The sequence below is a fragment of the Hyaena hyaena genome, unplaced genomic scaffold (genome assembly GCF_003009895.1).
Source record: "Hyaena hyaena isolate Hyena2069 unplaced genomic scaffold, ASM300989v1 scaffold_88, whole genome shotgun sequence".
In the NCBI taxonomy this organism is placed as follows: Eukaryota; Metazoa; Chordata; class Mammalia; order Carnivora; family Hyaenidae; genus Hyaena; species Hyaena hyaena.
The window spans coordinates 1,434,957-1,573,408 of record NW_024080720.1 but is presented as its reverse complement, the minus strand read 5'-3'; the positions used below and the strand labels follow the sequence as shown (position 1 = coordinate 1,573,408).

The 138,452-nt window shown below is 42.6% G+C and overlaps 1 protein-coding gene and 1 long non-coding RNA gene across 4 annotated transcripts; one reads left to right on the top strand and one right to left on the bottom strand.

Annotated features, from left to right (window-relative positions):
• Positions 1-26,870: 26,870 nt before the first annotated feature.
• Positions 26,871-95,048, top strand: USP31 (ubiquitin specific peptidase 31). Of its 3 annotated transcripts, none has more exons than XM_039234435.1 (16): positions 26,871-27,585; positions 52,784-52,921; positions 54,135-54,223; positions 54,315-54,407; positions 54,962-55,097; positions 57,334-57,478; positions 63,402-63,582; positions 66,764-66,875; positions 67,480-67,574; positions 69,239-69,316; positions 69,897-70,026; positions 74,580-74,699; positions 77,354-77,579; positions 82,785-82,943; positions 84,354-84,506; positions 86,843-95,048. In XM_039234435.1, exons 1-16 carry the CDS (start codon positions 26,953-26,955, stop codon positions 88,411-88,413), a joined length of 4,059 nt encoding a protein of 1,352 aa, XP_039090366.1. In that variant the 5' UTR covers positions 26,871-26,952; the 3' UTR covers positions 88,414-95,048. The 3 variants fall into 3 exon arrangements, with proteins under 3 accessions (XP_039090366.1, XP_039090368.1, XP_039090367.1); XM_039234437.1 differs by lacking the exon at positions 86,843-95,048 and adding an exon at positions 84,918-85,044; XM_039234436.1 differs by lacking the exon at positions 26,871-27,585 and adding an exon at positions 49,575-49,633.
• LOC120233282 lies at positions 44,579-46,934 on the bottom strand. Its single transcript, XR_005528782.1, has 2 exons — positions 46,809-46,934; positions 44,579-45,061 (listed from the first exon to the last, which is right to left on the bottom strand). It is a non-coding gene; the product is annotated as an uncharacterized LOC120233282 (long non-coding RNA).
• Positions 95,049-138,452: the final 43,404 nt, after the last annotated feature.

Below are 138,452 nucleotides of genomic sequence, written 5' to 3'. Positions count from 1 at the left end.
AACTTGGAGCCTGCTTGGGATTCTGTGTCTCCCTCTCTCTCTCTGCTCCTCCCTCACTCGTGCTCTGTCTCTCCCTCAAAAATAAATAAACATTTTAAAAAATGAAAATCAAGTTAAATTTGGGACTCCTGGGTGGCTCGATTTGTTGAGCATCTGACCTCAGCTCAGGTCATGATCTCACTGTTCATGGGTTCAAGCCTCACATTGGGCTCTGTGCTGACAGCTCAGAGCTTGAAGCTTGCTTCACATTCTGTGCCACCCTCTCTTTCTCTGCCTCTCCCCAACTCATTCTCTCTCTCTCTCTCAAAAATAAGTAAACATTAAAAACATTTTTTAAAAATCAAGTTAAATTTATATTTTTCTCTCTCTGTATATAGAAAGTTCCAGGGCACCTAGCTGGCTCAGTTGGTAGAGCATGCAGCTCTTGATCTCAGGGTCATGAGTTCAAGCCCATATTGACTGTGAAGCCTACTTAATTAAAAGAAGGAAAGAAAGAAAGAAAGAAAGAAAGAAAGAAAGAAAGAAAGTTTGTTCCCTCAGCCCCTTTTTGCTCAATTCCTACATAGGCAACCATTGCTCTGATTTATATTACAATAGATTAGTTTTCTTGGTTCTTAAATTTTGTATAAACGGTGTCACACAGTATGTACTTTTTTGTATCTGGTTTCTTTCAGGAATTCAATTCCGAGTTTTGTTTTCCCACTATGCCATCATGCCTCTTGTTACTGAGTTACTATTACCCCAGTTCTATAGATGCAAGGACAGAGCCTCAGAGACTTTAAGTTTACCATTTGTTTATTAGTAAATAGTAGAACCAAGATTTTCATCCAAGTCTGCTCTTCCACAAAGCCTACACACTTACTCACAAAGCTACCATCACCTTCCCAGATCCCAGATGAGGAATGACAAAAGATCCTTGGAGACCAGGACAGTTCAACATCTGAGATGGTGAGAAAGCCCCACGCTTCCTGGGCCACAGGGCAACAAGCCTTCCATCAAGATGCATGCATAAGGTATGGTTGATCCATGTTGTAAAAACTATCTTGGGCACAGAGTGGTGTTGTCTCTGAACCTCTATGATTAGGCCATACACAACTTCCTTTCCTTCTGGAAGCATCAGTATCCATATTTATGAAACATATCTACAGTCTATTTCTTGTGGATGCTGGGGGCATCACTGTGCTCCAATCTGTCACCTTATCTCATTTGGATCATTGCCATGTTCTCCTAACTAGTCCTTCTACAGTCCTATCATCAATATACTAGCCAAAGGGATACTATTAAATTAGAGTCAGATTGTCACTCTGTTTAAACCTGATGAATCCAGAGCAAAAGCCAGAGCCCGTCTGACCCTTGTTATCATTCTTCCTCATCTCCTACCACTCTTATTCTGATTCATTCTGCTTCTTTCTCTTTTTTTTTAAATTTTTTTTATTTAAAAAAAATTTTTTTAATGTTTTATTTATTTCTAGGAGAGAGAGAGAGACAGCGTGAGCAGGGGAGGGCCAGAGAGAGAGGGAGTCACAGACTGAAGCAGGCTCCAGGCTCTGAGCTGTCAGCACAGAGCCCGACGCGGGGCTCGAGCCCACGAACCGCGAGATCATGACCCGAGCGAAAGTCGGACGCTTAACCGCCTGAGCCACCCAGGCGCCCCTCTGCTTCTTTCTCATTGGCCTCTGTGTTGTTCCTTGCATATGATGAGGTCCACCACTATGGGTGGGTGGGCACTTCTCAGAGAATGTGGTGAGAGTGAGTGAGAAAGGAACCTTAAAAAGGAACCAACACACCCCTTTGTTGTCAATATCATCAATAGTATCACTTCTAGGCCACTTAGGAAAAATCAATATGACATGAGACTTATACTGTCCCCTAACTACACAGACTTTTTGCCAAAAACAATGGTGTGGTAGTCACGTTTCCTTTCTTTTTCTTTTTTTCTACGAACATATATTCCCTCTTTTTCTGGAGATATCCCTGAGTTTCCTTCGGAGAATGATTCATCCTCCATTTCTAGCCCATGTGGCTCAAGCTGGGTTGATCCAATTTCGGGCTCTAGGTCTAGCCAATTAGCTCATCTTGTCACTGGGGTCTTATTTGGTTCTGGAGTAGGCATGGGCCACAATTAAACCCCATGTAAGTCATGCCCACCCAGGGTGTTTTCTGGAAGATTGCAGAAAGAAAGATTGCAGGGATGGAGGGTTAGTAGTAGAAAGGACTGTGTGATCCGAGAGCTGTCGAAAGTATCACATAGGGTTTGGGTGTGAAGCCAATACAAAGAAAAACAGAGCTGAGAGATGGAAAGGATTCCAGCCCTGATGATAAAATGTCTCTGGACTCAGGACTACTTTAAGCTGGGTATATATCCCAGACTTGTTAGTCATTTGGATCAATAAATTTGCTGTTGTGCTTCTAACATTGTGAGTTCAATTTCTTTCACTAGGGACCAGAAGACTTCCAGATAACATAGAGGATAAAAGTACTATCTTCCCACTTGGATGGAGTGATGCCATTTTTGTGTATTAAAGTGAGTGTGTTCCATATCCAGTCCCAGATGAAGGATCTACAAATCTGGGGCACATTCTTCTATGCTAGATGACACTAGTGAGAGCCCTGTGTTACTAAAAGGGAAAAGGGAATTTGAACTCTGGCAAAAAAGTAGACTGTCCTCGATCCCAAACCTCTTTAGCTATCTCAGTAAGGCCCAAAGTTCACTAAATTATCTCCACAGAACCTATAGCACTGATGTGAATCAGGTGTAGGGTAAGTGGTACTCAAACTTCCAGGCTCAAACGTATACCATGTAATAGGAAGGTAGGGTTCCAGGGTATTATTAGCAAAGTCTTCTATGACAGGCTAGGCTAATGAAGGGTGGTTGCATAATATAAGACCATTCTTATTTATTAACCAGACCCTAGTTTCCAATCACCAAAGTACTATTTCTGTGTGTAGTCTTAACTAGGGGCAATAACATCAATTGTTGTAGTATTAGAGAAATGCAAATTTGTCTACATCCATTTTCTAGTTCACTTTCTTTCTCCAAAGAAACTCCAAGCTTTCTTCTTGCTTCTGACAAAAGTTAGCATCATTTTCCTAGTGTAAAAAAAATTATTTCATTAATAAGTTTCTTTAAAGATTAAGAGACATAAGCAGATTACCTGTAATGATGAGGGGGACTGTTTTGAAAGCATACAGAAGATGACTATCACAGGGGAGTTCTTGATGGAATGTTTCTCTTTCCTATGCGGAATCCATTCCACTCTACTGGCAACAGAGCCTACGTTTTCTTTTAGGGAAACATCAATTCCTACCTTAGCCCATGTGACTAAGGTAGGAGACATAAACTCCACATCATTGGTGTGGAGACCTAACCTCCACACCAATCATAACACTTCTCTTTCTGGCCACATTGGTTCAGGAAAAGCCATGCTCCCCAAGACAGCCAAAGAAAATCTTCCTCTGGAGAGAGTTTAGCCAGCATCTTGGCTAACGGGTGAAAAGTCTTGCAAGAAACTGGCTTTGTATAGTCAGCACCGCGGACAGCAGCAGTCGTGGGTTTTGTCTTTATGCAGGAGGTATCCGCTGGGAAGTTGCTCTCCCAGATGCCACTTGCAACTTTGAAATGGATACGGTAAGAATGGTGAAACAGTGAAAGTGACCTCCTCCAACCATGTTATTCAGTTGGTACGGTTGAAACATATCACAGTCAGACTGCCTTTTATTTCATTTATTTAAAAAAAATTTTTTTAATGTTTTATTTATTTCTGAGAGAGAGAGAGAGAGAGAGAGAGAAAGACAGTGTGAGCAGGGAAGGGTCAGAGAGAGAGGGAGACACAGAATCTGAAGCAGACTCCAGGCTCTGAGCTAGCTGTCAGCACAGAGCCCGATGCGGGGCTCAAACCCACAAACCGTGTGATTATGATCTGAGCCGAAGTTGGACGCTTAACTGACTGAGCCACCCAGGCGTCCCTCAGATTGCCTTTTAAACTAGAAACATACAGTCAATTCTTGATATTTGTCTTTGTGATAGTTATGTTCTATAAAGTTGCCACAAACATTGAATTAGCAGCAATGAACAACAAACTATTGTTCCTAATCAAAATATGAAGTTAGGCTTTTAGGGGCGCCTGGGTGGCTTAGTCGGTTGAGCCTCCGACTTTCGCTTAGGTCATGATCTCGCGGTTCGTGGGTTCGAGCCCCGCGTCGGGCTCTGCGCTGACTGCCAGCTCAGAGCCTGGAGCCTGTTTCAGAGTCTGTGTCTCCCTCTCTCTGACCCTCCCCTGCTCACGCTGTCTCTCTCTCTCTCTCTCCTAGAAATAAATAAAAACATTTAAAAAAATTAAAAAAAAAAGAAATTCATAAAACTAGATTGGGGAGCTAACATGGCAGCATAGTAGGAGAATCCTACTCTCATCTCATCCCTAGATAACTTGTCAAATCATTCTGAATACTCAGGAATTAACCTGAGGACTGAGAGAATAAACTCCATAGCTAGAGGGAGAGAAGAGGCAACTTGGAGGAAGGTGGGAAGTGCAGAGCCATTGGTTGAGGGAGAAATGGATCATGGATGGTGCAGAGGGGAGGGAGCCATGGTTTCAGAGAAGGGTGAAAGAGAGGAGCACATGAAGAGAACACCTCCCCAAATCCATTGGTTGGGAAAATGAGATGGGCTCATTTTTATACTTGCAACCAGTGGAGCTTGAATTTAAGTTTTAAAAGTCAGCGGGCTTGGCTGTAGTAGAGCCCTGAGGGTGCTGCCCTAGTCCTGGAGAAAAGAAGGCAAACAAGACTGCTTGAGGCACACAGGTGGGGGATTATTCTTTCTAATTGGAGCACTGTCTCTGAGAGGTAGCATTGGTGGAGAGGCCTCTCTGGGGATGAAGAAGATGGCGGGTATCATTTCCTTCCCCCAACCCTCAGTATAAAGTAGCTTCTGTCAACAGGACAGCACTGAAAATGGCTACCTAATGTGGGCATTTTTAAAAAATCTGCAGTAAAATTGATGATCTGTTGTTTCATGGTTTGATCAATAGCTTACTCAACAATTGATGTCAAGTACCCCTTAGCAAATAATTAATTTAGATTCTCAGGAGGGAGTTTGCTTTTTTTTAAGGTTTATTTATTTATTTTGAGAGAGACAGAGACAGCATGAGCAGGGGAGGGGCAGAGAGAGAGGGAGGGAGAGAATCCCAAAAAGGCTTTGCACGACCAGTGCAGAGCCCAGTGTGGGGCTCGAGCTCATGAAAGTGAGATCGTGACCTGAGCCAAAACCAAGAGTCTTATGCTTAACCAAACTAGGCACCCAGCCCCCCCCCCCCAGGAGTTTGCTTTTTAAATAGCTATTAATGTTTTCTCAGCTATCTCTTTTCTTTAAAAAACTGAAATGTGGGGCACCTGGGTGGCCCAGTCTGTTTAGCGTCTGACTTTGACTCAAGTCATGATCTTGCGGTTTGTGAGTTTGAGCCTCACATCAGACTCGCTGTTGTCAGTGCAGAGCCCACTTCAGATCCTCTGTCCCTCTCTCTCTCTGCCACTCCCCCACCCATGCTTGCTCTCAAAAAATAAAATAAAAATTTTTTAAATATTTTTAATAAAAAACTAAAATGTACTTAAATTTGATTTGATAACATTAATCATTGTAAAAATATTAAGCAATACAGAAAAATGAAAATTGTGCTTGATAACCACTTATTCCAGAATCCTACCTCATTATTAACTATTTTATATATTCTTTCAGACTTAAATATAGAAATCAGTTTGTGTAACCTAAGTGAGCTTATATTTTTCTGTAATCTTCTGTTTTCACTTAACTACAAATTATGGTAATATTTCCATGTAAATACATAAAGGAGTATCTTCTTTTTAATAACTGCATAGTATTTCGTATACTTGATCTGTAGATATTTTTCCTTATCCCATTTAGCCAGTGAGTTTTTATTAAAATATGTTGGAAGTAAGCAAAAATTTAAAAACATTTTTAAAGTTAAAGTTAAAACATATTTGAAGGGATACCAGGCATTCTCCAGGTTTGTTCCCCGTGGCTGAATTCAGGATATCCAATAGAAGCTTTCAAATTTTGTTTTCCAAAACTCTAGACCATGATGTCAATCGTGCCCCCCGGAGTTGTGTGGGACACAACTAATTAAGATTTCATTCTGCTCTGAGTATTAAAAACCCTGTTTAACAGTGGTTCAAACAGCTGAGTCTAGAGGATGCAAGTAAAGCAAGGCTCAGGTGGAAATTTATAACTCTAATGCATATATTTAAAAAGAATATTTTTTGACAAGGATACAGAGAAGCAAGATCTCTCATACCTGGCTGGTGGAAATGTAAACTGGTACTCTGGAAAACAGTTTGGCAGCTTTTTATAAAGCCACACACACATTTGCCATAAAGGCCAGCAATCATATCCTTGGGCATTGTTTTCCAGAGGAGACAAATACCTCTATATAAATGTTCGTAACAGCTTTAGTAGTGAAAGCCTAAAACTGGGAATAACCCAAAAATCTTTAGTAGGTGAATAAACAAACTGTGATACATGCATACAATGGAATACCACTCAGCAATAAAAAAGAATGGGGGTGCCTGGGTGGCTCAGTTGGTTAAGCACCTGACTTCAGCTCAGGTCATGATCTCAAGGTTCGTGGGTTCGAGCCCTGTGTTGAGCTCTGTGCTGACAGATAGTTCAGAGCCTGGAGCCTACTTCACATTCTGTATCTCCCTTTCTCTCTGACCTTCCCCTCCTCACACTGTCTCTCTCTCTCAGAAATAAATAAAACATTTAAAAAAATTTTATTTTAAAAAAGAATGAATATTGATAAATGTAACAATTTGGCTAGATCTCAAGGGCATTGTGCTTAGTACAAAAAAGTACATTTCATGTTACATTGTATATCAACTATACTCAAATTAAATTTTTTTTTAGTTTAAGAAAAGCTAATTTCAGAAGGTCACATACTATATGATTCCATCTATTTAACATTCTCAACTTGGCAAAGCTGTGGGGGGAAATGGAGAACAGACTGATGATTGCTAAGGACAGGGTTTGGGTAGGAGAGGGTGAGTGGATCTATAGAGGGAACAGTAGGAGGAGTTGCTTTGTGTATCTTGTGTATCCAATTCTGTATCTTGATTGTGTGCATTTACATGAATCTATACATGTGACCAAACTGCACAGAATGTCCCCTTCTCACACACACAAGTGTATGTGAAAAGTGGTGAAAACAGGGGCTCCTGGCTGGCTCAGTCAGAAGAGCATGTGACTCTTGATCTCAGGGTCAAGAGTTTGAGTCCCATGTTGAGTGTAGACATTACTTAAATAAATAAAACTAAAAAAAAAGTGGTGAAAACGAAATATGATCTGTAGTCTAGTTGCTGTGCTATGCTAACATCAGTTTCCTGGTTTTGATATTGTACTCAGTTATTTAAGATGTTTTCAAAGGTAGAAGCTGGGTGGAGGGTTCAAAGACTCTGTGTACTAGTGTTGCAACTCCTTGGGAGCCTTGTATGATTATTTCAAAATTAAAAGTTAAAAAAATTTTAAAGCATATTTGAAAATGAATGGTCTAAGCTTCCACCTCAAGAGGCTAAATAAGAAAAGAAAATTAGATCCAAGAAAGTGGAAAGAGGGTCACCTGGGTGGCTCAGCTGGTTAAGCATTTTGACTCTCGATTTCCATTCAGGTCCTGATCTCTTGGTTCATGGGATTGAGCCCTGTGTTGGGTTCTGTGCTGACAGCATGGAGCCTACTTGAGATTCTCTCACTCCCTCTGTTTCTCCCGTCTTCATACACACGCCTGTGCTCTATCAAAATAAATAAACATTTAAAAAAGAGAAAGTGGAAGGAAACATAATATAAAGGAGATTTCAACAAAATAATAAATATATGTTAATTGCATAAAATCTTGATGTCTGATAGTATAAGTCTTCATTCTTCAAGATAACTTTGGTTATTCTAGGTCTTTTGCATGTCCTTTTAAAAAAGATTTTATTTGTAAGTAATCCCTGTGCTCAACATGGGACTTGAACTCGAAACCCTGGGATCAGGGAACTCGGAACCCCGGGATCAAGAGTCACATGCTCTACTCTAAGTAATACAAGCCTCCTTAAAAATAAAATTAAAAAACATGGGGCGCCTGGGTGGCTTAGTCGGTTAAGCGTCTGACTTTCGCTTAGGTCATGATCTCACGGTTCGTGGGTTCGAGCCCCGCGTCAGGCTCTGTGCTGACTGCCAGCTCAGAGCCTGGAGCCTGTTTCAGTCTGTGACTCCCTCTCTCTCTGACCCTCCCCTGCTCACGCTGTCTCTCTCTCTCTCTCCTAGAAATAAATAAAAAAAAATATTAAAAAAAATAAAATAAAATAAAATTAAATTAAATTAAAAAACAAAAGAGTCAGGAGTCACATGCTCCACTGACTAAGCCAGCCAGATGCCCCAGCATGTCCTTATTAAGTTTAGAATTAGCTTGTCAAATTCTACAAAAAAAATCCTTTCTGTGATTTTGATGGGCAACATGTTGTATCCATAGACGAATTTTTATGAGAACTGGCCTTCCAACATTGTCTCTGTAATATTGAGTGTTCTAACCATGAAGATTTATTAATATTTCATTTGTTTACATTTTAAAAATTTCTTTGAGCAATATTTTGTAGTTTTCAGCATGAAGATCTTACATATCTTCGTCAGATTTATTTCCAGGTATTTGATGGGTTTTGGTGTTGTTAGTTTTGTTTTTTAGTTCCATTTTCTGCTTGTGTGTTACTAGTGTCCAGAAGTCAGTGCCACCGCTCAAGGACATCAGTCTCCTGTTTTCTTTGGCTTCACCATCCTACGTGTCAGAGTCACACAATCGCTGCTGCCTCCCCAGGTCTGGAGTCCACCTTCCTGGGAGGAAGAAGAAGCAAGTGACAAGATAGAAAGAATAGCACCTAGATCAGGAAAGAAAAACTTTCCCAGAAATCTCTACAGACTTCTGTTCCAGTTCAGTCCTTAGAACTGTGTCTAGTTACTCCTGGATGCAGGGGAGGTGAAGATGGAATTTTTGAGCTGGGTACTTTGCTGCTCCAAACAATATCTGATTTCTATTGATAAGCCCTAAAAGAGAACAGTAAGTGGCTGCAGCTAGCAGCGACAGCCACAGTGCAGAAAAGGATTTAGGACTTTCATAGGACTGTGTACTCCTTGAACCCTGTCACTATGTTTTTTCTACACAGTTTTTTTATTTTTTTAGTGTTTTATGTTATTTTGGCTATGTAAATATTATTCCACACTGATCTGTGTGGTGTGCTATGATTAAATTTCCTCTCTTGGTCAACTTTTGTGTTTTTCTTGGAGTTGTTGTGGTTTCTTGTTTTTGTTTGCTTAGTTTTCTATGTCACTGTCTCTAACTCTTCCTAAACTCTCCAACAGAATTGCAAAATCTCACTAAAAAAAGAATTTTTTTCCTGTAGTCAGACACATAGTTTCCCTTTTATTCACCCTTAGATACTTCTTTCCTGGAGCCTTTTTGTAATCTTCCTCAGTCTGAACTAAGACTTTTTTCTCTAACCGTTCTGAAATTTTCTTTAGTCTCTCCATGTGTCCAAGTTGTCTAATTTGTTCTAATGGTTTAACCCCTCATTTTGGTTGACTATATTTTCCAATAGTCTCCTGACAAAACAGCCATGGGAGGTACCTTTTTTGAGGCACTTTAAAAACACCTTTATTCCATCCTTGCACTTGATTGATACAATTTTTCTGGGAAAGAATTCGAGATTGATAATAATAATCCCTCATTAGTGTGAAGGCATCACTTCACCATATTTAGTTTCTTGTGCTGCTTTTGAAAGACATAAGATTCTGATTTCCACTTTTTTTCTGTTTCTTTCCTTCTTTCTTTCTTTTTTGGTGACACTGTAGCCTTTTTCCTTTATGAAAGTTTTTAAGACATTTTTGTTCTTGATGTTCTAAAATTTCCCAATTATATGCCCTAGTAAGAACTGTTTTTCAAATATATAGTGTGGGTATTTATAAACTAGATGCTTATGTTCTTCAGTCCTGGACATTGTCTTCTGATATTTCCTGGTTGAAATTACTGTCTCTTTCTAGAACTTCTGTCCAGGTGATTATTGAACTACAGTGAATTATTTCTCTAACTTCATTAGCTTTTTAAAAATTCTAGGGGCACCTGGGTGGCTCAGTTGGTTAAGCAACTGACTTCAGCTCAGGTCATGGTCTTGCAGTTCGTGGGTTCCAGCCCTGTGTCAAGCTCTGTGTTGGCAGCTCAGAACCTGGAGCCTGCTTCTGATTCTGTGTCTCCTTCTCTCTCTCTGCCCCTCCCCTACTAGTGCTCTGTCTCTGTCTCTCAAAAATGAATAAATGTTAAAAAAATTTTTTAATTCTACACTTTGGGAAATTTATGCAATTTTATCTTCCAACTCTCGTTAAACTTTAAATTTCTTCTATTGCAAGTTTAATTTCCAAAAGCCATATATATTCTTTTTTTAAAAAAAATAATGTCATTGTTTTATAGATGCAATATATTTTCTTATCTTTTCAAACACACTAAGTATAATTTTTTGATACATAAATTTTCTTCAGCTCTCTGCTTTGTTTCGATGTCCTCCAAGCTTCCTCTCTTCCTCCTCCTCCTTCTTTGCTTGTTTTGCTTGTCTTTCAAAGTTAAGGGGTTCCTCAAATGTCTGATGATATTGAGCTGACTATTCATCTTTAATAGTGAGGTATTAAAATATTGTGGATGTGAGGTGTGACTTTCTAACTCAGCAGGCTTCAATGTAAGATGTTCAGAAGGAATTCAGCTGTTTGTGTCAGACCCCAAACGTCACTGTCTTTTATCAAGCCCTGTCTGTTTCTCTAGAAAAGAATGCCAATTTCCTCCCAACCCTCATCTGCATCAGTCTGGGACCAAATGACAGAAATGGGCTGGGTTGGAGATGGTGCCTCAGTCTTTAGGTGGTAATCTTTTCCTTGGTTACCAAGGTTTCAGAAAAGTTCAGAATAGCTGAGCAACGCAGGGGTTAGGGGTACCAACCCCCACACAGTTGAAAATCTGCATGTAACTTTTGGCTCCCCAAAAATGTAACTACGAATAGCCTACTGTTGACTGGAAGCCTTACCAATAATAAAAGCAGTTGATTTACACACATATTTTTTGTATGTTATATGTATTATATACCATATTCTTACAATAAAGTAAGCTAGACAAAAGAAAATGTTATTAAGAAAATTATAAGAGGATGGGATGCCTGGGTGGCTCAGTCGGTTAAACATCCAACTTCAGCTCAGGCCATGATCTCATGGTTCGTGGGTTTGAGCCCTGCATTGGGCTCTATGCTGACAACTCAGAGCCTGGAGCCTGCTTCAGATTCTGTGCCTCCCTCTCTCTCTGCTCCTCCCCACTTGTGTGCTGTCTCTCTGTCTTTCAAAAATAAATGTTAATTTTAAAAAAAAATCATAAAAGAAAATACATTTTATAGTACTGCACTGCATTTATGGGAAAAATTCCATATAAAAGTGGACCCAAACAATTCAACTCCATGTTGTTCAAGGTCAACTGTTAGACTTTCGAGTGGGTTCCCTGTGTTGAGCTCCATGCCTTACCCCATCTTTTGCTGGAGGTGATGCCTCTAATGCTGAAGGGATTAGCTTGCTGAAGCTGCTATGACAAACTAACGTAGACTGGCAGTTTAAACAACAGAAATGTGTTTTTTCATAGTTTTGGAGACCCAAACTCCAAGATCAAAATATTGGCAGGATTGGTTTGTTCTGAATCCTCTCTCCTTGAGTGTAAATGATTATCTTTTCCCTGTGTCCCCACGCGGTCTCCCTTCTGTCTGCATCTATACCTAATTTCTTCTTTGTGTGAGAACATCAGCCTTTTGGATTAGGGCCCAGTGTAATGACTTCATTTGAACTGAATCACCTCTATAAAGACTACCTCCACATACAGTCACATTCTGAAGTTCTGAGGGTTGGGACTTTAACATATGAATTTTGTGGGGGGACAGAAACCAGCCCATAACCCTCACGTATTTGAGATGCCACTTACAGCTCGCTTGTTGTTTTCTTCCTCTCTGCAAGTATTTGGTATTATATTTCTCAGTTCTGTTAATATCTTCACCTGATTCCCAGCTTTTGAGACTTCTTGACATCTCTCTGCTGGATTATCTGTTACTAATTTGACAGCTTTACCTCCCTCTTCTGCATCACAAGGAGGAAGCTGAGAATTACACTTTTAAGAATCTCTTTCTTAGTGTTTGCTAATGCAAGGTACTCATAAAGAATTTGGAAGATAAAAGAAGCATTGTTATTTTCTGTTTTCAGTGGCAGGCAGACAGAGAAGCAAACAGTGGGACCAGAAGATTTCATTAGCTTCCTGGCAAGCTACTAAAGTCACTTCTTTTAGTGCTGTGGGTAGTTGAGAAGACACTGGGTCTTCCCAGAGCTCTTGAGCGGCTTGCATTTAGGATGAGAGGTAAGTGAGTCAGGGTTTTCAAAGGACAGGGTCAGAGTCTGCTTTTATTTAAAATTTCGACCTTTTGTTTATCGTGGATTTTTTCCCCTAAATTTTGTTTTTTTCTAAATATTGCATTAAAATATTCTTTATTTATGGGGCGCCTGGGTGGCTTAGTCGGTTAAGCGTCCGACTTTCACTTAGGTCATGATCTCGCGGTTCGTGGGTTCGAGCCCGTGTCGGGCTCTGTGCTGACTGCCAGCTCAGAGCCTGGAGCCTGTTTCAGTCTGTGANTCGGGCTCTGTGCTGACTGCCAGCTCAGAGCCTGGAGCCTGTTTCAGTCTGTGACTCCCTCTCTCTCTGACCCTCCCCTGCTCACACTGTCTCTCTCTCTAAGAAATAAATAAAACATAAAAAAAAAAATTCTTTATTTGGAGAAGTGAATTGTGATGGTTTATTTATGTGTCACCTATCCCCTGGCTCAGGGGTGCCCAGGTAGTGGTAAAACATTATTTCCGGATGTGTCTGTGAGGGTTTTTTGGAAGAGATTTCAATCAGTGGACTACCTAAAGAAGATGACACTCACCAAGGCACGTGGGCACCATCCAATCCACTGAGGGGCTAAATGGAACAAAAATGCAGAAGCATGAATTCAATTTTTTTTTACTCGAGCTGGGACATTCCTCTTCTCTTGGTCCCGGACATTGGCACCTCTCGTTGTAAACACCATTGGCTTTGCGATGCTGAGGGCTTTGGACTCAATTATACCACTAGCTTTCCTGATTCTCTAACTTGCAGACAGCAGATTGCGGGACTTCTCAGTCTCCATAAACATATGAGCCAATTCCTAGAATAAATCTCCATCTATATATCTATATATTTATATATCTATATCTATCTATCTATCTATCTATCTATCTGTTGGTTTGTTTCTACAGGACCCTAATAGATAATGTTTTGGTGCTCTCTCTTTTTTTTTTTTTTAATGTTTTTTATTTATTTCCTAGAGAGAGACAGCATGAGCAGGGGAGGGCCAGAGAGAGAGAGGGAGATATAGAATCCGAGCCAGGCTCCAGGCTCTGAGCTAGCTGTCAGCACAGAGCCCAACGCCGGGCTCGAACCCATGAACCGTGAGATCATGACCTGAGCTGAAGTCAGATGCTTAACCGACTGAGCCACCCAGGCACCCCGTTTTGGTGCTCTCTTAAAGTTTGTGTCCAAGGCAATTGCCTTACTCACCTTACTTTATACCTTGTCTTGCCTTCGGGAATGCACAGAGCTTCTAGGTCACTCACTTAGGTGCTGCAGGCTGAGACTAATGACTGGCTTGCTTGCCCTGCATCCCCCAGCTTTCCAATGATGGAGTAGACCTCAAAATCCCCTTTCCTTCTCAATATACATAGAGTGGCTTCTGTTCTTCTGATGGAAACCTGATTCATGCAATCTTTCATCAACTGTATTCTCTCTTCTCTGATCTCTCTTTTGTGGAGTTTACTCTTTTACTCCCATCTCAGTAATGTTTTAGTAGGGAGCAGAGGAAAATTTATATGTTTAATCTGCACAGTTCTCTGGAAATCCTTCTATCCTCAAATTCTCAAACTTCTGAATCATGTGAACAATTACACATCACCCATTGCATCATATCTAATTATAACTGATAGCACCTTCTCCATTTTGGTGAGAATCTAAATCTACAGAGTTCCTCCTCCTAATGGCCACAAAGTCCTACCTTATCTGACCTCTTGCCCATCCCCTCAAACTCACCTTTGGCCCAGTTTCTGCTTTGCTCTATTTGTCGCAGCCACCCCGACCTCCAGCTCTTCCTCGAACATGCCAAGTGCATCCTCAATCCAGGGTTTTTGCACTACCTTCTCCCTCCATCTGGAATGGTCTTCCCCAGATTTTCCATTGCTACATGTCCCCTTGCTCATTCAGTTCTCTGTTCAAATGTCCTTCCTGGAAGAGGCCTCCCCTTCCTCCCTATCTACTTACTAGGTTTTAGTTTTCTTTCAAAGCAATTATTGGTAGCTGAAATTATATATTTGCTTATTTGCTTATTTTCCCTCTGGAATGGAAAACACTTTGTATTTTCACTGTTGCATCCTTGCATCCACAGAATCTTGAACAGGTGCCTACCACATAGCGAGGTCTCCAATATTAGTTGAGTGTTTACATTGAAATGGATTTCACAATTCTCTGATTTTGGCAAACCAGTTAGAGGTTTTCTTCTTTACTTTTCCAGGTTGTTCCGGTGTCACTCAGGCAGTCTACAACTGCCCCCAAGGTCTCCATTCCACTGTTCCTGACTCTGGTCTTTGATGGTCTTACCATTTCCCAGGAAGACTTCTGGCCGCTGTTCTAGGTCACGAGGGTAAGGATTAGACTCCCCCTCCATTCCGACATGCCTGATCTCAGAGACCTGGAAGCTGAGAGCCCCACTGGGAGCCCTTTGTGCGAAGCAAGTGCATCAGTTGCTGCTCAAGATGTCCAGAGGTAATCTCTCTCACAGAGGGATTCTTATTTCCTCTACCATTCTCAAGCCTTCCTTACAAAAAAAATATTGATTATTCAATATTATTTTTTACATCTACCTCCCCTTTTTTAACTTAAATGTGTTTTAATACACTTTTTTTTTTTACCTTGGAATAACTTTATACATACAGAGTGGCAGAGAGTACAGAATTCTTATATAAAATTACCCAGTGCCCCCACCAAGGTGAACATCTCATGTAACCATGATGCATTTGTTAAAACTCAGAAATTAGCATTGGTATTGCTTAAGTCCAGGTTTTATTTGTATTCCATCAGGCTTTCCATGAAAACATTTTCATATTCCAGAATATAATCTGGGTACCTCGCTACATTTAGGCCTAATATCTTCTTACAGTCCTTTGGTTTTTGACAGTTTCTCAGTCTTTAGTTTTACTGACCTTGGCATTTTTGAAAAGTACTGGTCAGTGATTTTGTAGATGGTTTTGGATGAAGGTAACCTTTAAATGCATGGATTGTTCTCCCTGATTTGGATGGGCCACACCCAATCAGTTGAAGGCCCAAATAAAACACAAAGGTCAATCCTCCCTCAATTAAGAGGAAATTCCCAGGGGCGCCTGGGTGGCTTAGTCGGTTAAGCGTCCGACTTTCGCTTAGGTCATGATCTCGCGGTTCGTGGGTTCGCGCCCCGCGTCGGGCTCTGTGCTGACTGCCAGCTCAGAGCCTGGAGCCTGTTTCAGTCTGTGACTCCCTCTCTCTCTGACCCTCCCCTGCTCACGCTGTCTCTCTCTCTCTCTCCTAGAAATAAATAAAACATAAAAAATAAAATAAAATTAAAAAAAAATAAAATAAAAAATAAAAAAAAAAAAAGAGGAAATTCCCCCTGCCTGACTGAATGACTGCAATATTGGGTCCCCCCACCCCCACCCTTGCCTTTAGACTTGAGCAAAAGCATTGACTTTTCCTGCTAGCCTGGGGTGGGAAGACCTTTGGTTCTCTTGGGTTTCTAGCTTGATGGCTGCACATCTTGGAACTTGTTAACCTACATAATCATGTGAGCCAATTACTTATAATAAATCTCTCTTTCTGTCTTTTGTTTCCCACAATCTCTGCCTCAACCTGTCTCTTGTTCTCTCTTTATATATATGCGTGTATGTATATATACACACATGTCCTATTGGTTATGTTTCTCTGGAGAACCTGATTACCACAAAGGGTTACTTAATAGCAACATGACTTATCCCTGGGTGATGTTAACCTTGATCAAGGTTAACCTTGGTTAAGTTAGTGGCTGTCAGGTCTCTCCTCTGCAAAGTTAATAATTTTCTCTTTCCACACTTTGTTCGTTGGAAATGAGTCACTAAGTCTAGCCCACATTCAAAGAATAAATGTATTTTCAAATTTCATATTACTGTAACAAAAAGATAATCAGTGTTGCTATATATAGAGGGCAAATGTAAAAATGAATAGAGAAAAACAAAACAATGTAATTAAAATCTACTTAGATAATTTGTTTGGTTACCCAATTATAAGTTACAAATTACCCCACAACCTAATGGGTTAAAATAACACAATAATTTATTTTGTCCATGAGTCTGTAGCCTGGGCAGGGCTTGGCAGGAAAGACTTGTCTCTGCTGTATAGGCATCACTCGGAGGATTACCCACTTCCAGGATTGCACACTTACATGGCTGGCAGGTTGGTGCTGGTTGTCAGCTGGAGCTCAGCCAGGGCTTGGGGCCCAGGACTTTGGGATTGGTTCCATGTGGGCCTCTCAGTATAGCCTGGGCTTCTTCACAGCATGGGTTCCAACAGTGAATATCCCAAGAGACAGCCAGAGAGACAAAATGTATATTGTGCTTTATGATCAGGCCTCAGAAGTCACCTAGTGTCACTGCTGAATTCTGCTAGTCAAGATAGTCATAGGGGCGCCTGGGTGGCTTAGTCGGTTAAGCATCCGACTTTCGCTTGGGTCATGATCTTGCAGTTCGTGGGTTCGAGCCCCGCGTCGGGCTCTGTGCTGACTGCCAGCTCAGGGCCTGGAGCCTATTTCAGAGTCTGTGACTCCCTCTCTCTCTGACCCTCCCCTGCTCACGCTGTCTCTCTCTCTCTCCTAGGAAAAAAAAAAAAGATAGTCATAAATGCCCACCAAATTTCCAAAGGGAGGCGGCACAGATTCTACCTCTCACTGGGGAGTGGCAAGGTTCTCAAAGAGCATGAGGGATGTAAATTACAAACTATCCCAAGTCACTAAGTCATGCCCACATTCAAGGAATAAATATATTTTCAAAGTTCATAATGTTTCTTCACTGTAGCAAGAAGATAATCAGTGTTGCCAACTTAAGGTTCTTGACTGGAGTCCTGTTTCGTTGGTGTTTAAAGAGAGAGGTGCCTCAGTGGCTCAGTCGATTAAGCATTTGACTTCAGCTCAGGTCAAGATCTTGGGGTTTGTGGGTTTGAGCTCTGCATTGAGCTCTGTGCTGATGGCGTGGAGCCTGCTTGGGAATCTCTCTCTGACTCTCTGCCCCTCCTGCATCTCTCTCTCTTTTCTCTCTAATAAATAAACTTTAAGAGAGAGGGATAAAGAGAGAGATTAGTAAGTGTCAGAGCAGTTTTTAAAACATACTAGCACTATGCTGAGACTTCTTTTATTTTTATTTATTTTTGAGAGACACAGCATGAGCAGGGGAGGGGAAGAGAGGGAAGGAGACACAGAATCTGAAGCAGACTCCAGGCTCAACTTACTCTCTAGTTCTGGTAGTTGGGCAGCACAGAACCCAATGCGGGGCTTGAACCATGGACAGGGAGATCATGACCTGAGCCAAAGTCGGACGCTTAATCGACTGAGCCACGCAGGCACCCTGAGACTTTTCCTTTTAAAAGGAAATAAATGAAAAGGACATATTTTGTTTTATCATGTATTTCTGAGTCTGTAGAGCTACCTTGAACTTGAGTTTCCTTAACATACCAAACCTTTCCATGTCACTGCATCATTGCACATGCGATTCTTTCTTCTTGGGGTTCCCTTACTCATCCTCTGCCTAGAAAATTCATTTTCACTCTTTCAAACCCAGCTCATTCTCTGAGGCAAAAATAACAACATCCCGTTTGTTCTAGCCCTTATTTATCCCTTGCATTACAGTTTCTCTGAGACCTGTTTGGCTTCCCATGTTCACTCACTAGATTTTGAATTCCTAAAGCATAAGAACCACATGTAATTTATAATTATACATTTTTGTCCATTTTACCTCTTCTTGCAACGCCCTATCCCCACACTGTATTTCCTATCTGGCCAACTCCTATCCATCCTTAAAAACCCGGTCTGACTAACACTTTCTAAATGAAGTGCTTGTTATCTCCTCCCAATTGAACTATTGACTTCATCTTATGTAATCTCACAGGATCTCATATGCATCTCTAGGACAATGTCTGAGTGTTAGAGTGCAATTCTTTAGATGGGATGCCAATCATTCTGGGCTGGAAAGAAGTTAAATCATCCTTGTCCTAGACCAGTTCCCCAGCATCAGAGCCTGAGATGAGAATTTGTGTGAAGTGATTTATTCAGGAAGAGCTTTTAGAAGAAACTTGTAAGAGGTGAGGGGAGCAGGTCATGGAAAAGGAAGAAGTCAAGGAAGGATGGGATCAGGGGCAAGGTCCCAGAAAGAGTGTCTTTAGCCTAATCTTGTAAGGAGTTCTGGAATATTCCACCTCACAACTTGTTATGACTGGAGGCAGGGAAGCTGGCTTCCACACTCTCACACCCAACTGTCATTGGCTAAAGGCCATTCCAGAAAACATAAACCCTAGGTACTTCCAGCTTTCTGTGTGAGCAGACAAGCCAGTGGCAGTAGCCCAACAGCAGGTGCCAGAAGACAGTCACAGCTGCAGCCATTTGAAGTAAAGTACACAGCTGGGGATGGGCACACAGAAAAGGGAAAAGGATCCCACAGGTTCTGGGTAGGGCATCAGCAGTGTCGGCTACAATCCTGGATCTTAGTGAACGTCCTTGGTGAGAAGAAATGCGAAGGGAGCAGGGGAGGCCATCACCACACCAATGATGACAGAATTACAAATTGAGAAATAGATTTAACTTGCTTCCATGGCCCTGAGCTAAAAATGAAAATAAAACCATAAGATAACTCTTTGTAGGGTTGCAAAACTGGAAAACATGGGTGATTTTCTAACAAGATGAAATGACTGAAATTAATTCAAAAAGAGAAAGAAAATTTAGACAGACCAATATTCATGGATGAAAATTACAAAATATTTCAAAGAACTGCTTGCTGTACCAGAACTAGAGAGTAAATTAGGTGAATTTTATAACCCTTTGGAAACACATCGTTTAAACAGGTCCAGACCTAAAGATAAGAGGGACACTTCCCAGTTGTGTTTAAAGAGCTGGTAAAATGGAAACCTGACAAGGATGCTGAGCATACACATGGCCTGCAAGCTGGCTTTCTTATAAAAACAGATATAAAATTCTGTATGGAATGTTAGCAAGCAGACAAAGCAATACACTTGATGCTACCAATATGGCGCACTACAGGAATAGGTTACAGTGGACATTTGCCATTTCTGGCCCCCCAGCATTCTGCGGTGCTCCTTTTGGAGGGAATCTCAAGATAGAGGGGAGGCAGTTCCGTCTCCCATGAGGGAAGCTATAAGGCAATAATGTCCTTTCCCTATGTCTCAGCAGCTCCTGACCAGGACTAGGATCTAGCCCAACCAATGGATGCTTCCACTTTGGGATTAGCATTTTGAAGGCATGATAGCAAAAGTTCAAGGACAATCAGATATTATTCAAGATTATTCAGAGTGGCTATGGCAGAACCAAGAGTCCAGCAGTGTGGCTGCCACTGTCAAATGGTGGTGCCAGTTTTGGTGGCAGTAGCATGTCCAGCATCATCAGTGGTACCATCTTAAGTAGCATTTTCTGAAGCAGGTCCCTGGCTATCTACTTTCTTTGATTTCCCCAGTCTGATTCTGAAGCTTTTCTTACTGTTCTATGAGCTGCTTTAATATCCACCCTTCCAAGAAACTCTTTTTCTGCTTAAATTAGCTAAAAGTAGTTTATGTTTTTGGTTACTCAAAACCTATGGTGGATATACAAGTCAAAGGTCAAACAAACAAAACAAAACAGAAACAAAAACAAAAACAAATGCTCATTACTGTTGATGCCCAGAGGGCATTTGATAAAATTCAAGATCCATTTTTAATAATAACACTTTCTGAAGAAGGAAGAAATGGATACCACTTTAATGCAATAAATAATATATATCTCAAACCAACAAGCAAGCATTACCCTTAATGGTGAAGCACTGGAAGCCTTGCTGTTCATGTCGGGAACAATGCAGGCTTTCCCACTCTCATTAATATTACCTTACAGAATTCTGGATGGGCAATTAGACAAGAAAAGCATCAAGATAAGGTACAAATATTATAAAAGAAGAGGCCAAGTTATTATCTCCTGCATTGATATGAATTCCTGAAAAACCCAAGAACATCAACAGAAAATTATGAGAAAGAACTAAAGTAAATCAAGGTGGCTGGTTACAAAAATAACTTTGTCCTGGGGTGCCTGGGTGGCTCAGTCGGCTGAACTTCTAACCTCTTGATTTCGGCCTGTCGTGATCTCAGGGTCGTGAGATTGAACCCCACACTAGGCTCGAAGCTGAGCTTGAAGCTTATTGAGCTTGTTGGAGATTCTCTCTCTCCCTTTCTCTCTCTCCTCCTCTTCCTCTCTCCCTGCTCAGATGCTCTTTCTCTCAAAAAACAAAAACAAAAACAAAAACAAAAAACCTTGGGGGCGCCTGGGTGGCTCAGTTGATTAGCGTCTGACTTTGGCTCAGTCATGATCTCACAGTTTGTAAGTTGAAGCCCCACATCCGGCTATCAGCGCAGAGCCTGCCTTGGATCCTCTGTCACCTTCTCTTTCTGCCCCTCCGCTGATCTTGCACACTCGCTCGCCCACCCTCTCTCTCTTTCAAAAATAAATAAACATTAAAAAAATTAAAATAGGGATGCCTGGGTGGCTCAGTAGGTTAAGCTTCTGACTTCAGCTCAGGTCATGATCTCCAGGTTTGTGAATTTGAGCCCTGCATTGGGTTCTGTGCTGACAGCTCAGAGCCTGGAGCCTGCTTTAAATTCTGTGGTTCTTCTTTCTCTCTCTGCCCCTCCATCACTTGTGTTCTCTCTCTTTCTCTCAAAAATAAATAAAACTTAAAAAACTTTAAAACAAAAAACCAAAAACTTTTGTCCTAGAGACAAGCAATAGAAAATATAATGGCATAAAAATATCCCATTTATAATAACAACAGAGAGGAATAAACTCTTTAATGTTACACAGACCTATGAAGGAAACTACTATTTTGAGAGACATTAAAAGTCCTTGTATAATTTTTAAAAACATACTTTATTCTCAGATAAGAAAGTAAATATTGTGATGATGTCAACTTTCTTTAAATTAACTCCCCCAAAGGATTAAATTCATCTGAGAGAAAAAGCTATCAGCCAATAAATACTGAGAGGTATGATCCTACCAAACATGGCAATATATTCTAAACCCATCTTACAGAGACACATCAATGAAATAGAACAGAATTTTTCAGAACTTAAATGTATGTGGAGTTTAATATGTGATAAAAAGTGACATTATAAAACAGTGGGAAAAGGTTAGATGATTTTTTTAAATGGTGCTGAGATAGCTGGCTAGCCATATAGGGTGGGGGAAAAGGCCAGACCCCTACCTCATTTCTCACACAAAAATAAATTTCAAATGGAGCTAACATTACAAGTAAAACAAAGGAAAAAATAGAAAGCATAATAGCACTAAGTGAAAACATAGTAAGCATTCTTATGATTTTGGAGTGGGGAAAGGCTGTTTTCTTAATCACGTATACAAAAAAAATCAGAAACTTTTATGAAAAAAACTGATCGACCTGACCATATAAAATAACTAAAATTTTTTATTTGATATCAAAACATTATAAATGTGGTGAAAAGTAAATAACTAAGTGGTATAGACCAAGGAATAATGTAATTCATATGCCCAGTGCTTTTATTAGCAGACATTTATAAAAGGAACACATCAAAGAAGAAATGAACAAATGATATGAACAGGTAAATCACACCAGTAAAAGTGCCAATTGCTTAAAAAAAAAAAGGCATTACTTAGTCATTTTCTTGATTGCAAGTAAGAGAAACTGACACGGGTTAGTTTCAGCAGTAAAGGAATTTATAGGAAGCCTATCAGGTTGGCTCACACAATAAACAGAGCCAGAGAAACAGGCTTGGGCAGAAAGGTAGGCAGGCAGACACCAGTAAGAACTTGCCTCTGGAGCAGCAGTTGGATCCTCACTGCCACCACTGCTGGCACTACCACCGCTGGATCCTCTGCTGAATACAGAGCCACCAGATTCACTAATTTGCTATATTGTCTCCAACTAACTTTACACTGATACTTCCAGAGCTAAGGTCCAGGTGGGAGCATCTGATTGCCCTTGCTTTAGGTCACCTTCCTGGGCTCGGGCAACCTGCTCCCAAGCTCCTGCTTGTTTTTCACAGTGGCAGCTTGAACTGTCCTAATTTGGGATCTTTTCCAAATAGGAAGTCTGTTTATCTATTTTTTTTTAACGTTTGTTTGTTTGTTTAGAGAGAGTGTGAGCAGGGGAAGAGGAGGAGGAGGAAGAGAGAGAGAGAAAGAGAGAGAGAATATCCCAAGCAGGCTCTGTGATGTGAGTGTAGAACCTGATGCAGGGCTTGAACTCATAAACTGTGAGATCAAACTTGAGCCGAAATCAAGAGTCTGTTGCTTAACTGACTGAGCCACCCAGGCATCCCAGAAGTCTATTTACCTTTTTTTTTTTTTTTGAGAGACAGAGAGAGACAGAATATGATCAAGGAGGGTACAGAGACAGAGGAAAACACAGAATCCGAAGCAGGCTCCAGGCTCTGAGTTGTCAGCACAGAGCCCAATGTGGGGCTTGAACTTACAGACTGCAAGATCATGACCTGAGCTGAAGTCAGATGCTCAACTGACTAAGCCACCCAGGCGTCCCAGAAGTCTGTTTGGATGCTAGGTAGCTGAAAAAATAGCACGAATGTTCTACTTCACTCCTACAAATACGAGCACATTAACAGGACATCTTCTGTTCATCGAATTTGCCAGTGTAAAAAAGACGGAAAAACTCAGCTCTGTCTTGGGATCGGAAAATGTGTGCTCCCCGTTCATTGCTGGCAGGATAAAATCTTTCTGGAGGTCAGCTTGACAATAGGTGTTGAAATATGAAATGTGCTTACCCTTTGATGCTACCTATCAGTATATGGAGATGTTTGCAGAGATGGGCCAAGTTTGGATCATGATGAGATTCACTGCGCTGCTTTTTCTAATTTGTGTTTCCCTGGCTCAGTGGGGGTAGCCAGTGGGTACAGAGGGGGACAGTGGAAGATTTAGTATAGAATGTTATGTTGTTTGGTGTGGGTCTTTAAAAAAAGACCATCTGCATGCTCCAATTAGGAATTATTTTCCAACCGTGTTCTGGCCAAGCTTTGGGGACCAGTAAACCTATAATGGTGGGAGAGGCCAGATTGGGAAGGGGGTTATGTGTCCCACTAAGGAGTTTAGATATATTGCTGCCAAATAATCAGTATGCTATTATAATGGCTACCTTACTAAGTATCCAATAATGAATAAGATGAGCCTCTCCTGGGTGGAAGCCTACACTCCAGGCAGGTGACAGGTTGTAAGCTGACCTCTACTGCGGTAACATTACTGTCATGACTGAGAGGTGCCAGGAGAGCCTGCAGAAGGAACAGCGACAGGTTAGCTAAGTGAAGAGGCTCAAGGAAAGGTGTTTGGAACAGAGGGAACAGCTTGAGACAAGGCCCTCATGTCTTCCCACCCGCCTGAGGGTGCAGAAGGAAGACCATGACGTTCTGGGAGGCAACTGCAGCACGAGAAAGAGAGAACTGCATTTTAGTGGACTCCAGTGGAAACCACCCTCAGGTTCACAGCTGAACGACACTGATTACATTGTGGGTTTCACTACATGCTGGCAGGAAAAGGTGGAAGTGGCATCCAGGCTAGGGGAGGGGGTGATGTTCAATGGGGGTAGCCCGAGCTTGCCCCTGTCTGGTGGTGCTAAGCCAAGGAAGTCAGATCTGGTGATGGGCTCAGCCCTAATTGCTTTGAAGCACACAATGAAATGGCATTCCATGTGGCTTGCTTGGGCTGGAGAGGAGGGCCTGGGCAATGGGGTCATTTTCAGGCTAAGGCTCCAGTATAAAGAGAAACAGCATGGTCAACTTCCACTGGTCCTTGACTTTCAGGTTAATAAATTTAAAAAAGTAGGATTTGTTAGCACCTGCTGTCTGCCAGCCATGTATGACAGTAAAACAAAAGAATGATGACCTGGAAAGCAGTCAGCTGGACAGTCACGTGGACAAGGCCTTTTGGTAGATAAGGTCAAGGATTATTTACAGCAGTTAAGAGAAAGCCCGATGTGGACCACTTCCAGATCTATCTTGGGTCTGAATACCTAGCCCTAATTAAAGACACTCAGGGTCTTAATTTGGGTTGTTCTTAGACCAGAGCCTGAGACAAAGACCTGGGTATAGGTAGTGTATTTGGGAGGTGATCCTGAAGCCAGAGTGAGTGAGGAAGTAGAGTAGGAAGAGGAAGACAGGGAAACTGAGAAATCCAAGAAAGTGTGCCTTATTGAACTGATCATGGTGTGCAACTGGGGTTCCATTCCTTTGGGGACTCTCTGAAGAACCCTGTTAGGTGCATCTTAGAGTTGTCTCTCCAAAGGCTGAGATGCCTGGGAGCTTATCCAGTGACTGGTATTTCTCACCGGTTGAAGGTTGTCCCCGTTGGGAGAGGAAGATTTGTTAATTCAAACTCCCCTCTGGTGAGGGTTCTTTGGCTTTGGCAGGCAGAAAGGCAAAGAGGTAAACAGGAGGCATTTGAAGTGGGGGATCATCACAGTGCAGTGGTTTACACAGATTGTAGCGGTGGCTGAAACTGGAGATGAGCTCAGGGCCTAAGATGTGGGACCGAAAAGCTTTTGCTATGCTCAGTTTCTTTCTAAAGCAGTTTATTCATTCAACCAAACATTTGTTAGAACCATGGTCGATGCTGGACATCTATGGTCAGCAAAAACAGATCTAGTCTCTGCCTTAAGAGCTGATAGTCTTTGCAGGATTTTAAGCATGCAGGATGGTGCCATGAACATCTAAGTCCCAAATGGAGAAGTGCTATTAAAAAAAAGATAGAGGCAGCATGAGAAAACTAATTGAGGGCTAACTTCTAAGTCAGTTTGACACTTAGGGAGACCATAGCTCTAAGACCCTTCCTACTGCTAAAAACAAGCTAGCAAGCAAGGAAACTAACTTATAACACATTGGCTGGGTATTGTGATAAAGTGTTGTCCAACTGCTTGAAATTCCACTAAAAGGTATTCTTTCCTTTTGTCCCTGCCTCACCCATGAGTTGCATATTTGAAAGAAACTCAAACACATCTGCAAAGGTCAAGGGCCATTGCATTCAAACTTCAGCATGAATGATCAGATTGCTTTTTTCCTGGTGTTCAGACGAGCACTGGATGTGGTGAAGAATGGATATTTGAGTAAGAGGTGGGAATGTATGTGATCTGGAGGCTAGTGCAGAGCACCCTGGGGGGTGTCACCATAAAGTCCCTGTTTACTTGGTGTGGGATGCTCTGGCAAAAGCCATTTACTCGGAAATGTGGTATAAGGTGGGATTTATGTTTTCAAAAGGAGAAGGGCTCTCCCTTCCCTGATTTCTCTCTTATGTAGTAAACAGGACTCAGGCTAAAGGTTAGAGCAGCAGCCACCCTCCTTGAAATATGTTGACTTGTAGTTGGTCAGAGTCCCCACCATTCCTTATATTTTCCCCAACACTGAGAGCCAAGTCACTTGAAGTATTATTAATTGGCCGATATGATGATTGAAACACCAAGATTCTTTGCTATAACCTATCTTAGTCCCTATGATTATGTGTGGGTCTGTGAACTTTTGTTTAGAGGTCAAGTCTAGAGGCTTTGAAACAAGCTTGGGTTTGAAATGGATAACATAGTACCAATCTCAAAGACGTTGAAATGAAAATTAAAGGAAATACTGCATGCTTAACACAATGCTTGAAACATAGGAGCTACTATCAGCATCTGTGAGTGGAAAGTGCAAGAGGGCAGGCAGAAACTGTGTTAATGTCATACTTTGTCATATTCTCAGCGCTTACAGTGTCTGGTGTATGTTGAGTGAATGAATGAAGGTAGAGCTCAGCGGGGTTTTAAAGGCAGGTCTGCAAAGGAAGGTAATTCTGAGTATACAGTTTCACTGCGACCACAACGTGCCACCTGGAAGACAAGCCTGTTGGGGCGTGCCAGACTCGGTGATGGCGTTCGAGTAGGCACGCAGGCGGTCCGGGTCCCTCGGGAGCCGGGCAGGGCTGGTTTGCTCAGGACTGTTCAGGGCCATGTCCGTCACTCCTTCCACTGTCTGGTAAGGGGCGGCAACCTGATCTCCGCACTTTCTCAAGGCCTCCGCCATCAGATCAGAAGACCTAGACCCGCCCCTGGGGTCCATCCCCGGGCGCGAGCCCAGCGCTGTCCACCTCGCTGGGACCGTGCCCACATTAGACATGGCCTCTCTCGGACTTCACAGAGCGGAACCGCCCCGGAGCCGGGAGTCATCTCCGTCTGGCTGGAGGGGCACCTCCATTCCCACAGTAAACATGGGAGCAGCGCCGGCTTCAGCGCCGGGCGGGCGGCGCCGGGAGGCGGGTCACGTGAGCCGCCCAGCTGGGCGGATCGCGCGCGCGCCCGCCCGCCCCGCCGGCCGCCGCTCGCTCGCTGGCTTGCTCCGCGGCGCTCTGAGGTGTGCGGGGCGTCGAGCCCCCCGGCCCGGTAAGGCGCGGCGCGGCGGGATGCGGCGGCGGCCGTGGCGGGGCCGCGGGCCGGCCGGGCGGACGAGGTGATGAGCGTCGGCAGCCGCCGCCATGTCCAAGGTAACGGCGCCCGGGCCCGGGCCGCCGGCTGCGGCGGCGGGCGGGAAGGAGAAGCGCTCCTTCAGCAAGCGGCTGTTTCGGAGCGGCCGCGCTGGAGGCGGCGGCGGCGGCGCGGGGGGCCCCGCGGGGCCCGCGCCGGCCGCGCCCGCCTCGCCCTCGTCGGCGCGCTCGGTGGGCAGCTTCATGAGCCGCGTCCTTAAGACGCTGTCCACGCTCTCGCACCTTAGCTCCGAGGGCGCCGCCCCGGACCGCGGCGGCCTCCGCAGCTGCTTCCCGCCCGGGCCGGCCGCCGCGCCCACGCCGCCGCCGTGTCCGCCGCCGCCCGCCTCGCCCGCGCCGCCCGCCTGCGCCGCCGAGCCGGTGCCCGGGGTGGCGGGGCTCCGGAACCACGGCAACACGTGCTTCATGAACGCCACGCTGCAGTGTCTCAGCAACACCGAGCTCTTCGCCGAGTACCTGGCGCTCGGCCAGTACCGGGCGGGGCGGCCCGAGCCCTCGCCTGACCCCGAGCAGCCCGTGGGCCGCGGCGCGCAGGGCCAGGGCGAGGTCACCGAGCAGCTGGCGCACCTGGTGCGGGCCCTCTGGACCCTGGAGTACACCCCGCAGCACAGCCGCGACTTCAAGGTGAGCCCCGCCGCGTCCCCACCCCCAGGAGGGCCCTGCACCCCGCGTCCCTGGGGCACCCGGCTCCCCAGGTCTTCCACTCCTCCTTTCCTGGCGGCGCGGCGGGCCAACCAGCGCACTGGTCTAAAGAGGTGTGGGCCCCAAGTCTAGGGCCGATGCCACTGTTTGTAAGGGAGACTCACCCAGTCATTCTTAAGGGTTTACTACGTGCCTGGCCCTGTGATGGGCACTGGAGGGACATGGCAATGAGCAAGACCGCCTGCCTTCATGGAACTTACATTCTTGGGGGTGGGAGTGTGAGCCTGGGTTCAAATCCTCGCTCTGCCACTTATTAGCATCGTGGCCTCAGGCAAGTTTCTCAGCCTCTCTGTGCCAGCCTCCTCATCTGGTACCTACCTCATAGGTGGTTGTGAGCTGCAGACAGGTTGATATGTTGGGTTGAACCCTATGAAATTACGCATTTTTGACCGTTTTTTGACTTACTGATTGGCACTTCTATAGGGTTGAACCTGGTATGTAAATCGCTTCCATTGTGCATAGTACCGTGCCTATCTGCTGCGTTTATTTTTATCATTACAGACTTCAATAAGGTAAGGCGGTCCTATCACAGAGCGGTTTGAAGGAGGTAAAACTTGGTGATGTGATTCATGTGCTGGCAGGCTACTTGAAATGGGGAGGGGGCAGGATTAGGGTGACGCTCTTGGAGGAGGTGACGCTTGTACTGGGACTTGAGTAACCAGGGAGAGCCAGCCTTGAGGAGCTCAGGGGGAACTGCTTCCCGAGCATAGAGAAAGTGTGATCGCCTGAGAGCTTGGTGCACTTGAGGAAGTGTAGCTCTGGGATCAGCAAACTCTTTCCATCAAGGGCCATGTAGTAAATGGTCAAGATGCAAAATCGAGGCTCTTATGTAGGTACTAAAAGAAAACAAGAAAATTTTCACAAAGTTTTCATTGACCGGAATAAAAATATTGGGAGTGAATACCATATTTTGTAATACAAGTCTACTAATGAGAGGAATGTTTACCTTAATTGGAGTTCAAAATTAATGTTCCCTGTCATCAAATTGATCACAAATATTTAGCTCTACAAACTGTTCTTAGCTCACAGGCCATACGAAACAAGAGTGGGCTAGATACGGCCCTGGGGTCCCTGTGGCCGACTGCTGGTGGGGCTGGAGGGGTAGTGAGCTCCGTTGAGAGCTAAGTGGTGGTTGTGTAGGGCCATGAAGGCTGTACTAAGGAAATGGGCCCTTGTTTTGAGTGAAAAAGAGGGGAAGATGATTTGAGATTGTGTGAGGGATACTTGGACGTGGGACATGGATATGGTAATTAAATAGAATGAAATCACAGTGAGAGAGTTAATTCCTTTTCCATTCTGTCTGTCCTTATTATGCCCAAGAGAAGGTCTCAGCTTGGTGGTAGCCTGACTTCAACACCTCATGCTCACTCCCCTGCCTTTTTTATTTATTTATATTTAACAGAACGAGCTCTAAGTTTAGAGGCCTTGGCAGGCAGCAGCAGCTAGGGTTTAATAAGGTTATGTTTTCATTGTGTTTGTTTTTACATTTGTCTTCTATTTGCGGCAAATGGTACTGGTTTTCCATTGGTGCTGTGAAGTGTCTTCCTAAAATTTATTTAAGTAAAAATAAATGATTTGGTTAAAGTATAAAATAGTAATCTGAGGATTCAGCACTTGATTGAGGACCTACTTTGTGGAGGAACAATACTGCCATAGCGTACCCCTCCCCTTTTAATACATGTTATTTATATTTATGTTCTTTTTTCTTTTTTTAAAATGTTTATTTTTGAAAGAGAGAGAGAGCATGAGTGAGCGGGGCAGGGACAGACAGAGGGAGACAGAGGATGTGAAGTGGGTTCCGTGCTGATAGCAGCAAGCCTGATGTGGGGCTTGAACTCACAAACTGTGAGATCATGACCTGAGCTGAAGTTAGACGCTCAACTGACTGAGCCACCCAGGTGTCCCTGTTCTGTTTTTCTTTAAAAAAAATTTTTTTTAATGTTTTATTTATTTCTGAGAGAGAGAGAGTGTGTGTGTGAGCAGGGGAAGGTCAGAGAGAGAGAGGGAGACACAGAATCCGAAGCAGGCTCCAGGCTCTGAGCTAGCTGTCAGCACAGAGCCCAATGCGGGGCTTGAACCCACGAACTGTGAGATCATGACCTGAGCCGAAGTCGGACACCTAACCAACTGAGCCACCCAGGTGCCCTCTGTTTTTCTTAGAAAGAAAAAATGATTGCTGTTTGATCTTGAAAATATGAATGGAAATACTTGACTGGGATAGGGACTGGAAAAAAATGAGATCAGTGTCAGAGATCTCAAAGTAAAAAAGTAGGAGAGAATAGCAATCAACCAGCTACTGTAAGTCTTTTTTCTTCTCTTTTTTTCTCTTTGCTTATAGTTGCCTGTCGGTAGCCACAGCAAGTTGCAAACTTTTCAAGGTCAGAACCCAGTGTTTTAAATTTGGCTTTCTACTCTTTTCAAAATATAAAAATCAATTCTTACAGCATTTTTGTATGTGAACATTTCCATTGCTTTTTAAAAGGTTGTCTTCTTTTTTTTAATCCATTAAAAAGCTGTGAACAGAAATGGGTCAATAATTCTAGAAACGCAGAGGCTGATTTTTAAGCATGCTTTGGCAAAGTTGAACAGATTCTTAGAGGCCCTATTTAAAAAAAAGGCTTCTGAGCCCTTAGTAGATTTCACGTTGCATTCATTCATTCGTCATTCATTTCCCATTTATTAAGGGTTTACTCAATCAATTAGGAATGCATTCAACACAAGAAAGAGGAAGTCCCAATGATGATGTCTTAAGTAATAAAGATGTTGAAATAGCTCACACAGTACATCTGGAGGTAGATGTTCTAATGTACGATGGCTTGAAGGGCTCAACAGGGATTTGGACTATTTCCGTGTTTTCACTCTGTTGTCCTGGGCTATTTTGTCCCTTTGGCTTTTTATCCTTAATGTTTGTCAAGGTAGGAAGTCACTGGGAAAGTAAGTTCTTCCAGAAGCACCCCTCAGCAGGCTTTTGCTGACATCTTATTGACTTACAGCCGTGTCATTTGGCCACCTCTGGCTGCCATGGAGGCTGGAAGGTGGATATTGGGTTTTCTTGGCTTAAGAGAGAAGATGAGTAAAGGAGGAGTTTGCCTCAGAGGCAGCCCACCAAAGTGTGAGGCACTTTTATTATGGAAAGACACTGTACCTGTCTGCAAAGTGAGACCTGGTACGTTCCCCAAAGCATCACTTCTTATACTTAAATGTGTGCGTAATTCATGTAGGCATCTTGTTACGAAGCTGATTTGGATTTGATGGAGCTGGGGTGGGACCTGAGAGTCTGCATTTCTGTCAGGCTCCCAGGTGATACTGATGCTGAAGGTCCACAGAGCACTCTTGTTCCAGGGAGCAAGTAAAGCATTACAGAGCAGTGCTCTGCAGGATGAATAGAAATTAGCCAGACAGAGAAGGGGTGGGGGTGGCATGAAAGGGCATGCGGTTTTGGGAGAACAGTGAGACATTTGGTGGCTGGTTGCACCACAAAGAGCAGTGGGGTGCCAGAAGTCTGGGAGAAGTATGTTGTAAATGGAATACGAAAGGCTTTTGAAGGCTATGCTGGTTTGGACATTATTCTCTGGAAATTGAGAATCCAGGGCTGATTTTTAATCAGGAAAGTGATAGAATCAGACTCTCCTCCTCCTCCTCTTCCCCCACCCCCTGCCCCCGAATTAGGTAAGCCTGGTGACACTGTGGAGGATTACCCCCCCCCAAATGTTTTCTTACAGCCAAATTTGATGGGTATTATTTTGATCATAAGAAAGTTGAGTTGAACACCAAGAAGGTAGATGTGAGGCATACCGGTTACCATGGCCCTTTGCCTGTATGTGGCAGACATCGGTGTCCGGTGCAGATACTCTTTCCTTGAGCTCACAGTCCGCCTCAGAATCCTGCCCAATTCTGGGCTTCAGGCAGCCACTACCAGTTGATTGGTGTTGGCAGAGAAGATAAAACCCATTTGCCATCTTGAGAGTTTGCCTTGAGGTCTCGAAAAGCACTTTGAGTGTGCTTTTATCGTCTTAAAACTTCCTTAGGTTACTAATGATTTTCTTTGTAAGTTTTCCAGTTAAAGCTCTTTCTTGATTCCTAACCGCATTGATTTATTTGAGGTTTAGGAGTTTGCCAGGTAAACAGAGTTTTGGTTTTGGATGAACTAGATGGTTGTTAAGGTTGGACTTTCATTTTACAAAATGAGATGGATGGATTGCCCTGACCTTGTATGCTTTAAGAAACTTCCCTGGCTGCCACGTGTATCCTTTTCTCCTTTTAAGCAGGTGTTTTTCTCCTCCTCTTAGAGCAGGGTTCTCAACCAGGGCTCTTGTGCCTTCCCAACCCTTCCATTCCTGGGGACATTTGGGCTTGTCTGGAGATATACTTGGTTGATGCACTGGTGTGGGGGTGCTGCTGGCTCTGCTCCCCTCAATAAGGGGTTGGTTATCCAGCCCAAAATGTCAGTAAGGCTGAGATTGAGAAACACTGTTGGAGGAATGTTTTGTGCCTCCTTAGGGCATTTTTCTTACTTTCCCAGCCTTTTGAATGGTTGCCGTGTTAGGTTTTCTCTTCTGTGTGTGTGTGTGTGTGTGTGTGTGTGTGTGTGCGCTTGCAGCAGCACTAGAGTAAAATTTGGACTTCACTGGCAGGATCCTTGGACCACTATCTTAGTAAAACAAGGAGAGAAAATAAATCATTCTGAAACCTGAATGCTCAATATGCCATTTTAAGAGGAAATGAGCTTATTGTCTAACTAGGATGCTAGCTTGTGTGCTTCCAGCTTCTCATACATGCTGATTTCTAGTACTCAGTGCCCTTTCGCAGCAAGTAAAGAGATGAGTGGTCATCTTTCAAGTAACAAAGATATGTTTTATAGAAGCACTTTTCAAACTGTGCTGCCAGAAAACAACTAGAACAGAGTTCTCTACTGATAAAAGAACTGTGGGGAGTCCTTCTAAATTTGCTATAAAACAAAAAATAATTGATGAATAGAAATTTCTCTTTCATATTTTTTTCCTTGAACTGTGGTGCCTGGCAGTGCTTATTTATGAGTGCAAGTTCTCAGGTTACAAAGGGAATAAATATGTATAAATGAATAGTAGCAGATAAGCTAGCAATTGGGGTTATACTGGCTCAGTTTCATACCTTATGTTTTCATAGACACCTGTTGGAGGCTTTGATTTTATGCTGCCGACCTATGATCTAAGTTTTCCTGGTTTGTATGAAGGTGTTTAGTATATTTCACAGTGGTTCCCAGGGAGTACTTGAACTTGAGGGTGCCCCTTAAATTCATTTGAAAAGTAGGAAAAAAATTGTGTAGGTCACATTTAGATTTGTGGCTGAGTATAGAGTAGAAAGTGTGTGTCTTCCCAACCAGTTCCCTTCTCTGTCCGGTGCTGTCACTTTTGTTGTAGTGAAGCTCCACACCTCTGAAGCAGAAGGGAGGTAACAGAATCATCAAATTTTAGACATAGGGGGAGATGTGAGCGGCCTCAGCCTTTCTGGATGAAGGGAGTGAGGTTCCCCTGCTGGCTAGAGAACAAGAGAGCAGAACCAGAACTATGACTTCAGTCTTCATCACCTCTGCGTAGCTGACACACACGCTGAATGCTGCGCCTCTGTTGCCTTGTTTTTACAACCATTGAAATGACAGTTATCAACATAAAACGTAAAGGGGTAGAGTGAGGTGTGCTGAAATGTGTAACGTTCCTCCCCCTCCCACCCCCCCAAGACTCTGGTGCTCAGTCTTAGTGAAAATAAGGCCAGCTGCAGCTAGCTTTGTATACATGCCATTGGAAGTCAGCCTTAAAAATAAATAATCCTTTAGGGGCGCCTGGGTGGCTCAGTCGGTTAAGCGTCTGACTTCAGCTCAGGTCATGATCTCCCGGTTTGATGGTTCAAGCCCCGCCTTAGGCTCTGTGCTGACAGCTCCAAGCCTGGAGCCTGCTTCAGCCTCTGTGTCTCCCTCTCTCTCTGCTTGTGCTCTGTCTCTCTGCCTCTCTCTCTCAAAATAAATAAATAAACATTAAAAAAAATAATCCTTTAGGACCACTTACATGCATATATAAACATGTCTGCATCTTTTGCATTGATGGGCTCACTCTTCACACAGAGTTCTGTAACTCGCTTTCCCCTGTCCCCCAACCCTTGGGTCGCATGGCTTCCTTTGTTTTCTGTTGATACTTCCAAGCACATCTCATTCTTTTTGACAGTGGTATAGAATCCCAATGGTAGGTGTTTGTGTTGTATACAGTTTTGAATCATTGTAGCCAATCCTTCAATATACACTAAGTATCCTTCTCTAAAGACTGAGTCTTAGAAGTGCCGCCACGGAGTCAAAGGGAATTTAAATGTTGCTGCACCTCCTGGATTGTCCAGCAAATAGTTGCAGAGGACAAGATTCTCCGACCCATCCATGGTGCATCTAGGGCCTATACCCCCGCTGACATGTGCTTCCTCTTATTAGTGACTGCCCTTGTTTGTCATTTTTTTAAATTTAAAATGATTTTCTTGTACAGAGTCAGTTTTTTTTTTTTTTTCGGGGACTGTCTTGGCATTGTAGGATGTTTAACTACATTGTAGGATGTAGTGTTCCTGTCCCCTACTCCAGTCTTGACAATCAAAAATGTCTCTAGATATTGCCAAATGTCCCCTGGGAGGCAAAATTGCACCAGTTGAGAACCCCTGATTTGGAGAGAAGGGGAAATAAGTGCAGATGAATGAGATGAGAAGGGGCAAATTGTGGGTGGCCTTGAAAGTGTGTCATAACAGTTTAGCCTTCAGGCTGCAATCAGTAGTGTTTCAATATAAGCTACTTGAGCTGTGCAGACACTAATTTGATGAAAAGGATGCTTTAGAACAATGGGTCTGATGGTGAACGCAAATGAATCCAATAGAGGAGAAAGTAATTGCAGGAAGAGGGCAATCATAAGTATGAACTGAGGGAAGGGTGAGTCCAAGGAACCTTTTGGAGGACATCATGACATTATTAGGGAGAGTCCAAGGGATGGAGTTGTAAACACCAAGGTTTCAGAACTGAGGGATAGAGAAAATAATGGAGATTATTTGATAGGAATGGAACAGTTGGAAAGGGGAAGTGGGGGAAGTGGTTTGTGGAGCACAAGGGGCAGAAAAGATCATGCATTTACATAGAACATGGGGATCATGAGATATTTAAGAAAGGGAGTCTTGATAGACAGGAACTATGGTACATTTTAGGACTAGGTGTGTAGACTTGGATTCAGCTGTGTATTTTGTGAGCTGTCTCACTCACATATTTTTATCACTGGGCAAGTTTAAGCAGAGTCTTGGGGGTGGTATCTGAGGTATCACATACCCTGTAGTGGATTGGAGTGGATTCAGTTTCCTTTTCCTTGCCTTTTGTTCCTTTCCTCTGGCTTTAGAGTATGTATACAAAATGTATATTTGAAGCAGAGTTGACAGTGTTTGGCAGCTTTATGGGTGTGTGAAGAGTGAATAAGAAGGAGGAACCGAACATAACTGCGAGGCACTGAAGCAGGGAGTTGTGGGATGGCACTGTTCAAGACTGGAAGTACAGAATGGAAAACAGTTCTGGAGGTGGGTGGGCAAATTCGGTTTTGGACAGGTCATATAGTATTTGAACGTAAGAGTCCTAGGAAGGCTTTTTTTTTTTTTTAAATTACATTTGTTGAATGTCTATCATATATCAGGTACTGTGCAAAGTGAACCATTTGAGTTTTTGGTGACCCATGTAGAAAGGAGCTGCTCTTAAGTCAAGATACAGATGTAATAACACAGGTGCTTGTCCTGACTTACAGAGGCTTATTCCAAATTAATTGTTTTATGTCTTCCTTTGTGTAGCCTAAAGTTTTTAGTTTGACTCTGCTTCTTTTGTTTTGTTTTTTAGAGTGTGGTTTGATGGATTTTTCCTGTCCCCTCTATACACTTGTGACAATGAGGGGCTACTAAATAGGGCACTGTTCTCTGTTTGTGTAGTACCCCACAGCTGTTTCCTATAGTAAAGACTCTGGAAAACAATGACCTCATGGTTTCCACAAAAAACCTTTTATATATAATAGTGGAAAAGAAATCATTGAAAGTTGGGTAATTTAAAGTTCTGTCCTCTGTAGCCTTTTCCCTCAAAAATACTCTTGTTTGCTCTGCTAATTAATCCTTCACTGGCTCTTCCTCAAATGACCTTTTATGTTTAACAAACAACATTTTTGCAGTGGAGCACATCGAGATATCTTGTCTTTCATCTGACTGTGGTCTTTCTTCACTTAGAAATCATTGTTTTATGCCATGGACTGTGGCAGTTCCTAGAGGAATTGGCCAGTCACTGAACATCTGTTGCTTCTTCCCTCCGGTTGTTGAGCTTGGATGGTAGCAAACAATGTGACCACAAACAAACAGCTCAGGCATTAGAAGATTTCATGGGATTGGTCTGGAAATGCCTTTGTTGCTTCTACTGTAAGAACTTTTGTAAGTGCATCACCAGCTCAGGAGGTTCTTTGACTTGAATTCTTGGTATTCTATCTTTCTTTCTTTCTAAGTTTATTTTTGTTTGTTTGTTTGTTTGTTTGTTTGTTTAAAATAATCTCTATACCCGACATGGGGCTCAAACTCATGACCCTGAGATCAGGAGTCACATGCTCTTCTGATTGAGCCAGCCAGGTGCCCCTTGGTATTCTAATATTTAAAAGCAAGACAGAGTTGTCTGATTCTCAAAAGATTTGAGAAACAATAATAATCATAATAATGAAAATACCATTTATTTGTGTGGAACCAGATCATTTACAGAGTCCGTTTGATTCTTGAACAATACCGGTTTGAACTTGCAGGTCCACCTATATGTTGAATTAAAATACACACACACACACGAAAAAAATTTGTGGCAATTAAAAGAAACTTGTAGATGAACTGCACAGCCTAGAAATATTGAAAAAATTAAGTAGAAGGTATGTCATGAATGCATAAAATATATATAGATGCTAGTGTATGTTATCATTTCCTACCATAAAATATACACAAACCTATTATAAAAAGTTAAAATATATCAAAACTTAAGCACCCTTCCCTGTTTCTAAACTCTGCCTCTTCCAATGGCTGGTTTTTATTGCTGCCAGATGTATCTTAGAGTTTATCTATGATTATATTATTTCTCTTCTCAAAAGTTGCTTTTACTTTATCTTTTATATATAAAATATGGTATACATTTCTTAGCTTGGCATTTAAGCTTTTCCAGAAAAATGAAATAAAAGGTTTACATAAAACTAGTCCTATTTTTAAAAAGTTGGACTCAACAGACATAAGACTGCTGTTCATTTGCTCTAAGTCTTTCTCAATGCCACCTCTAAATTTTTGTTCTTATCTGGTCATGGACTGGTGACAAAAAGTTCACAGACAGGCATCTGTCTGGATCACATTTGAAGAGCACTGTTGTAGAGCTTCCTAAAGTCTGATTTTGCCTGTTGTATTCCTGTAGTTTCAGTTAAAATGTTCTGTTCCTGTATTTCCTGTAAAATGGTAGATTTAGAGGCTTAATGAGATTCAGGGTTGAGGGTTTTTTTTCTTTTCTTTTTTTTTTTTTTGGTAGTGTTGTTAACTTCCATCAGGAAGCTTATAATGTCTGATTGTGTCTTTTACTATGTTAATAGACACTGATGATTATTCCTTGATCAATTAGTTCATTAAAGGTTGAAAAATGGTGATGTTATAATTTTAACATTCTTTCTTATTAGCTAGAACACTTCTGTAGCGACTCATGCCCCCATCAATTACTTGGTTACCAACATAAATTTGGAGAAGAAAGGCAAGATAAATGGTGTAGGTTCTTTCCCCTTTAATTTTGGTTTTCAAAATAATTTCATCATTTTCAAATGTGCTGAGTTTTTTGTTAAAAACATGTTAACTCATGGATTGAAATGTATCCATGATGTACTTCAGTTACAGTTGTTAACCCAGTGATGCTCAAATTGTGCCATTTGTGGCCAGTAGGAGAAGTTAGCTTCTGAATTCTTTTGACATGATATTAATTGTCTGTGATGTCAAACCAGATTCAGGGAAGATATTCCAGGCTTATCTTACCACGTTTCCTGCCCCAGATCTGGGATCAGTCATTTCTTTAAGGAACCTGGTGGCCTTTTGTTGGCAAATGGTATTGAGAGGTCACAGTCTGGGCCCTAGGAGTGCACGTGGTTTCTCTAGGTCTTCTAGGTAGAGAGAGCTAGAAAATATGTAATTTCTTTTAAAGATGTAATAAATCATAAATTCATATTGATAATTCCCTTTAAGGATTTCGGGGTTTTTCTTGAACTCCTTGATTTTGCATCTATTTCTCCTTTCTCGCATGCCAAAAACCCTGTTCCCAGAGCCTGTGCAGTTTCTCATTTGCATTATCCACAATCCTCAAAAGTCTCAGGATAATAAACCAAACTACCACCAGCAGTACATGTGCTTGAAAAATATAAGATTTATTTTTGGTAAATTTTTTTGTCTGTAGGACATGGTCTACTGGATCTGTATAATCAAATTACTGGGTTTTTTTTTTTTTAAGTTTATTTATTTTGAGAGAAAGAGGGGGAGAATCCCAAGCAGGCTCTGCAGTCAGCCTGGAGCGCAATGTGGGGCTCGAACCCATGAACCATGAGATCAAGACCTGAGCTGAAATCAAGAGTTGAATACTTGACAGAGCGAGCCACCCAGGCATCCCTCAAATTACTGTTTTCACCAACTACATACTTATTTACAGTCATTTATTTCTTTTTGATTTTGAGGGATTGCTTTTGATAATTTAATTTTGTTGCATAATTATGTAAAAAATAAAATACATGGCCTGAAGTCAAATTTACAACATAAAATCTATCCCAAGAAGCCTGGTTTCTGTCTTTGATCCCTGTACCCTATTCTCTTTCTCCCTAAATTTTATGATTTATTCTTTTAATATAAGCAAATTAACTTTTGTTGCTTTTTTCTGTGTATATGTGTGTGTGTATTGTGTGTATATTCATATTTTTTCTTATTTAGATAAATGGTAGCACATTATACAGAATTGTTTTCCTATAGCTTTTTCCTATGGCTAACATGAGTGTTTACCACATGCCCTACACAGTATTTTATTTATTCCATATAATGGTGTAAAGTAGATACACTAATTAATATTTTTGTCTTACAGAAGAAGAAACAGAGGCATCTCTACAGACTTTTAATTTTGTGACTCTCTAAATTTCCCATAGTAACTAGTTCTGTCCTTGTATGCATCTTTATGAGTGAATGAATGGGCAGGGAATTAACTTCTACATCTGCTTTACTTTGAGCTTTGAGGGAGGCAGGGAAAGGCTTTGTTTAAACTGTGATAGAGGGGATTAGCATTTTCTTTGAGGTCCAGAGCTCTCTATAGCTGGAGAAGAATAACAGAACTGCTCCTGACCAGAGGTGCTCCCAGGAATTCTAAAGATACATGAACTTGGAACTTTCTTTAATTTTATCCTAAAATAAGGGTCCCTTTCTAAGAGTGTAGTGGCAGCTCGGTAAATCTCCCTTGTTTTAGAGTTTAAAGAGAAGACAGACTCCTTTAAAAGCAGTAGATCCTGGGAAATAGCTACTAGTCAATGTCAGGATTTTAATAGTGACAGGAAGGAAAGAGGAGAGTAGTTTCATTTCCCTGCAGGTGGGGTGAGAGAGAGGAGCATTGGCAGCTTTTTATCATCTATCCGGCGAGGAAGTGTTGGTTAGGTTGGAGACCTGTTGTTGATCGGTACCCTTTGAGGCTCTGTTGTGATGCCAGGCAGCTGGTTAGGCTGTTGTAACTGCCCACACCCGCTTCCTGGTGATACCCAATTCTGGCTCAGGCTTCAGGCTGTCAGCATCAGAGGATAGTGCCAGGAGAAGGGTGAGGGCAGCCAGGGGGCAGGTCTGCCCCTTCCCTTTGGAAAATCTGAATGATTGAGATTTGAATTCAGTGAGAATCCTGGAGCAGCTGAGATCTTGGGCTGGTCACTGAGCCTCGGTTTCCTTAACTTGCCTTTTCATTGCCGTATGATACCAGCTTCACAGATCATGGTGTTTGACAGCCATTGATTGCTTTACATCTGAGTGATGGAAACATTTTAGCAGGTAAAACCAACCAGCTGGCTTATACATCCACCAGCCCAGCCTGTAAGAGCAAACCTGGGACATAGGCTTTTGGCTGTTATGAGTAATGCTGCTGTGAACACTCCTGCACAAATTTTTGTGTGGACATATTTTTTTTTTTTTTTTTTTGGTATATGCCTGGGAGTGGGATTGCTGGGTCATATTGTGACTCCATGTTTAACTTTTTGAGAAGTTGCCCAATTGTTTTTCTACAGTGGCTGCACCATTTTCCATTCATACCGGCAGTGCATGAATTTTCCAATTTCTCCACATCCTGGCCGACACTTGTTATTGTCTGTCTTTTATTAAAGTCATCCTAGGGGCTCCTGGCTGGCTTAATCAGTAGAACATCCGACTCTTGATCTCAGGGTTGTGAATTCAAGCCCCATGTTGGGCATAGAACCTCTTAAGAAAAATAAAATAAAAACAGAAGGAATCCTAGTGAGTGTGAAGTGGTATCTCATTGTGTGGTTTTTTGTTTTGTTTTGTTTTTAGTGACTTCTTTCTTTCTCTCTCTCTCTTTCTTTCTTTCTTTTTCTCCTCCTCTTCCTTCTTCTCCCTGATATGGGAGTCGAACTCACAACCCTGGAGGTTCAGAGTCATGTGATCCACTAAATGAGCCAGCGAGGCACCCTCATTGTGGTTTTGATTTGCATTAAATATGTGTCTGTTTCATTTGCTTAAGTTCATTGAGATAAAATCTATTTTGGTAAGATTATATACTCTGGTTTCTCTTCAGATCGTATAAATCTTTTACCTTTTACTATTTCGGTAAGATTATTACCAGGTTATTGTAGAAAACTTAGAAAATATGTAAAAGTTGAAAGAGGAAAATTGAGGGGCACCTGGGTGTCTCAGTTGGGTAAGCATCTGACTCTAGTTTCAGCTCAGGTCGTGATCGCACAGTTCATGGCTTCAAGACTGCATTGGGCTTTGTGCTGATGGCTTGAAGCCTGCTTGGGATTCTGTCTTCCTTTCTCTCTGCCCCTTCCCTGGATGCACTCTCGTGAGTTCTCTCTCTCTCTCTCTCTCTCAAAGATAAATAAATAAATAAACATTTAAAAAAAAAAAGAGGAGGGGTGCCTGGTGGCTCAGTTGGTTAAGCATCCAACTTTGGCTCAGGTCATGATCTCATGGTTCCTGAGTTAGAGCCCTGTATTGGGCTGTGTGCTGACAGCTCAGAGCCTGGAGCCTGCTTCCGATTGTGTCTCCCTTTCTCTCTGCCCCTCCCCTGCTTGCACTCTATCTCTCTCTCTGTCAAAAATAAATAACATTAAACAATTTTAAAAAGTAAAAATAAAAAAGAAGAGGAAAATTGAAAATGTGTGAAAGTTTGGTATATTATGTTCTTGCTTTTCTCCCCTCTGGGTGTGTTGTAACATAATTGGTATCAAACTGTATATACACTTTTACATCATATATTTTTCATTTCATATTATATTATGATTAATTTTTGTCACAAAACTCTAGATCATTGTATGAAGGTGTATGATGACCTATTTTTGGATGGTTTCTGGTTGTGATGAATTTTTTTTACATAAATCTTTTACTTGTTTTTACAAGCAGAAAATGGTGATTATTCATAACATATGAATTCTTAAAATCAGTAAGAAAACTACAGTTACTTTTGGTTCTTTTTTTTTTTAATGTTTTATTTATTTCTAGGAGAGAGAGAGAGAGAGAGAGACAGCATGAGCAGGGGAGGGTCAGAGAGAGAGGGAGTCACAGACTGAAACAGGCTCCAGGCTCTGAGCTGTCAGCACAGAGCCCGACGTGGGGCTCGAACCCACGAACCGCGAGATCATGACCTAAGCGAAAGTCGGTCGCTTAACCGACTAAGCCACCCAGGCGCCCCACTTTTGGTTATTTCTTTAGCATATGTAGAGTTAAATTCCTGGGTCAGTGCTTATTTATTTTGAAGGTCCTTAGGTTACATTGTTACTTTATTTTATAGGATTCTGTCATTAGCAGTGTATAAGAATGTGTGTTGTACTCCACTGTTGCACAATAGAAATCTTTAAGTTGATAAATGGAAAATGGCATTTTATTGTTTTAATTTACATGTCTTCGATTACTAGTGAGGTAGGACAGCTTCATCTGTTCTTTAAAGTGGAAGTATACCTATGATAGCAACATTTTGATAACTTAGGGAATTACCCTGTTTTGATTTCACAGACTTTTCCTTGTTTGTTTTCTGTTTATTCACACGCTCTTCCATTTAGCTTCAGCTTCTACAGAATACCAAGGCCTGAACCAACTAGAATTGGTTGGGCCAGACCAGGCTGAGACTGGGAAAGTTCTAAATTGTACTTTGCTAGGGAAAGCCTAGAAGGCAGAATGAGCCCCTTTCTTGATTTTTATGCAATCTGATTTTCATTGTGAGCACTGAAAGAATGGGCAGAGGCCAGGATTGGTTTGGAGACCATACCTGTGTGCCACTCAGGAGTCAAGCTGGCTTGACTCTCAGGCCTGCACAGTGTTGGGTGTGGAGAAGTGTATGTGACAGGCCCATGACTTGAAAACATCTTCAGCCAGCTAAGATTTATTGGGTTGGTGGCGTTCTGGGTTTATGGCTATATGAACGCATAATTTGTAGTGAAACTTCCTGGATCTGCTTTTGAATGATATTTCTTGGTCACTATTAGTTGATGTTTCAGTTATCAAAATGCAGTAACAATAATACTTCAAAACAAGAGTATTTCCAGAATATTTTGGATACCTTTGTAAAATTGGCTTTTTGGTCAAATATATTTTAGATCTGTTTATCATCAGATACTAATACGTTCAGAATCAAGAGGATGCATGTTTTGTCTCTGTGTATAATTACATACACACACATGCGTATAGAAGAAATATATGCATGCTTAGCGTTGGGATAATTCAAGGCTCGACTTCATTTATTTATTTATTTTTTAAAATTTTTTTTAATGTTTTTTTTTTTTTATTTATTTCTAGGAGAGAGAGAGAGAGAGAGACAGCGTGAGCAGGGGAGGGTCAGAGAGAGAGGGAGTCACAGACTGAAACAGGCTTCAGGCTCTGAGCTGGCAGTCAGCACAGAGCCCGACGCGGGGCTCGAACCCACGAACTGTGAGATCATGACCTAAGCAAAAGTCGGACGCTTAACCGACTAAGCCACCCAGGCGCCCCTATTTATTTATTTTTGAGAGAGGGAGAGATCACAAGTGGGAGAAGGGAAGAGAAAGAGAGAGAGACACAGAGTCGGAAAGAGGCTCTGTCAGCACAGAGCCCGACGCAGGGCTCAAACTCACGAGCTGTGAGATCATAACCTGAGCTGAAGTCAGATGCTTAACCTACTGAGCCACTCAGGTGCTCCAAGGCTTGTCTTTATACATTCCCTACTTCTTGTCTTTCTCACCCTATTCCATCTCCAAGGGTGTATAGGACACTTCACTTCCACCCCAAAGAGCAGTGCCACTCAGCCAAGAATTTTGGCCTCTGTGCTTGTGAGCAGTGCCATGTGCTGAGTTTCTAAGCCAAGCCCATGATCCTCCTCTGCTTCTGTCCACTTGATCAGGAAGCTGACTCTGGGGTCTTTTTTTTCTCTTCCTAGGGCTAAGTTTTCACCTCCCACCTGGCAAGCCAGGGTGGCTTAAAAAGACCCTTGGTGGGTGTCTGTAGATGTAAACTTTTTTTCTGTCTCTTTCTGCCAATTTTCTGTGATGCTAGCTGCTGTCACTTTTTTCCTTCAGTGATAAGATCCAAAGCTTGGTATGGGTTTGGATTTAGGATTACTCTAGGTAGAAAGCTTTGCTTTGAGGCTCCTTAGGTCTGTCTAGCAGAGAAAAAAGAAATTCTCAGCATAGTGCAGTCTGTTCACTGGGATTTGGAGCCAAAGCCTGAACTACAAATAAGGTGCATTTGTGTTTTGAGAGCCCCATCTTCTCTGCAGAAGATTTGGGTTCCCTGGCCAAAATCCCAGGGTGTCCTTTCATAAGATCCCCTTAAGTTTCACCTGGTCATTGTTACCAGCAAAGTCATTTTAGAAAACATCAGGAATGTGGAAACATATAAAGAAGAAAGGAATAAATCACCTAAAAGTTGCCATTCTGAGGTAATGACTGTTAATGTTTTGGTGTGTATTTTGAAGGATAAAAGACAAAAAGATATTGAAAATGTATCTTAAAAGTTTGAAATCATATTCAAATGTAGTTTTGCATCTTCTTTCCACTTAATTGTATTCTATCTTAATTCCCCCATGATTCCTGAAACTTAAAACATTGGTAAAGTTCCATGGTAGAAACACATAATAATTTCTTAGGTATTTATTATTTTTTTTAGTTAAAATTTTTTTAACATTTATTCATTTTTGAGAGACAAAGAGCGTGAGTGGGGGAGGGGCAGAGAGAGAGGGAGACCCAGAATCTGAAACAGGCTCCAGGCTCTGAGCTGTCAGCACAGAGCCTGATGTGGGGCTTGAACCCATGAGCTGTGAAATCATGACCTGAGCCAACGGTGGACACTTAACCAATTGAGCCACCCAGGCGCCCCTCTAGTTTCTTAGATATTTAGATGAATTTTCTAGTTTTTCTGTTTTTCTGTTTAAAAAATTAAGATTTTTAAATTTATTATAAATCAATAAATTACTTATTAAATAATTCATGAATCAAGCAATATCCCATCTAGCAAGTAGAGAGGGTTCCAAAGATCTCTGGTGTGACTTTTAACTGTTGAAGACTATTACACTCCCTTATGATGGCCTTTTGGGTAAATCAGGACTAGATGTTTGCTTTTTTTGACTGTGTTGTTAGCCAAAATTTCCCCTTTCCTCTAAAAAACAAAAACAATAACCACACAAACTTTTTAAAAGGCATTATTTTTTGGTGGCTGGCAAGAATCGTAGAATATGTTGGATAATGATAAAGAGACCAAAAGAAGATACTCTTGAGTTAATTAAGTTACTTGATTAGATACATAAACACATTTTGGCAACTGGAGTGGACTCTAACCTTGGAGTTGGCTAGGCTTGGCCACTTGGGGTGTGCTGGAAAGGATGGACAGGATCGGAATTCATCACCACCAGCAAAACAGCTTGAGCATTTTAAGGTGAAGAGCACTCCCCTTTACATTTTTTGATGAGAGACAGATGTAGTTCTCCAGAGCCAGATTGTTGTCTCTCTCTTGTTTGCTTTCTCCAGCATCCTGGGACACTCAGGCAGGACATAGTTCTTCACATGCTGCAACTTGATCTTCTGACATAGTCCACATTCCTCCTTGTTCCTCAAATAATAACATCTCAATTAGATAACCTCCATTTTTATTTCTGGGCCATATTTCAGTCCTAGGAAAAATGCAAATAACAACAAAACAAACACTGATTAACAAGGATTTATTTAAAAGCAAATAAGCTCCTGGAAGCCTCAGGCTTGGTACAGCTATAGTTCAGTCTCTAACACATGTTTTATGTCTGCGCTGAGAAATGACATACCGAATGATCAAGCCCTGTATGATCCTGAGTCATATAAGGAAAAAAATCATTTATTGAAGAATTATGGACAAAAATGTTTTAAGGCTGTTTTTAATCAGAGGAGGTTGAAGAGAGGTGTAACTTTGGACAAGTTATTTCACTTTTTGAGCCCAAGTTTTTTTGTCTATAAATAATGGTAATAATACTTAACAAAGTAGGTGATTGTGATGGGCTAATTTTATAGGAAATGACACCTATAAACAATTAGTATGATGTCTGATACTTTATAAGCACTCAGTTATTAACTGCCATTACTATTACTGTTTGTTTCAAGTATTGAATTTCCTAGATGTTGGGGAAATAATACTGAATAAGTCCTTCTTGATCACTGTCTAGTGGTGGAGGCAGATAGGAGATTATATGTTGTGGTGATACGAATATGCTATAGTGTAATAAGTGATATAACATAGTTGTGACAAAAGAGCCTCCTATAAATTTTAGTGCCTTTGGAAGTGAAGCTTCAGGGCTTTTCCACTGTGACCATGTTCTTTCTGTCTTGGTTTCACATTAGAAATAGAATTTTAAAAAATCACACTTCAAATAAATTAGCAATGATCAGGTCCCACTGTAGATAATTAAATCAACATCTCTGGGCTGTTCCCAGTTTGTTTTTTTGTTTTTGTTTTGTTTTTTTAATTTCCCTCGATGATTCTGATGTGCAGCCAAGGGTCAAGAGCCAGTGCTTTTCTTTTTTTTTTTTAATGTTTTTTATTTATTTCTAGGAGAGAGAGAGAGAGAGAGAAAGACAGCGTGAGCAGGGGAGGGTCAGAGAGAGAGGGAGACACAGACTCTGAAATTGGCTCCAGGCTCCGAGCTGGCAGTCAGCACAGAGCCCGATGCGGGGCTCGAACCCACGAACCGCGAGATCATGACCTAAGCGAAAGTCGGACGCTTAACCCGCTACGCCACCCAGGCGCCCCTTATGAAAACGCTTTTATAGAGTTTGTAAAATAAATCTCAGTAAAGCTTCACAGTAATTCTTTTAGAAAAGTATTCTCATCCCCATTTTGCAGAAAAGTTAGCTGAGGCTCAGAGAAACCATACGTGAAGTAAAAGGTGGTGGAAAGAGGACTTGAACCCAGGTGTTCAGACTCTAGTCTTTCTGTTTCTGTTGCATTTCTAGTGGAAGCTTCTAGCCACTGTTTATACACATGGGGGGCTTCTCTTGCTGCTGTATTTTCTACCTTAGTGTAGCTTTGGATCTCTTGTGAAATCTTTGCTCATTGTTCATCTGGCCGAACCACTTGGGGTATGTTCCTTTTGTTTTGCTCCCTGTCATCCCATGTCTAATGCTCTTGACCCTCCTTCCACCTTAGCTATAATTTTTTGAAATACATTTCTTAACATACTTATGATAGCTTTTCTTTTAGAGAAGATATATACTCTTTCCTAGTCTCTCTTTCAGCAGTGAGTCCCTGCCACCAAATCTTTTTGGTACGTGTGAGTTTGCTTAATATCCAAATCTAATCTTTTAACAGTGCAGGTATCCCTTGCTATCCAAATCCATTTATTCCTGAGTCTGAATCATGAGCACTAGTATAGAAGGGACAGCTATACTTACCCTTGTTAGGACCTTCTGTCTGGAAGGATGAAGGAGCTCTGTACCAGAAATAACTCCCTTACCCCTGTGGTCGAACATGGACACACGAGCAGGCTGTGTGTGGCATTCTCTCCTATTCTCATTGAGTTGTCTTTCCATCTTGGACGGAAGCTCCTTTCCTGTTGTTTCCTTTTTTTTTTTTTTTTTTGTCTCGTCTTTCACCCATCTCCCCTCTCCATCCTACCAAGGAAGGAGAGTGAGGAGATGCATTTGAGGAATGGGAGTGGAGGGCATTCCAGTCATAGGGAAAGTATGTGTGAAACTCTGGAAGCTTTACAGTCTCTTTCAAGGGCCTGTTGTTGCCACAGTTGGCTAATACTGGCTAATACTGAAGGCCTCTCAGCTTAACTTGGGTTATGTGAAAAGACTTCCCCACCAGAGGTGAAGATAAGGAGCAAAGAATATATGAAGGACACAGAGAACTCTCTTTGAGCATGGCTGCATTCTGTACCCTGGTTTGGAACCCTGTTGTATGGACACTCTATCGCTGTTTGTCATGGGCCATATCTGGTTTTACGGTATTTATATAGCCATTTACACCAATTTCATCCCTTATGTTTTAGTTAATTATTCTTCAGCAACTTAGTAGTTGTCCATAAAGTCAGATTCAAAAGTGAAACTTTTCTCAAGACAAGTGTTATCATTCTATTCTTTCTAGTAGAGTTCAGAAACCAAATTTCACTTTTGGATGCCATCTATGAACTCATCTGCTCACATCTCATCTTTCTCTTAACATGTAAGTACTGTTCTCCTCCCCAGTTCTTCTGCTTCTTAACTCAGAATCACTGGAAATAAATTCTACATTTTTTCTGGATAGAATCATGGAAAGTGGGTGGTAATTGGGTTTGGTGAGTTTTGGCAAGCTACCTTTTCCCCAAAAGAGTAACCCAGCTCCTGATCAAATAAATACCGCCATGTCCCTTCCCCATGCTTTGTTGTCTTCTTCCTGGGATCAGATAAAGTGTGTCTTAAACCAGTTTGTCTTTTCCCTGGAGCCCAGGACTCTGCTGCTTCTGTACTAGGGCTCTGTGGAAAGAAAGAAAGAACCTCATGTCTGATTTTACCATGCCAGGTGGAGAAACTTCATTCTTTTTCTTTTCCCTGGCCATGCTTCCAACTCCTCTTTTTTTTTCTTCTTTATAAGGGGAAAAAAGTTCTTTTAGCTCTAGGCCTTAAGGTTTTATTTGAAGGGTAAAGAGAAATTTTATGAAACTTGAAAGCTCTGCAAATTTATTTGACCTTTATTGTTTAGTAACTGGAAGTTATGCATCATCCTAACTGAAGGGAAAATTGGAGTGATGGTCAAATTTATTCATAGTAGGATGTAAAGGATTTAAACCAATAGGTTAGTTAATGTTTTTCCAAACAAACCAATAACCCCATTCTATAAAATAGACATAAATATACAAGGTTAATTTTAAGAAGGCTCATATTTGGGGCACCTGGCTGGCACAGTCCATGGAACATGTGACTCCTGATATGAGGAGCCCCACGTTGGGTGTAGAGCTTACTTAAAAATAAAAATTTTTTAAAAAGGCTCATATTCTATTTTTCATAGAAGTGACAAATTTAAGTTCTCAGATTGTAGCAATGCTCCTATTTATAGATGACATATTCCAGTGATAATTAACTGCTTTTTAAAACTGTAGAAACACAGAAGGATTGATTTTAGAACATAAATTAAAAAATAAAAATAAACTAAGGTTTAATTATACAAAAAAATTATAAAATTATTTTTTAAAAAAGGCAAACCAAAGCAATGTCAGATGAGACCCAAAGCAAAAATCAAATCACTTGGTGGGACTCTAGGGGAAGAGCTTATGTGAAGATTTCGGACACCAGGGGTGTTGTTGATGACCAAGTCACCTGCTTTGCTTTAGAAACCAGGAATCACTGGTTCTCTGACAAGCAGTGGTTTGCAGTGGAGCCAGAGATCTGGCTCAGGTTTCGTGAATCCCACTATTTTCCTTTTTTTTTTTTTTTTAATCTTTTTAATGTTTATTTGTTTTTGAGAGAGAGACAGAGCATGAACAGGGGAGGGGTAGAGAGAGAGGGAGACACAGAATGGGAAGCAGGCTCCAAGCTCTGAGCTGTCAGCACAGAACCAGACACAGGGCTCGAACTCACGGACTTCATGATCGTGACCTGAGCCAAAGTTGGATGCTTAACCGACTGAGCCACCCAGCACACCCCACACACACTATTTTTCCTTCTTGACTCCCACTATTATTTTTTTTCTGTAACACATACTAAAGGATGGTTATTAGATTATTCTGTTTTGTCTTGGGAGGAAGTAAAATAAATAGTTCCTTGGGTCTCAGGTCTCTGCAGTGGGAAGAAGTCACCATTGTGAAGGAGGAAAAGGGGCAGAAAAAGGAGCCTTTGTGTGTGTTCAGCAAGGTTCCCTGTAAAATGTCCTTTAGTCTGTGATATAGGGATTTAGGGTGGGGTTGACCCTGAGCAGCGTTTGCCCTAGTTACAGTGGCTGTGGGCGTCCTATTGCCTGTGGAGTCGTGCCCGACAAAATGTTGTCGAGCAGCTTCTGCACGGGACCTTGTACATCACAATTGAGAGATAAGTGTCAGGTGAGCTGAAGTGATAACAGCAGGAATCATAAATCACACTTAATGGCATCCCTATAAAGAACTGTATATCGTCCCCGCTCTGAAATTTGACGGAGAGTGTGCGTGAGGTATCTGCTGTGACACAAAATGAAGAGCTTGATTTCAGCTCATTTGCTTCTTAGGATCATGCATATGCTGAGAACTCCCTCACCCCTACTGGAGGTAAATACGGGAGAGGGTTTCCCAGGGCAGACACTTGCTATGCTTCAGGCAGTTTGTGTGCCCAGCAATATGCCGTGACATTTATCATAACCTTGCCACCAAGAGACTTCCTCTTGGCAGCTGTCCTCTGCTTCTTCCACAAAACGAACAACACAGAACAAATAGAAACAAAGGTTCCCTGCTTTCCTGTCTATAACTTCTGAATCCGTAACCATCCTTACCTCCTCCTCCTCTTCTGTGTCTCCCACATCCTGTTAAAGGCACTTCTCTACTTTTCTGAATCCCACCTTCGCCCCTCTTGAGAGAATCCTCTGTCTGCAGTGTCTCCCTTCCGTTAGCTCCTCCCTTCAGGGTGTAAGTCCCTTTGCCCTGTAGCCCTCCCCCGCCAGGCAGAGCATCTTTCCTTGTCCCTTTTATAACTGAGCCTCTTGCGTATGAAGACTGGTCTTCTTGCAGTGTTCAGTTTCCTTACCTTTTCTTCACTCTCCCTCTCTCTGATTGGTATTCTGTGTCACTGAAATTGCACAGACAGCCTCTTAACCTGCCCTTCCCAGGGACTCTCAGTGCTCTGTTTGACTTGCCTGTGGTAGTTTACATCGCTGCCTCTGGCTCTCCTGGCCACTCTTATCTTCCTTGGCTTCTTTATTGTGACTTGTCCCTTCTGTTGCCAGCATTCTTCAAGATTCTAGTTGCCTCCTTTTCTGCTTATTTTCCCTCCATGTTCATATGGAGAATTTCATAAATTCTCCAATTTAACTTTGCAGCTCAGATCTCTTTCCTGGGTGTACTAGACTTCACCTCACTGGCAATCCTTTAGGTACTTCAAACTCACCATGTTTGAAGCTCTGCTGTCCCCCAATCTCTTCCTCTGTTCCTGATTTCATTGTCTGTCTAAACTAGAAACTAAAAACCTTGGTGTTATCCGTCGTTTCTTCTTTGTATCCCTTAATATAGTATCACCAGTCACTTGTTTCTCTTCCATCCTGAGTTGGCCACACAATCAGCAGTGCTGCTAGTGCTGATGTTTTTTTATTGGCCTATTTTTCTTTACTGGGAAATCCTCTCTTTCTTCTGTAGCTCACATTTTCCCACTGTACACCAGTGGCTTTGGCTTTGGTTCTCCTAAATGAGTGCATAAGGCTATAAGCCAAAGTATTTCAAGATGAAGTAAGGTGTCAAGTATAAAATGCTATGGGAAGATTGAGGAAGGTGAAGACCAGGAAAGGAAATACTGGATTTGAGGAGTCAGGTGACATCTGACCATGGGGGAAGCCTTGTAGCTTGTAAAGGCTCCCCACACCCATTTCTCCTTTTGTGTACTTTTTTCTGAGAGCATTCAAGTGGTATCTTTCTAGTCACCGAAAGATTGTTTATTGTCAGGGTTCTTCCTCTCCTTTGCTCCCTTTGTCCAGTTAGTAAATTTTACCAATTGACATCTCAGTGTTTATTACCTTTCATTCATGTCCCTTTGATTTTTTCCTCCTTTTATTTGAATCTTCGTAAATCATCATTTTGTTATTCACATCTAATTGATCATCAGGGTGTGATGGTTCTTCTTCATAATTGAATTGTCTGTCCCTTCTTTTCTTTTTTAAAATAGTTTATTTTTGAATAATCTCCACACCCAATGTGGGACTCGAACCCACAACTCCAAGATCAAGGGTTGCATGCTCCAACTGAGCCAGCCAGGCAACCTCCTATAATCATGTTAATTGGAAAATGCAGTGGACAGTTTTAGTTCTTTGTCCTACTCTATCATTCTTAACACTGTTGATCACTCTCTTCTTCATAACCCTCTTGTCTCTTGAGACTCTGTTCTTATTTTCTTGCCATATGTTTGGTGGCCTTCTCTTGGTCTCCTTTGAGGACCCCCAAAAACAACGTTCTCTGGATTCTGTCTTCTGGATTGATCTCTCATGGCTCTCCGGGCAATCTCAGCTGTACTCATGATTTCAACTACCACCTATCTGTTGACTTCCAAATCTTTGTCCTTAGCACACACTCTTCCACCGAGCCCCAGCTCTGTATTTTGCAGTTGTGTACCAGGTACTTCTACTTGAATTTCCACAGAACTTTAAATGTAGTCCTCTTCCCCAGACTTCTCTCTTTTTTCATTTTATTGATGAAGGGGTACTTTCAGTTGCCCATCATCCAGAGAAGACACCTTGGTAACATTAATGCCTCCTTTCTCACTCTTCCCATTCATTAGGTCACAAATCCTATTGAGTCTACTGCCTAAATTCCTAAATCTCTCCAGTCTGCCTTCATGTTTCTGTTCTCACTGCCTTAGCTAGGACCCTCATTATTTCTTGCCTCATCAGCTCATTGCCCTTCCTTTGTGCGATTGTGTCTCCTCCTACCTCCCTACTTCCAAATCCCAGAGCTGAAAGTCGAGTGCTTATTATCTCATTTACACATGAAATGTTATGCATGCATTCTCACTAACTGTCACTCCAAACCATTATATTCTCTTTTACTTTGGAAGAGGGTAGGCCTAGGCCTCACAAAGACACGTGGTGGAGCAGAAATTTGAACCCAGGTTGTCTGTTCCAGTGCCACGATCTTAATTAACCAGTTCACCGAGAACCTTTCACCAGCTAACCCTCTTTCTATATTCTAGTCTTTGGAAGCAAGTCACTACTCAAGGTAGGAGGTTAAGGTGCAGCTCCTGGAGGGGGAAGTATTGACATTAATTATTTGGAATTCTATAAGGAAGATTTATCTAGTCCCCTTATTCACTCAATCATTTATATTTTGTACCTGTGTTTATTTTATCCTTTGGTTTATAATTTAATATTGTGTTACTTATTTAACCAGTTCTTGTTTTTAAATGTTCAAGTTATTACCATTTTTTGCTATTGTAAAGCCTGATGAATAAATATTTTCTTAGATGTCTTGGCATGCTGTTTTCATGGTTTCCTTTAGATCTATTTCTCAAAGTAGGATTGTTGGATAGGTGCATTTAAGTTTTCTGTACATGTTTCTTGGGGAGGGGTTTTTACATTAAGCATCTGTTTTTATTATTGCTGTCTTTCTAGGAAGTGCTCTGTTAACACCCTTGAGATCTTGCTTCCCTCCTTGGGATTATAAATAGTTCATCTTTAAGCCATGAACTCACGACTATTCATGCTGATTTATTTACCTGTTTAGAGTATTGTGTCAAAGAACGCACTGCAATATCGAGGAAATTCCCAGCATGATGCCCAGGAGTTTCTGCTGTGGCTTTTGGACAGAGTTCATGAGGACCTCAATCATGCTGTGAAGCAGAGCAGCCAGCCTCCTCTGAAGGTGAGGATGCGCACCTTGCTGGGGCAGCCAGGGGGCAGTGAGCCGGGTGACCTCCACTGAGGAGTTGTTGCTGTTTGCGTTGAGTTAATGTAGTAAAATAGACTAAGTTCTGGGTGAGTATAAAATTCAGGGATACTTAGAGGATTTTCCCCACGTTTACTGCGGTGTTGGCAGCTTAAGATACAAGAGATGTTGTCTCTAAGGAACTTAGAGTCTAATGAGAGGGAACATATTTGCATGTATGACTAGCTTTGGACTACAGTCAAGTGATTCCAATTCACTAAGCTGCTTTTAAAGCAGAAGTTTGCTTTCTTTCCCAATGAGACACATACCCCTATGTCACTGAAATGAATTCATAAGAGAGAAGGAAATGGATGGATGTCTTTGCTGTTTTGGTTGGGTTTGAGTGTAGAAATGGAACCCCTAGAATAATATTTTTACTGAGAAACAGTGATTTATTCTCAATTTTTATGCATGCACCCTTAATATGATGGGAAGATGATTTATATAATAGAAATAATTAAGACCAAAGAGTTGCATTTCTCTTGCCATTTTTAAAGTTTTTGATAATTCTGCTCTGTGCCTCAAAATTTCAGTCTGTGGTTCTGGAAGAGTGTTAAGGTATTCTGATTCAGGGTCCTCCTGTGCCCATACACTCTTTACTAACATATGACCATGTGCTTGTGGCTGGCTCTCTCACCAGATTGAGACATACTCAAGGTCAGGCGCTGTGTCTTATTTGTCTTTGTGTCCTAATGCTTTTGCAGGGCTCTTTGCCCAGCAGCAGGTGTTCAGGTCAGGTGGGTAGATGAGGAAAGGTTAACTAAGTATGCAGTAGAGGGACTGGGCACCAAAGTGGGCAGTGCAGCTGGCGAGGTCTGCAGTGAGAGGGCACAGTACGTGGGGTTATTTCCTGTGCGAGGCTGCAGGGAGACCCTGAGAGCTGAAGGGAGAGAAGTACCCCGCAGAAGGACTGCCCGCTGCCTGGGCAGAGAGGCCGGCACAGGCATGGTGTGCAGGGCAGCCTGTGGGGACAGGGCCCGTGTGGTGCCTGTCCTGGCGGCTGCGTCCTGGTGCCTCCAGCACATGCTCTTCACTGGAACATCTGCACAGCTCGCAAAGGAAGTCAAGGCCATTTGTGACTGTTTCAGGTTCACCTTCAATCAAGAACTGGTACTTCTAATCTGTGAAATTGTACTTTCCCTTTTTTTAGCCACCATCAGAGACTGATATGATGCCCGAGGGACCATCTTTTCCTGTCTGTAGCACTTTTGTACAAGAACTTTTTCAAGCCCAGTACAGGTATGAGCATATCAAATTGTCTCTTATGTGATTTGCTCAACATAGCTCTAGATGCTCTTACTGTGTGTGTCTTTCGTTTTTGTTTTTGAAGATCTTCTTTGACATGTCCTCATTGTCAGAAGCAGAGCAACACTTTTGACCCTTTCCTCTGCATTTCTTTGCCAATTCCTCTACCCCACACAAGGTAAGAAGAACATATTTAATAAAATTAAGATTGTTCATTCCTGTGTATTCCTTTTCCTCTCTGGGTCCTGTTAAGTCTTCTTACTTATTTAGACAAAAAAACGGGATTAGTGATAAGTTGAATACAGACATTGTTAAAACCCTATAGAAATTTATAAATCTCTGAGTTTGCAGGGTGAACAGGTACATGGGGCGAGCAAGTCTTTTCAGTCCCTGTGGTTGTAGTCTGTTCAGTTGCTCACCTGTCGATAGTGTGGAGGAAGGGGAGGGTTGTTGAGTGCCTTCTGGATTTTCTAGAGACTTTATATTGCACTTTTAATTAGTTGCTTTATTTGAATGGTTTTTCAAAATTTCCAGGAATTATGCTCTTGTAAAGAACATATAAAGCACAGGATCAAGTGTTGATATATTTTGTTCAGCTGCCTTTTCCAATGATGTGTTCTGTTTTCTGGTCCTACTGAGGTCCAAATGAAATGTTTCCCTTCAGTTTTGTGTTTTGCTTCTATATTTAAGTTGAAATAAGTGACTAATAAGATCTGACTCTGATTTGTACAGGCCTCTCTATGTTACCGTAGTGTATCAGGGCAAGTGTTCTCACTGCATGAGGATTGGTGTGGCCGTGCCTCTGTCTGGGACTGTCGCCAGGCTTCGGGAAGCAGTGTCTATGGAAACAAAGATCCCCACTGATCAGGTAATAAGTGTGCTAAGGCCGATTACACATGAGTCATAAAAGTGTTGCTTTCTGTTCTCCTGGTATTTTTTAACAATCCTCTGCCAAGTATGGTTAGATAAAAATGTAAAACCAGTTGTGTGTGTGTTAAGGGGGAAAAAAATTAGGACCCAAAGGAGGAAAATGTACATCAAACCTTTTTGTGCTTCATTTAATTGTACATGTATTTTTAAAAGGAAAGTTGTGACTTTACACCAAGACCTTCTTTTAGCTTTGTTTATAATTACACAGCCTGTCTTAAGCCATTCTTAGGGATGCTTAGGAACAGCATTGCTGTGGTATTTGAAGGTCAGAGAGGCTTAGAGAACTCACTGCTGGTTCTTGAAAACCCCTTTCCATTGTGGTGCTAAGAACGGATATCTTCTTGCTGGCGTAGGCCATACAGACGTTCAGTGTGGGTCACTTCCTGCTTAGAGCAGGACCAGAGGCTCGTCCTTTGTTTAGATGAGAGAAAGGAACATCGTGCTCCTTCTGCCTTCTTTTTTTGAGTAAATTTTTGATAAGTAGTTATATTTAAATTGACCCAAAGTACTTCAGTCTGTTTGTGACTTGACATTTTTGCATACAGTTTTTACTCAAAATTAACTTTTGATTTTATTTGGAAAAACATTTCCTATTTTAGAGTTACTAAGGAAGATGATTCTGTGGTAGAATAACTTCTCCCTAGATAGCTTCTGGAAGCTTCTGTGTAATCAGTTGATTACTAAAGGTGTTTTGTACTTTGGCCTCATGTGGCTTCATTTGGGAAGTTACCACAGTAAAACAAATACAACCAGCAGTGTGACCTTAATGTAGTAAATATCTCATATTTTCACAGGCCAAGTACTGGCATGTTGATAAAATGTTCATATTCTTCCTTATTCTTCCTTACTCTGAAGTGCTTGTTGATTCTTTTTTGTCCTTCAGAAGGAAGTGAAAGACATAAAGAGGGAGGGAAGCTTAGATGTGTGTCCAGGGCAAATCTGGTTGTATCTTTGAAGACTCCAGTGCTATCTGGCTCTTTTTACATGTGGTTTAAATGGGTGATATAATTACAAGTTTGTTTTTGACCTTAGCCTGCTAGAGAAAGTAAATTATACTCATATGTTCACCTGCAGAAAAAGAATGTGGTCATTAAAATCATGAAAAGAAAACTGTGCCAGGAATATTTTTCTTGGACTATTTGTGGAATATGCCACCAGCCTGTTTCACCTCACAGACTTGTGGTATGTTTGCGTTAGTTGAGGGGATTTTAGGGGTCCATTCCAACCCTCTCATTTGAAGGAGGCCTGGAGAAACCATGTACTTGTTCAAGGTCATAGGGCTGGTTGGTGGCAGGCTGGGACTGGAACTTCTTTAGGCCCCATCTAGTGCTTTTTCGCTAGACGGTGCTGCTGAGCATGTAATGAGCATCTAAATGTTTCCATTGGTTTTTTTCCCCCCATCTTTTGTTTTTCTGTTTCATTGTGAAATATTCAACCATTTCAGAATCATAACTTAGAAGTATCTTGTCCTATCTTAGGACTAAGAGTTATTACTAACTTTAATACTGTGTTGTATATTCACTCTTATTTTTCCTGTGTATATATTAACATGTATTTTATAAAAATGAAATCGCTTACACACATTACTCTTTATGTTGTTTCTTATTTACTTAGGAGATCATTTTTTGCAATAGCTTTATAATCACAGTAGGACTATAATACATTTAACTAGTTCCTATTGTTGGACAATTGAGTTGATTTCATTTTTTTCTAATACAAAATCCATGGTTCTATGACATTTCTTAACTTGAAATGAAGAAAAGTTAATGAGCTAGGAGAAAGTCACAGAATCAGATGTGGACTCCGTCCTCGCTGTGAGACTGGTTGAATACTCTGGCAAGTCTCCCCCTCTCTTCAGTGTCTTCCCCTTGTGAAACGAGAGGATTAGTCTTTATAATTTCCTGGGTTTCTTCTTCACGAAAACTGAGAGGAACTCTGGATTCAGTGCCAGCACTTTCTGCAGTCAGACCATTGTTTGTTACACATTTACAGAAGATACTGTGCCTCTAAGATTCTCTTACTGAAGGCAGATAGTGTGGGCTCTGTGACACGTCTCAGAGCCCTCTCACATCACCGCAAATCCTGATAGGCTGGAGAAGTTCATGGTAGAATTGGGAGATCAATTCGTATTGACTTTCCGGTTATCCAACTGTTTACATTTTTCCCATTTTTAGATTGTGTTAACGGAAATGTACTATGATGGGTTCCATCGTTCCTTTTGTGACACAGACGACCTGGAAACAGTCCATGAAAGCGACTGCATTTTTGCCTTTGAGACTCCAGAAATATTTAGGCCTGAAGGAATTCTCAGTCAAAGAGGTAAATGAGCATCTGTTTCCATAAGGTTTGCAGGTTTCACAAATGTGTGCCCTTTAGAGATATCTATTATATGATGGCATAGTTTTTTAAATTGTGGTAAAAATACACAATGACGTAAATTTTATGGTAACGTATTCTTCTGGAAGAAGGCAGTTTTCACTATTTCATTTCTAACCTTTCCTGTCTGAAGATGGAGCAAGCCCCTTCCTGAGGCTAAAAACTGACTAAATCCTCCCTTAAGTGGTTTCTTAAGTATCTTATGACAGCATTTGGAAAGGTGTACTATGCCATAGCTGCCTTTTTTTCTTTTTTCTTTTTGGCATTTTGTTCCCTGCTCTGATGCTTTCTAAATCCTAACTCTGCTGTAAAATGTTTTCTTGATGCTTTTAAGAAATTTGCATTCATAGGCAGCAAAAGAGAGTACAGCTTTGGACAGTGCTGTTTCTTTTCCTGTGGTTTGGAACTGAGCACGTCTCTCTACTGTGCTTGGCGGATTTCTGATTTTGAAAGTTGCCAGGCAGCTCGAACTTTGTTCCTGCTCTTAGTGTTCTTCATGGTTCTGGGGCTTCTGTTCTTTTTCTCTACTCCTGTGGTTATTAAAGCACGAGAGGCACCCGGGAACTAGTGAGAACTATAAATTCCTAGACCCTACTCCAGACCTACTGAATGAGCAGCTCTGGGGGCGGGGCCCATCAAGCTGTTTTTCACAGGCAATTCTGATGCACACCAAGGTGTGAGAACCTGCTGCTCCATCCAGTCTCATCAGTATCTTTTCTGCTGCCATGATTTTTAGAACTGAACCCCCCTGCTCACCCTCTTGTTTTCTTCTGGTTCCATTCTCTGACTTCTAACTGTCCACTGGGATCTCTGCTTAGAAGTGCCGTTGGTGTCTCAACACTCAGACTTTCTTAGACCGGGTCCTCCTGCGTTTCTCCTGTGGGATCGTGGCACCACCACTTTCACCCAAAGTGGATCCAATTACTTCTTCAAATTTTGACTTCTCCCTCAAAATTCACATAGAACCAAGTAAGCACTATGCAGTTTTCCTCCTCATTTCTCTTGCTACTGATGCAGCTCAGGCCAGTCTCAACCAGGCTTTTCTAGTAACTTTCCTACTAATACCTAGTTATTAGTAGAAACTAATAACTAGGCTTTCCTCTGTTCAGTTATTTCTCTGTGGTGCCACCAGACTTATTCTGACATAATTTCTGATCATATTACATGCTTTTTATTGATTTGCCAGGATTTCTCCTTTGTCTAGGATTAAATTTGAACACTTGGAAGGATGCCTGGCCCCTCATGATGAGTCCTTACCTCTCTGTGCAGCCTTTCTACTGTGTTCTGCTTTCTTCCCTGTGTACCCTACCCAGGTTACTCTGTTCCTCAAACATGCCATGTACTTTTATGCTTTCCTGCTGTTAGCTCTGTTGAGAATTCATTTCCTCAGCTCCTTTCTCAGCTCTTATTTTGTCTCCCCTACGCACACCTCCCTGCAACCTCACCTTCCTACCCGGTCCTGCATGACCACTATTCTACTCTCTGTCTCTATAGATCCCCTAGTCTAGACTTTCATGTGAACAGAATCATGTAATTTGTGACCTTTTGTGACTTGCTTCTTTTACTTAGCGCGTTTCAAGGTTCATCCATGTTGTAGCATTTATCAGTCCTTCAGTCCTTTTCATGGCTAAATAGTATTCCATTATATGCATACAGAGCATTTTGTTTATCCATCTGTTGATGGACATTTGGGTTGTTTCCATATTATGGGATAGTGCCGCTATTACTGTTCATGTACAAGTATTTGTTTGAATACCTGGTTATAGTTTTTTGGGGACACATACTCATACGCATATACACCCCTAGGAGTGGAAACACTGGGTCATGGTAATTTTATGCTTAACTTTCTGAGGAATTGTCAGACTCTTTTCTGTAACAACTGAATCATTTTTCATTCCACCAATATATGAGGGTTACAGTTTCTCCACATTCTTGGCAACATTTATTATTTTCCATCTTTTTGATTATAGCCATCCTAGTGGGTATGAAGTGGTGTGTTGTGTTTATATTTGCATTTCCCTAATGATAAATGAAGTTGATCATCTTTTCATGTGCTTGTTGGCCATTTGTTCATCCTTTTTTGAGAAATGTCTATGCAAATTCTTGCCCCATTTTTAAATTAGGTTGTTTGTTTTTTGTTATTGTTGTATTGTAAGAGATTCTAGACCCTTGTCAGATATATGGCTTGCAAATAGTTTCTCCAATTCTATAGATTGTCTTTTCACTTTCTTGATAGTGTCTTTTGATCCACAGAACTTCTTAGTTTTGATGAAATCTAATTTTTTTCTCCTTTTCTTGCTTATGCTTTGGATGTCATATCTGAGATTTCATCCTTAAGTCCAGGACCATGAAGTTTACTCCTGTGTTTACTGCTAGGAGTTTTATTGTTTTAGCTCTTACATTTAGGTCTTTGTTCCATTTAATATTTGCATATGGTTTGAGGTGGGGGTCCAGTTGTATTCTTTTGTATGTAAACAGTCAGCGCTATTTGTTGGAGAGACCATTCTTTTTTTTTCTTTTTTAAGTAGGCTCCATGCCCCACATGGAGCCAGATGTGGGGCTTGAACTCATGACCCTGAGATCAAGACCTGAGCTGAGATCAAGTCAGGTGCTTAACCGACTGAGCCACCCACGTGCCTCGAGAGACCATTCTTTCTGCTTTGAATGATCTTGGTACCCTTCTTGAAAGTCCTTATTTTAGTTCATCTTTTCCTTCACCACCTGCTTCCAGAGGTGACTCTAGTTTTGGAACCTTTTGGTAATTCTGTATGTTGGGTTGGTCAGCTTTCTCCACTGCCAGGTAGGATTCAGTTTTCTCCCATATACCCAGATTTACATTATTGTTTTCTAGGTAGTGTGTTATTTCAGTTTTAAGTTTTCTTTGACCTAGGAGCTTTGTTTATTTTCCAGGTACTTTTTCATGTGTGTGCTTTTGTTTGTTCAATTTGTTTTCTACTTTTAATTGCATTACAGTAAAAAAAAAAAAAAAAACATACTCAGTCATCACCCTCTCCTGAAACCCTTTCCTTACCTCTGCCACATCAGGCTGGCTGACTTACTCCTCTTCCTTGCTCCAGTCAAAGCTTCTGCTAATCTCTGACACCAGCACATTGTGTGGAAATGATCTTTTTTTCTCCTCTGTCTGCACCATGCTGTGAAATTCTCTACACTTGGGACTCTGCTTTGTTTTAGCTTTCTGTACCCAGCAGTTCAATATGATTCCTAATGCACAGCAATAGCCCAGTTAATGTTTGTTCAACTAAAAATTTCCTAAAATCCCCTTTCATACCCTAGTTGTTAAGGGTTAATACTAAGTTTCTGGTTTTAAGTGAATTTAATGAGATCCAAGGTTATCATGTTCTAACCAAAGAGTGTCTCTGTTGTAAGACTGTACTACTTATTGAGTATGTGTTAGCCTTTGTTCTAATCTTTATAAATAAGTTATTTGAGACCTACGAGGCTACTTTCTGCCTTCCTCGCTTTACAAATGAGGTAAGACTTGGGGAGTTGAATAACCGCCCTGGTCATGCAGCTGGTAGTAAATGAGCCTGGTTTTTGAACACAGAGCTTGATTGCTGTGTGGTTGAGTGGTACCCCTTCATTTCATTAGGGACCCTGATCACTTGAGAACGGGTCTCCCCAGCCTTCCTTCTGCCAAGGAGCTGGGCATTGAGGTCGTTCGTTGTCTCAAATTCAGACTTCTCTTACTTTTACTTTCTCGTACCAAAATTTGAAATGGCTTTGGAGTGAAACCTGTTCTTCCTCTTGGGATTTCTTTTTGGTATTTAAGCTTAAAAAATTTTCTTCCCTTTAATAGCTTGCTGAAGATTACATTTTTCCTTATTTCTGATTTCTGTATACTTTTTTTTTTTTTAATTCTAATTGATCTGAAATTTATTTTGGTATTAACCATGTACTTGTCATTTTAAATTGCTGTAATGATGATGTCCCTTAATAGGTTCGGCAAGTCTCATAGTGCTGGATGTTTAGGTTATTGGCAGAATTCTGCTCTGAATACTTTTGTATAAGCCACTTTTTATTCTCCTTTTGCTGCTGGTGTTATTTGTTTGTGTGGTGGTGGTGGTGGTGAAGGGCTTTCTTCTATTTGCAAGTTGGGGTATAATTTCCTTAGACTATACTTTGAAAGGATTAAAGAAGTGAACAATTATTTTAATTTAATTTTATTATTTTTATTGAGGTGTAGTTGACATACAACATATTAATTTCAGGGGTACAGCATAATGATTCAGTATTTGTATATACTGTAAAATGATCATCACAGGAAATCTAGTTAACATCCATCACCATAGAGTTACACAAGTTTTATATTATGATGAAGACTTTTAAGGTCTACCCTCTGCAACTTTCAAATATACAATACAGTATTATTAACTATAGTCACCATAATGTACATTACATCCCATTACTTACTTATTTTATAACTTCAGGTTTGTGCCTTTTAGTCCTTTTCACCTTTTTTGCCTAACCACTCGCACCCTCCTTTGCAACCACCAATCTCTTCTCTGTATCTCTGAGCTTGGTTTTGTTGTTGTTGTCTTAAATTCCACATATAAGTGAGATCATGTAGTATTTGTCTTTGTCTAACTTTGTTCACTTAGCATAATGCCCTCAAGGTCCATCCATGTTGTTGCAAATGGCAAGATTTCCTTCTTTTTTTAAGTTTATTTATTTATTTTTGAGAGAGAGAGAGTGTGTGATTGCGTGAGTTGGGGAGAGGGGCAGAGAGAGAGGGACAGAGAATCCCAAGCAGGCTTTGTCCTGTCAGTACAGAGCGCAACGTGGGGCTCAGTGCCATAAACTGTGAGTTCATGACCTGAGCTGAAATCAAGAGTTGGATCCTTGACTGACTGAGCTGCTTCGAGATTTTGTGCAATGGCTGAGTAGTATTCCATTGAAATTAACAGTTGTTTAGTCAAGCACTTGGGAGTTTCTCCTAAGTACAGGGCATTGTACTAGATGCTGAATTGCTGAGTAGCTAAGATTGACAGGTAGCTCTGCTTTCAGGCATTTCCAAAGACCTGATTCTCAGCAACCTGCATTATGCCCATCGATCATATATTTTTGTTCACTTAAATTTAAGTCCATCCAGAGTGGTTGATTGTATTAAAGTTGACATGTCCTATATGTCTGTGAATCTAGTTAAGTGTGATTTATACTTTGTTTTTTATAAGTCTGGCTTGTTAATCAGGGAGAAGAACCTGCTTTTATAATATTGAAGATCATTCCACGTTTACTAGTCTTCATTTTTTATTTTTTAAAAATTTATTTTGTTCCTGGTTGCATAGTCTCCCCTTAAATTTGTCTTGGTGGATCATCTCTAAAAACTTTCTCTTTTAAAATTGTATCCAAGGGGCCTGGGTAGCTCAGTTCATTAACCATCTGACTCTTGATTTCGGCTCAGGTCATGATCTCATGATTGTGAGATTCAGCTCCCCCTACATCAGGCTCTGTGCTGACAGTGCAGAGCCTGCTTGGGATTCTCTCTCTCCCTCTCTCTCTCTCTCTCTGCCTTCTCCCTGTGCTTGTACGCATGTATGCACATTCTCACTCAAAATAAATGAATAAATAAATAAATAAAAATACAACTGTATCTAGTATTCACTGAAGTGAAGAGTTTTAATTTCAGTTTTTAAGATACATAAAACTAGTTTAAAGAAACAGTAGATGCTTAAGAAATTATTTTAGTGTCTGGTTATCTCATAATAGATCATTTATTCTTTTTTCATTTGTAGCTTAAAATTACAAAATGACACCTTCTTAATTTCTCTGTTGGGTAAATTTCTTTGTAATAAATGAATGAAAGAATTTTGAAAGGTAAAATAAGTTGTTTTTAATTTTTTCCCAGGAATCCACTTAAACAACAATCTTAACCACTTGAAATTTGGCTTGGATCATCATCGACTGTCTTCTTGTACACAGGCAGCAGCAAAGCAAGGAAAAACAGACTTGCCCTCGACAAGACCGGGAGGCGACAAGATTGTTCTCTTAGTATGTAACCGAGCCTGCACTGGGCAGCAAGGGAAAAGGTAAAAACTGACCTACCAGTAAGTGCTGAAACTTTAAATGTCTAATATTTTCAGACAATTTAAAACACTTCAAAAAGTAAGGATGAGGTGCGCCAAGGTAGTTCAATTGGTCAAGCATCCCAGTCTTGATTTCGGCTCAGGTCATGATCTCACAGTTCATGGGCTTGAGCCCAACATCGATCGGACTCTGCGCTGATAGCACAGAGCCTACTTGGGATTCTCTCTCTCTCCCTTTCTCTCTGCCTCTCCCCCACTCACACCTGCTCTCTCTCACAATTTTAAATTTTAATAAACAATTTAAATTTTAAATTAAAATTAAAATTTTAAAATTTAAATTTAAATAAACAATTAAAAAAAAACTATGAAGGGTGCCTCAGTGGCTCAGTTGGTTAAACGCACAGCTTTGGCTCAGGCCATGATCTCATATCACAGTTTGTGAGTTCAAGCTCCGCATCAGGCTCTGCACGACAGCATGGAGCTTACTTGGGATTCTCTTTCTGTGTCCCTCTCCTGCTTGCACACTCTCTCTCTCTCAAAAATAAACATTTAAAAAATTTATTTAAAAAAATCTTTAAATTTTTATTTTGATATCAATTTAAATATTTGTATAATATTTAATATTTATATTTAAAATTTATATTAAAAATATTTAATAATTTATATAAATATTTTGCTATTTTTATTTTGATAGTAAGTTGGCCTGCTTTGAGGAGTTGGGAGGGGGAGAATATAAAATGAGGATGGTGGAGTCTGAATTAGAAAGGCTCTTCGAGTTCATCTAGTTGTTAATGTTGCATTTCAGGTGTTTATTTTCGGCTCCGGTGCCTTTTGGAGCCTGTAGACCTATATCCAGCTACTTTCTTAACAGCTTTTTTTTTTTTTAATTCTTTAATTCTTAGCATATCTACTTCGTCGATACCTGCATCTCAGTCTTAGGTTCCAAACTGAACAGATTCTCTTACCCTGTAAATCTGGTCCTCTAGCATTTCCTGTCTCAGCGGATGGCACCACTATTCATTCAGCTGCTTAAGTCAGAAACTTGGGAGTTGCAAATCTCTCTCAAATCTGTTTCCTGCTAAGAATTTATGGGAGGCTTAGACTATCTTTTAAAGCAACTTTATCACAGTAGTAATGTAACCTGAGCAACAACAAGATATGGATATGTTTCAGGGACAAAGGACTCTGTTTCTGTTGTTTGTCAGGGTAGCATTATATTAGCTTTTTAATGTTGTTTTGCAATAACTTCCTTATTTAATGATGGTTCAATAACCTAAGTGTAGAATATGTTGATTTGTATATTTATGATATTGGTTGACAAATGCTTTGGCGTTTGCAGTGTATTGGGCACTGTTCCAACCCTGGGGGTAGAGCAGTGAACAAGACTGTGTTCCGTCCCAGCGAGGACAGACCGACTACGAACAAGTAAACACACTTAACTTCAGACAGTCATCAGCACTTTGAAAATGTGAAAGCAGGCTGGAGTGACAGAGTGTGCTGGTGGGGGAGTGCTGGCAAGACTGTGCTCGAGAGGGGGACAGGGAGGTCCACCTGGAGAAGCGGCATGGCGCAGAGTCCTCCGAGTGAGGAGACAGAGCCTCCGGGGAGAAGGATCTGTGACAAGGGAACATGAGTACAAAGACCCTGAGACTGAGAGGAGCATGGCATGTTTGAGGGGCAGAAAGAAAGGCAGCTCAGCCTGTTTTTATAAAATAAAGAGCTTGTGGAGTCCCTTTCATTATATGTTCCCTTACACGTGAGGACAGGATCATGTGACAAACAGGAGCTGCTGATTTACATGTGCTTGTAACAGATCTCCCATCATGGTGCTGGTTGTGGAGTACTGCTGTGTGTAAACTGAGGTCGTAGGAGCAGCTCTCCTTGTTTGTTTGTTTGTTTTGAAAGAGAGACAATAAGAGAGGAGATAAGAGAGAGAAGAGGAGAGAGAGAGAGAGAGAGAGAGAAGCCCAAGCAGGCTCTGCACAGTGAGCACAGAGCCCAACATGGGGCTCAAACCCACGAACCGTGAGATCATGACCTGAGCTGAAATCAAGAGTCATACGCTCAACCAGCTGAGCCACCCAGGTACCTCAGGAACAGCTTTCTTGATGTGAGTGCCTCTGCTTCACCCTGGTCAGGGTTTATCTCTTTGCTCATTTATTCATTAAGCACTTATGGATTCTTAGGTGTTGGCTGTTTGGGTGACTGTGATAAATAAATCACAGTTCCTGCCTTGGTCTGCTGGTAGAGGCAAGGAGATAGACTGTATCTGTCACACGGTGTAGTTAGTGCAGTGGCCTAGATAGCACAGGGAGCACATCAGCAGGGTGCTTCCTGGGGAAGAATCCCTCCCCCGGGTCTTGATGTGGGGGACTAGGAGGTGGCCTGGGGGTAGGGGTGGGAAGGTGTTCGAGCTGAGGGAGTTGGCTGCACAGAGACCTGGCTGGGTGAGTGGCACACACGTAGGGCATAACGAGTAGGTGTGAGTGGCTGGGCTTGGGTGAGAGTGAGGCTGGGCCAGTGGTCCTGTCCTGGCTGCATGTCAGAACCCTCTGGGGCTTCCTCAGCAAAGTTTGTTCTTGAGCCACATACCAAAGTGATTACAGTGCAGTTTCAGGGGACTGCACCGGGCATCGTTATTGTTTCAGGCTCCCTTGGGGATCTGAGTACTGACATGTCCATGGTACTGCCTCTGATCCTCTGACTCCTGGGAGTCCAGCATGGGCTGGGGTCACATGGCTTCTCCTCTAGGCTGGGAGCTGACTTTCAGTGTCACTTGCTTGTCATACTAGTCATACTACCAGGGTACGGCCACCCGCCTGCTAGACCTTCCAGCCATGTGTTCCTCCAGCACAGGACCCCTTTTCATGGACCCGTGCTGTTTGTCGGAGCACGTCCACTCTTGCTCTCTTTCCCTAACCATATTCATTGATCTGTCCTCTTGCGACCTAATATGCCCTAGAAGCCGTTTTGGTGCATGAGCTATTAAACTTCATTTAGAAATCTAAGCTTCTCTTCTGACTTTTTCATCCACTTAAAGGAGTAACTATTACATTTCCTGTTTGTTTTATTTTGAGAACTGTCTTAACCCAATTATATAGTTGTTCCATTTTAAGAGATCATGAATAAAGAATTACAGGAATTGCCATACTTTTAAGGCGATTGCAATATTTATGTGTGTTAGATTTGGACTGCCTTTTGTGCTGCACTTAGAGAAGACAATAGCCTGGGACCTTCTGCAGAAGGAAATCTTGGAGAAGATGAAGTATTTCCTGAGGCCGACGGTTTGCATTCAGGTGGGTCAGCATTTCGACACTCCAGCACAGCATGCGTGCGTACCCAGCAGAGAAGCAGTCCCTGCAGGGGAGTTTGAATTTTGGACCTCCGCACTTAGGGAGGACTAGACACTGTGCTGGGGTGCCGAGGAGCCCTGGTGCAAAGCTGTGTAGTAAAATCAGCTGTGTTCAGGTTTTCAAGACTGAGGACTTAACCCCTCATTTTCTGGCGACTGCAAGAATTTCCTTGAACTGCTGGGTATTTCTTTATAATATATATTTATCTAATAAAGATTAGCATACTGTCAGCTTGGAGAGATTTTGTAGAATAGCTATCTGTACTTTGAAAATTATGACTGCTATGTTAAGGTCTCCATGGAAGACTTCTATTAAGTTAAGGTTCAGCCTAAAGCAGCATATTACTTGTCTTACGTAACATATTTGCTATGTAAACTGCATTTAGGTAAATCCTATTTAAAGTGTGAAGAGTGGCTCAACAGCCTATCAGAGAGAAGCATTTTGCAAAGCCATTTGTTGTTCCTCTAATCTGTTTTGGAAAAGCTGCTGTGATGCACGTGCCCTGTAAGAGAAATTCGGTCAAGTCTTCCTTTTCTGTTTGTTGCAGGTGTGTCCGTTCAGCTTGCGTGTTGTCAGTGTTGTGGGGATAACATACTTGCTGCCCCAGGAGGAGAAGCCCCTGTGCCACCCAACGGTAGAAAGGTAAAAATAAGTAAATAAATCACCTTCTAGAATTTTATTTATGCTCATGTATAACTTCTAGTGACGTCTGGTACAAGTTCCACTTACATATGGTAGGCTCTTTAGGCTCAGTTAGAAATTAAGTATCCTTTTTTACTTTTCATTCATATTTGGGTATGGTATGTTTTATGATCTTTTTTGAAATCAGAAAAGCCTGGAGTCCTCCTGTCAGGAAAACACATTAATGTATGTCCCAGGACTACAGATAAATTACACTTTCATATTCAGCCAAGATGGACGTTTTCCAAAGTATAATTCTCATCATGACACTTTCCTCCTAGAAATTTTTTTTAATGTTTGTTTATTTTGAGAAAGAGAGAGAGACAGAGCATGAGTGGGGGAGGAGCAGAGAGAGGGAGACACAGAATCCTAAGCAGGCTTCAGACTCTGAGCTGTCAGCACAGAGCCCGAGGCAGGGCTTGAACCCACAAATGAAATCATGACCTGAGCCAAAGTTGGACACTTAAATGACTGAGCCACCGAGGCGCTCCTCCTCTTAGAGATCATAAACGGCATCCTGTGGCCTAAAAGATGTAGCCCATCTTCCACCGCGTATGAAGCTCTACACAGTTTGAACCCTGCTTACACCCTGTTTGTCAGGCTCTTCTCCTCCCCCCATCCTAAACCTTCAGCTGTATCCGAGCATGAAGATTATTGGAACGTGTGGCATGGCCTCATGTGTGCCTTTGCATATGTAGTGTCCTTTGTGGATCATTCCATTCCCTTGAGCTTTCACACTGTTCCTCCTCTCTCTCAGTAGACCTAGTCACTTTACTCTCGTACCTTCATGCTTTTCTGCATGCTTCCAACACCCTACTGCATTAATAAAGGAATACACATATGTGTATATACATATATACACAATATATATATGGATGCATAAATACAAAAACTCACATTATTATTTTTATTATAATCATTTTTCAACAAATATTATAATGTTTGCACGTTAGGACTTCAAAAACAGTATGCAACATTGTTGTGTTTGAAAGCAGTTTATGTTTGGTTTTAGAGACAAGACTTGAGATTAGATACTGATCCAGAATACTGCAAAGCATAACAAATATTGGATGGGTAATTAATACCGTCTGCTGATGCTGAAGGAGTTTCTCAGGAGGTAGCAACGAGACAGCCACCTGAGGGAGTTGCTTTATAAAGGACAGAGACAGAACTTGTGGGGTACCTTGCAGGAATGGCACAGTTTGGATTGGCCTGGGCGCAGTCCAAGGGCTAGGCATGGGTTATGGGGGAGAAGAAGAGGTGTAGGAGCAAGACTTTGTTCCCAGAGGGACTATTATGGGGTCTTTATTTGGGTTGGTGAGAAATGAGACAGAAAGTTGGAAAGGTCATAAAGAACATCTGAGAGTGATTGTGGACAGCCTATAACATGAGGCTAATTTCTTCTTCTGTACTGGACATTTTAATTTAAGAATTTTTCAGTCCAATTGTAACCTGGTTATTCTAAATATGAAGTCATAATTGTCTTGCTAGAAACTCTGATGAGGAACAATGATGAAGATTTTCAGCAATCACATTATGATACCAAATTTCAGATAAGACATATAATCACTTAAGTAAAATCATTTATTTAGAAAATAGTATGTAACTTCTTCTCCATCCTCTAGGGCATTAAAATCTTGTGGACCAGGTGGCACTGCTCATGTGAAGTTAGTGGTGGAATGGGACAAGGAAACAAAAGATTTGTGAGTATTGTTTTATTTAGTGTTTATAGAATCATTGTTTTAATTATCGTTTCAATAGCATCCCTTTGATCTTTCAGATTAGCTGAAACAAATCTCTCTTTAAGTCTCCAAGTGGCTTGCTAAGTCTTTATTTAATCACTTATTTCTTTCCCATACATTTTGTTGTCTGGCCCTCAAAAACCTCAGAATATTTGTTTGCTGTTGATGAGACTGAGCTATTTATTCACTACTGTTCAGGGCCAGTTATTTTTGATTTTTATTATAAGCCCATTAACTTTAGTAAATTATGCCAAATGCATGCCTGTAGATACAAAGGACAAGAATATATAACTTAATGGTTCATGGCCAATCCCACGAAAACCAACTCAGAAATTATTTCTTGAAAATACCTTTATAGATACAGAGCTTTTCAAGATTATTTTGAAACATAGAAGAGTGGGATGATCAGTTGGATAACCTGTTTGCTTTTGTTACACATTGGTTCTTTGGTTATGAATTTATAGTCATATTGTAAAGCTGCAATTTGGGGGTCAGTTTTGCAAGACATTCTCTGATAAATGCCATCCCCTCCCCATTGCAGCTTGTTTGTAAATACTGAAGATGAGTATATTCCTGATGCAGAAAGTGTCCGTCTGCAGAGGGAGCGTCATCATCAGCCCCAGAGTTGCACTTTATCCCAGTGTTTCCAGCTCTACACCAAAGAGGAGCGGGTAAGAACCTGGCAGCTCCCCTGGGGTGGTGAGGGTGCTAGGGAGGGCGGTGTGGCAGGATGACACCAGAGAGCAGATTATGCCCCAGAAAAGTCCCTGGGCGTTTTGCACTCACATAATGGGTGTCTTAGTGCTGTGCCTTTTAGGACTGTAACAAAAGTGGTTTAGATTACGAGAAAACCTTGATTGATTGAGATGCTCTAGAAGTGAACCTTTGTAGTTAATTTTTTCCCCTTTTTAACAATCATACATTTATTACTTTTTGTTTCGATTTAGAGATTTTAAACCTTGTTTTTAAATGTTTATTTATTTTTGAGAGAGAGAGTGTGTGCATGTGCACACGAGTTGAGGAGGGGCAGAGAGAGAGAGTGAGACACAGAAACTGAAGCAGGCTACAGGCTCTGAGCTGTCAGCACAGAGCCCGATGTGGGGCTCGAACTCATGACCTGCAAGATCATGACCTGAGCTGAAGTTGACACTTAACTGAGCCACCCAGATGCCCCTTGATTTAGAGATTTTTAAATCATTTCCCCTAGTAACCAAGATAGTGATTCTTAACTTTTGGCACCAAAAATAGGTGCCAGGACCTTTGTAAATTCAGGCTTAATTAAAATGAAGTAATTAAAGATTCCGTTTCTTAGCTACATTAGCCACATTTGGAGTGCTCAGTGCAGATAGAAAGTTCCATCAGAAGGCATGTTGTAGACCACATAGCACAGTGCTTTGTAGATTGTAGCAACTCAGTAAATATTTGAATGGAAGAATGGGCAGATACATGAATAACTAAGTCTCTGTGGATAGGACCTTCGCCTGTGTGGTTTTTAAAATTCTAGGGTTATGCACCTTGAGCAGCTTTGACTAGAGCACTTGGTATTCAGCTAATCTTGAGTTGATGTTTAGGATCATACTTTTGACTGCTAATTGTTATTGTTCACTCTTGTATGTAGTGAATCCTGCAATTTCATGGTTGGAGGGGACTTTAAATCTCCTTTTTTTTCTTTCCTTTCCTTTCCTTTCCTTTTCCTTTTTCCTTTTCCTTTTCCTTTTCCTTTTCCTTTTCCTTTTCCTTTCCCTTTCCCTTTCCCTTTCCCTTTCCCTTTCCCTTTCCCTTTCCCTTTCCCAAACAGAGGAGAGAGCAGAGGGAGAGAGAGAGAGATTGAGAGAGAGAGAGAGAGAGAGAGAGAGAGAGAATTTTAAGCAGACTACAGGCTCAGCACGGGGCTTGATCCTACGATCTGGGGATCATGACCTGAGCCAAAATCAAGAGCTGGACACTCAACCAACTGAACCAGCCAGGCCCTCCAAAACTCCTATATTCTAATGGTTGAGTTCTGCCTAATTTCAAATAGGTGATTATCCAGCTGCTGTTGGAATACCTAGTTATGAGGCATTTCTCTACTCAGGAGACACACCCTTTCCTTTCTGGATATCTCTGGTGATCACTGAGGCCGCTCTGAAATGTGCTCCCAATTACTACAACCAACACGTGTTCTTTCTCCTGAGTTCATTAAGGATATTTGAGGACAAGTCCTGATTTTCTTCCGCTTACCTATCCTTTAAATATTTGAAAAATACTTTTAATATCCTCACAGTTTTTTTCCCCTCAGGCTGTTCATAGCTAGTTCCTTTAATAGTTTTTCTTTTTTTTTAAGTTTATTATTTTTGAGAGAAAGAGAACCGGGGGGGTGGGCCAGAGACAGGGGGGACATGGGATTTGAATCAGGCTCTGTGTGCTGACAGCAGAGAGCCCGGTGTGGGGCTCAAACTCAGAAAACTTGAGATGATGACCCGAGCTGAAGTCAGACACTTAACTGACTAAGCCACCCAGATGTCCCTACTAATAGTTATTTCATAAGACCTATTTTTTTTTTTTCCAGTTTGGAGTCTAATTATACAGTAGGTAGTTGGCTTTAAAACGGGTTGATGGCAGACTCTGTGTGGTACCTTGTCCTATTTGTTTTGTTTTGTTTTAATTTGGGAGATGTTTGAGAATGGCACAAAGCTTAAAACTGAGTGGATCTACTAGATGACAACATTGGTATTCCACAAAACATCTCATTGATCTAGAAGGATAAGTTCAAACTAGCAAGATACATTTTAGTAGGGATCATTCATTCAATAAATGTTTATTGAGTACATACTGTGCACTAGGTGGTAGGCTTGGTACTGGGGATATAACAGGACCAAGCAAGGTAGTGTTTCTGCCCTCAGTCTGTTTGGTGGGGATAAATAAGTAAACAAAGCAGGCAACTTGGCATGGTTGAGAAACAGGAATGAGAACAGTTGTGGTGGGACACGGGGTAAGGGAGAGAGATGAGAGTCTGTTCTGGTCATAAAATAATCCTAGTATCTATAAGCAGTGTCTGGCACATAGACGGGATTCATACTAGAATGAATGAATAAATGAATGTTATTTGGGAAATTCAGTCATTGGGTCCAGAAATACGGTACAAGTACGGAGGAGACAGTAAGATTGAACAGCAGGCTAGGAAATGGTAACTTGGGGATTTAGATGTCTGGAAGCTCAGTATTGATCAGCAGTGTCATGTTGCCGCCACCATCAACTGCCTTAAGGATGCTTTCAAACAGTGTCCAGAATTCAGACGGTGATAGCACTGTTCTTTTCATTACCTTAAATGCTCACTGTTAAGAGACTGACAGACCGGGGCACCAGAGAGAGTGGATAGGGGCTGGTGCATCTGGAAACCGTGACATGCTGAATTTGACAGAGGAGGGAGGCCTTAAGTGGGGATCTAATAGTTATTTTTAGGCACTTGAAGGACTGTCTGTGGATAAAGGATTGGACTTAATTTTATCTGAAAAGCAGAACCTAAAGGTTGGAAATTACAGGGAGAGTGCATCTGTCTTAATATGAGGAAGAACTTTGTGACAGTCTGAAAACAGAATAGCTGCCTGCTGAGATAGCCGCCCTTTGTTTGCTGGGCAGAGTTAGGGAGGCCACCGGTGCTCAGGGCAGTCTGCAGGTCCAGGGGCTCTTTGTAGCAGTTTACAGTGAGATAAGTGCAGAAATCAGAGACATTTTAGAAACTGTCATAGCTCTTAGACATTGTCAGGTTGTTCTTACTGTATCTTATAAAAGTATCTGTATTGGAAATGAACAAAACAAATAAACTACAAGCTGCTCCTTTATTGCACACACTGGGCCGGATGGCCACGTACATAGACTGTTAATAAGTCACACAGAGATGCAGACTTAGCAGATGACACTTGTAGGTCCCAACCAGTGTTAAGTGTCTGAGTCACTTCCATCCACCCGAACTTCTGTTTCTCCCCATGTTTCCTACAAACATGATTCGGTCTCCCTCCCATGAAAACAAACAAACAAACAAAAAAACAGTTCTGCTTCCTTTTCCAATTACCATGCCTGCCTTTCTCCTCTTGTCATTCTCATTCCCTATTAGTGGTTTCAGCTCTTCCCCTCCCCCTCCATCCCACTTGCACTTCTGACACTGCCCTCTGAAACTCGTAGTGGCCTCTGGTTTGCTCAGTTCCGTGGCCTTTGCTCCATCACCATCTGACCTCTCCACAGAATCTTGCCATTCTCTCTCCTTGGTGTGCATCAAAGGGAATGCTTCTGATTTTGCCTGTTTTTCTGACTATGTGTCTTCAGGCTCTGGTGGTTTCTCAGCTTTAGTATTTCCCTCAAGAAAGAGGCATTTCCCAGGAGTCAGTTCTGCGCTTCTGTCTGTTCCATCTCAGTAGGCATGGTCGTTCCTTGCCTCATCATGTTGATAGTCCCCGATCTGGTGCATCTTCTGAACTCCAGAGGAGAAGTAAATCTCTCTTCAGACATGCCTCATGGGTACCTCTAACTGAATATGTCCCCTTCCCAAAACCCTCGCCCGCACAGATGACATATGTGGACTTGAGGCCTCAGATTGATGTTGAGGCCTCAGATTGTTTGGAGTGGTTCAGTGCTTGGGAGAGAGAGATCAGTTAGGAGGCTCACAGAAGTCGAGATAAGTGTGAGGGTGAGGACTCTGAGTTAAGGCCATGTTAGTGGGATTGGGTGGAGGAGACAGGTGTGAGATGTAGGCAGTTACTTCGGATGGGTGTGGAGCGGAAGGAAGAGGGAAGGGCTGGGGGGTTTGGGATACCTGTCCCTCCTGCTGGTTCTGCTTTTGGTGGGTGTAGTGGTGTTTGCTGAAGTATGACAGGAAGGGGAGGAAGGGGGAGGAAGAGAAGGGGATGACGTAGGAGGAGGAGGACAGTGTATCGATGGAAAGGCAACAGGTTGAATTTGAAAGTTTGTGGAATTTGAGTTCTTCTGTGATGATGAACATCCTCTGTGTAATATTTACCTGTTCAGTCATGCGTTTCTGAGAGAGAATTTATTCAGCAAACCTTCGGGTGCCAGCTCTGTCCAGGTGCCACTTTTGATGGTGTTTTTCGTGGACTCCGCACCATATGTGGTTTCCCGAGAGACCCAAGTTGTATCGTGCCCTGACCAAGATGCGGGGGCTGCGGCCTCCTGTAAAAGTCTCGCCTTAGGTGATGCGTAATGGAAGTCGTGTTGTGCTCCTTGTTTGCAGCTTGCCCCGGATGACGCCTGGCGTTGCCCGCACTGTAAGCAGCTGCAGCAGGGGAGCATCACGTTAAGCCTCTGGACTCTGCCTGATGTGCTTATTATCCATCTGAAGAGATTTCGACAGGTAAGGAGGCCCTCTGTCATGGTGAGGAAAACTGAGCAAGTTTCTGACGCCCCTGCTGTGGGCTGCGTGGGGGTTCTTCAGTGTCCCTGTTTGATCCAGCGTCCCTGTCCATGTTGTTACAGACACTCTGCCCTGGCGTCTGGGGTCATGTTTTGGTCTAACCCAAAGCAAAATTTGAGCATCCTGTGACCTTTTCAATTCGAAACATTTTAGTTCATGCTGCAGATGTTTTACTTTGTTCTTGAGGATTTGCTTTAGATTTGTAAATGTTGTGCTTTAAATTTTGGTAAATGTACTTGAGAATTTGAAAAAAAATAACCTAGAGCTCCTTTCTGGGAGTGGGTCTCTTTGTACCTAAACTAATAATGGGTGTCATCCTGCTCCCAGAAGCTGTTGTATAGTTGGGAAGATGACTCATAAATGTATACAAAGAAAATCTGCTGTGAGTTGTATTGCTCTGAGTCAGTTTTTCCCAAAAGGCTGTCTGTTCCCTGAGGTTAGGGTTGTCCTGGGCAGGCCCTGCTGTAAGAGAGGGAAAGGAGAGGGAAACGTTCAAGGAGTCTCTCTGGCCTGGCTTTAAGGTTTGTATATGAAAGATTAGGAGTCTGCCTTTCCCAGGTGAGGTGGCGACCATGCTGCACACACACGGTGGCATAGAGAGCCGCATGTGCAAGGCCCTGAGGGGGGCAGAATGTGCAAGAGCCTGACAGCACACCGGTTTGGCTAGAGCTCCAGAGGGTGGGGGAACGGCAGGGGCTGGTCATCCCTCGTGGGCAGAGTGGGATTCTGATAAAAGGTTTTAAGCAGAGAAGCAACATGGCCAAATCTGTGTTTTGTAGAGACCATTCTGGCGGCTGTGTGGAGAATGGGAGGCTGCTTGAATGAAGCTAGGGAGAGCTGAAGGGAGCCATTGCAACCATGCAGGGGACCGATGCTGATGGCTTATCCGGAACAGAAGCTGTTCAGAAAAGACTGGAGTTAGATTCAGCAGATGTTGAGGATTTGCTGATGAAGTGGGGGTGTCTGGGGTGCTATGCCCAGGATCCCTAGGTTTTTAATAGTAGTAAAGAGTTTTCTCAACTCGTGCAGATATCTGGTGAGGTTCAGAGCCTGGCCTTGTCCTTCCACACACAAACTTACTGATTTCCTTTGCCTTCTGTTTCTTTAGAAGGCATGTCCTCACCCTTCCAGCACCCCAGATTCAAAACTGCAGTGTTGTTTTCAACTTCCTCCTTGTCCCTCCCATGTAGCCAGTCATCTCTTCAGCTTGGTTGTGCCTCTGTATTGCCTCTTGTGTGTGTCCCCTTGTCTCCATTCTTGCTGTCATCCTGCCCATTCAGATGCTTTCTAGCTGATTGCAGTCATGCTGTCTCTACTTGATTTCTTCACTTAAGCTGCTCCTCCCTTTGTGTCCCATGCTGTGCACTGCTTACACAGCTTTGGTGGTGTCCCCTACTCCCTCAAAGCCTCAGTGCCTGACTGCACGGGCAAGGTCCACATTCTCGAGTCTGACCTTCCTGACCATCCAGGGCTCATCCTGCCTTTCTCTTATAAACATTTTCCTTCTCTTAATAGATCCATGGCTCCTTGGGATAGGTATTATCCATGCCTGATTAATTTCCTTTTTTTTTTAGTTTGTTTATTTTTGAGACAGAGAGAGACAGAGCATGAGTTGGGGAGAGGCAGAGAAAGAGGAAGACACAGAATTCGAACCAGGCTCCAGGCTCCGAACTGTCAGCACAAAGCCCGATGTGGGGCTCGAACCCACTAACCGTGAGATCATGACCTGAGCCGAAGTTGGATGTCCAGCTGACTGAGCCACCCAGGCGCCCCCATTCCTGATTAATTTCTTAACACTCCTACAGACACAGGAAACATTCAGAAAATAGCTAGTGAGCTGATGGTTGAATTTCAGAGAATTTCCCAGAGGCCTTAATGGAAAATACAGATTACCCAAGATTATCAACTAAATGAATATATTAAGTCAGTGTTAACTGTTCATGTGCTTGTTGGAGGAGGTGGAGAGGAAAAGGGCACAGTGCTTATACAGTGGCTATTCTGTGCCAGCACTAACTTGGTCTTTCACGTACAGTCTTATTCCATTACTTTTCATGACTCTATGACAGAGGAATCAGGATGAACTGCCTGATACTGTCATTTTGTAAGTCAAAAACCTAAACTCGTCCATCAGATAAGGAAATGGAGGGGCACCTGGGTGGCTCAGTCAGTTAAACATCTGACCTCGGTTCAGGTCATGATCTCACAGTTTGTGGGTTTGAGCCCTGCATCGGGCTCTGTGCTGACAGCTCAGAGCCTGGAGCCTGCTTCAGATTCTGCCCCTGCTTATCCTCACTCTTGCTCTCAAAAATAAATAAAAACATTAAAAAAAAAAAAAAAAGGAAATGGAGACTCTTGAGAGGCTCATCACCCCTTATATGTAGATCATTACTTGTTCTACTTTGAGTAGCATTGAAACCGGTTCCTCTAGATAGTTAAAACTGTTAGTGTGTTTCCCTATTTTGTACATGTCTTGGGAAACATCTGATCAGTAACTGAAACCACTTGAGCTGTTAGGGTCCACATTTCACACAAAACTGATCTACCATCTAGTTGCATGAAAATATCATCAGAACTTGTTTTTGTTCTTGCAACAGGAAGGAGACAGGCGTATGAAACTTCAGAACATGGTCAAGTTCCCCTTGACTGGCCTGGACATGACACCTCATGTGGTTAAGAGAAGTCAGAGCAGCTGGAGTTTGCCATCCCATTGGTCTCCATGGAGACGGCCCTATGGACTCGGGAGGGACCCTGAGGACTACGTCTATGACCTATATGCTGTGTGCAATCATCATGGCACCATGCAAGGGGGGCACTACACAGGTCTGCAGTGCGAGAGGCCGGGTGTCTGTGCTGACCGTTTCTTCAGACATGTTTTGCTTGTGACAGGGGTACCTTTGCTTTAGAACCTCACTTTCTCTTCTACTAGGCAGTCTGCCATCTTTGGGGGCAGTTTTCATCTGCTGGATCTCTGTCCAAGAGCAAATAAATGCACATTCTTCCTTCTTTTCCTGAGCTGGGCCATCCAGTGGCCATGTGACCTGACTGGGGAGTGGTGTGCAGGTAGATGGTGTTGTCTGGGTCACTGAGGCTCACTTGGGTTACCTCACCCACACCCGCATTTAGGGTTTCACTCCCCTCCTTGAGGTTCTAGCTTCTCCCTTATTTGGAGTGATTAGATGAACGTTTTATAGTGTCTTTAAGGTGACTTGGAAGAGTTTCTTCTTTTTGTTTTAAAGCTAAATTTATCTTTTCATTTTTAAAAGTGACTGTGTCCATTATATGAAATTTATAGATGAGAGAGAGAACAATGCCATCATCCATGGACTCATCACAAAAAAATAACCATTGGTAACATTTTTTAAGAATGTGATAAATAATACATATCAAAATTTACCATTTTCACCATTTTTAATTGTACAATTCAGTGGCATTCGGTGCATTTGCATTGTAGTGCTGCCTGCAGCACCATCTCTAGAACGTTTTTCTTCTTCCCAAATTGAAACTCCGTTAAATAGCAAGTCTCTGTTGCCTTCCTCCCCACCCCACCCCACCCCCCATATCCTGGCCACTACTGTTCTTCCTGTCTCTGTGAATCTGATTACTCCTGGAACCTTCTATAAGTGGAATCTTACAAGTATTTCTCCTTTGCTGTCTGGCTTACTTCATGTAGCATAATGTCTTTCAGATTCACCCATGTTACAGCATGTGTCAGAGTTTCCTTCATTTTTAAGACTGAATAATAATATCCTATTGTACATAGGTAACATTTCTTTCAGTGATTTTCTGTAAACTTCGGCCATTATTTTACACTGTTGTGGTTGTACTGGTATGCTCTGTTTAGGTGAACATTCATGGAGTACCTTCCATGTAGCTTGCACTGGGCTCACATCAGAGGCACATCAGAGATGAATAGGCCTCAACCTCTATCTTCCAGGAGTGTAATCACACAGGGGCTTATAGGACCAGATGATATGTCAGATCAGTAGTGTGTAATCGTTTCTGAGGTGGGAGTGTGCACAGTGGGAAGAGCAGGGCGCCAGTGGAGAGTGTGGTCAGAGCAAACTGGAGGCACAGGAGAAGCTAATGGGTAGTGGCCTGCACTTCAGGACTATACTTGCTGACAGAAAGACAATAAAAGTTCCAGAATAAGAAGCATGGTGAGGTGCGAGTGGCGTGTGTACATCCCTGCATTCCAGTCTTCATGCTTAACCATTGTAACAGAAGTATTTAGTTGTCAATGCTTTATTTGTGTGCACACTATTTTTCAGGACCACAGGACCTTCTCTTGATGGAGCACTAATTTTATATAGCCATTGCCTATTGTTGAACACATCTGTTTTCTGGTTTTTAACTTTGACTGTAACACTGATGAACATCTTTTAGGTTATATTCTAGTTGTGTATTTCATTGAGATGGAATCTCAGAACTGGAATTACTGGGTTAAGGGCATCCGTGAACATCGGGGTGACAGGCAGGCGTGGGGCTCTTCCTTGGACACTTGTGTGTGTGGGAGTCCATGGAGGGCACCTCTGTTGGTCTGGCCATCTGTGTGGGTGGATGGCCAGGACTCAGAGTGTGCCTCCTTCACACTCAACACATTTGACATGTATACTTGCAGGGACTTCTTTTCGTCATGAACTCAGCGGTTCATAAAGGTCAGGGGATTGTAGAGGAGGTTTGGCTTTTTCTGTTGGTTTTTCAGAATCTGTGAGCCTCTTCCCTAGCAGTCAGCCCTGAGACCTCCCTGTCAGGCTCCTGAACCCCTCCACTGGCCCACTCTCTCACCTGCTTTCCCCACAGGACACAGGAGACAGGGAACGTGACTGGATACAGTAATCTTTTATTCTTGAAATGTGAGAGGAGTGGTCCCAGCTCGGAGTGTGTCTCAGTGCAGAGTGGTTTGTTTTGCCTCTGCTTGCCCTTGAAGCAGACTCAAGAAGACAGAATGAGATCGAGAAGTCTAAGTCCCCAGAAGGCAGAGTTAATACTAATTAAACATTTAGATATGTTTTGCCTTGTATTTTGGCTTAAACCAAATTTAAAGTCTGATAAGACTATATTTTGTGTCTTGCATATTTTGTATTTATATTTTATGGGGCCCGTTTCTATAATAAATGTCACGTGTCTAATTGGATGTTTGCTTTTGGGGTGTTACCAGTCCTATCTGTGTTCTTTGATACTGAGTCATAGAATTATACTCCCAGAGACCCAAATGGAAAGGGACTTAGAGATGGTTTAATTTACTGGTTAGCTGGTGTGGTAACATCTTTGCCAGCTGGTTGGTGTTCATGCAGCTTCAGCTTTGGTAAAGAATGCATCTTCCATTTATAGTATTGTTTCTCAGGAAAGTAATGCAGTTTCTAACAAGAAATTGTTGAGAAAGATGAGATAGTGCTGGATTTTTAGCCTACCATGCTACTCTTTAAAAAAAGAGAGAGAGAGACAAAGTGAGGCATGAGCTGGGGCAGAGAGAGAGAGAGAATTATAAGCAGGCTCCACACTCCATGTAGAACCCAACGCAGGGCTTGATCCCTGGCCCTGGGATCATGACCTGAGCCGAAATCAAGAGTTGGACACTCAACTGACAGCACCACTTCATGTTACTCTTTATATAGAGAAGACTTTGGAAAATGCTGGAAAACCCAGTTTAGCGAAAGGAGCATGGGCTAGAGGCTAAACACCTCTTCTGAGCCCTGTGACCCTACAGCAGGTAACCTTACTCGAACTTGGTGACCACACCAATGCTCTGGAAGCACTCGTGCCTGCCTCTCGGGGCCTGTTGTTACCTAGGAGGAGAGAGAGCTTAGGCTCTTTCTGCATTACTTCCCCTTTGTGATGCTTAGGCCATACCACTGCTTTTCTGGTATGTAAAATGTTTAGGTTTTTAGTTTAGAGAACATTTAAAATACCCTAGCATTGTTGAATCAAGATGCCTTGTTTTTAAGTCCTAGTTCAGACTTTTTTTTTTTAAGTTCATTTATTTTGAGAGAGAGCTTGAGCAGTGGAGGGGCAGAGAAAGAGAGAGAGAGAGAGAGAGAATATCCCAAGCGGGTTCCATACTGTTAGCACAGATCCCGACGTGGGACTCGATCCCACAAAGTGTGATATCATGACCTGAGCCAAAAATCAAGCGTTGGATACTTAACTGACTGAACCACCCAGATGCCCCTATTTGGGATTTTATTTTGCACTAGTTCTAGATATAATCACATGGTACATCTATGGTTAACTTGTGTATGGATTCTAGATCAAACTTCTATGGTGAAGAACCTGCCTTACTCTCTTTTAAAATTTCCAATTTTTCACGAACCAGTACTTTTGTGAAAATACAGTAAAAATATCATGGCAGTATCCAATTGGTATGAAAGTTTTTAAATGCGTATCTTAGTTTGAGTGCTAGCTTGTTTTGGACTGGGACCAGCCTGCGAACCACAGTGTGAATAATACTTGTCTAGGAAATATTTGAGAAGCTAGTGCCAGGAAGAAAAGTGAGTCGAGTCATCTAGTAAATACATTGTCAAACCATTAATGCGTTCCTAGGCTGCCTTAGTTGCCCTGCTGTGACTGGGAACAGACCATCCTGGAGAGAAGCAGATTGATGCTAGTGCTCTAGTGTGGAGCTGCTCTGTCACCTTGTGTCGGTCGTGTCCCACTCCAGCACAGCTGCCTCCTCCCCCCCGGCTGGGTCGTTTATACACCAGGTCTGACCTGATACCGCTTAACAGCTCCACATGCTGCTTCTGTCTCTACTTCTCTCGCCTTCTGGTCCCAGGACTCCATAGCTGTACATGGCTTCCCTGCCCACAATCACAGATTCTTATTCTGCTCTTTTTTGGGACGTGTCTGGTTGTAGCCCCTCCTTGCCTGGGTCCCCTTCATCTCTTAAGGTTCCATACTTTACAAATGTGGTTGTGGCCTGTCAAGGGAGTCACTCCTGGTGCCTCACGGGATCCTGCGTGCCCTGCCCCTCAGGCATTCAGCTAAATATTCTAGCGCTCATTTATTCTCGCCCCAATAAATGGGTATTTTTAGGAAGTGTTATAAGAATGTACCCCCCTGGATCAAGTTCATCACACCTCCCTCAATTTAGCTATACAAGATCACATAGCTTCACGAACACTAAGTTCTTGTCTTTTTTTTTTTTTTTTTTTTTTTTTGTGCTGGCACTTGAATGTTCTTTATTTCTATCTCAGGCTTAGAGTTTGAACTGAGCTCAAATGTTCTTAGTTTGCTGGGGCACTGCCACTGGGCCATTGTTCATACTACCCCTGAGGGAAGCAGGGTGGGTTAGGGTTTAAGTGCAAGCTCAGGGACTAGATACACCTGAAATGAGCTGGGCCCTGTCTTTCACCAGATGCTTGACCTTTGGGCAAGCTGGTTAATCTTTTGAGCCTCTGTAAAATGGGAATAATAGAACAAATCTCATGGGATTAATTGAGATATTTGGCACATAATAAGTGCTAAACAAGTATTAGCTGCTGCTATTATTAGTATCATTATTTCTTGTTCTATTTTCTGTCTCTAATAAACACTGAAATATTACAACACACTTAAATCAGGGTTTTCCAGCTTCTGCATTCTTGATAGTTTGGCTGGTTAATTCTTGCTTTGGGGATTGTCCTGTGCATTGTGGAATGTTTAGCAGCATCCTTGATCTCCACCCACTGAATGCCAGTACTACTCTCTCCCCTACTTGTGACAATCAAGAATATCTCCATTCATTGCCTGATGTCCCTTGTGGGGCACAATCGTCCCAGGTTGAGACCCACTGCTTTAAGTAAATAAGTATATTGGGTTTTCTAAGATTAAATAGAACCTCGTACATTTGGAATAGTTTGGAATTTCTTTAAACATTTTGCCTGGGCATGATACCCAATTCACATTTTTTACCACTTTGTGTATAACTACACACAACCTTAAAAAGCTCTTAAATGACTTAGACGAGCCAAAGAACTGATGTCTGTGGGCAGAGTGGGGCGGCCGGCATCCCCTCCCCTGGTACTGATGGTAGGCTCTTTCTGGCAGCATACTGTAAGAACTCTGTGGACGGCCTCTGGTACTGCTTCGATGACAGTGACGTGCAGCAGCTGTCGGAGGATGAGGTCTGCACACAGACAGCGTACATCCTGTTCTACCAGAGGCGGACAGCTATTCCATCGTGGTCAGCTAACAGCTCAGTGGCAGGTAAGGCCAGCCATTCTTTGGCAGTTTTTTTCCTAGAGCAGAAGATTGTAATGATCCAGAGAACTTCTCCACAAGGTCTCGTGACTGTCGTATTGATCAGATAAATTTTCACATTTGCATTTAAGTTGGAAGCCAAAATGCACTCAAGGAAATGGGGGTGGAATGTGCAAACCAGCAGAGTTCACGGGGAAGTGGGCAGAGCCAGTCCCAGTGAGCTCGCCATGTTTGCTTGTGGAGCAAAAAAAGCAGCATGGCATGCCACACTGAAAGCAAGAGGGAATGAGACTTGACTTTGCCACGTTTTTGTTGTAGCCTCTGGCAGCACGTTACATCCAAGCCACATATTTAGTCATCTCTAATGTGGGTGTACTAATAATATCTGCCTTATGGGTCATTGCATGCATCAGATTATGTAATGTACATTACAGCCTTTTAGACCAGGTAAAGCACCGTTAGAAATAGTTCTTTTTCTCGATGAGGTCACCTTTTCTGTTGGAAGCGTTGAAGGCTATAGTCATATTAGGTGGGCTGGGTTTAGCTGGATGGGATCTAGTCTGGACACAGCCACACGCAAGGTGCTGCATGCTTCTTAAGGCAGAGTTTAAGAGACTGTAACTGAGGATTGAGACATGGTAACAGGATTGAGACATGGTAACGGCGGATCACATTACAAAGTATTAACCCCGTATTCCCTGGAAGCTTGCACGGAGAGGAAGGTTTGAAGCCACTGAGAAGAAGCACCGCTGAACAGAGCAGCCTCCTGCTGGAATCAAGCCCCATTCAGTGCACCCACCCCTCAGTAGCTACTCACTCCAGTGTTCTAGTGTCTTCCCTCAGTGCTTTTCAGATCCTGAGATATGCTTGGAAATTACAACCTCTTGAGGTCTACTTGAGTCATGTTCTCAACTTTAAGAGCAGTTTCTGTTGCTCTGGAATTTAAGGTAATCCCTGGAATGGACAGTACAGATGACATCTAACCTGGGTATGGGCATGTGTGTGTGTTTATTTATTAATATTGTGAAATTCCACAAAGCAGTGAGGCTTTTTTTTTTTTTAATTTGCTCTGTGTCAGAATTTTTACTGTGTGTGCTTAGAACAGTGCTTGGCAATAGGTGCTTAGTAACTATTTGTAGAAGGAGTATGGATGATTCCATTGCCTGTACTTAAAATTTGCACTTTGCATTATGAAGTGTCTGATGCTTGCATTTTATTACTATAAACATGAGCTAGAGGCTGCCTTCTTCTTTTCACCCTGATGGGATATTCAGGCAGGCACTGTGTGGGCTCTGGGAGGTAAGACTGATATGGGCCACCTCCCAGCTCAGGCGCTGGGCCCCTTCACAAGGGTGTGTGCCAGGGAGCCAGCCCCGGACTCTGGCCTGACCCCAGTGCTCGCTTTCTTTACTGCAGGCTCCACCAGCTCCTCGTTGTGTGAACACTGGGTGAGCCGGCTCCCGGGGAGCAAGCAAGCCAGCGTGACCTCTGCGGCGTCCTCCAGACGCACCTCTCTGGCCTCGTTGTCCGAGTCGGTGGAGATGACCGGGGAGAGGAGTGAAGACGATGGTGGGTATGGGTGTCATGACAGATTTCCAAAATGGCATCTCATGGGCACTGCACAGTGTGCCTCATGCTTAGGAGCTAGGCCCCAAGATTATTGGAGAAGGTGAAAGGGCTGTGTGGCTGTATAGTCATAAGTACTGTTTTATATAAACTGGGTTATTCGCTTTTCCTCTGTGAGCTCTAGGATGACTTTCTCCTTGTACGTCATTATTTTCCACTTCTAAAGTCTAGTGTAGAGGCTGGAGCTTTAACTCTGTACAATAATGGATACATTTCTTTCAAAGTGCTTTTCAAAGTGCTCAGTGCTTTCCCCAGGCCTGCCTGGCGAGGCATCAAGGCATCGCTTGTGCTCTCCTGGTGTCGGGGCTTCCCGGCTCTTAGCTTTTCCCCCTTCCACTGCTGTTTCCTTTACAGGAATGTGTGGCATGTTCTTTTAAGTGCAGAAGCATGTAGGACAGAAACTCTTGGCTCTGCATAAAAGAATTCTGAAGACAGTCACCGTACAGATCCTTGGGAAATACAATACAAATAGAACTCTGGAGTTTTTGTTGTTGTTGTTGTTGTTGTTGTTGTTTGGTTTTACCTTCACTTACCGCTTGCATAATGGCAGCCCTCAGTTCTGATAGGAACCCCAGGTGGTGCGGGAAGGATCGGCCCCTAGCACTGAGGCTGGAGGAGGTGAGAGTGAGCTCAGCTTCTCTAATGAGGACAATGAGTCATCTCCCAAGCCTACGGCCAGCATGTCACTTGCTGTAATCTGCGTCTGGTGATGGGAAGTTGTGAGACCGTGCAGTGGAGGAGAATCGTAGGAGGCTGGACGGGGCCGCCAGGCCAGGGTGGTCTGCCTCATTGTAGCTCCAGGCTCTCTCCCTCTTCTAGCTTGTTGCCTCTTTCTCTGTAAAATAACAAGAGTACTGGGCCAGAATTGCTAACAAGCTCCCGATATTTTATGAAAAACCGACCACTGAGTCTTTGCTTGTTCAGGTAGAGGTTTTTCTCGACACAGCCTTTTAAACTTAGAATTCACTGTTGTTGTAACAGTAAGCTGGCTTGCCCCCGGTCTCTTTTTAAACCGTGTAGTTGGTGAGATCAGTATCCTCTTAAGCATCATCATCACAGTGGTGCCGGGTGGTGCCCACAGAATAGAGTCCGTCTCTGAGGATCTTATCTGGACAGTTTTATAAATACCTCAACCACAGTACCAAGTGTGTGTGGAAGTTAGTTTAGAATATTTTCTTTGGAAGGAAGTTTTAAGGCACTCAAAATAGAAGTATATAGTTCTTTTTTTTTTTTTTTTTTTTTTTACATTTATTTATTTTTGAGAGACAGAGACAGAGCACAAATAGGGGAGGGGCAGAGAGAGGGAGACACAGAGTCTGAAGCAGGCTCCAGGCCCCAAGCTGTCAGCATAGAGCCCGACACGGGGCTTGAACCATGAGATCATGACCTGAGCCGAAGTCAGACACTTAACCGACTGAGCCACCCAGGCAGCCCCAAAGCACATAGTTCTAATTGTGAACATTTTCTTCAGAAATTTGAAATCACTCAGAATAGGAGTATATTGTTCTGATTATGGTTATCATCTTTAGAATTTTGAAGTCGCTCAGGACAGGAGTGTATCGTCTCTGGTCCTTTTCACCAATCTGCTGTTAAACTCAATAATGAGAGGCCAAGCTGCATGTGGCATTGAGTTGGGAGCAAGGGTTTGTGTTTCTGGTATTAGCTCTGCCTCTAATTTTGTGTAATTTCTGGCAAGGACTTCACTTATATGGACTCTGTTTGTCCTTAGTTAGATGAGAAGCTGGGTCAGTAGCTCACATTTACTGAGCATGTGTGGAGTGCCAGGTGGGCACAGGACTTTCAGGATTTTATTTAGTTCTTACAGTAGTCCTGTGAGTTAGAGCAGGGGTCAGCAAGTGACAGCCTATGGGCCAAGTATGAGCCCTGCCTTTATTTGTAAATAAGGTTTTATTGGAACACATCCCATTTGTGTATGTGTCTTCTCTGGTTGCTTTTGGGCTGCAGTGACAGAGCTGAGTGATTGGCCCACAAAACCTAGAGTATTAACTGGGCATTTCCAAGAAAGGTCTCCTGACCCCCCATGTACAGAAAGAAAGTAAAGAGATAGTTTGCTGGTCCCTGAGTTGGCATGTCCCTATTTTATAGAGCTTGGAAAAGTTGAAGTGATGTGGCTGCTCCTTGACCCCAGACATGATGGTTCTGAAGGTGCTGCTCCTGTCATTCCACCAGGCTTGCCTTCCTTCTGTCTTCAGTATCTTAAGGTGTTGCTGGGACATGTTTTTGGTTTAGCTTAATGCTGTTCTCTCTGCTGCATTCAGGAGGTTTCTCAACTCGACCATTTGTGAGAAGTGTCCAGCGTCAGAGCTTGTCATCCAGATCTTCTGTCACCAGCCCCTTGGCCGTTAACGACAATTGCATTAGACCTTCTTGGTCCCTGTCTGCTAAGCTGCAGATGCGCTCCAATTCTCCCTCCCGGTTCTCAGGGGACTCTCCAATCCATACCTCTGCCTCCACCTTGGAGAAGATCGGGGAGGCGGTGGACGATAAAGTCTCCATCTCTTGCTTTGGCAGCTTGAGAAACCTTTCTAGCAGTTTCCAGGAACCAAGTGATAGTCATAGTCGACGTGAGCACAAGGCTGTGGGTCGGGCCCCTCTGGCTGTCATGGAAGGTGTGTTCAGAGATGAATCAGACACCCACAAATTGAACTCCAGTGTTGTAGACACACAGAGCAAAAACTCCGCACAAGGGGATCGCGTGCCCCCCATCTCCGATCCTTTTGATAATAATAACCAGATTGCTTATGTGGATCAGAGCGATTCTGTAGACAGCTCTCCAGTCAAAGAGGTGAAACCTGTGAGCCACCCAGGTTCCCTTGCAAAGAAACCAGAGAGCACAGCCAAAAGATCTCCCAGCTCCAAAGGTGCTTCTGAGCCAGACAGAAGCTTGCGGAAGGGAAGACCAGTCTTGGCAAGCCAGGAATCATCTCTTTCAAGTACGTCCCCTTCTTCTCCTGTTCCTGTGAAAGTTTCTGTAAAGCCTTCCCACTCCCGAAGCAAAGCAGATTCTTCTTCCAGGGCCAGTGGACGGCATTCTTCCCCTGGCCCTGCCCAGCCCAGAAAGGAGTCCTCCCCCAAATCCCAAGACTCCATGTCATCTCCTTCGCCTCAGAGGCAGAAGTCATCTTCCTCCCTCGCCTACACTGCTTCCTCTGCGTCTGCCAAAAAAGCCCCAGGCCCTGCTGCAAGGGGTCCCTTCCCTCCTGGAAAGAGCAGGACTTCAGACAGGAGCTTGAGTAGAGAGGGCTCCAGACAAAGCCTGGCTTCCGACAGAGCTAGCGTCACCTCCAGCTCCAAACCCAACTCCCCTCGGGTGAGCCAGGCCAGGGCGGGGGAGGGCCGAGGGGACGGAAAGCACGTCAGGAGCTCCTCCATGGCCAGCCTGCGCTCCCCCAACACAAGCATGAAGGCTGGTCTGAAGAGGGACAGCAAGTCAGAGGACAAGGGGCTGTCCTTCTTCAAGTCCGCCTTGAGACAGAAGGAAACCCGGCGGTCAACTGACCTTGGCAAAACAACCTTGCTTTCCAAGAAGGCCGGCAGTAGCTCTGCCAAGTTGGCCAGTAAGAATGCCGTGGATGACAAGGCAGAGAAAGGCTACCAGCCCCCAGGTTCCCAGCAGCCAAATTCAAGTGCAGTTGGAAAAGAGCAGCTTGTCTCCAAGGACCCTGCTTCTGCTAAACATTCCCTGCTGTCCGCTCGCAAGTCCAAGTCTTCCCAGCTAGCTTCTGGAGTGCCCTCATCTCCTGGTGGCAGGCAGTCTGCTGAGAAATCCTCAAAAAAGTTATCTTCTAGCATGCAAACCTCTGCACGGCCTTCTCAAAAACCTCAGTGATGTTTCTGCAATCCAAGTGTTTTATCTGTAAAGATGTTTATTTATTTAGAACCCTTCCTTCCCACCAAACCCTCTATGCTTTTGTTTTATATGTTTTAGGTCACGTGCCTGGCGTGTGAGCGTGCTGTGTGCGTGTGTGTGCGGGCGTGTGCGTGTGTAGAATTCAACTGCAAATTGTTAAAAGCGTCGCCTTATTCTGCCATTGAACCAAATAACAGCCATAGGCAAAGCATTGATACCAAGCTAACTGGAATAATTGTAGATGAGACCCTGGGTGGTCCCTTTAGCAATTGTATATACTTCTTTCTAGAGAACTCTAATGTCTTTCTTTGGACAGTAGGGTTTGGAAACCTGTGAACCAGTTAAGCTGTCATTAGTGTGTGCTGTAGAGGGATCGGTTATTTGACTTGGGTTTCATCTGAGCAGGATTTGTCCTCACAGCTGATTGTCATGTGGCACCAGGAGCCCTAAAAACTGTGACACTAACAAACCGAGAAAAGACTGTTGCTTTCTGCACTTTGGCCCCATCTACCAGTCTCTGTAAAGGGCAATATTTTAACACTAATGTTTCTCAGGTATATACTCAGCTAGTCTAGGGTGGATGCCCATCAGCAAGAGGGTTAACCAAGAAGGTGGCCTGTGGGTGACTGTCCTTTCTCCAACTGCCACAGGTAGAAGTGTCTAGAGGTAGAAATGAAGTCTTTCATACCTTCATATCTGCAAAGATTTGTGTACTGCAAGCTGTCGTGGTTCTTTGGAGATGTCCTAAGAGGTGACAGGTTGGACAGCCAGAAAGCCCGTCATTAGTTAATTTTGTTTTCCTTCTAAATTTGCTAGCTAAGGCCATTGGGATTTTGAAATGTTGTAGAGCAGTTAACACCTTTGAAAGATGCCTAGAAAAAGAAAATGGATTCTGAACTGGATGCATGAATTTGTACCATTTTCCTTCTCTGGTGTTGCTTTTCCCCTGTGTTAGAAGCCGAAAGCTCCATGCTGCCCTGGGTGCACATGCCCGCATTTCTTGTACCTTCAGGAGAGGAAAGATGTTGCCTGATGCCAAGTCCGTAGATGGTGTGTTGGAGCAATGTGTGACAAAGTATTACGTGTATGCTTCTGATTCTGCCTGGCAAAGTTACAGACTGCTTTTCAGTAAGTCATTTATTTTTCTCAGTGGTTAGGATTTCATCTCTCACCCAGAACTCACAAGCAGAATTGGAGCCTGTTCCGTCTGGCATTGTCAGTGCAAATTGCATTTCTTCTTTAGAAAACAAGGGAACCTCCGAGAAACCTCACAGATAAGCAAGATACACAGTTCTTCAAGCTTTCTGGAGGTATCCTGGCAATTCTTTGCCTGTTTTTTTTTTTTTTTTTAAATGTCGAGAGAGTCATGGTCCTGATTCTCTTTGAATAGCATTTGTCACTTTGCCATGAGATACAGCATGCTAAGTTTATATGCTTTTAAATATTAACTTTTTAAAAAAATCATAAACCTTCTAGTTCTTCCTGAATTCTTGGTGCACAGATCCATTTGTAATCTCCTTTTCAGTATTGCTGCGTGTGAAGTGATTAGAAAACATACACATGCATAGCTATGAATTCTGCACTGCCTTTTGTTTTGTTTTGTTTTCTCCCCATAAATACCTCTTGGGAAATATTTCCAGTGGGTTTCTTAACTATATTTTGCTGCTACTCTGAGCATTAGCAGGTAACTTGCAAGTCTAAAGGCCATTTATGTTGAGGGTAGCTGGAATTTTAGACCCTTGCAGTATTTAAGAGTTAGATATTGAGGCTTGTAAAAGTTACCATGTGCTCTGTGAATCTCATCGAACGTGAGCCTGTTGCCCAGTGCACTCAGTCCTGTACTCGCCCCTGCACCAGGTGTCCCTGTCTCACTGCACATGCAGCTGTGGGTTCCTAAAGCAGCATCCCTCTCCTCTGTCATAGTGTGACTACCGATGACTGGCTGCCCGCAGTGTTGTCATTGCTGCCAGCAGCACCCCAACAGCCCCACAAATGTTTAGCCACTGCTGGTTTTCCTGTGTCGCTTTCATTTCCTGGAAAGGATGCACCAGTAATGGGATCGTCAGTAGCAGGAGGTGATTGTTTGGAGCCTTTTTCTTTTAATAGGTAAATCTCATTTGAAATCTCCTAAAAGAAGCTCTGAAACAGTCTTAAAATTATTGTTTGACTACACAGAGGGTTTTATTAATGCCTTTTCCTGGGGCTATTATCAGTTAAGGATTAATTGAATCTGGTTTAATTTTCACGTGGCAAATATTTTTATTCTTGTATCCTCCAGGAATGGATTTCCCATTATGTCTAGTGTCTTAAACACACACCCACACCCACCCACCCACCCACACACACACACCAGAAAAATGCCTCTCCAAATCCCTTTAATTTTTTCTGGGATCTAGAAATAAAATTTCAGTATCTGTAAATTATATGTCTATGGAGTTTAGTCCTTTTTCCAGATTTAAATGAAAAAATATTGTGATATTGTCTAAGCATCTTGAAGCTATTCTGTTTCTGTGCTTGGTAAACAATGAAAATCTTGTCCCTAACCTTTAAGCCACAGAAAAGGATATTTGCCCACAAGTTTGGAGGTGTTATTTGAGGTGTGAAAGATCTTATGGGAATATTATTACTTGGTTCAGTTCAGTTGTTTGGTAAGTTAGGGACTTGGTGTTTGCTTTGCTTTTTATTTTCCTGGTGGCGTTTGGCACAGTAGCACATCTATGCTTTGGGGTTAAAAATCATCTGCTGAGGATGGTGGGCCCAGGTTTCTGGTTGACAGTCAGGTGGGCCTGATTAGAATAGTCATTTCCTGGTGGACACGGAATAATCTCTGACAGTAGTGTTACTCAGTAATGTTTGTTTGCTTTTAAAAAGCTTTTTATTTTTTATTTCTTTTCCTGTAAACATCCAGTGCACTGAGGCTATTTCATTCCTTAAGACAGCCCTACACCTTGCCTTTGTAGTCCCTTATATAATGTGGAAGCACAAAGAAACTGTTAAGTTCATGTCCTCAAGTTCATCTCCCAGCCCTTGTATTTTCCCATCCTAAAAGCAGCCTAACTGAAAGTAAGTAATACCTGGCTGGACAAGTAGAAATGGATGTGGGCGTATTTGTGGTCTGATAAAACATTGTAATTATCTGTGAGGCTGTCCTAAACTCTTGTAATCATTCTTTCCTTACTCATTCATTCATTCTGCAAACATTCGTTGAGGGCCTGCTTTGCTCATAAAGGCAAGCTGAAAGCTTCAGGAATTTGCTGTAGCTGAGGAGCCCTGGGAGCACAGCCGATGAACCAGGGGATGCCAGTGATGCCCTAAATGGAGTGACGGTCCCCCCCGAACAAAAAGATCAGGTGGATTCTGGTGAACCGGCCAAAGCCTGTGGTCCTCGTGAGCAAGTCTCTCCTGTTCTGGAAACCAAAAGTGCCCTTCATCTCCAGAGACATTTTACTCTTACATCCACTTTTTCAGACTGAGCTGTCTCTACTACTTAGGGGTGAAAATCCATTACAAAATCACTTTCCGTTAGAATTTGGTCATCCATGTTTGTATGAAATACATGTGGGGATTAGGGGGTGGGGGACAAATTGCCATCCCTCTAAATAACGATCATGCTAAAAAATAGGAACCGTGTGTAAAGAAAGCAGTAGTGGCAGCCCTTAGGAAAAATGGAGCAGAGAAGAGCTGTGAACAAAGCTCACTTATTTCAAATAAAAATGTTTTTAAAAATAGATTGATATCTGACGTTACATTTCATTCTGACAAATTCCTGAACAGCTGAAGTTATTGTTTCCTATGTAGGTTATTAGAATTATTGGATGCAATGATCATTAGTGTTTCTGGGTTGGATTTTTGAGATAGTATGCAAATCATAAGCACAGTTTCAATAAAACACGTGTTCTGTGAGACGTGTTGAACTTGTATTATTTGGAATGGAGAAGAGCTAAATTTGCTGACAAAACGGTGCCTGTATCAGAAGCAAAGTAGCTGTTCCGGCGCTGACTCTCCGTCTGTACTTTTCATAAAGGGTACATAACTGTTAAGCCTGACTCTGTCTTCTGGGGGGAATCCTGTGCTTTATTTAAATGAACACTTAGTGTTTCACACTGCCTTTTGATCAACTCTCAAAGTGTTTGTTTTGCAGCTGCAATTTGAGCATGACCAGTTGTTTCCCCCTCCCCATGTAGTGAAAACAATTTTGCATGGCCTCCATCTAACCCAGAAAGCATGTTCCTACCACCTATGCAAACAACTAATAAAAAATGTAGAGTACACTAAATGTAAATTTTAAAAATGCAATTCTTGGATTATGGAGTTCTATTTTTGAATTTGTAATTTTTTACATGTGGCTTAATCATCAGTGCAGAAGAGCATGAATGTGTTTTCTTGTTTTGCTTTGCACATGTTCTCTTTGCTAATTTTTTCTTTTCTTTTTTTATGATCGTTGGCAAGATTGTATGTAAAATAAGTACTTTGCAAGCAGGAGTGGAATTGGATATGTTGAACACACACAGGTTTATATACTGTATTTAGCCTGAAGACTTTCCTGTTTTGTTCTAAAAATAACCTGCCATTTTCTATAGATTTTAATTTTTTATATCTTCTAGGGTTCTATCTTGGTCACAAGGACAGAATGTGGCTTCTAATAATGCTAACAATTTTTAAATGCTTTTGTAAAGACTTAGAGCCGTTTTGGAAAGCTTTGGAGCTTCCAGCCACTGGTCACAATAAGAATAAGCTTATGGAATTTATGGTAGCATTCTACAGTGGATTAGGTTCTAGACCCATTTTGTATTCATTTAAAAACTGATGTTTCCCAACTTGGGAGGGAAGGGAGATCCATTACAGGCTCGGGAGGCTTTTTCAAATTTCATACGTGCGCTTTCCCCAAGATTCTATTAAACCTCTTCTGAGTGACTTGTCTGAGATTCAGACACTCAGCATTCACTAGAATCACCTAGGGAACTTTTAAAAATGCCTGGATCCCACTCCCAAGCTTTTGATCTAATTAGCATAGGGGCAAGTCCCAGAAATTGCCATACATTTTAAAGCTCTTGGGTGTTTCTGATGTGCAGTCAGAATTAAGAACCACTGCTTACACCATCCCTATGGTGAGAATCACTGCCATGTGAAGGATTCAGGAGTGAATCAGACTCTCTTTCGTTGGAGAAGAAAGGAAAAAAAGATTGAGAACTACTGATATTAACATCTTATTTGAAATAAGGGAGCCTTTCCGATTTGAGACTCTGTTTGGGAGCTTGGAGCATTTTGTGGGTGGCCCAGCACTCTGGCCACTCTGGTGGGATTTGGTAGTCTTTAGTTTGCCAGAGGAGACAGTTGCCTGTGGGGCATGCATCTTTCCCAGAGCCTTTTCCCTGGATGCCACCACAGGACCAGACCCACAGGGGAGGAGGGAAGTCATCCTGAGTTTAAAAATGCTGAAGTGAATCCTTCAGTGGCTTGGAGAACCTGTCCTCATTTTGATGGAGCGATAGTCTCTATAGTAATTACAATAGCCAACTCCAGGCTGCCACCTAGTTTTCCTAGTGAGTTCGTTCTCTGCTTTTCCACAAGTAGTTTCAGAAGTTATATTTACTTTAAAAATGAATGTAAAGCATTTTGTTCGGAGTCTCTTTTTTCTTCTTTGTTTTGTAACCCTCAGTATTTTTTTCATGTAATTAAAAAAAAAACAAATAATACTCATCTAAAAATTTGGTGATATATATTACCTATGGAGGCAAATGAAATTTAGTTTTAATCTGTGGTGAGCTGAATGCACTTAGAGCATCTTCAAAGTAGTCTGCTGTGCTTTCTCAGGTGGTTTCATCCTGTTGAGCATTATGCTGCCTACCTACCCCTTCCCCCCAATTTACCTGGTGTTTTCAACATTTCAAGGAGTGAAGATCTGAGTAAAAATCCCAAATTGGATAATCCTCCTTCAGAAAAGCCCCTTGAAGTAGAACTCCCTGTTGCAGGCGTGAAAGGCAGTATGACGTTTCCTAGGTGCTATTCTAAGTGGCGTGCTGTCATGACATCCAAGGGGAAGGCAGTTCCGGTGTTCTCTGAAGCTCTAGTTCTCTTCTGTAGGCCTTTCAGATATGTGTGTATGTTCCCTATTGGCTTGTTCACCAACTGTGCCTCTCACCACTGGTTAAAATCGATTTCAAGCCCCATTACAAAAATTGTTTCTTCATTGAACTCTTCAGTGCCACACTGGAATTTGTGTAGTTGTCTCACACGCTGCATGTCCTGTCACTGTAGACGCAATGCTTTGGTACTGTTCATGCACCATTCGTAGTGATTTCTGTATGATTCTCTTGTTTCGTTGTACAGTAAGTAAGAATGGAAAGCAGGACGTCTTTCCTTGAGGCTGGAAGGAAATACATTTTAAATTATTTTAGAACAAGTGCATGAGATGTGTCACTGACTTCTGTTATTTATTTGTATGTTTTATTATTCCAGGTGTATGCACTTTTAAAAGGCAAGATTTCTATTTTTGTGTTTAAAACGTTTTATTTCTGGAACAGCAGTTGATTATATAGTATACAGTTGGAATTAAGAGAAAAGTGGAAAATGTAACAAAATATAATAAATTTATTACACGATGCCCTCTTTAAGCCATATTCCTCTTTCTCCCCCTTACCAACCTGTATCTTTTTGGTGTTGACTAGTCTTGCAAATTAAGCAGAAATTATCTTTGTATCACACTGATCTCTACAAAACACTTTAAGACCATAGTGTTAAATGGAAAAAAAAAAGCACACAAGTTAACAGAAGAATACAGATACTATCTATATAAAATTTTAAAACAAAAAATCACATCCATGCTTATTTCAATTTTCACAATTGGAGATTATTATTCCCACTTTTCCAAGAGGCAGTTTGTCCTTGTTATGGGGCTGAGCAAGAACTCACAGTCAAAGGAGCCATTCTTTCTGAACCCTCTCCTGTGCCCAGATAACCTCATTTTTAACCGTCTTGTTCTGAGAAAATTTTCTCCACAGTCTTTACCTCCCCTCAGGACAGGACTCCCTGTTGAGGATGATACATTACTTATGACCACTTGGGGGCACCAGAGATCGCCATCATCAAATGGAGTTTAACCGTCTATAGTGTGTGTTCTTCGCCTGACTGTTGAAATTCTTATTCGTTATGAATTGAGGTGCATTTTCAGCAAGCAGGATTTCAGTTTATAGGAGTACCTCACCAGCCATCAATTTTCCTGGAAACTATTAAATGTAGGTCATAGAGGAGACCCTAAACCCAAGGTAAAGCCCTTACAAACCTCTCTAGTAGTGAATGGTAAAGTTTTGCTCTAGGTTCTCTAGAGAATTTAACCATGTAGTACACTAATTATTCAGGAGACTTCATTATGCCTCAGAGTATTTGCATGTCATGAAATACATAGATTTAATAGTTCTGCAGATATTTAAGGATCATTTTGTCTCCGTAGAATTTGGAAGATTATTTTTAAATATTTGAATGATTAGATCTCCCTGTATATCTTTGCATACTTTGTCAGTCTTCCTGGGAAAAGCAAAGGCATGATAAAGCCCTGGGCCCTGGACCACGTGTTTCTGTATGCCCCGGGAGTGATTCTAGGCCACTGTAACTGCAGGATGGGGCTTGGGCTTGTTCCCTATCCTCAGTGCCCCCTTTCTCTTTCTGAGGTCTGCTCCTGAGTTCTCCCAAGTGAAGGTTTGGTTTTCCTTTTTGCAGATCTGTTCTGGATCTCAGGCGTCTCCATCCAGGTCACTTGGGAGATCACCCCTCTCTGGGTGGGTTGGGTGTACCTCATTTAGAACCCTCTGGAATTCAGTCTTGAGTTGGTATGTTCTTAGCCATGCTTCTCATCCTCTGTCAACACTGGCTTCATGGAGAGAGGACAAGGGCTCTCTCCCAGAGTGATAGGTTTTTGCATCACGTCATATAGTCTGGTGGCCTTGCACTTCATTTCGTAAGAGCGTTCAGAGATGTGACGTTAATTTGACTTGCTCTTTGTATTCCTAACAGCTCAATTTTTCTTGAAGTGGGAAGGTGATGTGAGTGAAACCAGGCTGTCTTGTGCCTTGCCTCTGCTTTGGAAGAATCCACAGAGGCCCATAGCATACAGATCCAGTCCCCAGGACTCAGGGATGGTGTCGGATTTGTCATCCCTTCAGAGACTGGGGAAGGGAAGGTGCACGTGAGGGTGGTGCAGCATGGCTGAGGATGGGCGGGGCCGGCTCCAGGGTTTCAAACCCATAAAAGGTTGTGGTGGGGAAAGTGCCCCTTTACAGTTGCACTCAGAATTGAAGTCCTGATTCGTTCAGTTCTCAGTGCTTCCTGTAAGCCCAAATGCTGAGGGAAGGAGCCCCTTGGGCACCTCAGATAAGCCTAGGCAGAATTCCAGGAAGCGGGCTGGAAGAGGGATGAGAACATGGTGATGCCTTGAGGGAAGAACAATGAGTAGATGGTGTGGTGGGTAAGCACTGAAATGTTAATTATCCATAACCAACTTGACCCCATGACTGTCTCATCTCCTTCATGGCTCTACTGAGATGTCACTTTCTCAGTGAGGCCTTTCCTGACCACCCTTAAAGACATGGCAGCCTGCTTCATGTTCTTTCCCTCTTCCCTACTTTTATTTTCTTCATATAACTTGTCACCAAATACCAGGGTCTATGTGCAGTTTTTCTGCAACATCGTCTACAATATATACGCAACATCAATCTATCTGCAGTACATATGCAACATAGTCTGTCTGCAACATAGAATATATGTAGTGTATTTGTAATATTTGGTCTATATGCAATGGTATATAGGCTACATTGGTCTATAAGCAATAAATATGCAAACATAGTCTATCTGCAGTGTACACGCACCAGTCTCTATGCAATACATATGTAACATGGAGTCTGTATACATGTATATATGCTCAGCTCTGTGGCTTGCTTACCTGCTGTGTTCGTTGCTCTCTTCCCAGTACCTTGCAGAGCGCCAGGCATATAGTGGTGACTACCCAAATTAATGGGTTTGCTTGAGTAATCCACTTAACCATTCTAAGTCCCCTTCCTATCTAGAAGATGAAGAAGAGTACCTGTATCATGGAGTTGTGAGGGTTAAATAGGAAGCTTGCCCATGAAGCGTCCAGCACAGGGGCTGGCATTGAAAAAGTGCTCAGGGTGTAAGTGCCATTCATAATAATAACAACAGGGATGGAGAGGGGCTGAGCCTAATGGGAGCTTTACAGAGGAGGGGCCGTTGGAACAAAGCTCACACATTCTTGATGGGAACCTGCTTGTAGTTTCCAGAAACCCCAGGAATTCAGTTTTCTTGGAATGTAGGGCAAAAAGGCTGGAAACAGGAGACGGAAGGGAAAGGGAGGGTGGCAGAGGCCTCATCTAGAAGGACCTTTATTGACCTACTACGTTTGTCCTGAAGTAAATGAGACTCCAGGAGGAAATTTTAATTTAGGGGAGAGATGAGATCCAGTTTGTGCCTTAGCACATGTCACCATGGCAACGATGTGGCACCAGCGAGCCTGGGCTAGGAGCTTGTTGCAGGCATCTGGGTACAGTCTGTGGAACACTGACCTAAAATAGTGTTGGGTGGACAGAGGAGGGGGGCTCCTGGAAGGGTGACGTGCTCAGGTCCCAGAGGCAGGCTGCTAGGTTTGAACGACTCCCTAGCTGGACAGCTTTTGGCTGATTACTTAACTTCTCTGTGCCTCAAATTCTTCACCTGTAACATGAGGCTGATAATGTCTGCATGATCGTTGGGAGGCTTAACTGGGGTGGCTGGTTTATTTACATTTAATACATTAACTACAATTAGATTTTATTTTATCTACTATCTTACCATTCCTTTAATGTTTTTCCCACCTTTTTCTTTTTCTTTTTCTTTTCTTCCTTGCCTTTTAGATCAGTCAAGCATTTTTTAAATTCCAGTTTTTCATCTGTGTTATTATTCATCCTTTTACTCTTTTTTTTTAAGTGGTTATCCTTGTGGTATCAGCATGCATTCTTGATTTATAAGAGTCCAAGAAAGCTTTGTAAATTTCACCCCTTCAGAGTCTTAGAACACTTTGATTCCATTTTACCCTTTCTACCATTTTTTATTGGTTGCCATGCATTCCAATTCCATGTATATTTAACATGCATAGGAATGGTAAGATAGTAGATAAAATCAAATCTAATTGTAATTAATGTTAGTTACATTGTTGCTAATGTTGAAAGCCAGTGTTTACTTAGATGTACCAATACATTCACTTTTCATTGCTGGTCATCCCCTCCTGCATTTCAGTGTGTCTCTTGCAATCATTTTCCTTCTGCTTGAAGAATTCATTTTAGTTTCTTTTTTTTTTTTTTTCAACCTGTGCTAATGAAAAAGCCTGTACTTTTTTTCCGCTTTATTTTCTGTTCAATTGGAAATGTCTTTATATTGTCTTTACTTTTTGGAGGGTATTTTCACTGGGAATAGAATTCTATGTTGGAAGTTATATTCTTTCCTTTTCATTCGTGGTGTTCTGCCATTATTATTTCTGTTGATAGGTTAGTTATTAATCTCATGGTTGTTCCTTTGAAGGTACGTTGTTGTTGGTTTTTTTTCTCCTAAATGCTTTGAAGATGCTTCTCTTTGTTTTTCACTAGTTGCTTTTTTAAAATTGTTTTTATCTTGTACTTTATGAATTAGACTTGGAAACTTTTTAGCTATTATCTCTTTATTTTTTTTTATTTTATTTTTTTTAATGTTTTTATTTATTTCTAGGAGAGAGAGAGAGAGACAGCGTGAGCAGGGGAGGGTCAGAGAGAGAGGGAGTCACAGACTGAAACAGGCTCCAGGCTCTGAGCTGGCAGTCAGCACAGAGCCTGACGCGGGGCTCGAACCCACAAACCGTGAGATCATGACCTAAGCGAAAGTCGGACGCTTAACCGACTAAGCCACCCAGGCACCCCAGCTATTATCTCTTTAAATGTTGTTTTGGATCCCTCTTCCTATCCGTTCCTAGGGCTCAGTTAATGACAATCCTGTCCACCCCAACTGCTCTGTCCAGATCAGGTATCCATCCTGGACTCTCTGGTCTTTCTCTCAACCCCTGCCCTTACATCAACTCCATTCACAAGCTCTGTCCTGATCCACTTCCACAGTTATGTCCTAAATCTGCCCTCTTCTCCAGCCACATTTTATATCATTCCTTCTTTATTTTCAGGCACAGAAACTACCTCTTAATGTCTTGAACAATGGGTCTTGGTGCACCTGCATCTCCTCTCAGGAATGCTCTTCCCCCAGACATTCATACAAGTCCTTTTTCTTCCTAGGGGAACTCCAGAAGTCCTCCTTGGACCTCTGTACCCAGTGTTGCCCTCCTTATGTCATTAAACTATTTGATTTTGACATGCTCCATTATTTCAATTTTATACATATATAGACTGAGACTCAGAGAGAATAAATAGATCACACAGGTAATAAGTGGTAGATCTTGGAGGTGATCTATTACTTACTATTAAAGTAAGCTACTACTACTTACTATTAAAGTAAGCTTTAATAGGCCCAATACTCCCAATGCCTTACACAATAGTAAGTAAGGGAATTGAATGATCAACATATAGAACTGTATTTAGCCATGCAGTTACTAGAAGGAGAATCCTTTCTAGATTGTATAAAGTACAATCTTTTCCTTGTAATCTCTGAGTAATTTTTATCATAGCAAATTCAGGAAGTGAGGAAATTTCTACTTTTTAGTAACAGAATTTAGAGGAACCTCCTTGGCTCAATTTTTTTTGAAACCATAAAGTAATTATTTTAGACACAGAAAAGTTGCAAAAGGAAGTTCAAAGGGTTCCCATATATTCTTCACCTACTGTTGGCATAATGTGTAACCGTAGTACAGTGTTCCAAACCAGAGATTAACATTGGTACAGTACAGTTAACTCAAGTACAGACTGTATCTGGATTTCACCAGTTTTCCCACTTCTGTCCAATCTCAGGTCCCACAGTGGTCTTAATTGTCATGTCTCCTTAGTTCCTCTGATCTGTGACAGCTCGTAGTCTTTTATGACCTTGACAGTTTTGAAGAGAACTGACCAGTTATGTAGAATATGCCTGCGTTAGGATTTCTCTTGTGCATCATCACAATTAGATTGAGACTTTGCGGGGGTTTTTTTTTTTTTTTTTTTTGGCAAGAATGTCACAAAAGCAATATGCCCTTCTTAGTACATCATAGGGAATACATGATATTGATGAGTCTTATTACTGGTGATATCAGAACCTTGGTCACTTGGTCAGGGTGATGTTTTCAGGTTTCTCCACTGTAAAATTATCATTTTTCCCTGTGTATTTAATGCATGTCTTGGGAGAGATACTATTAGACTAAGCAACTATCTCCTCACACTTTGGCCAGCTCTTCAAACTTTAGCATCTGTCAGTGGGTCTTGCTGCAACAATTGTTATTCCGGTGGTGTTCTAATGGTAAAAGAAAGGCATTTTAAAAACCTAATTTCATAAGAAGTCCTGAAGCAGAGCAGGTGCAGGGGGTTGGGTCAGCACATCATTGGTGTCATCAAGGACCAAGGTTCTGCCATCTGCCATTTTCAGCGTGGTAGCCTCCATCCCCAGAGTTGGCCTATAATAAGCATAAACTCGTCAAGCAGAAACTTGACAGTATCCAGTTAAAGAAGACGGGACCTCTCTCTGCCTAGGTCTCTTGACTAGTAAGAATATTTCCCAGAGACCATCCCCAGGCCCCTCTAAAAATCCTTTCCTTCCGTTGACTAGGATCTTGGTTACCTGCCTATGACCAAGTTGCAGGAAAATTGAAGGAGGTATCTGACATTTCCCACCAGTGTTTGGGAAGGTAAAAGGGTGAGGCTCTGGCAGAGAAGAGGCCTGGGGGAGTGAGTGTGGGGAGGCAGCCCAGCACCTGAGGCAGTGCCTGGCAACAGAATCTTTGGAAATCTCAGTAAACTGTTTTGTGGAGTAAGTGAGGTTCTTTGTCTCTTGCCTGGAAACATAATCGGCCATTACCTGCCTGGAAGCATGAGAGCTCTTCATCGCGGAGTCAGAGAGTGACTTAGAGAATGGATCAGGGCAACAGTGAGGACATCTTGGCAGGGATACCAGAATGGCAAATGCGGGTCCCTGTTGGAGTTCCCAGCTCTGCGACACCCTTAGGATGATGCACCTCTGGCCCCGTTCCCTCTCGAAAGCCTGGAGAGACTTTACACATGCATTTTTGAAGGAGGACATAGGAGCCTGTCTGCTGCCCTACCTCCCTCTACTCAAAAGGCTCTCCAGAGGCAAAGGGAGACCGAAAGGAGGTCCCTGCCCCTTACACTCAGGCGTCTAGCTCTGGGGGCCTTGGGCGCAGCCTGGTAGCTTGTTTGGTAAATAATGACATTGTTATAAATATTTAATAAGTCAAGGGACTGCAGCACATGCAAAATTGATGAGGTCCCTGTGTGGGAAATGCGGGCTTTTCTCTGTGCATGTGCTCTGGAGGACGCAGTTAGAGGCTGACGTCTGCTCAGGCTGACACCTGTATTTGTGGTAGGGCTGATAAATGGCCAGAGAAATATCCGCCATGTTTAGGAAGCATCGATCCATCATGCTGGAGTTTCGGCTGAGGGAGGAATTCACGGCCATCAATATTCTCCGTGTTTATTAAGCACCACATGCTGCAGGAGGCAGTGAGTCCTGCACCGGGCCTGGGAGCAGCGCCTCCAGAAAGGGCACGGTGGCTCCTTGATGAATGACTTTAATAAGAAGCAGCTTGGAAGCACCTTCAAGTAAGAAACTAATAACAATAATTAGATGTTTCTTAATCATTTATTTATTTTATAATTTATGCCCTGCCTGCTTCTGGAAAAGGAATGGAAGTGGCTTGCAATTAAAACACATCTACCCAGGATGGTTCAAATGAAGATAAACACGAGATCAGAAACCGTATTGAGGGAGTGAATTTTTCTTAATCAACTTTCCTGCTGCCCGCCGAGAATATTGTATTCCCTCTCCTCAGCAGTCACCTTTTGCTCCACGGGGCCACGGGATATAGCAGATGTAAAGCAGCGGCTGGAGGTGTCGTGGGGACAGGAGGATGCGGCAGGAGCACGATGTGACCTGTAGTCTCAGCATCTCGGCACTGGGCTCCCAACCACATTTGCATTTCATTTATCATCACTCCAAACAAATCTGTGTGTCTGCGGCAGGGTGGCATGAAAAATTAATGCCCCTGTGTCAGGCAGAGCTTGTCAGAGTGACAGTGCAGAAAGGGAATAACAAAGGGGCGACATGCGTGGCACTTTCTGCTTAACAGCCACTCTCACGTTCCCTGAATGCCTTCTCCTAAGCCTGTAGGGTCGGGCTAATGGGGCTTCAGCAGCCAGAGCCTCCCTGCGAGCTGAGGACAGAAAGCCTGTCTCTGTGCAGTCGCTCAGGCTGTGTGTCTGACGTGTGCTGTCCCTTCCCACCCGCCATAGGAGCCGAAGTATCTGTGGTCAGAGCTGGGTGACCAGTTTCCCAGTCTTTTCTGAGGCCCCCTGGGCTCACAGGAGTGGAAAGAAGGCAGCCATCCAAAGGATTCTCAGAAAGCAGGCTATGACAGAGATGTGCTGGACAGGCTCCAGCGTGGGTTTACCTGGGGGACAGGTGTGCCAGAGGACAGGGAGGGGAGGAGGTTCGAGGGTCTGATGCCTCTGATCCTCTGTGAGAGGTGGATGTTTTCCCGCACGTTTAGATGCTCCACAAATGTTTGCCCAGTCTGAATCTCACACTGGCTTCTTTCTGACCTGTGGTCATCGTGGTGGGAGGAGCCACCTCCTGCCTGCAGCAGGGCTGGTCTAATGGAGCAGTTTTGAAACCATGGATTCTGGGGCTAGACTGCCTGGGTTCAAGTCCCAGCTTTACCGCTTCCTAAAACTTTGAGGCTTTGTATACATTTTGAAACATTTTTTGTGCCTCGGTGTCACATATGTACTTAGAAAGATGTGTGGTGCTTAGTGTTGATTGGGTTAGTGAGGGTTATTCCCCTGACCTTCATCAAAGGTGAGTGGTCAGGCAAGGGAATGGAACTCCGTGACCTAGCCTGGAGCCACATCAAAAAGGTCATGCGGCTAGAGCTAGGGAGTGAGCATTAGGAGCTTGTTGACTTCCAAAGGCCTTGGGAAAATATACATCCTCTTCTGTCTGGTTGACCCACTGAAAAAAACAAATCCCTCTTGCCTCCCTTCCCCACCAAGCATGAGCATAAATGTGATGTTAGGGTTATTTGATGAAGCATTATGACCCAAGCCGGGGCTGAGCAAGGCACTCTCTTCTTATGAAGGAGAAAAGAACGAAGCTTTCCTGCCCTCTGTGGAAACTTAGTAGTAATCTTCAGGCACTGGGTCTCTTCCCTCATTGCACTTTAGAATCCCTTGAGGAGTTTAAAAAACAAAACAAAACAAAACATTCCTGTAGTCTGGTACCCTCATGTAGAGATTCTGATTGATCTGAGGTGAAGCCTGGGTAGCAGTGTGTTTTCGTGGCTCCCTATAGCACATTCACCTGTTGAACTAGGGAGGAAGTGATGAGTCCGGAGGATCTGCAGAAGCAAGATGTGTGCACCTCTGCCCTAAAGGCTGCCGCAGGATTTTGTGCAGGATGACAGATAAGGCAAAAATTGTGAAGGTGGCTCCAAAATGTCTGGAGTTCGGACAAACTCTGGGCCGTCCTTCACTGTGATGTGGGGCTGGCTGGGCCATCCAGTCTCCTGCTCTAGCCCGTGAAACAGGAATTGTGCCAACACTTAGGCAAGTGTTAAGAGGCATTGAGGAGTGCATTTCCCTGGGTTAATGAGCGTGTGGTCTGCGGGACAGCTGTCCTCTGGTTCTATTCTTGACCCTGTGAGAGGCCGCATTCCCCAGCCTGCCTGCGGGTAGGTGTGGTCCTGTGACTAAATTCTGGCCAGGAGGGGATAAGAAGATGGGATGGATGCAACTTCCCGGTCACACCTTTTAAAAGGAAGCAGGTTGCCCCCCTGCTCCCTTTCCCCTTCCTGCCGGCTGGGAAGTGGTGGTCCCTGCAGCAGAACCGAAGCCGCGTAAGGGCGGGCAGTGCAGTCCCACAGCTCCAGACGCCAGTGTGAGGGAGGAGAAAAGCCTGTTATTTTATTGAAGTCACCTCATTGTTAAGTGATTGTTTCAGTGGCAAAACCTGTACTCTAACTAATGTGTGATCGCGTTGTTACCAAGTTCGGCACGCTCCAGAATTCTAGGAAGAGGACGGGGAAGAGTAGGAAGAGGAGGGGAGAAAAGGGAGGAAGGAAAGAATAGGAAGATCTTCCCTTCGCCACCTCGGTGGTCGGTGTTCATCTCTCAAGTACCACAGGTCTTCCCTGACCGTGACCAAGTCCATCCCCTCCAGCACCACCACCCAACACCTCTTTGGTTCTACGCACCCCTGACTTACAGCACGTATCACAGTTGTGATTTTCATACACCCCTTTGGCTCCTGTTTTACCTTCAGCTGGCTTACCTCGGCTCTCAGCTGGCTCAGGCTCTCAGGTTGTTGTCCGAATCTTGCCAGGGCCAGGGGACCTTATTCCGTGGCCCCCTTGTCTCCCTGCCATTAGGAAGCAATGACCTGTGGTCAAACTCCATGCCCTATTTCTCGGATCAAAACATGGCCTAGATGGAGCCTTTCGTTTCCATTTGGCGATCTAGCCTTTTGAAGATTTGTTCATTCAACGCATATTTATTGAATGCCTACTGTATGTCAGCCACAGTATGACAGTCACTGGGGATAGAGTGTTGAGCAAACCCAACATGCTCTTTGCCTCCATACAGCTTGCAGTCAAGTGGGAAGAAGGTATTAACTGAATAACTTCATTGGACCCATATTACTCACAGAGAAACATTTGTATTTTTCTACTTTGCTCAGGTCTATCAGAAAAATGAGAGCGATATTACCCATCAGTGGCTTTTTTCCCCCTGGAAATGAAGTCTAGTGTCATTTTGGTTTTTGTGATTTAGACTTTGCCCTCTGTTGAGGCAAGCAAAGGAATAAGCTGGAGAAAAAGGTTTTTACAGGCCAGAAGACAATTTAAAGCTGTGTGTCTGACTCTTTCTCTCTTCTAGTATCTTCCTGAAGTGTTCTGGCTTAAACCAAAGGGAAAGCTCTAAGCCACTCCTACAGATAAAAGCAGCATCTCTTCACACCTGAGCCCTCATACAGCTGAGAAGAGAGCTCAGTGTGGGGGTAGGGGATCCTCGCCAAAACCCATGGCCTTGAGAAGGTATTGCCAAAAAATGATGGAAGGATTCCCCCACCTCCAACCTCCCTAAACCCTGTAACATCTGTGGAATCAGTGAGAGGGTAGAGAAAAGGACCAGTGAGTGCAGGACAATCCAAGGGACAAGTCCTGAGCTCTAGTAGAGTGGGGAGTCCTTCAGTGCTGCCTGGCGCCTGCATTTACAACCTTTAGGGGTGGAGGGGGGACCCTGTTGTGTGTGATCAGCACCTGCCAGGTAGCCCCTTGGAGAAGGGGCTATTGTGGAGGTGAGGGGAATAACTAAACACATGCATACATAAGAGAAGGAACTTTCAATTATTTATGAAAGAAGGCTTTTCACAGACTGAATATGATAATATGCCATAAACCAAGGGGATGTTTACCTTAACTTTCTGCAACTGAGGTCAGTGAGACAAACAGTCTAATGATCAAACAAGGTAGAATTTCCTTCTCCTTTTGATCTCACAATCCATCAACAAGAGGAGTCGTTAATGAAGCTCACTCTCAGCTCCTGGCACTGAAAAATCTTCACCTATTTCTGAGAAAACTCTCTGGACACTTGCAGGAATTCATCAGAGTACAAGAGGGGGAGCACCCTGAGGAGTCCGAGCAGGAGCCACACCGAATCCCTGGGGCTGCTGTGAGAATCAGGGGGGAATGGCAATGATGGGAGCACAAGTGGGGTCCTATGAAAAGGTGCCAGAGAAGCAAAAGGAATTTTGGAGGTAGAAAGCATGATTTTAAAAAATGGGATAGCATCATCAAATGAATAAATGAAAAGGGTTTATCAAGAAAGTCCTCTAGAATTTGGTTAAAAGACAAAAATCATAAAAGCCAAGATATGAAACCAGATCAAATTATTCAACACTTATGTAAAAGGAGTTCCAAAAATACATAATGAAGTAGATGGAGGGGAAGAAATAATCAAAGAAAAGAAAATTTGCTTGACCTGAATACTTAAATTTTTATATCAAAAAGGCTTCCTGATTTATGCTTAGGATTAATTGGAAAAAAAAGTTCCACACTTGGAGATGTTTTGTGGATTTTTATAAATTCTAAGTATAACAAGAAGATATTAAAATTAGGGGAAAAGAAGAGCAAACTAGACCGAAAGCAAGCAGAAGGAAATAATAAAAATTACAGCAGAAATTAGTAAAACAGAGACTAGAAAAATAACAGAGAAAAATCAACAAAACCAAAAGTTGGCATTTTTTTTTTTAAATTTTTTTTTTTTAATGTTTTATTTATTTCCAGGAGAGAGAGACAGCGTGAGCAGGGGAGGGTCAGAGAGAGAGGGAGTCACAGACTGAAACAGGCTCCAGGCTCTGAGCTGGCAGTCAGCACAGAGCCCGACGCGGGGCCCGAACCCACGAACCGCGAGATCATGACCTAAGCGAAAGTCGTACGCCCAACCGACTAAGCCACCCAGGCGCCCCAAAAGTTGGCATTTTGAATGAATTAACAAAATTGGCAAATCTTTAGCAAGACTGATCAAGAAAAAAAAAAGACTCAAATTACTAAAATCAAGAACGAAAAAGAGGATATTTATGACATTATGATTGATAATAAATATGTATTTGGTTTTCATCAGGTTCCTGGCCCAGAGCTCCCAAAACCTTTGGAATTTCCTAATGTGAAAGGAGTGTCTTTCGTTATTCAAAACCAACCAAACCCCTCCAACCAAACCAGAGTTTACTTCAATGAAGTGATTTTGGGAAAGCCCCTGAGGAAGGAGGAGAGTGCTGGTTGCTGGGGGAACCACCTGTGCTTAGAGATTTGGAAATTTCAGCCTCACCTCCAACTTTAAAGGACAAGAGAGGGGGCTAGAGGTTGAGTTAATCACCAATGGCCAATGATTAATCAATCATGCCTACATAATGAAGCCTCCATGAAAATCCGTATTAAAGTACAGTGCTTGGAGAGCTTGCCGGTTGGTGAAGACAGGTGCTAGGAGGATGATGTGCTTGGAGAGGGCATGAAAGCTCCTTGCCCCTCCCCACATAGCTTTGCCTGATCCATCTCTGCCACTGGCTGTTCCTGAGTTGTGTCCTTTGATAATAAACGTAATCTAGTAAGTAAACTGTTTGCTGAGTTCTGTGAATCATTCTAGTAAATTATCAGACCTTAGGAAGGGGTTGTGGGAACCTCTGATTTATAGCCAGTCGGCCAGAAGAACAGGTAACAAAATGGACTTGTAGTTGGTGTCTGAAGTGGAGCTAGGGGCAGCCTTAACCTCTGGGTCCTCTGTACAAACTACAGGTAGACAGTGTCAGAGGTGTTAAATTGTAGGGCATCCCACTGGTATCTGCAGAGAACTAGAGGATTACTTGGTGTGGGGAAAACTCTCCCACATTTGGGTGTCATATGTGAAGTATTGAGAATAGTAATAAGAGGGGCACCTGGGTGGCTTAGTCAGTTAAGCATCCGACTTCGGCTCAGGTCATGATCTCACAGTTCATGGGTGCGAGACCCGCGTCAGGCTCTGTGCTGACAGCTAGCTCAGAGCCTGGAGCCTTTTTCAGATTCTGTGTCTCCCTCTCTCTCTGACCCTCCCCTGCTCAGGCTTGCTCTCTCTCTCCCTCTCTCTCTCTCAGAAATAAATAAAACATTAAAAAAAAGAATAGTAGTAAGAGATTTGGGAGGAGAAACAGTGAGTTATTTCCTTCTTACAGTATTGCTACCAACCTTATAGGGAAAAAAAAGGAATATGAGGGAATACTATGAACACTGTAGCCAATGAATTAGACAACTTAGGCAAAATGGACAAATTTCTAGAAAAGCAGAATGTACCAAAACTGACTCAAGAAACAGTAAAACATCTGAATAGACTAAACAAGTAAAGAGATTGAGTTAGTAAAATTTAAAAAATACATATCCACAAAGAAAAGCCCAGGCCTAGGTGTCATTGGTGATTTCTACCAAACATTTAAAGAAGAAATAATACCAGACCTTTCCGAAAAGCAAAGGAGGAGGGAACACTTTCTATGAGGCTAATATTACCCTGATAGTCAAACAAATTAAAGATATCACAAGAAAAGGAAATGAGGAACTAGTGTCTCATGAATATGGATGCAAAAATCCTCAACAAAAACTAGTATATAAAGGATTACACACTGTGACCAAGTGGAATTTATCCAAGCAATGCAAGGTTGGTTGAATATTCCAAAGTCAATTAATTTAATATACCATATGAATGAAGGACAAAAGCCACATGATCATTTCAACAGATACTAACATCTATGTATTATAAAAACACTGAACAAACTAGAAATAGAAATACACTTCCTCAACCTCATAGAAAAAGGACATCTATAAAAACCCCACAGCTAACATTATACTTTGTGGTGAAAGTGTTTTCTTCCTAAGATCAGGAACAAGAAGGAAGTCTGCTCTCCCCACTTCTATTCAACATTGTACTGGAGGTTCTAGCCAGGGCAGTCAGGTTAGAAAATGGAATAAAAGGCATCCGGATTGGAAGGAAGAAGTCAAATTATCTCTAATTGCAGATAACATGGTCTTGTATGTAGAAATCCTTAAGAATCCACTAAATCCACTAAAAGATTATTAGAACTAATAAATGAGTTCAGTGAGGCTGCAGTATACAAGATCAATACTCCAAAATCAATTGCATTTCTATAAAGTAGTAATGAACAAACTGGAAATGAAATTAAGAAAACAATTTCAGGGCTTAGTTGGTTAAGCGTCCAACTCTTGATTTCAGCTCAGGTCATGATCTCATGGTTCTTGGGTTTGAGCCCCGCATTGGGCTCTGTACAGACAGTGCTAAGCCTGCTTGGGATTCTCTCTCTCTGCATTTCCCCCACTCACGCTCTTGCACTCTCAAAATAAATAAATAAACTTAAAAAAAAAACTTTTTAAAAGAACAATTGTATTTGCAACAGCATCAAAAAACAAAATACTAATATACTTAACTAAAAAATAGATTCAAAATTTGTACACTAAAACTATAAAATATTATTGAAAGAAATTAAACAAGATTTAAATAAACAGACTCATGGATTGGAAGACAGTGTTGTTATGGTGGCAATACTTCCCAAAGTGATCTACAGATTCAATGAAATCTTTATCAAAACCCCAGCTGGTTTTTTTGCAGAAGCTGACAAGGCTGATGCTAAAATTCATATGGGAATTTATGGAACCCAATATAGCCAAAGCAAATCTTGAAAGAGAAGGACAGAGTTGGAGAACTCACAGTTTCTGACTTAAAAACTTACTAGAAAGCTACAGTAATTGAGATAGTATGGTATTTGCTACAGTAATCGAGATAATATGGTATTAGTGTAAGGAAAGACATGGTCAATAGAATAGAACTGAAAATCTAGAAATATACTGTCATATTTACAGTCAATTGATTTTCAACAAAGGCATAAAGACAACCCAGTGGGAGAAAGAACAGTCTTTTCAACAATGTGGAGACAACTGGATATCTCATGCAAAAAGAATGAAGTTCAACTTCTACCTCACATCATATACAAAAACTAACTCAAAATGGATCAAAGACTTAAATGTTAAGTGCTAAAACTATTAAATTCATAGAAGAAAACATAGATGTAAATCTTTGTGGCCTTGATACTAAAAACACAACAGAAGGAAAAAAACAGGTAATTGATGTCATTAAAATTTAAAATTTTTGTGCTTTGGGGTGTCTGGCTGGCTTAGTCAAGCCTCTGACTCTTGATTTCAGTGCAGGTCATGATCTCACTGTTCATGAGATTGAGGCACACATTGGGCTCTATGCTGACAACGTGGAGCCTGCTTGGGTTTCTCTCTCTCCCTCCCTCCCTCCCTCTCTTTCTCTCTGCTCTTCCCCCCACTCATGCACTCTCTATCTCTCTCTCAAAATAAATAAATAAACATTTAAAAATTTTTGTGCTTTAAAGGACATAATTGAAAAGTGAAAAGACAACCCATAGAATGGGAGATAATTTTTGCAAATCACATTTCTGATAAGGAACTTGTAGTAATACAAAGAACTCTTACAACTCAAAAATGCAAAGACAAATAACTCAGTTTAAGAATGGGCAAAAAAAGGGATGCCTGGGTGGCTCAGTCAGTTAAATGTCTGACTTCGGCCCAGGTCATGATCTCACAGTTTGTGGGTTCAAGCCCCACATCTGTGCTGACAGCTCAAAACCTGGACCCTGCTTTGGATTCTGTCTCTCTCTCTGCCCCTCCTCTACTCTCTCTCTCTCTCTCTCACTCTCAAAAATAAAACATTAAAAAAATTTTTTTAAGTGGGCAAAGATCTCAGTTTAAGAGGATATATACATGGCCAATAAACGCATGAGATGTCAACATCATTAGTCATCAGGGAAATGCAAATTCAACCTCCAATACGATAGCACTTTACAGTTACTAGAATGGCTAAAATAAAAAAGACAAGGGATAACAAGCATTGGAGAGGATAGGAGAAATGGGAACTTAATATGCTGTTGGTAGAAATGTAAAATGGTGCAGCTGCTTTGGAAAACAGTTTGGAAGTTCCCCCAAAAGCTAAACATCCAGTAATTTCACTTATAGGTATATAACCCAAAGTATCAAAAATATATTTGTAGCAGCATTAATATAAAAAAAGGAAAAAACTACAATGTCTCTCTACCAATGAATGGATGAAGAAATGTGGTATACTCATACAATGGGATAACTGGGAATAAAAGAAATGAAGTACTGACGTGTGCTACAACGTGGATGAACTGTGAAAACTGCTAAGTGGAAGAAGCTAATCTTGAAAGATCATATAATGTACATATCATTCCATTCAAATGAAATGACCAGGCAAATCCATGGAAACAGAAATAGATTAGTGGTTGCTTAGGGCTGTGGGCAGAAGTGGGATGGAGGAGGGGCAAAAAGGCTGGGGGGAGGTTGGGCTGAACCCCAATAGGTCATCCCCCTGTATCTAAGGGGATACAGAGTTTCTTGTTGGAGTGATGAAGATGTCCTAAAATAGATTGTGGCGATAGTTGCCCAACTCTGCCAACATACAAAAAACCATGTACATTTTACATTGGTAAATTATATGATATGTGAACTATAGTTTCAATAAAGCTGTTATAAAAATAACAGTGGTGAATCACTGATATCAGTGAAAATTAGAGTTGGCTAAGTAATTGTTAGTGTGGTTGTTGAGCCTATAATTGAGAAAAATATGTTTTGGGGGAAAATGGATTCTTTGTGCAACAATTGTCAACATTTTGACAATCTTATTTCATCTCCTAGCATACTTTTGAAGATCATTGATAATCTGAGACCATAGAAATTCTTTTACATATTTAGAATACATATTTAGCATTCTTTTCAGCTGTCCACAGATGAGTAGGAAAAACGCACTCCTCTTGTGACTTTCTGCTTTACTCTCACACAACTACCCCACTCACAACACTTCTCACACTGGATGTGTGGTGAGCCCTTCCCCACACCCCACACCCCACACCAAGCAATTCTCCATGATAGCAACTGGGTGTCTTACAATTCAATTCAATTCAATTCTGCCCCTAACTGGAGTAGCACAGAACCCATAGGTTAAGGGCCCAGTCCCAGGAGACTGCCCCACTTCAGATGCCATTCATAAGTGGTAGGTCATTAGATTACCCACAATTTCTGTTGACTTGGCTACTAATCAGAGGTTCCCATGACCACCCCTACCCCCATTTTGAATTCACTTATTTGCTAGAACAGCTCATAGAACTAAGTGAAACACTTATTTACATTTACAAAGATCACATGTGATAGAGGATACAGATGACTCTCCAGATGAAGAGATACATAGGACGAGGTCTGGGAGGCTACTGAGCACAGGGGCATCTGTCCTTGTGGAGTTGGGGTGCATCACCCTCCTGGTATGCAGTGTGTTCACCGACATGGAAGTTCTCCAAACTCTGTACTATTAGATTTTTATGGAGGCTTCATCATGTTGGCATGAACAATTATTGACTCCATTTCTATCCTTCTTCCCTCTGTGGAGAATGGTCGATGGGCAGGGCACAGAGAGATGTAGTGAGGCTGAAAATAAGCTTCTAATCATGGTCTTTCTAGTAACCAGCCCCCATCCAGGGGCTACCTAGGAGCCCATCCAGAGTTTTCTCATTAGAAAAAAGACACTGCTATCACCCAGGAAATTCCACAGAACTTAGGAACTGCATCAAGACTGGGATCAAATATCAAATATTGGAATAAAAGAAGCTCTTAGATCTCTGATCACTTAAGAAATTACAAGGGCTTTGGGATTTCTGTGCAGGAACTAGGGGCAGAGACCAGTGAATCTATTTTCTATTATTTCATAACAATACTTCTAAAGGATTATTATTCACTGAAGATGGGAATTGTCTATCTTGTTTACATGCTAAATTATTTGATGAGTCAGAAATGCTTTCAGATGCAAGTAAAAAGAAACCCAACCACAATGGTTTATCCAAACATGAGGCTACTTTTTTCTTCATATGAGAAATCTGTAAGGAGGCAGCTGCTGCTATTGGTTCAGATGCTCAACAATGTCAAGGCAAATATTTCTGGCACTCTCTTGCCCTTTCTCAACATTCACGGTCAAGACAGGAAGAAGGAGGAAGAAGACCAGGCAGCACCATCAGAAATGCAAAAGCTTAAAAAAGCAAAAAGAAAAAAAAATCTTTCCCAGGAATCCCACCAGCTTCCACTTACATCTGGGTCACATGGCCATCTCTGGCTTGAAAGTTGATGAGAAAAGGAGAGTGAGGGATGAGAGAGGAAGGCAGGACACCAGCTGACAATATCTTCTAGGATTCCAATCTATGACAATTTTGGTATATAGTAGGAGGTATCTCCATACTCCTTTATAAATATCTGTTGAATGCATTTGATAGAATGTTTATTCACAAATATTCAGCCCTCCTCCCTTGAGAGGTTAAGACATCCATGCTCTGTGGAACTCTGGCATCTAAACTTTCTTCAGCCAATGAAATGTACACAGACGTGGCTTTAAGAGCCAGGCTCTCTTTTCTCTGCTCCTGTTATCATGGAGGCATGTGTCAAAGTGGAGCTTCTATCAGCTCCAGTCCTTGAATGTGTATGATGAGAACACCCAGCTTACCCATGTTAGTTAATACAGTGAGAATTTTTGGTTGTTACTGCAGCTTAACCTAACCCATTCTGACTGATACAATGTATGTACCCAGGCAAAGAAATTCACAATCAATCTCCAAATTAAAATTTTACAGACTATATCCCCTGATCACATTAATAGCAAGACTGTGCCTAAATTAAGATAAATGATAGCCATCTGGAAATTAAACAAAATAAAAAATAGCTCTTCTGTCAAAGTGGAAATCAATACTGAAAAGACAGACTAGACATTTAAGATGATGAGACCACTGTATAAAAATACATACAGGGGTGTGACTAAAGTTATTCTTAGTAAAAACCCATAATCTGAAGCTGTTATTGCTAAAATAAATATGCTTAAATGTTGGAAGATTGAGAATAATTGGATTAAGAATTCAAAATAAGCTAGAAAATGAACAGCAAAATAAAAGTGAGAAGAAGAAATTAATAAAGATAAGAGCCTACATTAATCACAAAGCAAAAAGTCAGTGAAATTGATTAATCAAATCAAGGACCAGAACTTTGGAAGGATAAATCAAATAGACAAATCTTAGGGAAATGTGATTCCCCTCAAAGCAGGTGGAAAGAGATAGATACTCAATGTAAGCCATGAGAAACAGACAATATAAATTGGTACAATATTTCTGGTGGGCGGTTTGACACAACTGTCAAAATATAAAATGTGCATACCTTGAAAATTTGATGAATAAATAAATGTTAGGTTGAACTGAATGAGGTTCTCAAATGTTGAAGTCTCATGGAAAAATACTACTTTTTTGTAAGAAGTTTGAGACCCCAGACTTGGCAAATAGGGGATAAAGTGGAACTACCCTCTTCAACAACCTTTGGAGAGGGATGTGTCTCAATAATTTTGGTCCTAGAGATGGGCCATATGACCTTGGCTCCATGATTGTGTGAATAAGTCCTGTACATAGGAGATGGCCCCAGCTAGCCAATCTCCCTTCCCTCTTCTCCTTCTGGAAAAATTTCCTGGATTGTTCTGGGCTCTAACAGATAAAACCATCCCTAGGCTCCCAGAGTATCCCCAGACTCAGTGGGTGTTCACAGTGATACCTTGTATGCTCACTGAGCTGTCCTTGTCTGATGCCTCCAGGGAAGCTCCTTGAATCAACTTGTCCATTCTCATATCATGAACCAGGGCCTTTTTGAACTCAGGTTCACATCCCCTCCTCTTTCACCATGTTGCCGTAGACTTAAATCAGTACTTATGGCTGGAAGGCTGGGGCTCATTCTGAGTTCTGGATCTCACTCTGCCATTAGTATCACCATCTCCCATGGGAAGATGGTGTAAAGACCCAGAATCCTAGAATGCAAACTGCAGATACATCCAGGCTTTTGGCCTAGAGTAGACCCTGGCCATTGGGATTCATGGCCAGAAACAAATGACTATTCATTTATGCATGTTAACATTTATTTATGTACTCTAGTCACTCAAAAAATATTTATTTACACACCTAATTAGTGCCAGGAATTTTTCTAGGCACTGACAATTCAGCAGTGAAACCAACAGAGGAAAATCCTTGCCCTCCTAGAGCTAACATCCCAGGAGAGTGGATCAACAGTAAACAACTAAGTAGGTGAACTAAAGCGTATGTCAGTAGTAAAGTCTTTGGAGAGAGATGGTGGATAGGGAGTATGTAAGGAGTAGAGGCCCCACTGAGAGATGACCTTTGGATAAAGGTGTGAGGGAGTGAACCCCATAAGGTTTCAGGAAAGAGTCCTATTCCGGTAGAGGGGATGGCAAGTGAAAAGCCCTAAAGAGGAAGCATGTGAAGAGTGTCTGAGAAACATCAAGGAGGTCAGTGGTGCTGGAGCTGAATAAGCAAAGGGGCGAGCACTAAGAGGTGAGGTTAAAGGGAACAGTGGAGTGGAGGCTGTGGTCAGAATCCTGACTTTCTATTAAGTGAGTTGGGAGCCACTGGTGGGTCATCAGATGGGGAGGGGCATGAAAGGCCCTTTGCTGCTGTGCTGGAAGCAGACTGTGGTGAAACTGGGACAAACACAGGAGGCCAGCCAAAAGGGTTCTGTAATAATCTGGTGAGAGAGGAAGGTGGCATTCACTTGGGTGATGGCACAGAGGTGACACCATAGGCAGTGAGAAGGGAGGTGTGAAGAAAGGTAACCAGGATGGCTCAAACACCAGCCTTTAACACCCAGAGCCCACACCCCCTGTAGGAATCCCTACAGGGTGACATGGTCTCTCATAACTCCTATTCAGCCCCCTTCTTCTTCTCTGAGGACCTGCATGATATTTCTAAAAGCTTGTTCCCCAGAACTCTGTGATTCTTCCTCCAGAGGGCTCTGTTCCTCACCTTTGAATGAAAAATGAATAGGATGAGAACACCAAGTAAGCATGGGCTCATCTGAATTCTGCCTCAGCCCCCTTGCTCTCTTCAGTGACAGGAAAAAAACACCGTGTAAGCTGTTCAGCGAAAAAACAATATTTAATTAAGGCTGAGAGAGTTAGACAAGTAAACAATTAAATGTTCTATTATGATCAGTCTTTAGCCATTTAAGCTTCAGTTCAATACGGAATCATTATAAAGGTCTAATAGAAATGAAAATATAAATAGGGTAGTTTTGCGTTACATTTCAATGATTGCCACAGCCTTGCAGATCTAAAGTCGGTTTGACCATGGCAGATGAGGGCTCCGAGCCACAAGGGGACTTACACAGACAGGAAGGAGGTGGAAGGCAGGCATGTCTACCAGCTGGCTGGGGTGGAAACAGGAACCTTTCAGCTAAGAAGGTTTCATCCTGCACAACAAGAGCTTTTTCGTTTTATTTTTAATGTCTGAGAAGCAACATGAGAATTCTGCCTGGGAATCGGGAGAAGCAGTTTAAAAGAAGCTTCTGGATGTCCTATAAGATGCTTGATTATAGAATAAATATGTCTAATAAAATACCCCTGGTTACCCAGCTTTGAGGATTTGGAAATAACGTTAGACTGTTTCTTGAAGGAATTGCTTCACTGCAACTGGAAAAATACCTGCTCAGGGCACCACAATCACAGCAGAGGCTTTTGTAATAAAGATACTATTCATCACTGAAGTCTGAGTCTCTGCAGCCAGGACACCAACACATTCTTCTGAGGATATAGAGAGGCAAGCCCAGGTCACCTCTTCCTTGAATCCTTTCAACGTCTTGTTCCTCTCAAGGAGTTCCCGTGTCTTCTCCAAAATATCCAGTGTGTCATAGGCTATGATCTGGATGTAGTCCTAAAATAAATCAGGTCTTTGGGGTTTGCAAGTGACAGAAAAATCCCACTCAGATTCATTTAAGCAAAATGGAGAACCTGTTGGCTGTGTAACTGAAAAGTCCAGGGCTGGCTCTAGCCTTGGGCATGACTGGATCCAGGTGTTGAAATGAAGTCCATAGGGATGCATCCCCGTCAGCCTTGACTCTGCCTTCCTGGGTGGTGGTATCACTCATAGACCAGCATTCCCGGTGCAATGGCAAGATGGCTTCTGGAAACATCAGGTTTATACATCAGTCTTTCAGCAATGGTAATAGAGAAACTACATCTCCTAATACCTCGAGTCAAAGACAGCTTGGGTTATATGTCCATCCCCTATCTGATCACAGTGTCCAGAGGAGTGGAATACTCAGATTGGTTACATACCCATCCCTGGCTCCAGAGGTGGCATTAGCCCCTACACAAACCACATGATTATGAATGAGAGAAGGGTGGTTTCCCAAAGGAAAATCAAAGTATAGTTCCCAAAAGTAGATGTTTGCTAGGTGACAGTAACAGATTACTCTGCATCCTGCCCTCCTGGTTTTCACAGTCATGATCAAAAGCTTGTAATTCTTTTAAACATAGACACACTGACCATGGTAGGATTGCTGTTGTAGCTTCATCATGAAGGCAGTAGCCAGTGGGAGGAGACAGTCTGGACACCGTGAGATGATACAGATCCTGCCCTCAATCTTACAGTATTTTTCAGGCTCTGAACTTTGGACCTGTAGCTCCCTTACCTACTTTAAGGTCTTGTTCAAGACCAGTCATGAACCAGAGAAGAATACACATAAAATGAGGCACAGAATGAGTGTCTCAGGCTCATGGATCCAGGCCTTGAGAAAAGACCCTCTTTTTTCATTGCATTAGTCTTTGGTTGCCTTTAGAACTATAGTATCGAGAGTGGAGGTTGGCAAACTTTCTGTAAAGGGTCAGGTATTAAATATTTTAGGCTTCGCAGGTCACTGTTGCAAGTCTTCAACCCTGCCATTGTAGTGCAAAAGCAGCAATAGACAAAAGTAAGTAACAGTTTTGGCTGTGTGCCAATAAAACTTTATTACAAAATCAAGCTACAGGCCAGTATTGGGTCATGGGCCATAATTTGCTGGCCTCTGATTTGGAGGACTGTTGCAGGTTGGGCTCCTTGGAACACCAAAGTTGAGATAGAATGCAAAAAGTTTTTTTGAGGAGTAACACCTGTAAAGAAAATGAGAGAAGGCAAGATGAAGCCAGAGGAGCCCTGAGACTGCATTGCAGATTTCATAAGGTCTCTGCTAGCTCAGGGGGAGCTCCAGAGTATAGGGTACTCCAGAGCCCAGGTTGCCCCTTAGAGGAGCCCTGCACTGGGCAGAAATGATCAGCCCCTAGTATTGCCATCTTTCTCAGTCTTGGCCAAGGACCAATCCACAAAAAGTGTTACTTTGGTTCAAAAGCTAAGAACACTGAAAGAGCTGCCAGTTGGAGGCTGTCAATTATTCATGTTCCTTGCCACTGGGCAGCTTGCTTCTTTTGAAGGGGGACTTGAGTGGTATGCCTTTGGGTCTTCCACAAGCCCCCAAATCAATCAGTAAATGTGAGAGAAGAGGCCAGGGAGGAAGACTTGCTTGTCCTGGAGTAGGACCTTGGCGTGCCTCCAAATTGGGTCACACAGTTTAGATTTGGGACAAAAGCCTTTCAGTACAAAGTGTGATTTTGCCTACAGTATTCTTTCTCTTGAGAACCCATGGTGATATTTAGCAGATAAATGAGAAGCCAGACATCCTGGCTTCTGGCCTAACTCAACGTGGCTACTACATTTGGGGTTAATCAAATTCATCTTTTTCTTTTTTTCTCATTGGCAAACTTCTGGTTATAGTTTGGCTTCCCATGTGGCTTTCTCTACAGTAAAGACTGTGCCACTGAGTGTTATGTGGAAACTAATTTGACAATAAACTATTTGAAAAAAAAAAAAAAAAGACTGTGCCAGCCATTGGGCTTGAATGAACAATTGTACTTCTCATTGTAAATGAATACTTCAAAATTATGCCTTACATACCAGTCTCTATTTCAGTAAGTCCACCTCAGAGAAGTGGGTCCACTGTCAGAGTCTGAACAATACTTCAGCCTAATAAACTGAGAACTGGATTGTGAACAGACAAAGCAAATGGCATCCTAGAAGGCTTTTTGGAACTTCCCTAGAAATTCCCCTAACTTGTCAAGCTCTTCCTTGGATCTTCTGTATTACAAATGTTTGAGAGTTTCTTGGTTGGATGTCAATCACCAAATCCTGTAAGATGTAAAAGGCCCTATCATTCATCAACATCTGTTTTACCATGAGATCAGTGCAGAGATTAACAGCCATAAACAGATTTCAAAACCCCCTGCAGTGGGTCTGAAAGACACATGGCTCTTAGGCTAGGACCAAGTTCCCCTGCCTCCCTTGCAGATAGCTGAGCATGACCATGAATCTGAGTTCTATACAGTGGGATGTGGGTATAAGCAATAGGTGCACCTTCTGAGTTATACTCTTACAAAACAAGGGGCACACCTTCCCCACTTTCTCTTCCATTTTCTACTGTCTGGGATGTGGTTGTGATGATTGGAGCAGTCATCTTGGGCCACAAGATGGAAGCCATGCAATGAGGGAGGCAGAGCAACAGGATAGAAGGATCCTAGTGTCTGGATGATTATGCAGATACCAAGAACTAACTGCCTATCTAGATTTTTTTATAACAGAAAAATTAATTTCTAACTTTTAAAGACACTTATCTTGGGTCCCTCTCTTATAACAGCTAAGCTGATATCCTAATTAATTCAGTCATTTTATTCCTCATGAATGCACTGAGAGAGGATCATTAGAAGATTGTAGGTTCTTGGGGCGCCTGAGTGGCTCAGTCGGTTAGGCGTCTGACTTCGGCTCAGGTCATGATCTCACACTTTGTTATTTCAAGCCCTGTGCCTTGCTCTGTGCTGACACCTCAGAGCCTGGAGCCTGCTTCAGATTCTGTGTCTCCCTCTCTCTCTGCCCCTCCCCTATTCATGCTCTGTCTCTCAAAAATAAATAAGATGGTAAAAAAAAAAAAAAAAGATTGTAGGTTCTTGACAAATATCTAAGGGAGTGCAGTGTGGACAAAGGAGCTGTGAGCCGAGGGTTAAAAGATGTTGGCCAAAGACTGGTCAAGGAGATGGATAGCTCTGGCCCCAGTGCCAAGGTCTTCCCAACTGGGGAACAGAGAGAAAGTGATCAGGAAATAGGAGAGAAAACCATGGGGTGTTTGCTGCCTCCCAGGCACTGTGCTAGCTCTTTACATATTAACCAGTCCACTGGCCAATAAGTCCCCAAAATGCAAGAACTTTACAGTAGCTTGCTAGTATATCCCTGGTGCCTAGAACAGTGCCTGGCTCATAGTAGGCCCTCAATAAATAATTGTGGAATGAATGGATAAATTATTCTGTAGTAATTCAATGAGATCAATAGTAATAGCCTGAGTTTAGACAATAAGGAAAGTAGGACTCAGAGACATTAAGTAACTTCCCCAAGTTGCACAGGTGGTAAGTAGCTGAACCAAGATCCAAAACCAGGTGGGTGTGTTGCAAAGCTTTGGGTCTTTTCTCTGCTTTGGATATCATCTCTTTGGGGAGTACAGAATTTTATGCTTATATGACCAGAGAAGCAGTATTTCAGTATGGATCTATGTTATTCCAACAACTAGTATTAAATTCTGCTTTGAAATAGCATAGGGTCCCTTTAGGATATCTGTGTCTACAAGCAGCAGGGTGGCTGAAACCATTGTGTAAGTCCAGGGTACAGGTAGATACACTAGGGGTAGCGGAAAAGAAAAATCTGGAAGGAGCACAGGTTAGCATGAAAATTATTTCTGTGCTTAGGTCCAAGACAGTTGTCATGTGTGGAAAGCCCAATCAGAAATATTGTGACTATGAATTTTTTGCACATGTGCAAAAACCAGAAGGGCTATTGATGATGAAGATTAAGCAAAACAGTGTCCTCAATTACAGACAAAAGCTATAATTCACCACATATTTGAGATAAAGACCAAGCTGCAAGGAAGTTTTATCTTGGAAGAGGGGAGATTTAAAGCATTTGATAACATTTTTAAATTTATTTTTAAAAATTTTAACATTTTATTATTATTATTATTATTATTTGAGAGACAGATCATGAGTAGGGGAGAGGCAGAGAGAGAGGGAGACTCAGAATCCAAAACTGTCTTCAGGCTCTGAGCTGTCAGCATAGAGCCTGATGTGGGGCTCAAAACCACAAACATGAGATCATGACCTGAGACTGAGTTGAATGCTCAACTGACTGAGCCACCCAGCTGCCCTGACAGCATTTTTTTTTTTTTATTTCTAGGAGAGAGAGAGACAGCGTGAGCAGGGGAGGGTCAGAGAGAGAGGGAGTCACAGACTGAAACAGGCTCCAGGCTCTGAGCTGGCAGTCAGCACAGAGCCCGACGCGGGGCTCGAACCCACGAACCGCGAGATCATGACCTAAGCGAAAGTCGGACGCTTAACCGACTAAGCCACCCAGGCACCCCAGCATTTTTTTTTTAATGGGGAGTGATCCTTTGAAAGTCCTATTTCTAGCTTGTCTTATAATCTAGGGCTTGAGCAGCATCTGTCTTCTTCAAATGGGGCCTAGGTCTCCACTCACCAGGGGCCACCTAGCCAGCTGCCCTTGTTTATATCCCCAATCTGGCTCTTGGTTCCTTCTGCATTTATAACCCTCTGTTTTACAGAGAGCAGAGCAGCAGGACTTCCAGAGGAAAGAGGTGTGTGTCTTCCCATGTCTCCCCGGGACCTCACAGCCTAGGATAGATCACAGGTACGACTTGTGGATGGCCAACCTGGAGCCCCAGGTCAACAGTATCCTTATACCCTCAGGGGTAGCAGAGTAGTGCTTGCAGTGCCATGACCTGAGCCAGGGGCCACACAAGGCCACAGGAGGCAGCACCTTCCTGAGGAGTGGAGTGACCTCACTAGTGCTGCAGAATGTTCCATCATCTTGCTAGACATGAGGAGGTTGGCCACTGGTATGTGTGGCTCTGAGGTGGGGGGAATGGAGGAATGTGTATGTGGGGTCTGTGGGTGGACTCCCTTTCCCTAGGTGGTCTCGGGTGAGCAGTATGAGTGCCGAGGGAGAGGGGCTTTGTATCTGTTGGCATCAGAGGGAGTATGCACATCGTGTCTGTGTGACTATGACAGATGAGGAGTCTATGTCTTGAACAGAGGGCATGAAATGTGTGTGCAGCATCTGAATGAATGTGCTTAATTGTTATCATCACACTGCTCTTTTATCAGCATATTATTTGTTTAATTGATAGCAGTTCTCCCTCCTCCAGGATAATTCATTCGGGTTTAACATTGAGAACAGAACTAAACCATCCATCCTCATTTCACAGAGCGTTTGAGATTGATCTCCTGGTCCTGGTTTGCCTGACTGGTTAGTTGGTTAGCTAGCTAGCTGAGTGGTCATACTTTACCTGAGTGGGTGTCCTGTCTTTTCTGAGCCACATCTTTGGCTTGTTGTGTGGAGTCGTCAACCCTCCATTCTCTGTGTCAGCTCATTGCTGCAGAATTCTTTCTTCCCTTCTTTCTTTTTTTTTAAATTTTAATGAGTTTAAATTATTTCAGAATATATTATATTATCTTCTCCCTTGTGTTGGATATTTGAGGGGATGCAAGTGAACCAAACATTTAGCAGTCCTCTCTTCTTCTCTTAATGGAGCAGAGGCTGACAGCCGTGAGGCTTGGTATACTGCCCAAAGATGTCCCTGGACATCCACAGCTGGGCTCCTGTCAGCCCTGTAAACAACAAGGACAGGCCAGGGCAAAGGTGCTTCAGCATTTAGGGCTGGAACCTCAGCATATGAACAAAGCCTGTTTGAGGCACCCCGTTTGATACCCTACTGAATCCATGATGGCCTAGTCCTACCTTAATTGGCAGCCATCTGCCTCATATAACAATTCACAGGGAGCTCATGCCAGCATTTAGGCAGCTTTCTATTTTGCAAATGATTTGTTGTTCATAATGAACAAATGATTGCTCTTCAGATGACCTGTCAGGGTAAGCCTAACTCAGGGCTGGGATCCATAGGAACCTGTCCTCCGTGTTCTGAGGGGTAGCAGAAATCCGAAGGGCCACAGTAGTGCAGGGTGGTACAGCTCAGGCTTGTTGCTAGCTTATATAATGCCTTTGAGTGGATTTGCAAGATGTGCCCCCTCTGGGTAGGCACAGCCCCATGGCCACACAGTTTGGCAATAGGAGGGCTCCTTCTTGGAAGAAAATGTGACTCTTTCCCCTGGTACATTCAGCCCTGTGCTAGGGAGTGTGCTTTGGTAAGGAATGTGTAGACTGTATTTCAGGCTCCACTGGACCCCTTGGCCAGGTGCTTTAGCGCAGAGCCCTGAAGCAGATGCCCCTCATTCTCTAGTGGCAACTGGGCAAGCCTCTCCAATGCTGGTTCTTTCCACCTTGAGAGGTCCAGAAACAAAACAGCGTACCCAAAATGGAGTCGCTTATGCTAAGCCCCACTCCATTAAACCAAGCCTTCACTTAATTGCAGTTTTGGCTCTCCCAGAAAGGGAACCTTAAACCATTGAATTGCCTGATCAGCATGAGTCAGGTAATCTGTCTGATAAGCTCCTTACATCCTCTAAAGGAGAGTAACTTTGCAAAAACCAACCCATCTACCTTTTTTTGCTTCCTTCTTCCTGCTCCCTCCTGCTTATAGAATCTCTTGCCTTGTGTAGCTCTTCAGAACTCCTTTTTTTTTTTTTTAAAGTAGGTTCCATGTGGGGTTTGAACTCACAACCCTGAGATCAAGACCAGAGCTGAGATTAAGAGTAGGGCACTTAACTGACTGAGCCACCTAGGCTCCCCCTCTACAGAGTTCCTTTCTATCTACTAGACTGGATTTTGCCCACTTGATAAATTGTGGAATAAAGCTAATAAGATCTTTAAAATTCACTCGAAGTTTTATTTTTTTCAAGAGAAACAATAATCTATTCTTTTTGCCTTCTCTTTCTCATGTCTTCCTCATGTCTCAACAATTGTGTTATGGTGTAGGTATTATTTGTCCCATTTTAGAGATGAAAAAGCTGAGGATCAGAGAGATTTTCCAAGACTATAAAGCTTACAAGTGATTAGATTGGGATAATTAGATCCCAAGTCTGTCCACTTTAAAGCCCATGGTCCTTCAACCACATTTCCTTTTAAAAATCATTGGATGGATTTGAATTTTGTATGATCAGGATACAGCAGTGTTGAGTGTCTTCTCCTCAGTCTTGTGATAATGTCTTTAGGGTAACTCTAGCTACCAACTCTTTGCTGGACTCTGTGATTAATGCTGGGTTTAAGAGGTAAATGAACAAGGGGTACCTGGGTGGCTCAGTTGATTGAATGTACAACTTCAGCTCAGGTCATGATCTCATGATCTCATGGTTTGTGAGTTTGAGCCCCACATTGGGCTCACTGTTCTCAGTGCAGAGCCCACTTCAGATCATCTGTCCCCCTCTCTCTGCCTCCCTTGCTTGTGCTCTCTCAAATAAATATTTAGAACAGGTAAATGAGCAAAAGGAGCTTCCTGTCAGGATTGATTGTCAAGTCCTATTGCCCAACTACATTGTGTCCATTTCTTTACTTCAATGCGAGGTACCTACCTAGGAGAGAAGAAGGAGCCCTGGACTTGGAATAAGGAGTCTGGTAGTCTTCCCTCAGGCTGGCTGATGATTTGCTATGAGCAGATCATGGCTATTTGCCATGAGCAGATCACTCAGCTAGGTGACCAACTCATTCAGTCCAGTTTGCTGGGGACTTTCCTGGTTTTAGCACTGAAAGTCCTACATCCTGGGAAACTCCCACACCTCTCCACAAACCACCACAGCTGGTCACCCTACACTCACCCCTAAAACTTCTATCAGACTCCTTCAGGAGATTGCAAAGCACTTTGCAGAAGAGGAACATTTTTCTTTTGATTTTTATTATAAAAGTCATGCATGTTGGTTGCTGAAAATAGAGATAACAAAAAAGTACTATGCTAAAAAGGCTAATAAACATAAGAAAAGATGCTCAATTTCACTCTTAAAGAAATGCAAATCAAAACAAGATATCACTTTCACTTCTAAGATTGGAAAAAGAAAAAAGAAAATATTGAGAATACATAGTTAAAGCTGGAGAGGCAGTGGAGGATGCATGCCCTTCCATTTTCCACAGCAGGAATGCAAATTGATGCAACCTCTTAGGTCCATTTGGCATATCTATCAGCATCTGAAGGTGTACATCCTTTGTCCTACCAAATCCATTTTTAAGAATGTGTCCTACAGAAATACTTGCATGAGTCCATGAAGATATATATGAAGGAATATTCAATATAGACTTTTTGTTGTTGTAAGAGAAAATTGGAACTAATACAGGATTCCACCAACTGGGATGAACAAGAGAACAATTGCCCATGGTGGAATTTTAGACATCCTCTCCTTGTGATTCCTGTAGACAGGGGTTCTCAAATGCCAGTGTGCCTCAGAATTTTCTGGAGGGCTTATTTAAACAGATTACTGAAGCTCATCCCTAGAGTTTTTGTTTTAGTAGTCTGGGGTGGAGTCCAATAATTTGCATTTTAAATTTTCTGCTGGTCCAAGGACCACACTTTGAGAACCATTGATATGGAGAGAAAAGAGAAGGTTTTTCAAGGTTTTTTCAGATCTGGGTGGAGAACAATCAGAGACAGAGAGGCCCAGGCAGGAGTCCAGGAGGTAGATGGGATGAACCTTCTGATTTCCCTTCCACTGGCCTGAAACCCCCACCTGATCACTTAGAGCATAAGCCAGGTAAAATCCTTGCGAAACCGGACACAGGAATGCCTGGGATTCCTACAGAGTGTGTTTCAGCTGTGGGCAGAGGGAAGGGAGCAATTTGGGGCTTGGCCTTGCTATCAAAGGTACAGGGTGGAGAGGAGGAGAGAGGGCCAGCTGGGTGACTTCTGCCAGCTGTGTTTGTTGGTGTCTCTGCTCCTCCCTGGGAAGCTGGCATTCTGGTTTCAAGGACAACATCAGATGCTTAGGGAATAGAGGAGCAGGTGTTCTCTGGAACCAAAACTTGCAAATGAATTAACAGGTGCTGATTGCTGCCAGGCAGAGGTGTGTTATGTATGGATATTGATTTGCCTTCTTTTCCCTTCAATTCCAGGCTGATACCAACTACTTCATCCCCTCAGTTGGAGGGCTGCTTTTGAACTCTTTCCATGTGCATACTGTGACTTAATTTGGGACATTCCCTTACTGTCTTCCCTTGCTAGGACAATGGTGGGGGAATGATGACAAGTAAAGGAAGGAGTGGGGAAACACCCCCTTTCTTGCCTCCTCCTTTTTGGAAACACCCACGATCCCCATCAACACCACCTTTGTTAGAATTTTTCTCAATGTCGCAGGAAAGGTCAATGAAAGGAGGGAAGAGGAAAATAAACCATTGCTACTGCACTTCTCCTCACCTATCAATCCAGGCTCTGCTCCATTGCTGGTCTCTATTCTTTTCGTGTTCTATCTTTTGTTTCCACCAGACTGGTCCAGATCCTCTAAAATGCTATACTTTCTACTGCAAGTTCTGTGTATCACCTAGAAAGGGCATTCTGGTGCCCATTCACTCTTTGTGGCCTTATTCTTGAACCACTTTGATCCATTCATCATACCTCACTTCATTTTGGACTTGATTTTTTCCCTGGCTATTGAATTTGCTATACATTCTCCCCTTTATCTCCTGTTCCTCATCCTTCAGATTCATACCAACTTGGCTCTTCTCAAAGATTATTTTAGTTCTCCACCCAGGCTACACTGTCCTAGGTTACCATGAATAATACCTACTCTTAGTTCTCCCTGCTAGTCTTTATCTCTCTTCCAGTTCCAGCACCATGCCTGTAGACAGAGCAGCCCCGAAAGAAAAAGCTTGGGAATTTATTCTAGGGGAATCCCTGCCCTGAACTAGAGAACAGAACTATTAGCTTAGAAGCAAATGATGAGGCCAGAGTCATAAGACTAGAGCCTAACACCGCATCAGCTGTACAGCTCTTAGGAAGTCTTCAAGCCTTGAGCTGACAAGGAGCTCTATGATAACCTACCTTAGCAGCCTCTCTGCTGTCCTTGGTGCTGAACCCCACCAACCAGTTGCCTCTAGGAAAGGAACAGGACTAAGCAGTCCACATGAAGGACATTAAAACCAACTGTCCCTGGAGGGCACCTGGGGGGCTCAGATGGTTAAGCACTCTTGATTTCAACTCTGATGATTCATGAGTTTGAGCCCCACATGGGGTTCTGCGCTGGCAGTGGGGAGCCTACTTGGGATTCTCTCTCTCTCTCTCTCTCTCTCTCTCAAATAAATAAATAAACTTAAGGTAAAAACCCAACTGTCCTGGTACCTAAACCCCACCAGGAAGATGCATACCACTATAGTAAAGGTCTCATTAAACTGTAGTTACTTGAGGTCATCTGGCTGGGCTTCAGGTCCACTGACCAAGCAGAGAGGAAATAACACTGAACCCCTGGCCAGGCACTGTGCTTGACACCTTGGCTACATGATTTATCCTAATCTTTAAAATAACCTGCAGGGGTAGGAATTATTATCTTCATTTTACTGATGAGGAAAGAGAGGCACAGAAAAGTTGCTCACACCTTGGCCAAGCTCCTACAGCTGTTATGTGGCAGAGTCAGAGCTCAGAAACAGAGGTGCCCATTCCCAAAGCTGGAACTGCTGACATTAGACCCATGTGCCCTAAGGCTAGTGCCGATGGCTCTTTGTTAGGCAGCTACTCAAGAGATGCTGACATTTGGGCAGGTCACCAGATTGTATGTTTTCTCCCTGGGACATTTCAAATTTCAAATCTACAAGAGTCTGAAATCATTTCAAAAGCCCTCATTGTCCTCAAAAAACACACCACACCCACACAAATGAACAAGCTTCATTTACTTTCTCATTTATGGGAAAGGGATGTGAATATAAGCAAGACATTCAAATTAAAATTGACTGTTTTATTTTAATTGACCTTTGATTTCCAACTCACTATCTCCTTCACGTCTCCGCTCTGGCCTCTTCCATCCCTTGCTGTGCTCTGTGAGTCATGAGGGCCTCAGGCTCAGCAGCTGTAATTGGTTTGTAACTTCCTGGAATGTCAAAGCCAAGATGGAAATTTTATGTATCACTCCACCAATTCTGTCCCAGCTTTAATAATAAGTTGGCAGACGGGAAGGCAGATTTACAACAGGAGAGAAATGTAATCAAATTTGGAGGTGAAATGCAATAAGTACAAATGCTAGTTTTCATTTGGAAGCTTCTTAGATAAATGTGATTTCACCCAGCTCCCCAGTCAAATCTGTTGTTTCTTCTCCTGGAGCAGTGGAGGGCCCTGGTGTAGTAATGGGACAGTTTGTTTCTAGGATTCCCCCCTCCCTCAGCCCCAATAGAGTGACCCTGGAGGACTGAGGGAAAACAATGGTAAAAGAGGCATGAAGAGTCTGTTAGGGAGATAAGGCTTCACTGGGGCATCAGACCGACTGAATACTGGAGGGAAAAGTGAGTTAAGTACCTGCTAGGTACTGTAGTTAAGTGCCTTGCATATGGTATCTATTTGAGTTTCATGGCAACTCTATAAGGAAGCAGTGTTATTCCTCCCATTTTATAGAGAAATAAAGTGAGTTTTAGGGATGGGATTATCAGCTATAGTAGAATGGGATTCTGCTTGACTCTGAAGCTTATGTTATTAATCCTTTTCTTACAGGAATTTTAACAGCTAACGTTTCTTGAATACTTAGGTGCCAGTCACTCCTTAGGTGCTTTGGGAGAACTTTCACAGCATCTCTGTGTGGTAAGTACCACATTGTCATTATTATCTCCATTTAACAGGCAAGTAAATTTTCTTAAGGTTGATCTTTGTAAAAGTCATTGAGTGTCACATGGAAAGATGTTCACATTAGTAGCTGTTATGGAAATGCAAATTAAAATCACTATGAGATACCACACTATACCTCTATCAGGATGGTTACACTTATTTCCCCAATATGCTTCTTTTTTTTCTTTTTCAAGTTTTTTCATTTAAGTTCCAGCTAGTTAGCATACAGTGTCAATTTCAGGTGTGGAATTTAGTGATCTGTTACATACAACACCCAGTGCTCATTACAACAAGTGCCTTTCTTAATACCCATCACCTATTAGATGGTTAGTTTTTAAAAATAGTGATAACAACAAATGCTGGTGAGGATGCGGAAGACCCAGATCTCTCATTCATTGCTGGCAGGGATGTAAAATGATAAAGCCACTCTCAAAAAGAGTATGGCAGTTTCTTGTGTATTTAAATATATGCTTACCATACAACCCAGCAATTGCACTCTTGGGCATTTGTCCCAGAGCATTGGCGACCTACGTTCACACAAAAGCCCATGCATGAGTGTTCATAGCAGCTTTATTCATAATGGTCAATAATTGGAAACAATCCAAATGTCCTTCAACAGGTGAATAGTTAAATAAACCATGGAACATCTATACTATGAATTACTAGTCAGCAATAAAAAGGAACAAGCTACTGCTTTATGCAACAACTTGGATGGGTCTCCAGGGGATTAGACTGAGTGGGGGAAAAAAGCCAATCCCAAGAGATCACATACTATACAATTTCATTTATATAATATTCTTAAAATAACAGAGTTATAGAAATGGAGATTAGTGGTTGCCATGGATTAGAGAGTATGGGAGGGAGGCAGGTGGCTGTGGCTATCAAAGGGCAGCATGCAGGATTCTTGTGGTAATGGATCTTGACAGTGGTAGTATTCACACAGATCTATATATGGCATAAAATTGCATAGAACTAAACACTCACATGCACAAGTAAATGTAAAACTGGTGGAATATGAGTAAGGGCAGTGGATTGTATCAATGTCAGCTTCCTGGCTGTGATATTGCATTATATTTATACAAGGTGTTACCATCAGAGAAAATTAGGTAAAAGATCTATGACATCTATTTTTTCTTAAAAGCAAATGTGAATCTACAATATCTTAAACCTTTTTAAAAAAAATTGTCAACGAGAGAAATGGTTGAAGAGAACATAGAGGGGAGAGGTGAAGGTGGTTGCCCAAGTTCACACATCAGGCAGTCGGACTCCAGAGCCTTGGGCTCCTGTTCTCTGCTCTGTGATGTCTCCCCATTAATAGAAAACTGTTATGTCCTTTCCTTCTGGGAACTTCCCTTTCCTCTCTTCATCTGACTTTAGTGATGTGATCAGTAAAGAAGCCTGGAGCCCAAGATCACAAGCCCTTACTCACACTCAGCGTTCACACTCCACCCCGCTCCTTCCTATCTCCCAGACTGTGGTCCTTGGCCCTGTTGGAACAGGTACCAGTGCTTCTTCACTGAACCAGCCTGGCCCAGGGCCCAAACTAACCTAGAGCAGGGGATGCAAGCCCGATCGTGTGAGGTGCTATGGAGCATCATTCCCCAGCAGGCTGGTCTTCAGGATCTGCTGAAGAGCTCCCACCTAATTGAAAGGCTCAGTCCTGAGTCCTGAGCTCTCTCCTCTCTCTCTCCAGGCCTTTTAGTCACTTTGCACCCCACCCTCCTGCTATAGGTATTGTACAGGCTCCCAGCTCCTCTGTAAAGGGAATTACAAACTAGTGGTCTACAGATAACATTTTCTGTGGCTCACACGACAATTACAAGATGGAATTCTTTAGATAGCATTGAAAGCTAAGGATATTTTATTTCAAAATCTAGACTTTCAGATTGTTCTGATGAACCTGGAAGATTTCGTGTGGCAAAAAGTTGAGTAGTGCCACCCCCAGTAGAGGGCTTGCAGGTTTCAGCTCTGCCCGCTTTGATCTGCAGGGTTGCCCCCCTGGGGGTACTGGGTTGGGACCCCTGCTCTGTGAGCCTGGGTCTGCCTTCATCTGCCAGTCCTGCCATTGAGCTGGGGTTGTCCCCTTCCTCTGAAGTTGATCACAGATGCTGTGAGGAACTTCCTTCCACACTCCACAGTGTGACCTTGGGTGAACCACCAAAGCTCTGGCACCAAGGTGCCCAGTGAATAAGAAACTGTGAATAAGATGTGAACACCTTAGAAGCAAAAGTGCTTAAATGCATGGCCAGTGACACTTGTCTAGGACCCTGGTTTTTTTTGTATATTGGGCTCATTTGGTTTCTGGAGAAGTGGAAAAGATGTCAAAGACCCATCTGGCTGGCAGTATATCGAAGGAGTTTACCATTTTCAGGTATCTAGTTACTTGCTCTAGGCTTATCTCCAAGGGGATGATTTTGCCTAAGACGTATAGGCCACAGGAAACACCTTCTCTTGGAGAAAGAATAAATAGTCTTTTCCAATTTTTAGTCTCCTCCTGTGCAGCGTTATAACCAGCCACATTGTGAACCTGGGCAGGATGCAGGACAGGGAAGGAATGTCTCCAGGAGATAAGGGGGAGAGTTTGCTGCTCTGCCTTGGGCGGGTCCCCATCTTCTCATCCTAAACTTTTCATCACTTTAGTACTTTTAATGCCTACTTAGAAAATGTGGTAGCATGGCTTTTTACTAATTAATGTATTTGGTCTCCCTGCACCTCATGTCCCAATGGATGCCAAAATTAAATTGATCCCTTGTAGCAGTGAGATCCACGTTTCTCATAGCAAGAGTCTGTGGCCAGGCTCTGCTCCGGGTGGTTGGGCCCAAGAATCTGCATTTTGCTAAACCACACTTCAGCCAGGTACAATGTACTCACATGGAAAGTTGATATTTAACTGATATAGGCTCTAAATGTTAGAGGAAAGGTTAAAATATATATAGACAATGAAAGTTGAGGTTTTTTTTTTTTTTTTTTACAAGGTGGCTATGTTTTATAGATAAGGTTGGCATGGTGGAGAGCTGCAGAATTTAAGGTTGTGTTTAAAGGCTTTAAGCACTGATGGAGCACCTGGGTGGCTCAGTCAGTTATAAGCAACTGACTTTGGCTCAGGTCATGATCTCTCAGTTTGTGAGTTAGAGCCCTGCATTGGGCTCTGTGCTGACAGCTCGGAGCCTGGAGCCTGCTTTGGATTCTGTGTCTCCCTCTCTCTCTGCCTCTCCCCTGCTCACACTCTGTCTCTCTCTCTCTCAAAAATAAATAAATGTTAAAGTCTTTAAGCATTGAAAATATTATGGTGTTCCCTAGATCTGCCATCATTAATTCAGAATAAGAACAATACGAAAGCATAAAACATAAGGTGTCTGTATTGAAATATCTTCCTTCTACATCTGCTAATTGGCAAAAGTTGAATTAATTTATTGAAATGGAAATGGTTTTATTTGGGGGCTGCCACTGCTTAACTGGTGTTCCATGATGGTGTTCTGCCTCATGAATCATCTGGCTCTGGTAACATTCATTCATGTATGCATGCATTCAATGAGTATTGAGTGTGGCACAGAAGTTAACCAAAAGTCAAACATCTTTGTCTCTACAGAGCTTATGTTCTAATGCTGGGGAGACAGGCAAAAAACACAGTCAATACATAAAATATATGGCACATTAAGAGCAGTAAGTGCTCTGAGGGAGAATAAGGAAGGCAAGACGTATAGAAGTTCTGGAGGTTGAAGGAGAGGTGATCAGGGAAGATTTCCCAGAAGGCAAGGTTTGAGGAAAGTCCTGAAAGGTGAGCAAGTGAGCCCCAAATAAGGCGAGCCTTGACAGAGGGAACAGAACTTTGCCTGACCCTGGAGCAGCCAAGATGCAGGACCCTGACCCTCAAGTGCAAAGCCCCAAGTGACCCCCAATCCAGAGGGAAGACATGCAAGACCCTCTTGCTCTCATCTCATTGTAGCAACAAAATCTGACCTGCTCCTCACCACTGGGTAGGCACAGGGGCTGTGTTAACCAAGCCCTGCCAACAGTTACCACTTTCTTTCATGAGGTCAGGTCTGATCTGTTCAATGAACCCCAATTAAGCACTGATTCCATTGCCTGGACCTGAACCAGGCACTTGAAGGTCAGAGACTGGCCAACAAACCTGACTCAGAAAATGAGAATCTAAGTGTGAGGAACTGAGCAGGGTCATGGGGGTGGGATCAGGGCTGTCCACCTCTTTAACTTTCTCTCATCCCATGCCCTGCTCACTCATACTCTAGGCTCTTTCTAGGTCTCAGAGTTACCAAGCCTGTACCCACTGCAGGACTCTAGCTGTTTCTTTCCCTTGCATTCTCTCTCCCCAAGCCTTCCAGGGGTGACAATTTAGGCTTAGGACAAATGTCTTCAGGAAGGCCTTCAGGGCTACCCTGCAGTCTGTGTGCTGTCACTCTGTGCCTCGTTCTTTCTTTCCTTCCTATCACTGCCACCATCTGAAATGATTGGTGCTGGTGTGCCACCCCCATTACCCTCTCCATGAGAGCTGGGACCCAGGTTCTCCCATTCACCCCTTTATCTCCAGTGCCTAACAAATAGGCACTCAATAAATATTGACTAATGAATAATCGATGTGTTCTTGAACAACCTACACATCTGACCAGCCCTCCTCCTACCCACACCCCTCTGCCTACTATTCAGGCCTGTGTGGCACAATCTTTAGAATTAGATATTTTTAAGCTTTTCTTTCTTTCTTTCTTTCTTTCTTTCTTTCTTTCTTTCTTTATCTATCTATCTATCTATCTATCTATCTATCCATCCATCCATACATACATACATACATACATACATACATTTAGAGAGGCAGAGAGAGAGAGAGAGAGAGAGAGAGAATTCCAAGCAAGCCCTGTACCACCAGCACACAAACCATGAGATCATTGTGTGGGACACATTCTTGGATGCTCCCACTGGCCATGAGAACTGTTGTTATCCATCTTGCAAGACTTAGGGCAATGTAATGGTTAAGAACATGAATTGGGGATCCAGAAGGGCTTTCTTTGATGTCTGGCTCTGCCCCTTTCAAACGGTGTGCCCTGGACAAATTAGTTAACCTCATTGGACCTGTTTTCCCACCTGAGCAGAGGACACTTTTAGTAAATAGTAGCCTTTATTATTCTGCCCAGTGTTTACCAGATTCCTGTGTCCCAGAAAGGTAGCTTGTACCACTTTTCTCCCAAGATTAGATCCTTGGCCTAGGCTGGAGCCTCCAGAGACCCCTGCAGAGAGATGGACACATTGAAAAGTCCAGCCTCAGTGGTTGTGCCTCTGGGGACCAAGAGCTAATGATCCAGGAACGGTTAATGAGCTTCCTCCTCTTCTCTATCCTATCGCAGGTGGCATGGCAGCCTTCCAGCCCAGCGGCTGCTCCCTGCACCTGCCCCCTCTACATCCAATTTCTTTGCAGTGTCCTAAAAAGCTAACCAAGCTGAAATCACTTATACCAACACTCTAAAACTCCTGCATCATTATTCAGGGTTCTCAAGGCCTCAACCTCATCACCGCCTCCCCATCCTTTCCATCTGCTGGAAGCAGTTGAAGGACCCAGTGATAAGTGCTGAGATGGTCTCTTTGGTGCTGCCCATCTGGCCCTGCTTGGGTGGGGAGGACAGAGTGAGGCTTCTCTGGATGGCTTGCTTTGGTTGTGAATTCCTGCAATATCCCTTCTCATCCCTGGGCATCCTTTCTGGTGCTTTCCAAGGTGGCCCCATATATTAGGGTCACAATTACATTATCATATAAAAAATGCCACCAGTGATGACCCCTGGAGAGGTGGCAGGAGAATGTGGATTAGAGACTTAGGAATCAGACTAACTTGTATTGAATCTTGGCTCACACATCATAACTGTGTGATCTTGGCCCAAAATAATGTTAGTTTTTATATTACATGTGGCCTGCTTTGTGGGAGCCAGGCATTGTTCATAAACCCTAAAACCAATAACAATAATAGGAGCTAATATTAATTAAGAACCAGGTAATACTTTGATGAATTCCCTTAATCTCCAGAAGACAGGTATGCTAAACTTTTGGGGGTGTTTAGGGCTGTGCCTCAGCTGGGGCTGGATCAGAAGCCTATGACCCCCAGGCATTATTTCTATGGTAAGTTGCGTCGGAGCTAGGGCACTGTGATGAGGATATTGTAAATGTTCATTTCCGGGCTCAGAGAAGACAAGGTGATATGTCCTTAGCCCAGCCTAGCCCAGCCCACACCACATCCTCTTGGCCCTTGCCAGATTTTAGCAGCAGCCATGGTGGGCAGTCCTCATGCATGCCAATGGTGCCCTACCTCAAGCCCCCATCTCTTCTCTGTTTCTCTGTCTCACTGAAAGCTGGCTCAGCCCTTGGGCAGGCAGGGGAGAAGATGCCCCAGACCTCAACCAATGGGATATGGGAGAAGGGATAAAATATCTCAGTTTCCTGTCCTACAGAGAGACAATTCCTCAGAGTGTTCATGGTAGGAATGAGTTCTACTTACCCACAACAGTTATCAGATAAACAGCACACAATTTATTGACTTTTCCTCTCTCCCCTATTACTCTGACTACCTCTCCACCTCTACTTCTTGGGATCGCCTCCCAAATCAACTACTGGCATCTAAATCCTTGCTGCTGGCTCTGCTTTGAGGGATCTCAAACTAAGACAGTCACACAAGTTCTAGGAGCTCAAGGAGACTATCCTCTGGTCTGCACACCGCCTTCTCTGCTGATTCCCAGAGTGCTGACAGAGTAGACATGGCCAATGTACAGGGACAGTGAAACTCAGATTTCATTCAAGGGCATGTGCAACATCCGCCAAGACTCCCAGCAAAACTTGAGGTGGTGCCGTCGGGTTCACTCCTTGTTGCTCCCCCAAGGTGTTACCTTTCCCTTCTTTTAGTTATAGGACTTTGTAGGCTGTTCAGTGGAAACTGCATTCCTCAGCCCCCCTTGCAGCTAGGCATGGCCATGTTCTTGCCATTGGAATGTGAGAGGATGTGGTAGGAATGTGGTACTTCCTTAAAAGAAAATTGCTTGGCCTCTGCTTCCTCTCTCTGGGGGATGTTGGTGGTAGTGCATGAGCTATGACATAGAGGAGAACGAGATGGAAGGAACCTGGGACCCTGACTGATATCATAGAACAAAGTCATCTCCCTATCCAGAACCACCATCCACCTCTGGGATTTTACAAAGGAGAGAAATAAACTTCTATTTTCCCTGCACTCCTATGTATTTGAGTCTCTCTGTTCCAGCAACTTATCCTGTGCCCTAATGAAGGGGTCTGAGCAAGCAAATTATGAGTATAAATGCTGATGTGACCTCATTTGTGCCCCAAGGCTGGTGAGGCCTGGAGGCATTCAGATTGCATAACTCTCCTGTGTGGTGCACTGAGCACTACAAACAGGGCACCTAGAAGTCAAGTGAGACCGAGGCTCCTCTCTGACTTGTCACAGACCTCAGAAGCTGTCTTATCAGCTTGTGTCCCCTTTCCTGTAATGCTGTCTACTTCCCTGTTCTTTCTTCCAGATGCTATCTTCCTAGGCTTGGCTGTACATCAGGTTTGGGCTATATTGTATGGAAAGAGTTTTAAAGTGAATACTCAGTAAGCTTCGGGGAACTGGGCTCCACAGTAAAAAGGCAGCAGCTCTGGAGCAAACATGCCTTAGCTTGTGTCTTCTCATCTTTGTTGTCCAGGTGGGGGCAGTATTTCACCTTTTGGGCATCTCCCTATCTATTGAACAGAGCCAGATAGTGATGACTTGTGGTATTAGGTTTCTATTGTTGTGTAACTAATTACCACAATGTTGGCAGCTTAAGATAGCATCCATTTCTTACCTCACAGTTCTGTGGATCAGGACTCAGGGTGGGCTCAGCTGGGTTCTCCATTTCAGGTTTCCCAAGGGTGAACTAGGCTGTCATCTTGAGGGCCTGGTGGAAAAAACTACTTCCAGGGTCATTCAGAGTGTTGGCAGAATTCAATTCCTGGTGGTGTAGCACTGAAATCTCAGCTTTCTTGCTGGCTATTGGCCATTCTCTGGTTCTCACACACAGTCCCCTTCATGTTCAAAGCCAGCAATGGCCCACTTAATCTTCCCTATCCTTCAAAAATCTCTCTGACTTTACTCTTCTGCTGTCAGCTTGAGAAAAGGCTCAGTCTTTAAAGGGCTCCCATGATTTGGTTAGGCTTACCAGATAGCCTCCTTTTTGATGAACTCAAAGTCAACTGATAAGTAACCTTAATTACATCTGCAAAATCCCTTTTGCCACATAAGGTAATGTGATCATAGGGATGATTGTGCCTCATATTCACAGTCTTGGATATTACAGCAGGAAGACTTGGGGCCATCTTAGAATTCTGCCCACCACATCTGAAGTCCCTTAAATTTTAGAATGTTTAACTTTTACCCTTCCTTAGGGGGAAGGAAAGGTGACCTCTCAATGCTGGATTTGTAGAAAGAGTCCTACTATTGCAAGATGTCCTAGAGTTTTTGGAGGGGGTGAGATTAAGAGCCAGAAGCATAGTTAATTTTGGATGACAACATTTTATTTGCTCATCCAGCCATATTTACTGAGAACCTTTAGCACTAGGCATTCAGGATCTGGCAATCAACAGAACAGAGGCAGTCCATGCCTTCATGGAGTGAACAGTCTAGTGTTGTAGCAGATATTGGAGATGATGAGGGCTTCCCAACAAGAACTATAGGGTTCAGTGGGAGGAAAACTGAAGCTAGAATGTCTACTCAGGGTGAAGAGAGCAGTGATAGGCACATGGTTGAGGTAAAGTTTCTGTGAGTAATGGGAAGGACACCGTCTTCTTGGTGACGTTAAAGCTGAAACACTAAAGAGAACTGAGTCTTCTAAGAATCCTGAGATTTCCTTGGGTCCCATGGATCACCAAGAAACTCTATGACTTAGCTAATTAGCTTAGCCTGGAGGTCACCTATTTGAGGAGAAATGACTACCAGGGCAGGAACTTGACATAAATCAATGAAGCAGCCTGAGTGTGAACTTAAAAATAGGGCAAGCATGAACGCAAATGGGAACTGAGCTGTGACCTCGGTGTCAGAGGCAACAGGGAGTGATGGTGTCTCTGCCCACTGGAGCATGGAGGGTTGTCCAGCTGTCTGCACCACTGGGGACAGATCATCTGGTCTCCTGATTTTTGTTTTATAAATTTTTTAATGTTTATTTTACTTTTGAGACAGAGAGAGACAGAGCTTGAGTGGGGGAGGAGCAGAGAGAGAGGGAATCACAGAATCTGAAGCAGGCTCCAGGCTCCGAGCAACAGCACAGAGCCCGATACGGGGCTCGAACCCACGGACCATGAGATCATGACCTGAGCTGAAGTCAGCTGCCCAACTGACTGAACCACCCAGGCGCCCCTAGTCTCCTGATTTTTAACTAAATTCAAATGATTTTGTGAAATTTCCCGAAATATTTTAAAATTTAAGTAATTTTTTTAAAAAATTTGAGGATCTTCAGAGAGGTGACACATGTGTGGGTGCTTATGGCCCAGGGCCAGCCTGCAGGCTTCTGTTTGTGACTTT

Excerpts from the sequence above, each read along its gene's own strand:
- USP31 (XM_039234435.1), top strand. The coding sequence starts at position 26,953 with ATGTCCAAGGTAACGGCGCCCGGGCCCGGGCCGCCGGCTGCGGCGGCG. Across the intron at positions 63,583-66,763 it reads ACTGGGCAGCAAGGGAAAAG|ATTTGGACTGCCTTTTGTGC; the intron begins GTAAAAACTGAC and ends TATGTGTGTTAG. Across the intron at positions 70,027-74,579 it reads TCTACACCAAAGAGGAGCGG|CTTGCCCCGGATGACGCCTG; the intron begins GTAAGAACCTGG and ends CCTTGTTTGCAG.